The sequence below is a fragment of the Rana temporaria genome, chromosome 5 (assembly GCF_905171775.1).
Source record: "Rana temporaria chromosome 5, aRanTem1.1, whole genome shotgun sequence".
Classification (NCBI taxonomy): Eukaryota; Metazoa; Chordata; class Amphibia; order Anura; family Ranidae; genus Rana; species Rana temporaria.
In genome coordinates, this window is record NC_053493.1 from 350,934,425 (window position 1) to 351,070,888 (window position 136,464).

At 44.5% G+C, this 136,464-nt stretch overlaps 2 protein-coding genes across 3 annotated transcripts; one reads left to right on the forward strand and one right to left on the reverse strand.

The window, feature by feature from the left end:
* The first annotated feature begins 43,995 nt into the window (after positions 1 to 43,995).
* E2F5 (E2F transcription factor 5) lies at positions 43,996 to 94,623 on the forward strand. The gene is made up of 9 exons (XM_040354558.1): positions 43,996 to 44,239; positions 68,896 to 69,005; positions 69,223 to 69,384; positions 71,654 to 71,697; positions 75,010 to 75,074; positions 75,965 to 76,193; positions 78,278 to 78,475; positions 91,084 to 91,128; positions 94,187 to 94,623. Exons 1-9 carry the CDS (start codon positions 44,126 to 44,128, stop codon positions 94,294 to 94,296), a joined length of 1,077 nt encoding a protein of 358 aa, XP_040210492.1. The 5' UTR covers positions 43,996 to 44,125; the 3' UTR covers positions 94,297 to 94,623.
* Positions 94,624 to 99,974: 5,351 nt separating this feature from the next.
* On the reverse strand, positions 99,975 to 110,607 carry RBIS (ribosomal biogenesis factor). Of its 2 annotated transcripts, none has more exons than XM_040354559.1 (4): positions 110,504 to 110,607; positions 106,659 to 106,778; positions 106,455 to 106,568; positions 99,975 to 100,075 (listed from the first exon to the last, which is right to left on the reverse strand). In XM_040354559.1, exons 2-4 carry the CDS (start codon positions 106,770 to 106,772, stop codon positions 100,007 to 100,009), a joined length of 297 nt encoding a protein of 98 aa, XP_040210493.1. In that variant the 5' UTR covers positions 106,773 to 106,778; positions 110,504 to 110,607; the 3' UTR covers positions 99,975 to 100,006. The 2 variants fall into 2 exon arrangements, with proteins under 2 accessions (XP_040210493.1, XP_040210494.1); XM_040354560.1 differs by lacking the exon at positions 110,504 to 110,607 and adding an exon at positions 110,343 to 110,428.
* Between the last annotated feature and the right edge of the window lie 25,857 nt (positions 110,608 to 136,464).

Here is a 136,464-nt window from a genome sequence, read left to right on the forward strand (position 1 = left end):
AGGTACCAATAAGTAGCAGGTGTACCTCGGTATTGTACCATGGCATCAAGATCAGAGGGTACAAAAGGTGGGGATTCCCCCGCAGAGTCTGAGGTCTCGGATAGAGCTATGCCGCTGCTTTCCCCACAGGGAGCCGTTGGGCCATCGGGGTCTGGGGCTAGAGCTGACGCGAGTCAACCCAACCCTAAGGTGGTCACGGAAGAGGTGTTACTCGCCTCTTTAAATGAGATGCGGAGAAGCATGGGAGAAATGATAGCCGCAGCCATGCGGGGTAGTAAGCGGAATAGATCTCCGTCACCCGTGCGCGGACCCTCGGAAGAGGAGGTCCTTTCCTCTGGGGAATTGGACGACCTCTTGGACAGAGACCAAGTAGGTTCAGGGATCGAAGATCCGGATACAGAGGAGTCTGGGGCAGTCTCCCTGAGGGAGAGCTGGTGGATTCAGGGCTTGACGGACTTGGTCCATAAGGCATTCAACCTGCCTGTACCAGATCTCCAGGTATCGACGGTTTCAGCTTTGGGCTCACTGAGGGCGCCTCAAAGCAGGGCTGTGTTTCCGATCCATCCTCTCTTAGAGGGAGTCTTGTTCCAAGAGTGGAACAAACCAGACAAAGTTTTCTTTCCACCTAAGAAATTTTCTGTCTTATATCCTATGGAAGAAAAGTTTTCCAAGAAATGGGCTTCTCCTGCAGTAGACGCAGCCATCTCATGTGTTAACAAATCGTTAACATGTCCTGTAGAAAACGTACAGGTTTTCAAAGATCCAGTTGATAGACGCTTGGAAACCCTACTTAAGAACTCCTTCACTTCTGCAGGGGCAGTAGTACAGCCAGCCGTGGCTGCGATTGGAGTCGCTCAAGCTTTATCGGATCAATTTAAACAAATGCTTGAACTTATTCCTGCCGAGCAGGCAGAAGAATTTTCGGATGTCCCTAAAGCCATATGTTTTACGGTAGACGCAATCAAGGATTCTATCCAACAAGCGTCACGTTTATCATTATCCCTTATCCATATGAGAAGACTCTTATGGTTAAAAAGCTGGGAGGCTGAGCCCCCATGCAAGAAGCTCCTGGCAGGGTTTCCCTTCCATGGAGGACGGCTCTTCGGAGAGGACTTAGATAAATACATTCAGACCATTTCAAACGGCAAGAGTACTCTCTTGCCAACTAAGAAGAGGGTTCAGGGGCCTGCGTTTAAACGACAGTCCTCCCCTGGGCAGGGGCCCTCTAATGCCAAGCAGTATCGACGGCCTCCTGCAAGAACAAACTTCGGCTTCAACAGCAGATCAAGAGGACAGGCTGTTAGGGGCAAGAGGCAGTGGTTTCGCAAGCCGGCAAAACCAGCCCCCAAGTCTACCTCATGAAGGGGCGCCCCCACCCACGAAGGTGGGGGGAAGGCTGCGACTCTTTTCGGAGATTTGGGAAACCAGCATTCCCGACGAGTGGGTACGGTCTTCCGTGGCCACAGGCTACAAGCTAGAATTCCTAAGGTTTCCTCCTCCTCATTTCCAGGAGTCGAGGATTCCAAACGATCTGGAGAAAGGAGCCGCATTAAAGTCGGCTCTAGATCATCTACTTTCCCAGGAAGTGATAGTGGAGGTACCAGTCCTGGAACAGGGGCTGGGTTTCTACTCCAACCTATTCATCATCCCAAAGCCCAATGGAGATGTCAGGCCAATTTTGGACCTAAAGATGGTAAATGCATACTTAAAAATCCGCTCATTTCGGATGGAATCCGTGCGGTCAGCAGCTGCCACACTCCAAAAGGACGACTTCATGGCGTCCATAGACATAAAGGATGCCTACCTTCATGTTCCAATTTATCAGCCACATCAAAGATATCTACGCTTTATGGTGGCTTCGCGTCATTTCCAATTCGTGACACTTCCCTTCGGGTTGGCTACGGCCCCCCGGGTGTTCACGAAGGTTCTAGCTCCAATCCTAGCCAAGCTAAGGATCCAAGGGGTCACGATCCTAGCATACCTGGACGACCTCCTAGTCATAGACCACTCGTCTCCCGGCTTGGAACGAGCAGTGGCCCTCACGGTCCAATACCTCGAGAGGTTCGGCTGGGTCCTAAATCGAGAGAAGTCAGCATTCCAGCCCACAAGGCAGTTGGAATATCTCGGCATGAGATTAGACACAGAACAACAAGGGGTGTTCCTACCTCTGAGGAAGGTCAAAGCCATCAAGGAATTAATCCTACTGGTTCTAAGCAAGAAAGAACCGGCTATTCGCCTATGTATGAGATTACTAGGCAAGATGGTGGCTACTTTCGAGGCGGTGCCATACGCCCAGAGCCACACTCGCATCCTGCAGGCAGCCATCCTGTCAGCATGGAGCAGAAGGCCACAGGCCTTGGATATCCCGTTGCCTCTCTCATCAAGAGTCCGACAAAGTCTGTGTTGGTGGTTAGACCCTCAGAATCTACTGAAGGGGAGGTCTTTCAGCCCAGTGGCTTGGAAGATAGTGACCACAGACGCCAGCCTGACGGGCTGGGGAGCGATTGTGGATGGTTCCACTCGCCAAGGTATTTGGACAAAGCCAGAGAAGCTTTTACCCATCAACATCTTGGAGCTCAGAGCTGTTCGACTAGCCCTCAGGGCTTGGACGTCGAAATTGCAGGGGCTCCCGGTGAGAATTCAATCAGACAATGCCACGGCAGTGGCATACATAAATCACCAAGGGGGGACCAGGAGTCAGGCCACTCAGAGAGAAGTGAGCTTGATTCTCCTATGGGCAGAGGCTCATGTGCCCTGCATATCGGCAATATTCATTCCCGGAGTGGACAACTTTCAGGCGGACTTCTTAAGCCGCCAGACTCTATGGCCGGGGGAATGGTCTCTGCATCCACAAGTCTTTCAAGCACTCTGCCAAAGATGGGGAGTGCCGGACGTGGATATCATGGCATCGAGACTCAACAAGAAACTAGACAGGTTCATGTCCCGCTCAAGGGATCCGATGGCCTGCGGAACCGATGCGTTGGTTTGCCCTTGGCATCAGTTCAAACTTCTTTATGCGTTTCCCCCGCTCCAGTTACTACCCCGCCTGCTGCGCAGGATCCGGGTGGAGCACATACCAGTCATCCTGGTAGCTCCAGCATGGCCCAGAAGGGCATGGTACTCACTAATCTTAAGGATGGTAGTGGGAGACCCTTGGACTCTTCCTCTACGGCCAGACCTGCTATCGCAAGGTCCGATCCTCCACCCTGCCTTACGGCATCTAAATTTGACGGCCTGGAAGCTGAATCCCTGATTCTCAGGGGTAGAGGTCTGTCTCAGAAAGTAATCTCTACCCTAATCAGAGCCAGGAAACCGGTCTCTAGGGTGATTTATTACAGGGTCTGGAAGGCCTATGTAGGCTGGTGTGAGTCCAAGCGATGGCTTTCTCGCAAATTTACCATCGATAGAGTATTAAGTTTTCTCCAGCTAGGAGTGGATAAAGGATTGGCATTAAGCACAATCAAAGGACAGATTTCTGCTCTGTCAGTGTGGTTTCAGCGGCCGCTGGCCACCCACTCGCTGGTTAAGACCTTCCTTCAAGGGGTCTTACGTATTAGACCTCCAGTTAAATCCCCGCTTTGTCCGTGGGATTTAAATCTTGTTCTGTCAAGTTTACAGAAACAACCGTTTGAGCCGTTGGCTGATATTCCTTTGGTTCTACTGACAAGGAAGTTAGTATTTTTGGTTGCCATAGTTTCCGCAAGAAGAGTTTCGGAGCTGGCAGCCTTATCCTGTAAGGAACCATATCTTGTTTTTCATAAGGACAGGGTCGTTCTCCGCCCTCATCCTTCCTTCCTTCCGAAGGTCATATCCAGTTTTCATTTGAACCAGGATTTGGTATTACCATCCTTCTTCCCTAAACCTACTTCCAGAAAGGAAGGGTTGCTGCATACCTTGGATATTGTCAGGGCCATGAAGGCCTATCTTAAAGCTACAAAGAAGATCCGGAAGACAGATGTGCTGTTCATTCTACCGGATGGGCCCAAGAAGGGGCAGGCAGCTGCAAAGTCCACCATTTCTAGGTGGATTAAGCAATTAATCACTCAGGCCTACGGCTTGAAAGGGTTGCCTCCTCCAGTATCATTAAAGGCTCATTCTACTAGAGCCATGGGCGCCTCCTGGGCAGCACACCACCAGATCTCTATGGCTCAAGTTTGCAAGGCGGCAACCTGGTCTTCTGTCCACACGTTTACAAAATTCTACAAGTTGGACGTAAGAAGGAATACTGATACTGCCTTCGGGCAGGCAGTGCTGCAGGCTGCAGTTTGAGACCCTCGGATTCCGGGGGCTCCTCTTTTTTTTGAGTTAAATTTAAAATTTAAGATTATTTTTCTCAAATAAGTTGGATTTATTATGATTTGAGTATATCTCTAAATTAAATCCTTTTGTCTTGGAGATGTTCTCCCTCCCCTCATTGTAAGCATTGCTTTGGGACATCCCATATAGTAATGAATGCCGCTCTGTGTCCCGTGATGTAACGATAAAGAAAAAGAGATTTTTAATACAGCTTACCTGTAAAATCTTTTTCTTGGAGTACATCACGGGACACAGAGCTCCCACCCCTCTTTTGAGGACCATTTTGGGAGGCATACTGCTTGCTACAAAACTGAGGTACTCCTCCTATGGGAGGGGGTTATATAGGGAGGGGCATTTCCTGTTTGAAGATTGCCAGTGTCTACACCTGAAGGTACTCCATATAACCCATATAGTAATGAATGCCGCTCTGTGTCCCGTGATGTACTCCAAGAAAAAGATTTTACAGGTAAGCTGTATTAAAAATCTCTTTTTCTAGTATCCCAAGTCATCCTAGATAGTCCCTGAAAGGGGGCATCATCTTCTCGTTCCACCATCTCTAGGCTCAGGCCATCGTCTTATGGTCTTATGGATGGGGTTCCACCCTTTCCTGTTAAGGCTCATTCTACTAGATCTGTGAGCACTTTATTGCCTTTCAGCATCAAGAAACTGTTCCCAGTTTTTTGCTAGCTTCCCATCTGGTCTTCTGTTCACATGTACTCAAAGTTTTACCAAGTGGACTTTGCAGCCTTGATCTGATGCCATGTTTTCTTGGCCCCTTTCGCACTGGTGTGACTTTTCCTGCAACTTTGGACATCTGAGTCGCATTACAAGTCGTACCCCATGATTCCCAATGATAACCATTCATATTTGTGCGACTTCAAGTTGCACCAACTTCAAAGTAGTCTCTGTACTACTTTGGTCTGATTTTGATGCGAGTTGAGATCCATAGACCAAGTTTGCATTGCCTTAACCTTAACCACTTACCCCCCGGACCATATTGCTGCCCAAAGACCAGAGTACTTTTTGCGATTCGGGACTCTGTCGCTTTAACAGACAATTGCGCGGTCGTGCGACGTGGCTCCCAAACAAAATTGGCGTCCTTTTTTTCCCACAAATAGAGCTTTCTTTTGGTGGTATTTGATCACCTCTGCGGTTTTTAGTTTTTGCGCTATAAACAAAAATAGAGCGACGATTTTGAAAAAAATGAATATTTTTTACATTTTGCTGTAATAAATATCCCCCAAAAATATATAAAAAAAACTTTTTTTTTCCTCAGTTTAGGCCGATACGTTTTCTTCTACATATTTTTCGTAAAAAAAAATCGCAATAAGCGTTTATTGATTGGTTTGCGCAAAAGTTATAGCGCTTACAAAATAGGGGGTAGTTTTATGTCATTTTTATTATATTTTTTTTACTAGTAATGGCGGCGATCAGCGTTTTTTTTTTTTCGGTACTGCGACATTATGGTGGACACTTCGGACACTTTTGACACATTTTTGGGACCATTGGCATTTTTATAGCGATCAGTGCTATAAAAATGCATTGGATTACTATAAAAATGCCACTGGCAGTGAAGGGGTTAACACTAGGGGGCGGGGAAGGGGTTAAGTATGCCTGGGTGTGTTCTTACTGTGGGGGGGGGGTGGCCTCACTAGGGGAAACACTGATCCACGGTTCATACATTGTATGAACCGAAGATCAGCATTTCCCCCGCTGACAGGAACGAGAGCTGTGTGTTTACACACACAGCTCCCGTTCCCCGCTCTGTACCGAGCGATCGCGTGTGCCCGGCGGCGATCGCGCCCACCAGGCACACGCACGGGAGTCGGGGGCGAGCGGGGGGCGCGCGCGCCCCTAGTGTCGGCTGGGAGAGAGGACGTCATATTACGTGCTCTCGCCCAGCAGAGCCACCTTGTGGACGTATTTCGACGGTGCGGCGACGGCAAGTGGTTAAATTGCAGCAAAAACACAGCCGCAAAATCTCACAACTTTCAAGGCACAGAACAATCATTCAAACCCTAATAGGGAGGAGTATAACATTTTTGTCACTATAAATAACAGAAAAATATATATGGGTAGGGAAAGGAGTGGGATGGGGAAAGAGAGGGTTAAGGAAAGGAGCATATGTATATGAAACGAAGTAAGACTTCGACAAGTAAAGTCAAGCATCTCTATATGTTATCATACTATGTGAAATCTAGTACCAAGAACACAAGAATGAGTAAACGAAGTAAGGTGGCTTCAACCGTTTGTTAATAATTGAAATTCCTTAGATTTTGTGAAATGAAACCAGCAAGCCCATTTCTTATAGAAATTTTTAGAGGAATCTTTAGATTGATGGATCAAGTCTTCCATATTCGCTATATGTTGGACTTTATGCAGCCAATCAGAAATAGTAGGGGGAGAAGACTGTAACAATTTAATGGGAATGCAGAGCTTGGCTGCATTTATAAGAGGTATAATAATCAAATTTTTGTATATTGAGTTGGGTTTTATTTTTTTTTACCATTGTCAAATAGGCAAGCATATTACATAAAGGTTAAAGACTTCCTCTGTGGACTCCAAAAAAAAAATCCTATTTTTTATTTTATTTTTTAAACATTGTATGTACTGTGTATTTATTGTTTTAATAAATATTTTTCAATAAAAGGTTTTGAGGCTTTTTAATTTGCCATGTTTTCAGAAAAAAATATATAAACAAATAGCCAAAATGTTAAAAAAAAGTGCTAATAATACAAAACAAATTGTAGTTAAGCACAGTATTGCGAACACACAGGGCCAGATCCTCAAAGAAGTTACGCTGGCGTATCTATTGATACGCCGCGTAACTTCTAGTTTGCTCCGGCGTATCTTTGTTTTGTATCCACAAAACAAGATACGCCTGAAGCTGTGTTAGATCCGACTGGCGTACGTCTTAGTACACCGTCGGATCGTAGGTGCATATTTACGCTGGCCGCTAGGTGGCGTTTCCGTCGAATTCCGCGTTGAGTATGCAAATTAGCTAGATACGACAATCCACGAACGTACGTCTGGCAGGCGCATTTTTTTACGTCATTTGCATTCATTTGCATTCGGCTGCTATGAGGCGTATCCTATGTTAAGTATGGTCGCCGTCCCCGCGTTGAATTTTGAAAATGTTACGTCATTTGCGTAAGTTGTTCGCGAATAGGGCTTTGCGTAGAATGACGTCACCGTCGTAAGCATTGGCTTGTTCCGGTTTAATTTCGAGCATGCGCACTGGGATACCCCCACGGACATGCGCCGTTCAAAAAAAGCGTCATTTACGTCGGGTCACGACGTATTGACATAAAACATGCCCCCATCACATACATTTGAATTGCGCGCCCTTACGCCGCCTAAGTTACACTACGCCGCCATAACTTACGGCGGGAATTCTTTGAGGATACAAAAAAAAAGTACGTTACGGCGGCGTAGTGTATCTGAGATACACTACACCCGACGGAGAGAAGCGCTGCGCTTCGTGGATCTGGCCCACAGGGTCTGCCTCTGTTGAATGACAAATCTGTCCTCAAAACTTCGATTATTTTAATTAAAGATATTTAATTTTTCCTGTCTATAAAGACTTTTTTATATTCACTACTATGGATTATACTTTACCTCCAGTTACTGTTGGGCTGCATGTGATTGAGTAATGGACAAAAATAACTGGTTGTTAAAACTTTGCCAAAAATGCATGTAAATGTATGTTTGTTTTTCATGCGCTCCCATTGCAGTCTATGAAGCTAAAAACTAACTGCACCACCACCCCGAAAGAAGCGCATGCACATTTTCACTTTCAATACGTTTTTATTGAAGTTTAATGCCGTGTACACACGACCGTTTTTCATGACGAGAAAATTCAATTTTTTAAATTGGTCGTGAAAAACGGTAGTGTGTAGGCTCCAGAGCATTTTTCTCAAAAAAATTTAAGATTTAGAACCTGCTCTATATTCTATGAAAAAACGGTCGTGTGTACGCTCTAACGAGGGGGGGGGGGGAACGCGCATGCTCAGAAGCAAGTTATGAGATGGAAAATTAGCAGAAGCAGCCCAAAGGGTGGCGCTATTCGAATGGAACTTCCCCTTTATAGTGCCGTCGTACATGTTGTACGTCACCACGCTTTGCTCAAGCATTTTTTTTCACGATCGTGTGTATGTAAGGCAGGCTTGAGAGGAATCACGTTGAGAAAAACGTCGTTTTTTTCCATGACATGAATAACTGTCGTGTGTACGTGGCATTAGACTTCACAGAATACTGAGCTTTCCCATGCCATGCGTTGCAGCATAATGCCAGACAGAAGAAATCAGTGTGAACTGGGCCTAAACCACTGATATTATAACATCTTATGATGCCATATGATCTAGACCAGCCTTTTTCAACCAGTGTGATTTCTGAGTTCTTCAGGGGTGTTGGAAAGATAAAATTGTTCCAAATTACCCTAAAATTGTCAACAAGCTGGCAGGTGGATCAAGACTGCCTTTTTTGCTACACTAAAGCCTCGTACACGCGATCGGATATCTGATGGAATTTAATCTGATGCATTTTTTCGTTGGATATCTGATGAAGCTGACTTTCATCAGTCTTGTCTACACACCAGCGGTCAAAAATGTTACCGTGCCAAAACACGGTGGCGTAAAACACTACGACGTGCTGAAAAAAATGTTCAATGCTTTCGAGCATGCGTCAACTTGATTCTGAGCTTGCGTGGATTTTTGACCGATGGACTTCCACACAGACAATCGTTTTTTTTCTTTTGTTTTTTTTTACCCATAGGAAAAATTTAAAACCTGTTCTATTTTTTTTCATCAATGGAAAACAAAGCGATGGGGCCCACACACGATCAGTGTTACATGTCAAGCAGGAAGAAGGATCCAATCGCCTCCGCCGCTGGGGGCGGCTCCAGTAAGCAGCGGAGGGGGTGGCCTCTCTCCCGCCACGAAAAGTTATCTTGCAGCGAATCCACCACAGAAACCACTTTTATGGGAAACTGAAGAAGAGGATACCGGGGGTTATGGTAGCTAGCTGCTGCCATAACAACGATATCCCTCTTAAAAATGCAAACGTATATCGGCATGAGCCGGTCCGGAAGTGGTTTAAGGATGCAGGGGTCACAGAACAAGCCGCGTGGGCAGCATGATTATGGGAGGACATCTATGGACGCCCTCCTGGCAAAGTAAGCCTGCGCTGTAGCTGTCTTTTTTTTACTATAGCGTGGGTGGGAACTGGTTAAACTCTTAGCCCTGATTCACAGCTAGTGTGGCTTTGAAGTTGCACTACTTCAGTGTGATTTCATGTAAGGCTTGCTGACATCTGTGCGATTTCATTTAACAGATGGCAATGCAAACCGCACTGAAATTGGATAGAAATAGCGCAGGAACCTTTTTCAAAGTCACTGCGACTTGAGTTGCAGCAATTTCAACGGTTCCATTGCCTCAAATTGGGTGCGACTTGTCATACGATTTTAAACTGTCAAGTCACATCGATGTGAACCAGGGCTTAATTATGAAAAATCATGTGTGAATAGCCATCAGAAATTAAGAATAAAAAAATCACACAAGCAGAGTCATAAAAAAACACATACATACAAAGTGCTTTAAATCGGTGACATAAACTCTGTGTCGACACCCCATGCTTCAAAACTTGTGACTTGTATTGAGAGAATAATCCTCCAACTTTTTTGGATATGTTTTATAGCAGAAAGTAAACAAATATTTTATTGTTTTTTTTTTAAATTGTCCATATTTTGGGGTTTATAGCACAAAAATAAAAACCGCAGAGGTGATCAAATACCACCAAAAGAAAGATCTATTTGTGGGGAAAAAAAAGGACTTACATTTTATTTGGGTACAGCGTCGCACGACCACACAATTGTCAGATAAATTATTGCAGTGCCATATCGCAAAAAATGGCCTGTTCATTAAGGGAGGTAAACCTTCTGGAGCTGAAGTGGTTAACCACTTGCCGATCAGCTGCCCTCATTATACTGCGGCAGTTTGGCACGTTCCCACGAATCACTTAACACACTTATCACAGGAGATATTGCAAACACCTACAGGTAAGCCTTAAAGTGGTTGTAAACCCACTTTTGTCATTTACACCTACAGGTAAGCCTACATTCACCTCCCTGGCGGTATGATTATTTCAGATTTTAGGTGCTGAAAGCGGTACCATTATTTTGCAAGGAAATTTGGCGTTTTTATATTGTAGGCCTGTAATTCTTAGGAATAACTCACTTAAATCTGTCCAAACAAGAGTCTAGTAGACATCTCGGGTATGATAAAGTTTGAAAAACAAAATCATAAATTATAATATAATAAACAACTATAAATAATTATAACAAATAATAATATCATTATAATAAAAATTATTCAATAATGTAATCAACTCAAAATCACTGAAATTTGCTCAGTTGCAGAATTGTCGCTGTCATTACTTTTATTTTTTTATGCTGAATTTCCCCACAAATCGCTATCGCTCAATTCTGCAAGTGATTATAATTTATTATCGCTGTTTTCTAGCTGCTCTAAAACCACTTTTGACATAAAGGGACACTTTTTGGTTGCTATGGACAATCTAAAGTTTGCAGGCAGAAAGAACAGTTTTTATTATATAAAAGTACATGCAGGACACAGGGCAGACCACTAAGGACAAGGGGGTGTGTATTTTTTACATACAGTACTGTAATCTGTAACATTACAGTATACTGTATGTAATGTGTTTGTTTACTTTTTTGAATTTGGCGCCGTTCTCCGCCCCCGTGTGTCGTAACGTCGCAGGGAACGGAGATCGGCGGCACACAGGCACTGTGTGAATCGAGCGAGGACGCCGCTCACTCACACAGCGGGGAAGCATCGCAGGATCCAGGGACAAGGTAAGTAAACCCTGCCTGTGGACACTGCGAGGCGATCCCAAGTCTGGCTCGGGGATACCGCTTTTGGTCCTGAAATCTTACCCCGAGCCTGACTCGGGAATACCGCCAGGGGGGTTAAGGCTTACCTGTTGGTGTTGGCAATATCTCCTAAACCTGTGCCGTAGACAACTGCGCGCAGGCGCACTGAGAATAGCCGTCTTAAATTCGGCAATGCTGAATTTGACAGGTCCCGCGCGCCTGCGCGGAGTGAAGTCATCGCCGCTTCGGGCAATCACAGCGCCGGAGCGGCAATACCTGGAAGTAACCTCCGGGAGCGATGGATGCGGCGGAGGGGGACACGAGAACAGCTTCTGGTGCTTCGTTCTAAGGTAAGTACATGCATAATGAGCTAGTATGCTAGTCATACTAGCTCATTATAGCTTTGTCTTGCAGGATTTTTTTTTTTTATGTGTAACTGAGTTTATTTCCTCTTTAATCTAGGCTTACCTGTAGGTGAAAGTTGTAATGGAGGGTTCCTTAAGTGATTAACCACTGGTCACTTGAACCCCCTTCCTAACCAGATCAATTTTCAGCTTTCGGTGCTCTCACAATTTGAATGACAATTACTCATACAACATTATACCCATATGACATTTTTGTCCTTTTTTTTACACAAATAGAGCTTTCTTTTGGTGGTATTTGATCACCTCTGAGTTTTTTATTTTTTGCACTACAAAAGAAAAAAGACTGAAAATCCTTAAAAAATAAAATCATTTTTCTCGTTTCTGTCATATTAGCAGGTTTTTTCTCACACACAGCATATGAATACCACAAATTACACCCCAAAACACATTCTGCTATTCCTCCCGAGTATGGCGATAACACATGTGTGAGACTTTTACACAGCGTGGCCACATACAGAGGCCCAACATGCAGGGAGCACCATCAGACCATCTGGAGCACCCAGGCCAATTCTGACATTTCTCTCCTACATTTAAAAATCATCATTTATTTGCTAGAAAATTACATAGAACCCCAAAACATTATATATACTTTTTTAGCAAAGACCCTAGAGAATACAATGGCGGTCATTACAACTTTTTATCTCGCACTGTATTTGCGCAGCAATTTTTCGAACGCGTTTAAAAAAAAAAGTTTTGTGCCAGTAAAGTTAGCCCAATGTGTAAAAAAGGGGGGAAGTTGGGACTTTGAATGAGATAAGTTTTGAGCAGTATGCAATTAAATATATATATATGGAATATAAAAAATGTTTCCATAGTAGCTTTTTTTTTATATTCCATATATATAATATATATTTTTTTTTTTTCCATATATATATTTAATCGCATACTGCTCAAAACGCATCTCATTCAAAGTCCCAACTTCCCCCCTTTTTTACACATTTACAGGGATGGAGGCCTATGGTTAGTGTCTATCATATGCCTCTTTCAAAGTCCCAAAACCCCCCCTTTTAAACAAGTTAGCCCAATGTTTTTGCATAATATGAACAGATGAAGTTACACCGAGTAAATAGATACCCAACATGTCACCCTTCAAAATTGCACACGCTCGTGGAATGGTGTTAAACTTCGCTACTTAAAAATCCCCGTAGGCGACGCTTTAAATATTTTTACTGGTTACATGTTTTGAGTTACAGAGGCCAAAATTATTGCTCTTGCTCTAACGTTCGCAGTGATACCTCACATGTTTCGCTTGAAAACCGTTTTCATATGTGGGCGGGACTTGCGTGTGCGTTCGCTTTTGCATGCGATCACACGGAGACAGGGGCACTTTAAAAAACGTTATTTATTTTAGTTTGACACTTTTTTCCCCAAAAATACATTTTTTGATCACTTTTATTCCTATTATAAGGAATGTAAACATCCCTTGTAATAGGAATATAGCATGACAGGTCCTCTTTACAGTGAGATATGGGGTCAATAAGACCCCCACATCTCACCTCTAGGCTGCGAAGTATGAAAAAAACTAATACAAAAAAATTATCCTGGCTTTGATCATAGCGGTGAGTCGGTAGAAGCACCGGAGGGGGGGGGGGTGTATTGCAGGGTTTTGGCGGGTAGGCTGAGCACGGAGGGATGGATGGCTGGATCTGTGACTGCAATTGTCACAGATCCAGCCCACAGCACTGCTGCTGCCATCCGCTCTCCCCCCTCTCCTCTCGCACTGTCCCGATCGGTACAGAGAGAGGAGGGAGGAACCGACGCCGGTTTAATTGCAAGTAATCGCTCCGTCATTGGAAGGAGCATTCACATGGTAAATGGTCGCTGTCAGCGGCCATTTACCGCGATCCGTGATGCGCCGGGTCTTCTAGACCTGGCGGTCACGGATGATTCTGGGAGTACGCCCCAGGGGGGCGCACGGGAGCAAGATTTTGGGAGGACGTCCTCCCAGAGTAACTCGACTGCGCTGTAGCTGTCTTTTGGCTATGGCGCGGTCGTCAAGAGGTTAAAGAGATGGCACAGCCCATTTATTTGATTCATATTCTACAGAATTACTCTTGTATTCGATCTGAGACTCTCCTGACAAAAACATAGATGTCATAGCAAATTTTATCCCTTTGAAGATACAGTACAATTAAAAGATTTTTCAGTAATAATGTCATATATAATGATTGCTATAGAACTGCAAATATTAATACGGTATAACTATTATGGTAAGAAGAATCTTTATGGGAGTTACAAAACATCAACATCTTAATTATACCCTAGTTTGAACTAATAGACATTCAGAATTACCATAAAGGCAAACTTTTTTCTTGATCCCACATTGTAGCTTAAGAAGTGTACTATAAAGCCCAAGAGCCAACTTTCCATTCATGTGGCACAATAGATTAGGCTGCCCGTGGACATCATGCTGCTGATATACAGAGCCAAGCGTTTTCTAGATTTCCCGTTCTCCGTGATACAAGAGCCTGCTATTACCTGCAGAGATTTCATTTCAAAGGCTGCTGCAGCCTGCTGGGCCACTAATGAACGAGCAGTTTTGTTTCCTACCGATCGTCCACTTTAGTTAAGCAAGACTATTGTTTGAAATGTTAATTTGTTACATTTATTTAAAGTGAACTGCAGGCAAATATAAAATAAAACTTTAGTTTAATCATATGTTAACAAATGAATTTATTTTAAAATAGGCTATTATAAGCACAGGCCATCTGTATGTTATCTCGCTGCAAACTCCCCCTCGGAGGTTAGGAGCTGTGAACTAATCAGGAGTTTGTTTAACCAATTATGATTTTCTCACTTAATGACCAGGCCATTTTTTGCGATACAGCACTGCTTCGCTTTAACTGACAGTTGCGTGGTCGTGCGATGCTGTACACAAACAAAATTGGCCTTTTTTTCCCCTCACAAATAGAGCTTTCTTTGGTGGTATTTGATCACCTATGCAGTTTTTTTATTTGTTGTGCTTTTTGCTATAATAAATATCCAAAAAATAGAAAATGTTTTCATCAGTTTAGGCCAATATTTATTCTTTTACATATTTTTAGTAAAGAAAATATCAATAAGCATATATTGATTGGTTTGCGCAAAAGTTTTATAGCGTCTACAAAATAAGGGATAGATTTATTTTATTTTTTTGCAATTTTTATCAGGACTGCGACGGACAGATCGGACACTTTTGACACTTTTTTTTTTAACCATTGGCACTTATACAGCGATCAGTGCTATGAAAATGCACTGATTACTGAAAAATTACACTGGTAGTGAACGGGTTAACACTAAAGGGTGCTCAAGGGGTTAAATGTGTTTTCTGGGAGGTGTTTCTAACTGTGGGGGGGATGGGACAGACTGGAGGAGGAGAGAGGTTGTTGTTTCTAATCACTAGAAACAGCAGATCTCTCTCTTCCCCTGTAAGAACGGGGATCTGTCTGTTTACATGGACAGATCCCTGTTCTGGCTCTCTTTCCCGTGATCGTGGGTAGCCAGAATACATCGCGGCTGCCGGCCACGTGCATCAGGTCCACACCGTGCTTGCTATGGCTCTTAAAGGAGCCAATGTACATTGCAGGAACTAGCCAACCTGCTGAAGTAGAATGACGGCGGCTGGTTGGCAATGGTTAGGCTGGCAATACGTAGCTCAGTTTTCTCTTGTTCATGCCCATCACTAAACAGAAGAATCCCCACCGCCAGCTAAGGTATTCAGCCGTGGTACCAGCAGCTGCCTGAATGCAATGGTGCTGCTAAGAAGTGAGCTTGACTTCCGGTTCCGGCGCCGTATGTAGGGGAAGCAAGCTCCGGAGGCTCCGCACCCACCGCTCGGATAACCAGCATACAAAGCCCCGACACAGCCTCGGATTGCGGTGACCTGCATCCCTGCTCATTCCACGGGCATCAGTGGATGGAACGATACCTCACACAAGCCCGAGCAACACGGAGCTCGGGCATAATAGAACCAGCCACGGAAAGCACGGCCCTGGGCAACATGGCCGCCGCAGAGAACGCACGTGGCGCTTCTTCACTGCAAGGTATACAGCAGCTAAGCTCACAAAACAATCTACCGGGCAACGGATCATACCCTGAGGGGATGGACACTTCACTCCCCGCTATACCTGACCAAGCCAGCACGCACGAGCGCATTGCTAAAGCGGTGGCGGCGCTGCTCTCACCTACCATCACAGCGGCAGTTGATAGAGCGGTCGCAGAGGGCATACAGCAGCTCCGGAAGGAGATGGGAGAACACTCTGCGAGGCTGGAAATGGTGGAACACAGAGTGTCCTCAATAGAAGAAGACCAACACTCCGTGGAGACCGTCCTGGAACGATTCACACAAGACCAGCAGCACCTCCATGATCGCATGGAGGACCTTGAAAATCGTTCCAGGAGGAATAATTTACGAATAATCGGCCTTCCAGAATCCCACAAACAGAGTTCTTTAATGGACATCTGCTCGGCGGCCATACCGCAGATTTTAGGCCTCAACCACAGGTGTACTGTGGAAAGAGCGCATCGCATCGGCGCCCAGTCTGAAGATCACGCCCGCCCCAGGCCGGTTATCGCAAGGTACTTAAACTACGCTGACCGCACGGACATGCTGCAGGCCTTCCGTAAATCCCGTTTGATAGAGTTTGAGGGCCAAAAAATTTTATTATTTGCTGACTATTCGGCGGAAGTCTCACGCAAACGTAAAGACTTTCAGCCTGTTTGCGCTGAACTTTATAAGAATGGAGTCCGCTTCACGTTAGCCTACCCAGCTGTTCTGCGCCTACAAGCTCCTGATGGAAAACAACACACATTCCAGTCCGCAGAGAAGGCCAGAGCATTTCTTCAATCCTTATCTACCGAGCGTGAGCCCACAGCTACCTACGCAGATCGAGTGAAGCAAGGCCCTAGAGACCAGAGGAGCCCGCGCAAAGAACCTCCGAAACGCCTCAAGCAAACACAGTCATCCGACCATCAGGAATCTGGTTGATGTTTATCTACCCCGGCTTTGATCCCAGTGACACTTTTCAACCCCCCTTGATACTGTGCACTCTCCCCAGGGGACGCAGCTATTAGAGATATAGGGCTGCATCAATGTGCACCGCTACCCTTGGGTGAACCCCAAGGGAGCCTCAGTCTATCCAAAGTGGAGTGGTGATTTTACACATCCACAGGGGGTAATGTTAATACCATTGCTGGTTTTGGTTCTGTTGATTTTATGGTTTTATTGTTTTATCGTTCTACTAGCTCAATAACATAGCCTATCTTACACCGATTACTTGCCCTGTTTACAAAAAGGCCCGGCCAATATGGCTGCTAATGTGACAAACGCTGGGTTGTTATAACTTTGCGTAACGTTCCTATAACGAGCAAGCACTATGTACTCCCAATGCAGGGTCACCCGCAACCGCCGCCAAGTTTTATTTGACCTAGGGACGAATAATGGTAAATATACCAGCCCTTCCCAATGAGGCTTTGTTGGGATAATTGCCCTTTCTACTAGCGGTGTGGCGGATCACCGGTGTGGGGATTACATACGGAAAAAAGCGAAGTCAATAATATGATTTGTGGTTATTTTGATATTAACTTCTTCTATCTTTTCCTTTCTGTCTCTCTTGACACTTTTCTTTTCCCCATGAGAGGATGGTCCTACCAATGCAAGTTCAAGAACCGATGGTACGTTGTAGCAGGCCCATCTAAAGCCAGCCTACAGAGACAGGGTAAGAGCTATACAAATACACACACCCTTAACCCTCCTACATATCTTACATGACCCATCTACAAATAATATCCTGGAATGTCAAGGGGCTTAGGTCACCAATAAAACGCATGAAAATTCTCAGACATCTTAAAAGACTAAAAGTTGATATTGCTCTACTCCAAGAGACCCACCTAGAGAGCAAAGATTTCTTCCGAATGAAAAAATTATGGGTAGGGGAAGTGATAGGATCAGCATCGGTCAAACGTAAGGCAGGCACGCTCATTTTAATACACAAAGACTTGGTATATGAATTAATTTCTGCTACCAACGAATCGGACGGGAGACGTACTTCAATACATCTTAAACTCGCTTCGGGTGACTTACGGATCTCTAACATTTATGCCCCCAACTCTCCAGACCAGGACTATTTTACAAAGCTGACTCCTCAGCTACACCCACATGACTCTATTCCCCACCTAGTAGGGGGGGACTTCAACTCTACACTAAATGAACAAGAGGACAGATCTCAACCTAGACCCAGACCTCGACCATCGCACTCACTTCGGCCCACCCCTTTTTGTCGCATGGCCCAGGCATTAAATTTGACCGACACATGGAAAATGCAACACCCTATAGACACGGGTTTTACATTTTTTTCGCCGGTACACAAATCCTTTGCCAGGTTAGACTATTTCTTGTGCACGCAAACGCTCCTACCACGTATAAACGATACGGCCATACATGATCTAGCGATTTCGGACCATTCTCCGATTTCGATCTCACTCAACTTTTGCAGAATGGCCTCGCCTGTCATACAGTGGAGATTTCCAGCTTATTTGGCTCACAATGACGACCTCAAGGCAATGCTTAGCTCGGCATGGGAGGAATACTCACAGGATAATATCCAACATTTAGACAACCCAAACTTATTTTGGGAGGCAGGAAAATCATATCTAAGGGGAAGGATTATATCTTACGCAGCAGGACACAAAAAAAATGCACAAAAGCAATACATAGAAGCTAGCACCCGCCTACGCCAGGCGCAACAGTCCCTGAATGACTGTCGCACAAATGACAATCTTAAGTCTTGGTTAGCAGCCAAAGAACAATTTGATAGCTGGGCAGAAAAGGTAGAACGGACAAAACAATCGGCGACACAACTACTTTTCCATAAATTTGGGAACAAAGCCGGAAAGCTTCTTGCCAGACTCACTAAAAGCCCATACACACCAACACACATCGGCAAGTTAAGGAACCCCGACGGCTCCCTATCCACTACACCCGAGGATATCAACAGAACACTAAAAGACTTCTACAGCACACTATACAGTGCAGAACAAATAGATATGAATCTAGCACAAACCTTGTTAAAAGACACCAAACTCCCACTGATAGACCCAAGCCATCTAGAAAAATTAAATAAGCCCATTACTTCTGAAGAAATAAAGCGAGCTATAGGGGGTCTTTCCAATGGTAAAGCACCCGGCCCGGACGGGTACACATCCGAATTTTACAAATTGTTAGGTCAAGACCTCATACCTACTCTCCACTCGGTTTATAACCACATTTGGACAGGAGGCCCCTATCTTCCCACAGGCCACTTGGCCAATATTAAACTCATTGCAAAAAAAGGAAAAGACCCACTTGACCCAGGTTCCTTTCGCCCCATATCCCTACTAAATGTTGACTCCAAATTAATGTCTAAGATTGTAGCCACTAGATTAGGAGATATAATGCCATCCCTTATACACAGCGCCCAATCGGGATTTACAAAAGGAAGATCTGCGGCAGCCAACATTCGTAAAGTCATGATGGCCCTCGAATATGCAAAGACACATCCATCTAATAATACGGTGATAGTCACCCTCGACGCCGAGAAAGCTTTTGACAACGTTAGTTTCAAATGGCTTTCTCTGGTCATGCAACGTATTGGTTTAAATGGATCGTTCTATTCCTTCATACAGAGCATGTATTCAGCTCCCTCTGCCACAGTAACTGCGGCAGGTATACAATCTTCGCCTTTTCGCCTGCATAGGGGGACGAGACAGGGTTGCCCTCTGTCACCCCTACTTTTCAATCTCGCCATAGAGCCCCTCTCACGCCTCCTCTCTTCGTCCCCTCTTTTACATGGCCTGCCCATAGGACAGGTGGACTTGAGAGTGGCTCTATTTGCAGACGACATATTAATATTTTCCTCGTCCCCCTCCACGGACATCCCAGCCATACAACATATTTTTGAAGACTTTCGCAAATGCTCGGGACTCAAAATAAATTTTTCAAAGAGCGAGATCCTATCGCTAGGTATTGCTCCTCTCCAACACACTTTACCTCCCTCCTCTCTTAGAACAGCTAACACCCATATTACATACCTCGGCTTGAAGATTGGTAGAATACCATCCTCTCTCTACACACTGAACTACCCTCCTTTAATTGACAGAGTGGTGGGTGAACTTGAAACCTGGGGGGACTTGCCTCTATCGCTCTTTGGGAGATGCGCACTATTTAAAATGGTCAGCTTTGCTCGCTTACTTTACCCTCTACAAACGCTACCCCTATTGTTGAAGCATAAAGATGTACAACTAATTAATAAAGCGATAACTAAATTCATTTGGAACAAAGCAAGGCCGCGGATAGCTATGACCAAACTTTTTCTCCCTAAGGGCGAGGGGGGCCTGGGCCTACCCAATATAAGGTTATATAATCTGGCTTGCCTACTGAGAGTTGGGTTGGACTGGATACTGGGCTCGTCAAAATACTCTAATTTCAATCTGGAATCCTCACTGGTTAAGCCTTATGATCTGGCAGCTGTGCTTCATTGCTCACTCCAGAAACTACCAGCGAAGATCAAACACAATTTACTTTTCAAAGATACCTTGTTAGCCTGGCGGGAAACCAGAAAGAAACTGGGCTTATCCCCTCTATTTTCTAATCACCTTCCAATATGTGGTAATCCTATGTTTACACCCAGTCTTCAATACGAACCCTTCGCTAAATGGAAAGACAAGGGGTTGGTGGGGATCCACTCTCTATTTCAAGATGCAACAGGTACTATTAAGTCGTTCTCGCAGCTATCGCTCGAGTTCCACCTTCCCCAAAACCACTATTTCCCATACATGCAATATGTAGACTATGTCACCAAGGTCTGCCCAAAAAAGACCGTCCGTCTCCAAACTTCATTCATTGATGTTCTTCTTAAAAGCAAGAATTACTCAATTTCGGCTATCTACACTCCCCTGCTCGCTAAACTCTCAATCCCTCTACAAAACACGTCTATGTCCTCCTGGATCAAAGAACTGCCAGCTGTGCTGGAAATAGACGATATTATACATGGTCACAATCTCACTAGGTCTGTCACACAATGCGAATCTTGGAGAGAGACCCAATTCAAGATCATGCACAGGGCATACTACCCCTTTTCCACGTCAAAGTCGCCTGAAATAGGCCCGGCTTGTCCATGGTGCTTGACAAACAAACCGACCTTACTCCATAGACTTTGGCAATGTCCACCAATTGCCATCTTCTGGTCCTCGGTCATTCGCTTTGTAACCTCAGTAACGCAATTCTGCCTTATGCTGGAACCATCACTCTTGATCTTCGGATGCCCTCCTCACACGGAACCATATTCTTCCACCTACAACCGGCTGCCCCAAAACACCAGACACTGGATACTTCTAGCCCTGCTCACAGCCCGCAGGACTATCCTCCAACATTGGATTGCCTCATCCCCACCCTCCATCTCAATCGTGATAAAGGAGTTGAAAGCACTACTACACAAGGAAAACTTGGACATTTTCTCTACCCCCTCATACTCCAAAGTCAAGTTTGAACAAAGATGGACGACCTTCATTAAGAACTACCTATCTACCTCAGAACAAAATACCTTGTCTTCTGGCTCTTTTGTTTTTCTGAACCCTGACTTCACGTCTAAACCCCCCACCCAAGGGTTAAGCAGCTAGATATGTATATACCCTGTAAACTGTGTTATAGACTCAACTGCACTGATACAACTACACTCGAGGACCTCCTCTCCCTCTCCCCCTTATCTCCCTCTCCCTCTTATACCCTTTCTCTGCTTCTCCTTCTCTCTCTTTCTCTCTATCTCTACCTATCTCTATCTACACCTTTTTAAGGAAAATCGACCTCTGGTTATAGAACAGCTGTAAAACAGCTGACATTCCTACATTTTCTCGTTTAATATGCTCTTAATTACCTATTTATATAAGGTAGCAATGTCCACCATTGTAATGTTGTTAATTGCCAGTGGATTGGACAATATGTCTCTGCTCTTCTTTATTCCTTGTAAACTTTATAAACTCAATAAAATATTTTGAAAAAAAAAAAGAAGTGAGCTTCAACCACTTGAGATACGGAAGGTTTTACTCCCTTCATAACAAGGATATTTTTGCTGTTTAGTACTGCGCTAACTTGACTGGTGATTGCACAATCATGCAACGCTGTACCCAAACAAAATTTCTATCATTTGTTTCACACAAATAGAGCTTTCGTTAGGTGGTATTTGATCACCACTGGAGTTTTTATTTGTTGCGATATAAACAAAAAAAATATTTTTTACTTTCTGCAATAAAACCTATCCAGTGAAAAATGAAATTTCCTGACAGACTCCATGGCAGCCTATGTGTGGGTTAATCCTGCCCATCATACCTCATAGGACCCTTCTCCCATAAATCTTTGCTCTAGGCCAGAGGCCGTGTTCCTTTTTTTTGTCCTCCTAGGACCAAGATATAGTCTTACCTTTTCACAAAGTTTTCTGTAATCCAGGCCTGGTGGTGTGCACGGCGATACGTTGGTGGTTAGCAGTGATCCTCTCTGCAGTCCAGCAATCCAAGCTGTTAGCAGGTGTACATTGGCGATATGATGCGATACAATGAAGAGCTTACTAACCTGGCCATTGGCAGGCAAGCGGCAATATGGCCAAACATCCCAGCTATTAGCGGGAGGCCTTCTAAACGCCCGATTGTGCAGTGGGTCGAGCAAACAGCTCCCCAGTCCCAGGTTCTGGTCCGGATCGTGCCATGGTGGTGGTAAAGTACAAAGATATTAGTTTTATATGGCAGCCGTATCTCTGTGTTATGTTTGTCTCCTAATTTTCCATCAAGCTCCAGTGAGTGGCCATGACGGCTGGAGCGCAGCTGCGTTTCAGCTCGCCGCTTCAGGAAGTCGCCAGGACCTGTCTGCGCATCTGCAAGCCAGGAACGAAGATTCTTTGCTTGGTTCGTGCAGGAGCAGTGTCTCCAAAATGGTGGTGGTGGTTGCGCATGCGATTGGTCGCAACCGGGTCGCAAAGTTTTTCTGGCGCAGGTGCGCTGTGGGGCGGTGACATCATTATCAGCAGCAGATTTAAATAGCTGTCAAAGCAGCTATTCCTTGGGATGACTTGCAGGCTTATACAGCGGTTTCCCTAGGCACTGATCTCTGGTTTACAAGGTAAATTGTTTCCTGCAGGCTCCCTAGGTGCTGGCTAGGGATGAGCCGAACACCCCCCCCCCCCCATTCGGTTCACACCAGAACCTTCGAACGGACCGAATGTTCACGCAAACATTTAGAACCCCATTGACGTCTATGGGACTCGAACGTTCGAATTGAAAAGTGCTCATTTTAAAGCCTAATATGCAAGTAATTGTCGTAAAACGAGTTTGAGAACCCGGCTCTTGCCCCAGGGAACATGTATCAATGGAAAAAAAAGTTTTAAAAACGGTTGTTTTTTCTGGAGCAGTGATTTTAATGATGCTTAAAGTGAAAAAAAATGAAAAATTCCTTTAAATATCGTACCTGCAGGGTGTCTATAGTATGCCTGTGAAGTGGCATGTGTTTAGAACTGTCCCTGCACAAAATGAGATTACTATAAGAAAAAAGTAATTTAAAACTGCTTGCGGCTTTAATGTAATGTCTGGTCCCTGCAATATGGATGAAAATCATTGAGAGAAAAATAGCATGGGTTTCCCCCCCTCCCCCCAGGTCATTACAAGCCCCTTTGGCCCTATATACTTTGAACAGCAGTATACAGGCGGTGCAAACAAGACAGGGACTGTAGGTTTGTTGTTAAATAGAATCTGTTTGTAATTGTGAACTGGTACTTTTTTAAAGTGTAGCTCCAGCCATAAAATCTATTTTTAAGCTTTTCTGATAACATAGAGAAGGGTTATCACCCCTGTAACATTTGTTTTGCTGTCTGTGTGCATCTGTTCAGAAGATTGCAATTCACTTTCTGTCCCAATGACAAATGATTTTTTTTAAATTGGTGATAAAGCATCAGTGGACAGGAGACACCTCTTACAGAAGATAATTTCCCTTCCTAGGGGTAGATTTCCTCTCACTTCCTGTTGTCTCCTTCCGTTTGCAAGTAGGAGTCGTTTTTAAGTTGGGGCCAGCCGTATATACACTGCAAAAATTTGGGCCCTAGGTGTTGGTGTTGCCACAACACTGTAAGCCCTCACAGTTAGTTTTGGTGGGCGCTGGAACGCCCTGCTGTGTGAACTATTATATCAAGAACTGTAATTATATGCCATTGTTGAACAGTGGTAGAAAAATTGGGCCTTTGGTGCTGGCGCTGGTGCCACAACACTGCAATCCCACACAGATACTCTATTTGGAGTGCAGGAATGAGCCCGCTGCAAAGTATTGCATCAAAAATGTTAATTACACGCCCCTGTTAAACATGGGCAGAAAAATTGGGCCTTAGCCACTGGTGGCGGTGCCCAGAACCAAAAATGTTCTTACAAGCTATCAGCATGAGGAGGAAAAGGATAGTCACTCAGCATAACAGGATAGTCACTCAGCATCAGCATAGGCAGTCTTGAAGGGATCTGACATTTCAAAAAAAATTATTCAGTTACATCCGCATCCGTTGCTTGATAGCTGGTGGTGATCCAAGCCTGATTCATTTTTATGAAGGTCAGTCGATCGACTGAGTCAGTTGGAGAGGCGCACCCTGTGATCGGTTACAAAGCCTCCAGAAGCACAGACCTTTCTGCAAGGCCTCCCGAAGATGTTTCATCTTCTGCTCCCTCTGTGCCGGCAAGATAAGGTCCGCAACCTTACTCTTGTAACGTGGATCAAGGAGGGTTGCCAGCCAGTAATGATCCCTCTCCTTGATAGCACGAATACGAGGACCCTTACGCAGGCTTTGCAGGATCAGGGAGGCCATACAACGTAGGTTTGCTGAGGCATTCGGTGCGGAGTCCTCTGGGTCACTGAGGACGACATGATCCGCAGCCACCTCGTCCCAGCCACGTACAAGTCCATGGGTTCCTTGGGACTGTAATTGATCCCTTGAAGACTGCTGCTGATGCTGAGTGCTAGGCTCCACCTCCATGCTGACACAATACTCCTCCTCCTCGTCGTCCTCTTCCTGTGTGATAGGCGGGCAAGTAGGAACACTGTCTGGATAAAGGGGGCCTTGAGAGGTAAGGAAGTCCTCCTCTTCCTCCCTCTGTTCTGTCTCAAGGGCCCTGTCCATTATTCCACGCAGCGTGTGCTCCAACAGGTGAATAAGAGGGACAGTCTCACTGATGCATGCACTGTCACTGCTCACCATCCTCGTGGCCTCAAATGGTGACAGGACAGTGCATGCATCCCTAATCATGGCCCACTGGCGTGGGGGGAAAAAAAACAAGCTCCCCTGACCCTGTCCTGCTGCCATATTGGCACAGATACTCATTGATGGCCCTCTGCTGCGTGTGCAGCTGCTGCAGCATGGCCAACGTAGAGTTCCACCTGGTGGGCATGTCACAGATTAGGCGGTTCTTGGGCAGGTTGTATTCCTTTTGGAGGTCTGCCAGCCGAGCACTGGCATTATATGACCGTCGGAAACGCACACAGACTTTCATGGCCTGCTTCAGGACATCCTGTAAGCCTGGGTACCTGCCCAAGAACCGCTGCACCACCAAGTTAAGGACATGAGCAAAACAGGGCACATGAGTCAGTTGTCCCTGTCGCAGGGCGGAGAGGAGGTTGGTGCCATTGTCGCAAACCACCATTCCTGGCTTAAGCTGGCGTGGCATCAACCACCTCTGAGACTGCCCCTGCAGAGCTGACAGAACCTCTGGCCCAGTATGGCTCCTGTCCCCCAAGCACACCAGCTCAAGCACCGCATGGCATTTCTTTGCCTGCGTACCTGCGTAGCCCCTTGAACGCCTACGGAGCACTGCTGGTTCCGAGGACACATCAGCACAGGAAGAGGCCACAGAGGAAGAAGAAGAGGAGGGGGTGGAGGAGAGAGGTGTGTCACAACCAGTAGTAGCATTTTGGAGGCGTGGTGGCGGAACAACCTCCAACACTACTGTACCTTGTCCTGCGTCCTTCCCAGCTGCCAGTCACCCAATGCGCCGTGAAAGATAGGTAACGTCCCTGTCCATGCCTGCTAACTTTAGCTGCAAACTGCAGAGGACACAGGCAGTACACACACCACGTAGCTTTAGGTGCAAACTGCAGAGGACACGGGCAGTACACACCACGTAGCTTTAGGTGCACACTGCAGAGGACACAGGCAGTACACACACCACGTAACTTTAGGTGCAAACTGCAGAGGACACAGGCAGTACACACCAAGGTAGCTTTAGGTGCAAACTGCAGAGGACACAAGCAGTACACACCAGGTAGCTTTAGGTGCAAACTGCAGAGGACACAGGCAGTACACACCACGTAGCTTCAGGTGCAAACTGCAAAGGACACGGGCAGTACACACCACATAGCTTTAGGTGCACACTGCAGAGGACACATACAGTACACACACCACATAGCTTTAGGTGCGAACTGCAGAGGACACAGGCAGTACACATCAGGTAGCTTTAGGTGTAAACTGCAGAGGGCACGGGCAGTACACACCACGTAGCTTTAGGTGCAAACTGCAGAGGACACGGGCAGTACACACCACGTAGCTTTAGGTGCAAACTGCAGAGGACACGGGCAGTACACACCACGTAGCTTTAGGTGCAAACTGCAGAGGACACAGGCAGTACACACACCACGTAGCTTTAGGTGCAAACTGTAGAGGACACGGGCAGTACACACCACGTAGCTTTAGGTGCACACTGCAGAGGTCACAGGCAGTACACACACCACATAGCTTTAGGTGCAAACTGCAGAGGACACGGGCAGTACACACCACGTAGCTTTAGGTGCAAACTGCAGAGGACACAGGCAGTACACACCACGTAGCTTTAGGTGCACACTGCAGAGGACACAGGCAGTAAATTAGGAAGAGCGGATCTAGCTATACTATACAGTGTATAAATATATATACAGCACCTGGGATACATATATATCCTCTACACACTAACTTTAACTGACTAGCCTGCCTGTTATATCTACCTACAAAAAATTACACTCTCTCTCTCTCTCTCTCTGTCTTTTCTCTCTTAACCTCCGCAACACACTACACAAGGCCGACCTGCCTTTTATAGTGTAGGGCGTGTTCTAAACCCCCTGAGCCATAATTAACCAAAGCCACCCTGGCTCTGTTTTTTGCAAGCTGTTTTTTGCAAGCTGTGATTGGCCAAGCATGCGGGTCATAGTGCATGCTTGGCCAATCATCAACCAGCAATGCACTGCGATGCCGCAGTGAATTATGGGCCGTGACACGCCACTCGAATTTGGCGCGAACGGCCTATAACGTTTGTTATTCGACGAACGATCGAACATACGATGTTTGAGTCGAACATGGGTTCCACTCGAACACAAAGCTCTTTCCTAGTGCTGGCTATGTTTGTTATGTGTTCTCTCATGCTTGTTATTCCTGTTTCTCATAAGGCTTTAATGGTTAATTTCAGTTTCAAACTGCCTTGCCATGGATCTGTCACCGCCCTCCTGTGGCCAACCCTTGCGCTGCAGATAGGATTTAGTTATTTTTTGCCTGTAAAACTTGGGTTTACTCATTCAGGAGCTCTTAACCCTTTCTTTTTCACACAGCCCTTCTGAACACCAAAGCATGGCAAAGACCGTCCTAGGTCTCAACGTCGTCACTCCTCTTCAAGCTCCAGACATCATAGATCTCCCTTTAGATCTAGGTACTACAGAGAGGAGTCTAAAACCACCCCTGGGCGACACTCTCACCACCACTCCTGCCGCTCTGTGAGGAAAGCCTGCTAGGTATGCGGGCCCAGGTTGTGGGTATGACCAGAATCCGCTTTACTCAGGGACTCACAGACCACCTTTCCGACCAGTGCTTCCAAGAGACTGCTCTTCCAATGTTCAGATCTACAGAGGATTCCAGTGTTCATCCCTTAGATGTTGGAAAAGCTCTGAGTCAGTATCTTGAAGCTACATCTTCTTTCCATTAGACCGACCACCTGTTTGTTCTTTTTTATGGGAAGAATAAGGGAATGCGTGCCTCTTCCAGATCTATCGCAGCATGGATTGTTCAGGCCATTTAGTGGGCCTTCAAAGCCAAGGGCTTGGCACCTCCAGAAACGGTGACTGCTCACTCAACTAGAAGTGTGTCTTAATCATGGGCGGCGTCACGTCACGTGGCTCCAGAAGTTATTTGCAAGGCGGCCTTGTGGTCTTCAACTAACATGTTCAAGGCACACTACTACATAGAGCCAGCCTCGTTAATTTTGGTTTACGTATCTTGTCTGTTGATGGTGCCATTTAAACCTTTTTTTCTTTTGTCCAGTACTCTGCCCACCCGGGTGTGTATGGCTAGTTATTTCCCACACATAGGCTGCCATGGAGTCTGTCAGGAAAACTGAAAATTTATATCAAATACTTAACGTAATTTTCTTTTCCTGTTGGACTCCATGGCAGCAGGAGTTCCCTCCCAGTGGCTGGAGTAGGCTAAATTATGGAACACGGCCTCTGGCCCAGAGCAAAGATTTATGGGAGAAGGGTCCTATGAGGTATGAGGGGTGGGATTAACCCACGCGTAGGCTGCCATGGAGTCCATCAGGAAAGGAAAATTATGGTAAGTATTTGATATAAATTTTCCCTTTTCTTCATAAATTTAGGCCAAAATCTTCAGTTCATCTTTCTCTTGTATCATAGACGGTGAAATAATTCCTGCCCCATATAACATAAGATTGTACATACAAACTTACATACAATCATGTGTTGATCTCTTCCAATTAAGGCTTGGTTCACACTGGTGCGATACAGGAAACCCTGCGATATGCGAACTGCTGCGGGTGTCAACGTAAATTTATTGACACCCCCATATCGGTTCTCAGATCGCAGTGCGAACTGTGAAATGGTACAGGAATCTATTCCAGTGCAGACCAAAAAAAGGATTCTGTACCATTTTGGTTCAAATGCGATGCAATATCAGTCATACAGTTTGTATGGCTGAATTCGGATCACACAGACACCACATGCAATGCGGTGCGAATCAAATGAAATGTTTGTGATCGCACAATTGTGAACACAGCCTTATTCCCACGGTAAAGCCTTGTACACACGCACGGTTTTCTCGGCAAGAACCAGCAAGAAAACTGCTGGCAGAGCTTTGCCGAGTAAACCGTGTGTGTGTGTACGAGGCTTTGAGAAAACTGCCCAAAATCTCGACGAGAAAAATAGAGAACCAGCTCTCTATTTTCTCGTTGTGATTCTCGGCAGTGTTTTCCTGCCAAGAAACCCGAGAGTGTGTGTATACTTGCCTGTCGCCGTGGAAACCCGTGCATGCTCGAAATGACTCGTAGCTTCCTAGGCATAGGTAGGGTGTAGCAAGATGGCGGCAACGGCATCGAATGTGATGAGCGCACGCTCGTCATAGTCGATGACGTCACCGCGTTCTTGCCATTCATAAGAACGGCGGTTCTTTTGAATGGATGTCTGTACACTTGGCCGCCAAGAGATTCTTGCCAAGAATCTCGTCAGGAAAAACAATGTTTTTTTCCTGACGAGATTCTGGGCCATGTGTACAGGGCTTTAGAGCTAAAACATCTTATATACTCACTACATATGTCACAGCATTCCATTCTAAAGCAACAACAATCTGTTTTATGATCAGTAACATTGTTTTTCCAATCATTCTTGGTTTGCCATTGCTTTGTTTTCATTTAATGGCTGTGCTTATCTATAAATGCCACTCATTTGTTCAGATGGATTATACAATTAATCATCTGGAACAAAGTGCTTTTAGCAGTGAGTTTGTCACTGAAAGAGGATAGCCTGCTAATTGACAATAATATCAGCAGGAGAGCCTTGTATTTAGAAAAGCTGCTCAGGGATTTGTGCCTGTCTTTTCTAGAAGCCCAACAACCAAACAGTTCATTGTTACAGACTAAATTAAATAACGATTAACATTTTCACTTTTGTTTTTGCTTACTTTTGTTAGGAAAAAAGTCAAAGTAAATGCATTAAAGGACTTAAATTAGTAACTTTCAAGCGCTCTGACCTTGTCGATCTATTTTTATATGGTTGTCTTTTGTGTAGAAGGTACTTAGGCCCAGATTCACAAAGGAGATACGACGGAGTATCTCAGATACTCCGTCGTATCTCAGAGTATCTATGCGACTGATTCATAGAATCAGTTACGCATAGATATCCCTAAGATCCGACAGGTGTAATTGTTTTACACTGTCGGATCTTAGGATGCAGGACCGCGGGCCGCCGCTGGGGGGAGTTTGCGTCGTAAACCAGCGTCGGGTATGCAAATTAGGAGTTACGGCGATCCACGACGGTTTTTCGCGTTTGCTACGTCGCCGCTAGTCTAGTTTCCCGTCGCAAAGTTAGTCGTCGTTTTGGGTGCCTTAACTTTAGACAGCAAACGTATTGTTGTCTAAAGTATGGCCGTCGTTCCCGCGTCGAAATTTAAAATTTCACGTCGTTTGCGTAACACGTCCGGGAATACGGAAGTACGCTACGCACGTCGCCGATCGCAAAAATGACATCAGTTCGGGCAAAGCACGGCGGGAATTGTGAAACGGAGCATGCGCAGTAGGTCCGGCGCGGGAGCGCGCCTAATTTAAATTGTTCCCGCCCATTCGATTTGGACCGCCTTGCGCCGGACGTATTTACGATACACTGCCGCAAGTTTCCAGGTAAGTGCTTTGTGGATCGGGCACTAAAACTGAAAACTTGCGGCGGTGTAACGTAAACGGCTTACGTTACACGGGCGCAATTGTACCTGAATCTGGCCCTTAACCACTTGACCACTGAGCACTTATGTTTCAATAGTTTTTATTAAAGTTTTGTCATACAAAAATATATAAAAAATGTATAAATAAAAAATAAATAAAAAAACTCAACTTGACATTGTACAGTCTCAATACAGCACATCTCAAACACTCAGGGTCCTGGCATCCAGGGGGCCCCTGGCATAACATTTATAAACAGTAAACAAAAACGAAAGCATGGACTGAAACCTAAGAGCACCTCTAGATGTCCTACAATAGTCCACTGCCCCGCAGAGCCTCAAGCCCCTCCTTATATCCCAGGTCTCATCAAGTGAACCGCCCATCTAAAAGACCACTGGGCACTTAAACCCCCTTCCTAACCAGACCAATTTCTTTATCGTACATCACGGGACACAGAGCGGCATATTCATTACTATATGGGTTATATGGAGTACCTTCAGGTGTTGACACTGGCAATCTCAAACAGGAAATGCCCCTCCCTATATAACCCCCTCCCATAGGAGGAGTACCTCAGTTTTTACGCCAGTGTCTTAGGTGTTAGTCATGGTTTAGCTTGCCTCCACATCCTTGGGATTAGGTGAGCTAACCGGTTCTGTCCAAAAAAGCCTCAGCGCTAAAGTGGTCAGTAACCGGACCCCAAACCCTTGGGGTATAGCCCATAATGCTTTTCTTTTTAGAGAGCTGGACCCTGGGCCCAGAACTTAGAAACCTTTGGGTGCCTAATGTTTCTGTTGCCAGAGTGCTATATGGGCCCAGGACAGTGGATCCTTCATAGGAACCCAGGGCCTGAAGGTCTAGACATCCCCACCGAGATGGGGGAAGATTGGGCCTCTTGCTTGGCAAAGTCCTGCGGCATGGAGCAGGTAAGTGAGGGGAAAACTTGCGGAACTTGGTTCTTAGCAGGTTTTTTCTGGGGGGTCACAGGGGACATGCCTAAAGTTATGCACTGCATCTGGCAAACTAGTCACATATCATAAAGATAGGATGGCTCTATATGTATTATTCCCCATAAGATGTGACCTCCCTTGTAGTGTTGGAAAAGCATTGAGTGGGGCCTGTGTGATATAAAGGTATATGTGTGTGTCAGAGAGCTATGCTTACCTGCAAGCCTCCAGGCGATGCTCCATTCAGTCTTCCTCCTCAGAGCCTGCAAAGCAGGCAAAACGCTGACCTCCTCGTGGTTCCAGGCTGCAGGCTGCAGTTTGCTGGAGCTGAGAGGTCCCTTCCCCCCAACCCCCCCCCCCCCCTGTCGGGAGGGGCATTTCCTGTTTGAGATTGCTGGGGGGGGAAGGGCGGGTCAGTGGCTTAAGGAAGGGGCGGCCCTTCCTTGTTTGTTCCATTCAATACTTTGGAACTGGGGAGGAAAGACCAGAACGGCAGCACGGGGCGCCGAGGACACACAGTGGCCAGAAAGAATTTTGCAGTCTTCAGAAGACTGTTTTCAAGCCTAGGAATAGGCTGTTTCTTTTCCATCTCATAGTTTTTTCTTGCAATACTACTCGGGGGGACAGAATGTTTTTTCTTTCCTAGATTTGAAAAAAAAAAAAAAAAAAAGAAAGATTTTTTTTTTTTGGGAAAAAAAAAAAAAAAAAAAAAAAAGTGTCATCTAGGGGAGAGGAAGCATTTTTTATCCCCCAAACAGGTGTTTGGGCATTTAACTATTTATAGTCCCAGGTACCAATAAGCTAGCAGGTGTACCTCGGTATTGTACCATGGCATATAGTAATGAATATGCCGCTCTGTGTCCCGTGATGTACTCCAAGAAAAGGATTTTACAGTCCCTAAAAAAAAAAAAAAAAAACTTAATCATGTCAACGTGGTCAAATTAAAGGAGCATCCGGGTCAGAGGGTACAAGAGGTGGGGATTCCCCCAGAGAGTCTGAGGTCTCGGACAAAGCTATGCCGCTGCTTTCCCCACAGGGAGCCTTGGGGCCTTCGGGATCTGGGGCTGGAGCTGGCGCGGGTCAGTCCAACCCTAAGATGGTCACGGAGGAGGTATTACTCACCTCTTTAAAAAAGATGCAGAAAAGCATGGGAAAAATGATAGCCGCAGCTATGCGGGGCAGTAAGCGGAATAGATCTCCGTCGCCCGAGCGCGGACCCTCAGAAGAGGAGGTCCTTTCCTCAGGGGAATTGGACGACCTCTTGGACAAGGACCAAGTAGGTTCAGGGATCGAGGATCCGGATACAGAGGAGTCTGGAGCAGTCTCCCAAGGGGAGAGCTGGTGGATTCAAGCCTTAACGGACTTGGTCCATAATGCATTCAACTTGCCAGTACCAGATCTCCAGGTATCTACGGTTTCAGCTTTGGGCTCACTGAGGGCGCCTCAAAGCAATGCAGTATTTCCGATCCACCCTCTACTAGAGGGAGTTTTGTTCCAAGATTGGAACAAGCCAGATAAAATCTTCTTACCACCTAAAAGATTCTCTGCCCTATATCCTATGGAAGATACATTTTCCAAGAAATGGGCTACTCCGGCAGTGGACGCAGCCATCTCATGTATTAACAAATCATTAACATGCCCTGTAGAAAACATACAGGTATTCAAGGATCCAGTTGATAAACGCTTGGAAGCACTACTTAAGAACTCCTTCACTACTGCTGGGGCAGTAGTACAGCCAGCTGTGGCTGCGATTGGGGTTGCTCAAGCATTATCGGATCAAGTTAAGCAGATGCTTAAACTTATTCCTGCCCAGCAGGCAGAAGAATTTTCGGATGTCCCTAGGGCCATATGTTTTACAGTAGACGCAATTAAGGATTCTATCCAGCAAGTGTCACGTTTATCGTTATCCCTTATCCATATGAGAAGACTCTTATGGTTAAAAAGCTGGGAGGCCGAGCCCCCATGCAAGAAGCTCCTGGTAGGGTTCCCCTTCCATGGAGGACGACTCTTCGGAGAAGACCTAGATAAATACATTCAAACCATTTCAAATGGCAAAAGTACTCTCTTGCCAACTAAGAGGAAGTTTCAGGGGCCTGCGTTTAAACGACAGTACTCCCCTGGGCAGGGGCCCTCTAAGGCCAAACAGTATCGACGGCCTCCTGCGAAAGCAAACTTCGGCTTCAACAGCAAATCACAAGGACAGGCTGCTAGAGGCAGAAAGCAGTGGGTTCGCAAACCAGCAAAACCAGCCCCCAAGCCGACCTTATGAAGGGGCGCCCCCACCCACGAAGGTGGGGGGAAGGCTGCGACTCTTTTCAGAGGTTTGGGAAGCCAGCATTCCCGACGAGTGGGTACGGTCTTCCGTGGCCACGGGCTACAAATTAGATTTCCTAAGGTTTCCTCCTCTTCATTTCCAGGAGTCGAGGATTCCAAACGATCCGGAGAAAGGAGCCGCATTAATGTCGGCATTAAATCATCTACTTTCCCAGGAAGTAATAGTAGAGGTACCAGTCCTGGAACAGGGGCTAGGTTTCTACTCCAACCTATTCATCATCCCGAAGTCCAATGGAGATGTGAGGCCAATTTTGGACCTAAAGATGGTAAATACATACCTAAAGATCCGCTCATTTCGGATGGAATCCGTGCGGTCAGCAGCTACCACACTCCAAAAGGACGACTTCATGGCGTCCATAGACATAAAGGATGCCTACCTTCATCTTCCAATTTATCAGCCACATCAAAAATATCTACGCTTCATGGTGGCTTCGCGTCACTTCCAATTCGTGGCGCTTCCCTTCGGGTTGGCTACGGCCCCCCGGGTGTTCACGAAGGTCCTAGCTCCAATCCTGGCCAAACTAAGGATCCAAGGGGTCACGATCCTAGCATACCTGGACGACCTCCTAGTCATAGATCACTCGTCTCCTGGCTTGGAGCGAGCAGTGGCCCTCACGGTCCAATACCTCGAGAGGTTCGGCTGGGTCCTAAATCGAGAAAAGTCAGCTTTCCTGCCCACAAGGCAGTTGGAATATCTCGGCATGAGATTAGACACAGAACAACAAAGAGTGTTTCTACCTCTGAGGAAGGTCAAAGCCATCAAGGAATTAATCCTACTGGTTCTAAGCAAGAAGGAACCGACTATTCGCCTATGTATGAGGTTACTAGGCAAGATGGTGGCCACATTCGAGGCGGTACCATACGCCCAGAGCCACACTCGCATCCTGCAGGCAGCCATCCTGTCAGCATGGAGCAGAAGGCCACAGGCCTTGGATATCCCGTTGCCGCTCTCATCAAGAGTCCGACAAAGTCTGTGTTGGTGGTTAGACCCTCAGAATCTACTGAAGGGGAAGTCTTTCAGCCCAGTGGCTTGGAAGATAGTGACCACAGACGCCAGCCTGACGGGCTGGGGAGCAATTTTGGATGGTTGCACTCGCCAAGGTACTTGGGCAACGCCAGAGAAGCAGTTGCCCATCAACATCTTGGAGCTCAGAGCTGCTCGACTAGCCCTCAGGGCTTGGACGTCAAAATTGCAGGGGTTCCCCGTGAGAATTCAATCAGACAATGCCACGGCCGTGGCATACATAAATCACCAAGGGGGAACCAGGAGTCAAGCCGCTCAGAGAGAGGTGAGCTTGATTCTCCTATGGGCAGAGGCTCATGTGCCCTGCATATCGGCAATATTCATTCCAGGAGTGGACAACTTTCAGGCGGACTTCTTAAGCCGCCAGACTCTATTGCCGGGGGAATGGTCTCTGCATCCACAAACCTTTCAAGCACTCTGCCAAAGATGGGGAGTGCCGGACGTGGATATCATGGCATCGAGACTCAACAAGAAGCTAGACAGGTTCATGTCCCGCTCAAGGGATCCGATGGCCTGCGGAACCGATGCGTTGGTTTGCCCTTGGCATCAGTTCAAACTTCTTTATGCGTTTCCCCCGCTCCAGTTACTACCCCGCCTGCTGCGCAGGATCCGGGTGGAGCACATACCAGTCATCCTGGTAGCTCCAGCATGGCCCAGAAGGGCATGGTACTCACTAATCTTAAGGATGGTAGTGGGAGACCCTTGGACTCTTCCTCTACGGCCAGACCTGCTATCGCAAGGTCCGATCCTCCACCCTGCCTTACGGCATCTAAATTTGACGGCCTGGAAGCTGAATCCCTGATTCTCAGGGGTAGAGGTCTGTCTCAGAAAGTAATCTCTACCCTAATCAGAGCCAGGAAACCGGTCTCTAGGGTGATTTATTACAGGGTCTGGAAGGCCTATGTAGGCTGGTGTGAGTCCAAGCGATGGCTTTCTCGCAAATTCACCATTGATAGAGTTTTAAGTTTTCTCCAGCTAGGAGTGGATAAAGGATTGGCATTAAGCACAATCAAAGGACAGATTTCTGCTCTGTCAGTGTGGTTTCAGCGGCCGCTGGCCACCCACTCGCTGGTTAAGACCTTCCTTCAAGGGGTCTTACGTATTAAACCTCCAGTTAAATCCCCGCTTTGCCCGTGGGATTTAAACCTTGTTCTGTCAAGTTTACAGAAACAACTGTTTGAGCCGTTGGCTGAAATTCCTTTGGTTTTACTGACAAGGAAGTTAGTATTTTTGGTCGCCATAGTTTCCGCAAGAAGAGTATTGGAACTGGCGGCCTTATCCTGTAAGGAACCATATCTTATTTTTCACAAGGACAGGGTCGTTCTCCGCCCTCATCCTTCCTTCCTACCGAAGGTTGTATCCAGTTTTCATTTGAACCAGGATTTGGTATTACCATCCTTCTTCCCTAAACCTACTTCCAGAAAGGAAGGGTTGCTGCATACCTTGGATATCGTCAGGGCCATGAAGGCCTATCTTAAAGCTACAAAGAAGATCCGGAAAACAGATGTCCTGTAATATTACCGGATGGGCCCAAGAAGGGGCAGGCAGCTGCAAAGTCCACCATTTCTAGGTGGATTAAGCAATTAATCACTCAGGCCTACGGCTTGAAAGGGTTGCCTCCTCCAGTATCATTAAAGGCTCATTCTACTAGGGCCATGGGCGCCTCCTGGGCAGCACACCACCAGATCTCTATGGCTCAAGTTTGCAAGGCGGCAACCTGGTCTTCTGTCCACACGTTTACAAAATTCTACCAGTTGGACGTAAGAAGGAATACTGATACAGCCTTTGGGCAGGCAGTGCTGCAGGCTGCAGTTTGAGACCCTCGGATTCCGGGGGCTCCTCTTTTTTGAGTTAAATTTAAAATTTAAGATTATTTTTCTCAACTAAGTTGGATTTATTATGATTTGAGTATTCCTCTTAATTAAATCCTTTTGTCTTGGAGATGTTCTCCCTCCCCTCATTGTGAGCATTGCTTTGGGACATCCCATATAGTAATGAATATGCCGCTCTGTGTCCCGTGATGTACGATAAAGAAAAAGGGATTTTTAATACAGCTTACCTGTAAAATCCTTTTCTTGGAGTACATCACGGGACACAGAGCTCCCACCCCTCTTTTTGGGGACCATTTTGGGAGGCATACTGCTTGCTACAAAACTGAGGTACTCCTCCTATGGGAGGGGGTTATATAGGGAGGGGCATTTCCTGTTTGAGATTGCCAGTGTCAACACCTGAAGGTACTCCATATAACCCATATAGTAATGAATATGCCGCTCTGTGTCCCGTGATGTACTCCAAGAAAAGGATTTTACAGGTAAGCTGTATTAAAAATCCCTTTTTTCAGCTTTCGGTGCTCTCACAATTTGTTTTTGTCCTTTTTTTCAAACAAATAGAGCTTTCTTTTGGTGGTATTTAATCACTGTTGGGTTTTTTATTTTTTGCGCTATAAAAGAAAAAAATACTGAAAATTCTGTAAAAAATTAATTTTTCTTCGTCTGTGTTATAAAATTTAGCAAATTAGTAATTTTTCTTCATAAATTTTCACCAAAATTTATACTGCTACATATCTTTGGTAAAAATAAGTACAAATTGGTGTATATTATTTGGTCTTTGTGAAAGTTATAGAGTCCACAAGCTATGGTGCCAATATCTGAAAATGTATCACACCTGAAGTACCGACGGCCTACTGTATCTCATTTCTTGAGACGCTAACATGCCAGAAAAATACAAATACCCCCCAAATGACCCCTTTTTGGAAAGAAGACATTCCAAGGTATTTAGAAAGAGGCATGGTGAGTTTTTTGAAGTTGTAATTTTTTTCCCACAATTCTTTGCAAACTCAAGATTTTCTTTTTCTTTTTTTTTTTTTTTTTGCAGGGAGCACTTTCAGGCGTTCTGGAGCACTCAGGCCAATTCTGACATTTCTCTCCTACATGTAAAAATCACAATTTATTTGCTAGAAAATTACATAGAACCCCAAAATAGTATATATGTTTTTTTTTTAGCAAAGACCCTAGAGAATACAATGGCGGTCGTTGCAACTTTTTATCTCGCACAATATTTGCGCAGCAATTTTTCGAACGTGTTTTTTTGGGAAAAAAAACAGTTTTGTGCTTTAAAAACAAAACAGTAAAGTTAGCCCAATGTTTTTGCATAATATGAAAGATGAAGTTACGCCGAGTAAATAGATACCTAACACGTCACCCTTCAATTGCGCACACTCGTGGAATGGCGCCAAACTTCGCTACTTAAAAATCCCCATAGGCGGCACTACAGGTCCAGCCCACAGCGCTGCTGCCACCGATGCCTCCCCCTCTCCTCTCACACTGTACCGATCAGTACACAGAGGGGAGAGAGGAGCAAGCATCATAACATGATGCTGGTTTGTCTACAAGCGATCGCTCCATCATTTAACGGAGCAATCATGTGGTAAATGGCCGCTATCAGCGGCCATTTATCGCGATCGGTGATGCGCCGGGTCCTCTGGAGCGAGATTCTGGGAGGACGTCAATGTACGCCCTCCCAAAATTATCGAGCCGCCTTGTAGCTGTCAGTCAGCTATGGGTGGGTCGGCAAGTGATTAAAGGCTAAGTCTACTTTCTACAAAACCACATATAATTGCTGCAAAAAACAATATGTATTATTATATTTTGCAGCCCAGCCTGTAAAGCATAGCAACTGCAATCGGTGCATACGGGTGCAGTGCCAGGATCCTGCAACTCTATGTCCATACCAAGGTAGTTTCAATGAACTACAAGTTTGGTTACCACTGCTCTTGTGTTGTGTGAGAAGTTCAAGTCTGTCAGCCACAATTTTTTTTTAGGGATACATACAATCTACTACTAATTTATACATACAATCTACTGTGATTGATATAATATGTTTATTGTAGTATATATCTATTAATTTGTGTTTTATTTATATGTCCATTGACCACTGCTAAACTCTCATGTGTCCTGAGGAAGCAGAACAGAGAAACACGTTGACTCATGAGGACTTATGGCCACAATAATTATTATCGTACAGATTAGTTTGTTAAGCTATTATTACAAATCAATATAGTGGTCAGTAAGTCTACAGTTGTATTTGTTATATTGTGCTATACCTTGTTTTTATGACTGCCTAGTCTTATAGTGCCTTGAAAAAGTATTCATACCCTTTAAATTTTTCCACATTTTGTCGTGTTGGAACCAAAAAACGTAAATGTATTTTATTGGGATTTTATGTGATAGACCAACACACAGTGGCACATAATTGTGAAGTGGAAGGAAAGTGATACATTTTTTTTAACATTTGTTATAAAATAAATATCTAAAAAGTGTGGCGTGTATTTGTATTCAGCCCGCCTCCTGAGTCATTTCTTTGTAGAACCACCTTTCGCTGCAATTACAGCTGCAAGTCTTGTATAGCTCAAGCTTTGTCGGATTGGATGGAGAGTGCCTGTGAACAGCAATTTTAAAGTCTTGCCACAGATACTCAATTGGATTTAGGTCTGAACTTTGACTGGGCCATTCTAACACATGAATATGATTTGATCTAAACCATTCCATTTTATCTGTGGCTGTATGTTTAGGGTTGTTGTCCTGCTAGAAAGTGACCCTCTGCCCCACTCTCAAGTCTTTTGCAGACTCTATCAGGTTTTCTTCTAAAATTGCCCTGTATTTGGCTCCATCCATCTTCCAATCAACTCTGACCAGCTTCCCTGTCACTGCTGAGAAAATAGCATCCCCACAACATAATGCTGCCACCACCGGACGATGTTCTGTTATATGTCACCAGTCCCAGGATCTCATTACCAAACTTGCTTAAAGTTCTGAAACAGTATGGTGAGATATCAAATTTTAAAATCAATGCAACTAAGACCGAGATGTTAAATGTCAACATCAGCAAAGTAGAAGAACGGCTTCTGAAAGATGAGTTTAACTTCCCGTGGCAGAAAGAACTTAAATATTTGGGGATATAATTGGCCAACTCAATAAAAAAAGATCAAAAGAGAAACAAAAAAAAATTATTAACAGACCTATATCTTGGATAGGACGAATTAACACTCTGAGGATGGTCATCTTACCGAAAATATTGTATAAATTTCAAATGATACCAATAGCCAGTGCTGATCCTGACCTCCCTGGGGCCCTAAGCAAAATTAATTGTCACATCATTAAAGTTGAAAAGCGGGGGGCTGCCAAAAATGCGGGGGATGCCGACAGTGACATGCCACATTAAAGATTAAAGTTGAGAAGCAGGGGGGGTGTTCTGTCGGAAATGACATCTTACATTAAAGTGAGAATAAGCGGGGGGGGGGGGGTGCTGACTTCTTACCTCCTCTCACATGCAGCCAGCGAGTTGAGAAGCAGGGTGAAGGGCCGAAAATGACTTCTCATCAGGCGGGGCCTCTAGTAATTTGTACGCAGCAGACAGCTCAAAAGGTATTATTTCAAAACTTTATAAACTGCTGCTGAAAGTGGACGAGCTGGAGGTGCCCCCATTCATCCAAAAATGGGAAAAGGAGTTGGGAACACGAAGGGGAAAAAATCACAATATAAAGAATTATAAATTTGACCCACTCCTCTGCCATAGATATAAGGACCGCCGAGATGAATTACAGGTGTATTACAGGGTGGTATGCAACAACCGATAAAACAAGTAAATTCAGAGGGACAGTCGGCAGAATGTTGGCGAGGGTGTACAACAAGGGGAACCATGGCCCACTTATGGTGGGATTGCCCAAAGATTAGAAAATATTGGGAGAGAATCCTGGGTCTGATAAAAGACATCACTAAGAGGGAGATAAAAAACAACCCATGGGTAGTACTATTTCACAGAGGAGAAGAGGCAGTAAAAAACTATAAAGAATCATTGACCCCTCACTTATTAAACACAGCCAAAAGGTTGATCCCAAAAAAATGTCAAGAAGTGGAAAGTCCACTGATATGGGAGTGGATAGACGCGGTAGAAGAAACATACAGGATGGAGGAGTTGAAGATTGGTATAGGTGAGGAAAAAACTGGGTCCAAAGACAAATGGAAAAACTGGTAAATATTTCAAGAAAACGTGGAGTTATGTAGAAAAATTGAGAGTAACAGGATAAGAGCATAATAGGAAGAAAGGTAAAATTTGCCAAGCGAGAAGAAATAGAAATAAGGGAGGGATGGGGACGGGGGGATTTTTTTTTAAATGTCTTGTATGGATTTGTCCTTGGCTTGAACACACAGGAACCATAAAAGCCAATATACGTGTAATTTTGATAAAGTAAAGACAATTAAACGAGCAAAAGAAAACCACAAATGATGCGAACCGATGCAGAGATGATCTAGGCAAATAAACCATGAGCAAGTCTCTTGTTTTGGTTGAGTCTGATGTGGAAAAAAAAATAATGCTGCCACCACCATGTTTCACGGTGGGGATGGTATGTTCATTGTTATCTGCAGTGTTCGTTTTCTGTCACACATAGCGTTTTGCTTTTAGGCCAAAAATTTCTATTTTATTCTCATCTGACCAGAGCACCATCTTCCACATGTTTGCTGTGTCCCCCATATGGCTTCTCACAAACTGCAAACGGGACTTCTTATGGGTTTCTTTCAACAATGGCTTTCTTCTTGCCACTCCTCTAAACAGATTATCCCACCTTTAGGGCAGAGGTGCGTCAGCGGTAAAGCGCCACTATTTAGGCAACGCTTTACCGTCGTTATAGCAGTGCTTTTCAGCCACTAGCGGGGTGCTTTTAACCCCCGCTAGCGGCCAAAAAAGGGTTTAAAGCAACCGCAAAGCACCGCTGCCGAAGTGCTTTGTGGGCACTTCAGCAGCGCTGGCCATTGCTTTTAATGGCAGGGACGTTTTAGGAGCGGTGCATTCATCACTCTCGCAATGCCCCATTTCTGGGAGAAGAACCTGGGACAAAACGCCTGAAAATCACCTCAGCCAGAGCTGTGTGGTCACATGCCAGTTCAGAAGAAGAAGAACGTCTGGAGGAAGAAATGTAACTTTCACATCGGGAAAGGCTTCACAGTAAGACCCCATTCACACCTGAGCGTTTTTTGCTTGAAACCTGAAGCTACAAAACGCTGGAGGGGAAAAAAATCTATTATCCTCTATGGAGATGGTTCACATCTCCACTCTAAAACGCCCGAAGCCAGAAGCTCTAAAACGCCTGAAGCTCAAACAAGTTCTGGGACTTTTTTTTAGGCAGATTTGGGCGTTTTTCTGCTTTTTACATTGGTGACCTTTTGACCTGTACAAAATCGTGGCAAAAATGTGGTAAAAAAAACGCAGCAAAAATCGCGGCAAAATCGTTGTAAAATTGCACGACTTTCTGCCTGAAAATGCTATGCTCAGGTGTGAATGGGGCCTTATGCCGCGTACATACAATCATTTTTCGGCATGAAAAAAAACGATGTTTTTCGGCATGTAGAAAAAACAAAGTTTTTCCAACTTCACCATTAAAACGACGTTGCCCACACACCATCGTTTTTAAGAAATGCTCTAGTAAAGCGTGGTGACGTACAACACGTACGACGGCACTATAAAGGGGAAGTTCCATTCGCCTTTGGGCTGCTTTAGCTGATTCTGTGTTAGTAAAAGACGATTCACGCTTTTCTGTCTGTTACAGCGTGATGAATGTGCTTACTCCATTACGAACGGTAGTTTTACCAGAACGAGCGCTCCCGTCTCATAACTTGCTTCTGAGCATGCGCAGTTTTTAACGTCGTTTTAGGCCACACGCGATCATTTTTTACAACCTGGAAAACGACATTGTTTAAAACGTCGTTAAAAAATGCAGCATGTTCGAATTTATTTTTTGTCGTTTTTCAGAAGCCAAAAAATGATGTGACACACGACCATTTTAAATGACATTTTTTAAAAACAACGTTTTTTTCATGCCGAAAAATGATCGTGTGTACGCGTCATTAGAGCTGTATAAATGTGGAATAAACTCCCTCAAGAACTGGTTCTGTCCAGCTCAGTAGATCTAAAGACAGGTATTTGCACCCACTTCCGGCCCGGCATTCACGGGCAAAAGACGGGCATTCCGTCACATCCCGTCGCCCCCCCCCCCCCCGTTGTGTGCTGGGAACACTCGGCTCCCAGCACACAGCGGGAGCCAATCGGCGGGCGCGGCGCGACTCGCGCATGCGCCGTAGGGAACCGGGCAGTGAAGCTGCAGCGCTTCACTTCCTGGTTCCCTCAGCGTGGATGGCGGGGGGAGCAGCAGAGAGACGAGCGATCGCTCGTCCTCTGCTGCGATCGGCGCTGGACTCCAGGACAGGTAAGTGTCCTAATATTAAAAGTCAGCAGCTGCAGTATTTGTAGCTGCTGGCTTTTAATATTATTTTCCCATGGCACATCCGCTTTAACATTGAGTACGCCTCATAATAGCAGGTTTAACTATACGCCGGAAAAAGCCGAACGCAAACGACGTAAAAAAATGCGCCAGCCGGACGTACGTTCGTGGATCGCCGTAACTAGCTAATTTGCATACTCGACGCGGAATTCGACGGAAACGCCACCTAGCGGCCGCCGAAAAATTGCACCTAAGATCCGACGGCGTACGAAGATGTGCGCCTGTCGGATCCATCCGAGATGCCGTCGTATCTTGTTTTGTAGATACAAAACAAAGATACGCCGCGCAAAAATTGAAATTACGCGGCGTATCAATAGATACGCCGGCGTAATTGTTCTGTGGATCTGGCCCAAAGACTTTACTTCCTCTTTAACATTTAAAGGCAATAGTATTAGGGGGTAGGTGGTCCAGGGAATATCAGATTGTCTCCTGGGGGATCAGGAAGGAAAGTAAGTCCCCCGCTGCAGCAGATTGGATTGTGCTTTATTAGGGTCATGTTTAGAATGTGGGCTATTGCAGCCTTTACTTCTACTTTAATTAATGTTAAAAGTTCTGCTTAAAAAATGGCAATCTTCTCGTAGTGAATGACACATGATGTCCACCCATGGCTGGGGCTCAGCACCATGCTGGGAATGTCTGCAGCACCTTCCCTCAGGACCCTCCAGCCACGTGCTCCTGTGTTGTTCTCCTAGTCATCCAATGCCTGACAGCTTCCCTATTTACTATTCAATGCTGATTGGCGCACTCCGGGACGACGTAATACCACCGAGCCCATACTAGCTATTTGACTGAAAGCCATACTTGAAAAGGGAAATCACACAAAAGGCAAAAAACGATAACGAAGCGTGTGTTAAAAATAAAGGAAATCGAGCTCCGCTTACAAGCAATTACAACAATACTAAATAAATGATTCAGACATTCACTGTTTTTCCTCCTATCTAAGTTTGCCAATTTCCAAAATGGCCGCACCAACTTCATATGACGTTTTCGGTCCCTTAAATATGTCGCCTGTGGGTGCCTTCAAGTTTCAGTCTCCAAGGCAACCGTGCGGCTGGACGTCACTTCCGGTGTGGTGGTTTCTCTCGTGGAGCTCCTCGTGCTCCTGCTGGATACCGAACGGTGCGGGTGTGGGGCGGGCTGGCTGTAGAAGCCCGCCCCGGGATAACGGGCATGGCGGAGCCGGCGGGAGTGTCCAGCAGACATGAGAAGAGTCTGGGGCTCCTCACCAGCAAATTCGTGTCACTGCTTCAGGAGGCGAAGGACGGTGTGCTGGACCTGAAAGTGGTGAGTGACCTCTGACCCCGGCCTGTCACCCCTGACTGCTGTCCCCTCCGCAGAGCCCGGCTTGTCACGCCTGTGTGGTGTCACCCCTGTGTGGTGTCCCCCCCCCCTCCCTCCACTGACCCCGGCCTGTCACCCCTGTGTGGTGTCCCCCCCCTCCCTCCACTGACCCCGGCCTGTCACCCCCTGTGTGGTGTCCCCCCCCCCCCCTCCACTGACCCCGGCCTGTCACCCCCTGTGTGGTGTCCCCTCCCTCCACTGACCCCGGCCTGTCACCCCCTGTGTGGTGTCCCCCCCTCCCTCCACTGACCCTGGCCTGTCACCCCCTGTGTGGTGTCCCCCCCCCCCCATCCCTCCACTGACCCCGGCCTGTCACCCCCTGTGTGGTGTCCCCCCCCCCCCCCATCCCTCCCCTGACCCCGGCCTGTCACCCCCTGTGTGGTGTCCCCCCCCCCCCCCTCCCTCCACTGACCCCGGCCTGTCACCCCCTGTGTGGTGTTGTCCTCCACTGACCCCGGCCTGTCACCCCCTGTGTGGTGTTGTCCTCCACTGACCCTGGCCTGTCACCCCCTGTGTGGTGTCCCCCCCCCCCCCCCCTCCACTGACCCTGGCCTGTCACCCCCTGTGTTCCGTCCCCCCCCTCCACTGACCCTGGCCTGTCACCCCCTGTGTTCCGTCCCCCCCCCCTCCACTGACCCTGGCCTGTCACCCCCTGTGTGGTGTCCCCCCTTTCGCAGAGCTCGGCCTGTCACCCCCCCCCCCACCAACTGGTGTCCGCCCCCCTGCCCTCCGCAGAGCCCGGGCTGTCCCCCCCCCCCCCAATGGTGACCCCCTCATTGCTGTATATCTCACCCTAGCCTACCAAGCCTGTCTGCAGTCCCCTACACCTGGCCTTGATTCATTTCTGTCACTTCCTGATTGCATTCCCCCTAAACTCAACCCTGACTGCTGTACCCCTACACAGGCACTGGGCTGTCACCTACATCTGCTGTTCCCTGTCTTGGCTGCTGTCTGTCTGCACTGGTCCCACCTCAATGTTGTCTATTATACCTGGTCTGTCATCCTTGTCTATCCTTTACACCTGACCCTGGCCTGTCACTTCTGTCTGCTGTTCTCTTCCTGCTGTCCCCTATTCCTGAGCCTGGCCTGTCACCCTGTCTGCTGTCCTCTAGACCTGGCTCTGGCCCATTGTCCTGGTCTGCTGTATTCTATACCTGTCTGCTGTCCCCTTCTCCTAATTACTGTCCCTTATACCTGATCCTGGCCTGTTGCCACATGTCTGCTGTCCCCTGTGCCTAATCCTTGCCTATCGATCTAAAATGCATCTTGCAAGCTGCAATCTTACAGCAAAATACCGTGTTTATCGACGTATAACACGCACCCTAACTTTAGGGGAAATTTTCAGGAAAAAAATTCCAGCCCCCTACACATTACACGGACCCCTTTCATTATAAAGCCTCTCCTGGGACAGCATTGCCAGCATACTCTAAAGTTGAGAAAACGTCACTGTCAGTCCCTTGTCATACACCGCTCCTCCTGTGTCACTGTCATTGTAAATGGAATCTTCTTCTAAATACATCAAATAACTCTGCTCTATTGTGGACCAGGTCATGTGACTGCTATCCTCAGCTGCTTCATTGATAGTCACATGACCGCTCTCCTCCAATCAAAAGCTACACTCGAGAAGGAGGTGGAGAGCGGCCAGAACGAGTGGCGTTAAGGTATTAGAGGCTTTGATTTACATGGAAAGTGTCACAGGAGGAGCGGTATATGAGAAAGGGCTGTCAGTAATGTTTTCTGAACTTTAAGGTATGGCAGCGCTGTCCCAGGGCCAGGAGAGGCGGGGAAGCTGGCCTGACACCCTCCCAATGGATTGCACCTGGGGCAGAGAGAGATTTATTTTTTTCCCAGAAGGTAGTATTGGGGGAATTAGTGGTAGGTTGACTAAAGCACATAAACCCAAGTTAAGTATAGTAGTAACAAGTCCTAGTTGCAATTTCAGAACGCCCAATAAGAGGATAGTATGTGGCCGGGCTAAACTACGTGGCATGTTCAGGAGCCTGGCGAACAAGATGGGTGAACTAGAGCTACTGTTGTACAAAGAGGATTTGGATTTTGTAGGCATTTCAGAGACCTGTTTTAACAGCTCTCATGATTGGCTGGCAACCATTCAAGGGGGGTTGGGGTATGCCCATATATCAAGAATAATGTACAAGTGAATGTGAGGGATGACATCCCTAAGGGAGCTAGGGAGGAGGTGGAATCCTTATGGGTAGAGCGCCAAAGGGATGATACTGGGAGTATGCTATAGGCCCTGTAAGGCTCTATTCACACCAATGAGTTTTTTGATGCATTTTGCAGAAATGCAGGGACATTTTTTAACATTGGTTCCTTTGGAACATCAATGCATTTTTGGAAAGGGTCGGGGACTTTTTTTTTCCTGCCAAATGTAATAGAATTCAATAGACCCGCATTCAAAGTGCCGCATTTTTGGCTTTTTTTTCTTTTCTTCATTTTTTTACACTGTATATAGCTGGTTGCTAAGGAGGGGGCTGGGAAGCCACCACGTCCTTAACAACCGATGAGTTGTCAGCTGGCTTCCTGCTCAATGTAAAATAAAAAAAATGCCAGCTGAAATAACAGCGTAGTATGGATTTGGAGGGGACCCCCGCACTCCAAAATAAAATAAAAAAAAAAATGGTGTGGGGGTCCTCCAAAAATCCACAACGGACCCTTATCCGAGCATGCAGCCTGGCAGGTCAGGAGAGAGGGAGCGAGCGCCCCCCCCCCTCCTGAACCATACCAGGTCACATGCCCTCAACATGGGGGTTGGGTGCTTTTGGGGCAGAGGGGGGGCTCTGCGCCCCTTGCCCCAATGTTGATGGGGACAAGGGCCTCTTTCCGACAACCCTTGCCCGGTGGTTGTCGGGGTCTGCGGACAGGGGGGCTTATCGTAATCTGTAAGCCCCCTTTAACAAGGGGGGACCCGAAGATCCCGGCAACCCCCTTAGTGAATGAGTTGGGGAATTACATTGTATCCCTACCCATTCACCAAAAAAACGTGTTAAAATACAAGTCTTTTTTTATTAAAAATATCATCTTCTCCCTCCAGTCTTCCATCTTCTCCCCCCTGCTTCGTCCGCTCTTCTGTCTTTGTTCGGGGTTCTTCTTCCTCTGCCGTCACTCCTGCTGACGACCCTCCTGCGTCCCGCTGATCTGTCGGTGCCGATGTCCTGCATTTTTTAAATAATGATGGGGGCGTGGCAATCAAATTGCGTCATCCAGAGGCACCTGTACCTTGTGACGTCACGGACCCATCATGCCCTGGCGGTGATGTCACAATGGGGGGTGGCCTCCCGATGTAATCTGATTGTCATGCCCCCATCATTATTTAAGAAATGCAGGACATCGGCACTGACAGATCAGTGGGACGTATCAGGAGGGTCGTCGGTGGGAATGGTGGCAGAGGAAAAAAACAGACAAAGAAGAAGCAGGGGCAGAAGACCGGAGAAAGAGATATTTTTAATAAAAGACTTGTCAAACTGTCTGTTTTTTAACACTACACTATTTTTTATTTATTTTTTGGTGAATGGGTAGGGGTACAATGTACCCCATACTCATTCACATAAGGGGTTTGTAGACTCTGACAACCATCGGGCAAGGGTTGATGGGAAGAGCCCCTTGTCCCAATCAACATGGGGGCAAGGTGCTTTGGGGTGGGAGGGCGCAGGCCCCTCCCTGCCCCAAAGCACCCCCCCCCCCACATTGAGGGCATGCGGCCTGGTATGGTTCAGGAGGTGGGCGCGCCGCTCGGATAAGGGTATGGATTTGGGAGGGACCCCCACGCTTTTTTTTTAATTTTTTATATATTTTGGCATGGGGGTCCCCTCCAAATCCATACTAGACTTAAGGGCTTGGTATGGCCCGGGGGGGGGGGGGGGGGGCCCCACACACTTTTTTTTTTTTTTTTTTTTTTTTTTTTTTACTTGCATTCAGTGGGAAGCTTGCTGACAACTGATGACTCATTGGTTGTTATGGACGAGGCGGCCGGCTTCCCAGTGCCCTCTTTAGCAACCAGCTATATACAATGTAAAAAAATTAATCGCAAATTGCTGTAAAAACGCGTGTCGAAAAACACAAAAAGCACTGCAGAAATGCTCAAAAGCAACATGCATACGTGTGAATCGAGCCTAACCTGAGGGAGAGACTGACCTCCTGTCACAATTTGGATTAGCAGCAAGGATGGGAAGTGTTATAATGGGGGTTTTTAATTATCCAGACTGAGCGGAGGGAACCATGCATTAGTCTAAGGCTTGCCAGTTCATAAATGTCTTGCAGGGCAATCTCATGGGTCAGGTGGTAGACGCATCAATTAGAAAAAATGTGTTACTAGATCTGATGACCAACAATACAGACCTGATCACGGCTGTGGAAATACAGGTCAATTTGGCTACAGTGTACTCTTCTTTATGTTTCCTATTTGTGCGATTTTATAAAGACACTGAATTTCAAAAGAGCCAACTTCCCTAAACAATGAACCTTGCTAGAAGGAATAAATTGGGATAAAATCTTAGATTATGGAGGAAGAATATGGAGGAGAGATGGGTTTGCTTTAAGAGCATGGTAAATAAAGGCATTAGCCAATGTATCCCCATTGGGTAATAAATTTAAAAGAGCAAACAAAAGTCTTGGATGGCTTAACTCCTATGTAAAATGCATATAAAAGCAAAGGAGGGCCTTCAAAAAATAGCCGAGGGATCATCATCAGCATTCAGACTTTATAAATGTAAGGGTGCAATTAGGGTGGCTAAGATAGAACATGAAAGACACATAGAGGAGAGCAAAAAAAAAATCACAAGAAATTATTTAAGTACGTAAACAGTAAAAAAATTACGGACCATATTTGCCCCAAAAAAAAGGGGGAAGGAAATCTGGTTACGAAGGATGGGGAGATGGCAAATGTTTTTGAAATTATTCTCCTCGGTCTTCTCGAGGGAGGGGCTTAAGTAGCCAAAACTGCAGTGTTTATCCTCATAACTATGGAGGTGCTTCCTGTGATGTGTCAGAGGACAGAATTAGAATTGGACTTGGGAAACTTAACATTAATAAATCACAGGGACCAGATGGCTTGCACTCGAGGGTACTTGGGGAACGTAGTCAAGTAATTGCCAAACCATTGTTCCTCATTTTAACTGACAGTCTACTGACTGGAATGGTACCAGCTGTTTTCAGAAAAGCCAATGTAGCACCAATATTTAAAAAGGCCCAGAATGCATCCCTGGGAATTAGACTAGTTAGCCTAACTTCAATAGTATGCAAGCTCTTGGAGGGGATAAGGGACTATATACAAGATTTTGGCAATGAAAACTGTATCATTGGCCGTAATCGGCATGGATTCGTGAAGCATCGTTCTTGCCAAACCAATCTATTAACCTTCTGATGAGTTGAGTTATCTAGATAGGGTTGTCCCGATACCACTTTTTTGAGTATTCACCGATTACCATTGTTTTTTTTTTTTTTTTTTTTTTTTTTTTTATATAATCAGCCCTGTTGGGGGACCTTGAAGACATAGAAAGAGATTAAGGACACGGATTCCCCAGTCCCTTTCTCAGCAGCCTCAGCTAAAATGAATGGACAGAAGCTCCTCTCCATTCATAAACGGAAGCATCATAAACGGGTTACGATGTTCAGTTATGTGAATAGACAGAGTCGGTGATCGCTGACTCTGTTCATTCGTAAAAGGTAGGAGGGGGGGGGGAGAAGGTGGCACGGGGGGAGAAGACGGCATGGGGGGGGGGGGGGGAAGGCACGGAGAAGGCTTGCAACTCCCCTGACTGCCCAGGTATCGGGTGAAATATTGGAGCATTCCCCCCCCCCCCCCCCCCCCGAGTACAAGTACTCTGGGAAAGGCTCAGTATCAATACCGATACTAGTATCGGTATCGGGACATCCCTACATCTAGATAAAGGAAGGCCCGTAGACGTGGTGTATCTGGATTTTTCAAAAGCATTTGACACAGTTCCCCTCTATAAACGTTTACTGTACAAAATAAGGTCTGTTGGCATGGACCATAGGGTGAGTACATGGATTTAAAACCTGGCTAAAAGGGTGAGTTCAGAGGGTGGCGATAAATAGGGAGTACTCGGAATGGTCAGGGGTGGGTAGTGGGGTCCCACAGGGTTCTGTGCTGGGACCAATCCTATTTAAGTTGTTCATAAACGACCTGGAGGATGGGATAAACTGTTCAATATCTGTATTTACGGACGATGCTAAGCTAAGCAGGGCAATAACTTCTCTGCAGGATGTGGAAACCTTGCAAGAAGATTTGAACAAATTAATGGGCTGGGCAACTACATGGCAAATGAGGTTCAATGTAGAAAAACATGTAATAATGCATTTGGGTGGCAAACCTATGAATGCAATCTATACACTGGGGGGAGAACCTCTAGGATGGATTCCCCAGGGGGTCTTAGTAGATGGGCTCAGCAATGACATGCAATGCCAAGCTGCTACTAACAAAGCAACCAAAATATTGTCATGCATTTAAAAGGGAATCAACTCCAGAGATAAAATAATTCTCCCACTCTACAAGACACTGGTCCGGCCGCACCTAGAGTATGCTGTCCAGTTTTGGGCACCAGTCCTCAGAAAAGATGTACTGGAAATGGAGCGAGTACAAAGAAGGGCAACAAAGCTAATAAAGGGTCTGGAGGATATTTGTTATGAAGAAAGGTTGCAATCACTGAACTTATTCTCTCTGGAGAAGAGATGCTTGAGGGGATATGATTTCAATTTACAAATACCATACTGGTGACCCCACAATAGGGATGAAACTTTTTTTTGCGGAAAGGAGTTTAACAAGACACGTGGCCACTGATTAAAATTAGAAGAAAATGGGCTTAAACTATGTAGAAGGTTCTTTACTGTAAGAGCGGCAAGGATGTGGAATTCCCTTCCACAAGTGGTGGTCTCGGTGGGGGGCATTGACGGCTTCAAGAATATATTTGATAAGCACCTGAATACAGGGATATACAATGTAATACTGACATATAATTGCACACATAGGTTGGACTTGTGCCTTTTTTTTCAACCTCGCCTGTAACTTTGTGACCATCACCAGATGTGCTCTCACCTGGAGCCTATGACTTTACAGTGTATGCCAAGTCACAAAACACCTGTGAACTATATGGTTTCAGCCTTTTGTCCCAAGAAGAAGTTTCTCTTAGTGTTCCACAGCACTCCCACAGATTCAGCCACTGTTTGAAGGAAGGAATACCAAAAACCCTGGACTGACACCTATACCTGATCCTGGGCTTTTGGCTCTTCTGCTACTCCCAAACCCTGGCCCATCACCCCTGTCTGCTGTCCCTGACAGCCTTATGTGCTGTGCACTGGCCTCTGCAGGCTATGACTACACATGGGCGTAAATATCCTGCAGTCGGTCACAGCCTGAGTGACCGTGGTTCCTTATCAGTCAGGCCCAGCTGAAAACACAGGATTTCAGCACTTTATGCTTGATTCAGGCAGACCTAGAGCCATAAAGCTTGGTTCATTGGATCTTTAGTTTTTGACATGGGTTATATTTAGCTACCTTCAGGTGATGGACGCTGGCAAAGGAGACATCCCAAGAAAAGCTTACCACCATCTTTGTGACATTGTTTGTTTTCTTGCTCTCTGATAATTCCTCTATTGAAGTGGAAGTAAACTTCCAACAGTACATTTTACCTATAGGTAGTGTAAATATCTCCGAAACATGCACCTTTTAGGAAATATTGTGTATATGCAGACGTGACATCACTGGTGCATGCACTCTGAAGGAACAGGCCGCCTGTACTGTTCCTTCAGAGCCCTGTGCTGTGAACAGCAGCTCCTGCGTGAATGCGCAGGAGTGATTTCATCGCAACTCTCGACAGTCAGAGCTGTAGTCTGTGAATCCGGAAGTGGCCTCCAGCGTTCGCAAGCGCTGGAATTCTTTTGGTAAGTTTTGCATAATGTGCTGGTATGCAATGCATACTAGCGCATCATGGCTTTACCTTACAGTTAAAGGGGGGGGGGGAATATCCAGAGATTTACAACCACTTTAAAGTAGGACTAAACTCCACAATGCTTGCCTCCCTTTAGGGCTCTGACATCACTCGCCAGCATCTTTTACCCAGCTTCTTCTGGGTAGCCTTCTGTGGCTGATTTTTTTTTTGGCTGGTGAGGGATAACCTAACTCACCTGCAGGAGTGCAGCCTACCCAACGTACAGGCACTGTGCCAGATTGTAATCTGAGCTGCTCTTATGCAGCTCAGTGTACGTTCTAAAGACTGGGAGCAGAATGGTTTCTTTTAATGCATGTCCCCTCTGCAATAAAGAGCCTCCCTGCTCAGTTTTTAAGAGTTTAGGCTTTTTATTTCTGCTTTAGGATGACCTACCTCCCAAATCAAGATCCATCGCTGCACCATAACCACTGCAGTTCTATGACGAAGCATTGAAGTTCAATGCGAAACGCGTCAGCTGTTTTTCCCACTGTATGCTGGTACCTGTAGTGCATTTTTCTTTTACCCAATAAAGGGCACGTCTTTTTAAGACTCTGGAGTGCGGCTGTCCATATATTCCTTCCTTTGCATATCCTGCGCATTGCCTGCACCCTTTGGTTCCTGAGTGCACAAGTGATTACCCTAGGTGTGCTCACCTGGAGCGGCAGCTTCCCTACCTGACCATTGCAGTTCTTCCTGCGGCTACCAGATCAGCTGACTCCTTGGCTAGTTTAAAGAAGCATGATTAGCCTGTAATGTTACTCAGGGCATTGGGTTTTGTTTGGGTGCTCACCTTGGCACAGTGTATTGCTTTGAGATGGCTGCAGGGTGCTATAGAGATCTGGGGCTGTGGTTTTCCAGCTGCAGAGCCCTGTTCCTGTAGGCCCTTTGGATGGTATACCTACCATGATGGGTGAAGCCAGAAGGGGGGGTCTGAAACAATTCTACATACAAGACCTCTGCTAATGGCAGGTTCAGGGCAGAATCCCTATCTGCCCAGGGTGCCAAGCTTTGCATCCTTACAGTATAAAGAGCGCTTGTGACTGGGGACCAGGAGCACTAGTGCAAATTTTTAAAATTGGTACCATTTTCTTTTGGGTGCTGGTAGTACTCCTGTGTGGACTCTCCAAGGTGCTTTAACTGTGCAGCTGTTGGGGCAGACAGTTACTGTGCTGGTACCTCTGACTTACTGAGAGTTCATCTTCTGGGCGTGCCTTCAACATGGCAACAGCATCCTGTCCACTATACCCTTGCACAACAATTGGCTATACTACCTGGGTGTATAGCACTCTACAGTGCTTTGCACAAGAGGCCCCCTCCACAGCAGCATAGGTTGCAAGTAGGAGTGCACCGAATGGAAATTTTGGTACTGAAAATTAAGAATACACTAGGCCAAAAAACGAAACCATACAGAAAATGACTGTTAAAAAAACAAAACATTGCTAATGGTATTGGCAAAATTTCCATGTGGTACACCTCTAGCAGATATGATGCAGGAGATGGTCAGAGACTGGGGACATATTACAGGAGATTAATGCAGCCTATTTGTGCCCATCATTTGCAGCCTGCCTGTCTCACCAGTGCCCAGCAGCCTACCAATGCCCATCATGCAGCCTGCCAGTGCCCGAATCAGAGTGGCGACCTCTGTGTGTGTCACAAAGCTGTATTTGAATTGCCCGGGTTGCAGTAACAATGTCCCGTCTCCTCTAATCAAGTCGCACTGATTCAATGTCCCACCATTGGATCAGTGTGCTGTCTGTGACAGGAGGCGGTACATTGTTACTGCAGTCTGTGCAGTTCAGCTCCATGACGTGTAGAGATTGAGGCAAGGAGGAGGAGAGGACAGCAGGACTGGGGCACTCCAGAAAGACACCCTGTAATAGACGGCACCAATGATGGGACCCAGCCCTATTTTCAGCTCCATTATCTGCATTTTTTTTTTTTTGGGCCGATCTGTTTCAGCAGCTGAAATTTCGGTGCATCCCTAGTCGCAAGTACCCCTTTGAGTGCATTACACATGGCAGAGATCCCAAGCACAGGGGAAAGAAAGGGTCAGATGACCTCGCTAACTCAGGATAATTGCCTCAAGTCTGATTCCCTAGCCTTTCTTCGGACACTACACTGGCCTGTTAGTTGCACACCCTTGCTCCTTTTAATCACGTGGAAATTTCTGCTGCAATGCTTTTTCATGGGCAGAATATCGAGCCTTATGGAAGCGATTAATATAAAGGGTCACAAATGGGCCTCTTCAGTCAGTTCTGCACTGACTCTGCCAGATCAGTCATTACCTGCCTCGTTTGGGAGACTTTAGATGTTTGGGATGCCTACTTGCATGTTCCCATCTTTCTTCCCAATCAACTCTATCTGCATTTTATCTGCTTCAGCTATTTGAGGTTGTATGCACCCAATTACACTCCAGACTGTTGCAACACAACATCCCGTCTGTATGGGACAAATGGACACAGTTCTTGGACCTCTCACTGCACCTGACCTGCAAGGCCAGACTTGTCATGATGGATTGCCAACCCAGGGCTGGAGTTGGGAAGCCTTTTCCTCCAAAAACATTAGGAGTCCTTATGACCGACAACAGATGTCGGGCTGTGGAGGAGTCCTTTATGCCCTCTCAATACATGTAATGTCCCATCTTCTCATTGGCATCCTTGAGCTAAAGATTATTCGGCTGTCCCTTCAATGCTGAACCCTTCAATTTGTGAGGGCATTTGATGATAATCCAGTTGAGCAATGCCTATATCGACCATCAAGGGAGTACCTGAATTCATGCCAGAGGGACACAGACCAGATCATCTCTTGGGCAGAGCTACATGTTTTGGACCTGTCCACATCCCAGGTGTGGAAAATTGGCAGGTAGACTTTCTCAGTTGTCAGTGTCTGGATCTGGCAGCATTGTCTCTTTATCTGGAGGTGTTTCAAGCCCTTTGCACCAAAAGGGGATGCTGAATATGGATCTTTTGGAATCCAGATTCAGCAACAACTGGACCCTTGTAGTGGATGCTCTGCTGAAATTGTGGGATCAATTCTCTCTCATATTTGGCTTTTTTTTTTTTCACTGCAGACACTCCCATGTCTGCTCTGCAGAATCAAGATGGAGAGCATTTAGGTGATTCTCATAACCATGCATTTGCCCAGGAGATGGTGGTACTCAAACATACTCTGACACTTGCCAGACTCTGGAATAATCCTGCTCTTGGTCACTGATGTTGATTGCAAGGCTGTTGAAGTCTCCTTCATGCCCTTCAGAAAGCTAGGAAATGGACTTCCCAGAAAATCTTCCAGTGAATTGGGAAGACCTATTTTGTTGGGTGCAAAACGTTATCCTAGTAAGTATTCTGTGCTCTGCGATCTCTTCTTTCTCCAGTCTGGTCTGGATCAGAGTCAAGCAGAACTTGAGCTGAAGGTTGGGCACCAGGGCCTGAATGCAATAGGGATACTTTTTGGATCTACAATCTATAGCAGTGTTTCTCAACTCCAGTCCTCGGGGCGCACCAACAGGTCATGTTTTCAGGATTTCCCTCAGATCAAACTGCTGTGGTAATTACTAAGGCAGTGAAACTGATCAAATCACCTGTGCACAATAATGGAAAGCCTGAAAACAAGACCTGTTGGTGCGCCCCGAGGACTGGAGTTGAGAAACACTGATCTATAGTATTGAATGTTAAACCCCCAGAGTGCCCCCTTGTCCTATATGGATGTATTTATAGGTTATATCCCCCTGGATAATATATAAAAATTCCTGTCTAACACTATTGGGGAGATTTCTCATGACTTCCTGTCCCTATTGGAGCCAAACAAGGAAAGTGGGACAGAAATTGAATCGACTTCTACAGAAGATGGTGTTTTACATGCAAGTATAGATTTGCGAGTTGTACCTGCTGTCAGGAACAGTCCTGAACAAAGCTTTTCCTGGAGACCTGTAATTTTTTTTTCTCAACTCGCCTTTCAGGACAACCTTGGAGAGAGCGCAGCTCTGCCTCTTTAATTAGGAAACACATGCAGACCTTTAAATCCCTCCCTCTTCCACCATGGCCTCAGTTATTGTGTTTCCTTCGCCATGGTGGAAGTGCATGCTGTGAACCGGAGGAGCTGCGCTCTCTCCAAGGGGCAAGGGAGTAGGCTTACCTTTTTTCTTAATTTTTCTGCTGCTTGGCGTGCAGTGGCCATCCCAGCCCCCCTAGTCGAACGGGGGGTGTTCCAGAGTCTCCAGCCTCTCCATGCTCAGTGGCAGCAAAGGCTCTACAGGAGGTCAGTGCTGAGTGCCTGGAGTCCGCAGGTTTTGGCTCAGGCAGCCGGGCGGTATGTCACTGCGGCTGCAGTTTCTTCTCCGCATGACGGTTCTGGGTCCTGGCAGGCGGGTGACGTCATGCACAGCAGCGCGGTATCCTGTAGGGGCATGGTGGCGCTTGGTCACGCCGCCTGGAACACAGAGGTCAGGGGACAGGCCTATCGAGCGTCGTCTTCAGGTCCGGCCATCGTTGATGACGCTGGACCTGGGATATTTAAAACCGGATGTCCCCGCTGCGCCTTCTGTTCAGGATGGAGGAAGGGTCGGCAGTAATGGCTGATACAGGCGCCCCAGACACCGCTCAGGTCCAGGTAAGAGGTACAGTGGTGCCTCGATTCTTCCCTTATGGACTTTATTGTTGGTTTGTTTCCTCCTTAAAGGAGCCTGTATCTGCAGGGTCTGAGGTAACTTCGCTCGGACCCTGTCAGTTTTCACATGTTGGTGGTGAGGTTTTTTTCTCTATCTTGGTGGGCCTTTTCCTTTCCTTGGCGGTGGCGTTTTTTTTTTTCTTCTAGTAAAAAAACAGAATGGTAGAATCTTTAAGTGAGATCTATATTTTTTTTTTTTTTTTTTTCATTTTTTTTTGTCCTTCTTGCAAGAACCCTCTCAGAGATGCATGGCAGAAGGCAATGTGTAAAACCTGTATCAGGGAACTGTTGGAAGAGGAGACATCCCAGCAGTATAAAGATCTGTTTTCTTCTGTACAAGAGCTCACAAATTCACTGAGTTCGGTTAAAATCATGTTGGTTCAGAAACCAAAAGTACAAACTGAACCTCAGCAGTCACCACCTAGCCCAAGAGCCTCCACCTCTAAGTCAGAGGTTATGGATTCTGGGGATGAGGGCACAAGTACTCTTCCCTCGGTCAGAGATTCAGATGAGGAGGAAGAGGATAGCAAGGAGTTCCAGATACAAAGTTTCGTTAGACCACGTGGCCGACCTGCTTAAAGCAATTTATACTACACTAGAAATTCAGGAAGAAAAAGTACAATTATCCCTCCATGATAAAATGTACCAGGGGCTGGACGATTCCAAGCATAAAGTATTCCCAGTCCACAAAGTGGTATCGGATGCTATTAAAGAGTGGAAGGACCCGGAGATGGGCCCTTTCTTTTCTAAAACCCTTAAGAAAAGGTTCCCCTTTGAAGATTCAGTCAGAGGTTTGGAACAAAAAGCCACAAGTAGATGTGGCTTTCTCTCAGGTTTCAAGACACACAGACCTTGCTTTCGAGGACATGGGGGCTCTGAAGGACACCATGGATAAAAGGGTAGACTCCCTCCTGAAAAAAGCTTGGGATTCTACTTCACTCAGTCTTAAACCCGCTATGGCTTCCACAGTGGTGGCAAGAAACCTAGAGTGTTGGGTGGAAAAACTGATGAAGAAGCAGGCACACCAAGGAAAGATCTCTTGGATTCCTTTCCCCCTGATTTTAAAAGCAGTCGGGTATATGGCTGATGCATCAGCTGAATCGATCAAGATGGCAGCTAGATCCTCTGCTTTGGTAAATTCAGCCAGGCGTGCAGTCTGGCTTAAAACTTGGACATGGGGATACGGCCTCTAAGATTAAACTCTGCGGTTTACCCTTTGCAGGGGATTTTTTTTTGGGCCAGATCTGCCAAAAAAACCTGTTTAAAAAGCATTTTCGTCCTCTTCAACAGTCCTACAAAAATGGAGAAGATAACAAAAACCGCTGGGCTCCACAAAGTGGTAGGGGAAGAGGAGGAATTCTATTCAGATCTGCCCCAGACCAAACCCCAAAAGACAACCTGACTCCAGTGGGGGAAAGATTGTCCGCCTTCCTTCAATGGAACCAAATGGCCAAAATTCCCTTTGTAAAAAACATCATTTCACAAGGGTACAACCTGGAGTTCTCGAATGCCCTCCAAGTAGGTTTTATGTTGCAGCCCTACCAAGGGATCAGGAGAAAGCTTCCGCTATGATGAGCCTGTTAAAGGTTCTGATCCAAGTAATTGTCCAGGTCCCAAAACAGGAGGGAAGGGGGTGTTACTCCTATATATTTCTAGTAAAAAAAAGCCCTCAGGCAAATTTCACCTAATGCTGAATCTGAAGATCCTGAACAAGTCAATACGGTACAAGCACTTTCGCATGGACACTATTCATTCCATAACAATGTTGTTAACACCGGAATGCTTCATGGCATCCCTGGATCTGAGACACTTGCCTACATGTACCAATAGCTCAGGCCTCCCAACGTTTTCTTCGCTTGGCTATCAATCTAGGGACCTCAGTCTGGCATCTACAATTCAGGGCTCTACCGTTCAGCCTTTCGTCTTCCCCCAGGATTTTCACAAAGGTGATGGCAGAAGTCCTGGAACCTCTGAAACTGAGAGGGATCTCGGTCGTCCCATATTTGAACGACCTGCTATTCTTTGCAGATCAGGTTGTGACACCTCGAGATGTCGCAGACTCATCTCAAGAGTCTAGGGTGGCTTTTAAATCTAGAGAAGTCAAATCTAGATTCCGCACAGGAGATGAGGTTTTTGGGTTACACCATAAATTCAGTCCTCCAAAAAGTATTTCTCCCTCAGGAAAAGATGGAAAAGGTCTATGCCGCAATGTGTCAGATTCAAACGAATCTTTCAGTGTCAATACGGTCAGCCATGGCAGTATTGGGTCTCCTCACGGCTTTGATTCCTGCTGTGCAGTGGGTGAAATTACACTCCAGACGAACATCTTACAAGTTTGGTCACACCAGGAGTCGCTGGAAAAGCGTTTCAAACTAACATTGAAAGTAAAACGGGCACTCTGGTGGTGGAGGGACTCTTCAAATCTTTCGAATGGTCTCTCATGGGTCCTTCCTTCAGAAAAATGTCCGACAACAGACGCAAGTTCCTGGGGTTGGGGAGCCCATCTGGACGGGCAAACCGCACAAGGGTCTTGGTCCAAAGCGGAAGCGAGGAAGTCGTCAAACTGGCGAGACCTAAAAGCCATTTTTATGGGTCTCCTGGCCTTTCAACAGATGGTGAAGGGGCATCATGTGCAGGTCCTGTCAGACAACACAACAGCAGTAGCCTATGTGCTCAAACAAGGTGGAACCAGGAGCCAAGGTCTGATGGAACTAGCCAGCCAGTTATTGTCCTGGGCGGAGCTAAACGTGACTTCCCTGTCAGCAGTTCACCTAAAAGATCTCCAAATCTGCTAGCAGACCTTCTAAGCAGAAGGAGAGTGGTGGAGGCAGAATGGAGTCTGAATCAGGAGATGTTCACCATGATCTCCAAAGAATGGGGACATCCTCAAGTGGACCTCTTTACCAGCCACCAAAACTCAAAGGTCCAGGAATTATTTTCTCTCCACAGCGGAGACCAGGCGATGGGCATAGATGCTCTAGCTCACCCATGGAATTACTAGCTGTGTTTTACGCCTTCCCCCCCCCCCCTTCCCTTAATCCCGCTAGTTCTAAGGAAATTCAGGGAAGAGACTACCAACCTAATCCTGATTACTCCTTTTTGGCCAAAAAGACTGGTTTGCAACAGTATTAAATCTGGCCGTAAAACCTCCATGAAGGCTACCACCCAGAAAGGACCTCCTAACACAGGGCTCTGTTTCATCCAGAAGCAGACAGGTTACACCTGAGTGCTTGGTTTCTGAGGAAGACCTGCTAAAAGCCAAAGGATTGTCAAAGTAGTAAAAACACTACTTTCTAGTAGAAAAGAAGTGACTGGGAATATTTATCGTAAAGTATGGAAGAAGTTCAACTCTTGGTGTTCTTCCAAAAACCTTCAAACCAAAAGTGTTTCAGTTCTGGAGTTTCTCCATAAGGGAATGGAGAAAGGACTTTCAGCCAGTACCTTTTTTAAAAATGCAGGTAGCAGCTCTTTCAGTTTATTTGGAAAAGACTGTCCAGAGAACCTTTTGATTTCTAGTTTTTTTTTTTTTTTTTTTTTTTTTTTTTTTTGGGCACTTGCTCAAAACGGGCCTGTGACCCTCAGTTTTCCCTAGTTGGGACTTGTCTATTTTGCAGGGTCTCAAGTGAGCTCCAAGCTCTGGCCATTACAGAACCTTTTCTAAGGATCTTTCCAGACCGGGTGATCCTTCAGACAGATCCCACCTTCCTTCCAAAAGCCAAAAGTATCAACTTTTCATCGGTCGCAAGAAATAATTCTACCCACTTTTTCTTCAATTCCTACTAATGCAGGGGGAGAAACTTTTCATACATTTAGATGTGAAAAGGTGCCTGATGCAGTTTCTTGCAGTCACTAAAGAATTCAGAAAATCAAATGCTCTGTTCGTAACATTTTAAGGTCCCCGGAAAGGGGAAAAAGCTTCCAAGAGTACGCTAGGAAGATGGCCGAGACTTGCAATTATAGAAGCCTATAAAGCCAAAGGAGAAGTGCCTCCCTCAGGTATTGCTGCACACTCAACAAGATCAACTGCTGTTTCCAGGGCCGGTGCTACACCCGAGCAGATTTGCAAGGCTGCCACCTGGTCCAACTACTCAGTTTCTTAGGCACGATAGGTTGGACTTGCTGTCTGCCATAGATCAAGCCTTTGGTAGGAAGGTACTGCAAACGGTAGTCCCACCCTAGGGTAAGTTACTTGTTATCCCCTCCAAGGTTGTCCTGAAAGGCGAGTTGAGAAACACTTGGTTAGACTTACCGGTGACGGTATTTCTAAGAGCCTTTCAGGACAACCGCGATTTCCCTCCCTTATGTATCTTAAAAGTAATAATAGTTAAAATCTGTCATGGTGTTGTAGTTTTCTGTGCTTTATTTTCCAGTGAGTCGAAGACCACAATAACGGAGGCCATGGTGAAGGAGGGATTTAAAGGTCTGCATGTGTTTCCTAATTAAAGAGGCGGAGCTGCGCTCTCTCCAAGGTTGTCCTGAAAGGCTCTTAGAAATACCGTCACCGGTAAGTCTAAGTCTTTTTTTTTTTTTCAGGTTTAGAATTAGTTTAGCTTCTATATTTCAGCCTCTGCTTCTGCCTCTTGTGACTGGTAAAGCACAGCTGGTATGAGTAGATTAAGAGTCTGGCCGAAGCTTTTACTAAGACAAGATCACTGGGGCATGACCTCAAACTAGCAGGAGGAAAGTTCAAAACTAATCTTGGAAGATATCTTACAAAAAGAGCAGTTGATGCTTGGAATAGACTTCCAGCAGAGGTAGTGAGTCAGTCATGTGTGTGATAAACATGGATTTATACTCGAAGTAACTATTGTATGTATATGGCAGACTTGCTAAACCACTTGTTCGTTTTGCTGTTGCTCTGTTTTCTTTGAAATCCACCGACAATGTGGTGCAATTTTCATTTTAAAGGGTTTATAAACCTCTGAAATTAAAAATGAACAAAGCATATTCCCTCTATTGGATGTACTTGCCTCAATCTAAAGCACAGGACTTGTAGTTCTGCAACAGCTGGAGGTCTGCTAATTTCATATCCCTGGGCTATACCAACACCACAGAATCCTAAGGCCCTTTTCACACTGAGGTGGCATCAGCGGTAAAGCGCTGCTATTATTGGCAGCGATTTTACCTCAATTTCACGGCGCTGTTCAGCTGCTAGCGAGGCTAGTGGCTGAGAAAGGGTTAAAGCCGCAATGCCCCATTGATTTCAATGGGAAGGAGTGGTATACACACCACTCCTTCACTGCTCCAAAGATGCTGTTGGCAGGACTTTTTTACTGTCCTGCTAGCGCACTGCTCCAGTGTGAAAGCCCGATGGCTGTTTCAGGTCAGTTTGCAGGTGCCATTTTTAGCATTCTAGCACCTGCAAACCGACCCAGTGTGAAAGAGGTCTAAGATGGTCCCACCCCTCTCTCCAGCACAGGGGTCCTCAACTATGGCCCTCCAGTTGTTCAGGAACTACAATTCCCATCATGCCTAGTCATGTCTGTGAATGTCAGTTTTACAATGCCTCATGGGATGTGTAGTTCCGCAACAGCTGGAGGGCTGTAGTTTGAAGATCCCTGGTGATTGACAACTGAATGTTTCCCTATGAGACTGTGTAAAGAGGGTGTGTACCCATTCCCTCCACTGAGGTCTCGGGTTGCTCTCTGCTTTGCTGTATGTGAGTTCAGACACCCCCCTTCTCCTGGAACTAAGGAATTGGCCTTCAATCTGTATAATTTTAACTGTAGCGAAGAGAAGGCTGTAGATAAACAAGTACAGCGTATCTAGGAGGATTTGTTTCATTTGTGTATCGCCTGGGGCTGGTCACTTCAGTGGGTATATGTAGGGGTTTACAATTACTTTAAGGAGCCATGCATTGTCCTAAAATGTTGGCATCCATCCAGTTATAAGGGGGTTATGCATGGATAACAGGTTATTTTCATTGTTGGGAAGTTATTGACATTGCACAATGTGTAAATGTTCTGTCTGCTGAGCAGTCTGTCATGCTCTGCTTGACACCGTCAGCCCACACAGTTTGGGCGCTCATGTTCTCATTCTGAAAGCTCTCCTGTGGTGATTGGTAATTTATTACAGATTGCTAGTCTTCAGTCTTGCCTAGTGATGTCTAAGTTTTTCTATATGAATAAAACTGCTCACTGAATTTAGGAAAAACAAGCAATAAGTGATATAACAATATATTGATACAGTTGGTCATGTTTAAAGATCAGTGTTTTTTCTTTTTAACCACTTCCCTACCGCGTCATTGTGAAATGACGGCGGCAGGAACCCCTCCTCGATCCGGGTGGATGTCATGTGACGTCCTGGGCTTTGCGGGTGGATATCTGAATGATGCCTGCAGCTAGAGGCATCATTCAGATAGCCTTCTCTTCTGCCGGCGATTCTGCACAACGTAAGAACGATCATAGCGGCGATTCCGCCGCTAGATCATTCTTACAGGCGGCGGGAGGGGACATCCCCTGCCGCCATCCGGTGCTTCTCCGGGCTCTCCCGTGCCATCGGGGGCCCGGAGAACGAATCGTCCGGCGCTGGCAGGAAGCATAGAGATGACTGGTGACCAGATGGTCACCAGTCATCTCTATGACCGTCGGAGGACCTGGGCGCGATGTGATGACGTCGCGCCCGGGTCCCCGTAAGTAAACAAAGCCGCAATTGCGGCTGCTAAGCAACAGCAAGCATGAGATCGGTGAATTTTTTTTCACTGATTTCATGCTTTCCAGCCTGGAGGAGAGATGTGGGGTCTTATTGACCCCGCATCTCTCCATAAAGAGGACCTGTCACACACATTCCTATTACAAGGGATGTTTACATTCCTTGTAATAGGAATAAAAGTGATAATAAAACAAAAAAAAAAAATAAATAAAGTGTAAAAAAAAGAAATAAATATGTAAAAAAAAAAAAAGAATATTTTTTTTTTAATGCCCCCGGTAGTTCGCGCGCAGAAGCGAACGCACACTCAAGTCCTGCCGACATATGTAAACGCCGTTTAAACACATGTGTGAGGTATCGCCACGTGCGTTAGAGTGCCAGCAACAATTCTAGCACTAGATCTCCTCTGTAAATCTAAACTGGTAACCTGTAAAAAATTTCAAAGCGTTGCCTATGGAGATTTTTAAGTACTGAAGTTTGGCGCCATTCCATGAGTGTGCGCAATTTTAAAGCGTGTTGGGTATCTATTTACTCGGTGTAACATCATATTTCATATTTTACAAAAAAATTGGGCTAACTTTACTGTTTGTTTCATGAATAAAAAAATATTTTTTTCCAAAAAAAAGGCGTTTGAAAAATTATTGCGCAAATAGCGTGCAAGATAAAGCGTTTCAATGACCGTCGTTTTATTCCCTAGGGTGTCTGCTAAAAAAAAACATATATAATGTTTGGGGGTTCTGCGTAATTTTCTAGCAAAAAAATTATGATTTGTACATGTAGGAGAGAAGTGCCAGAATAGGCCTGGTAGGGATGTGTGTATAACAGCCCGGTATGGAAGTGGTTAATGCACTATTTGTTTTTCGTATCTTCTGGGTTATTGCACTTTGGATTTTAGTCCCTACCAGTGGCTCTAAGCTGAAATGTTAATGTAAAACGGGTTAAACACCGCTAAAAAGCATACCCTCCTATAGCATGTACTTGCCGCAGACCATAGCCCTTGCGGTAGAGTCTGCCCATTTCTCCCTTCCTCTGCTATATGCATGAGTCACGTCTGAGAGTTTTTCTGGACATCAGACAAAAGACCCCAAATATTTAATTTCTTAACTTTCCCAAAAATTGTGACCAATTACAACTTAAATACATCAGTACATCAGGATTGATCATGTTTTATTTTTTTTATTTTTTTCAGATATAATTTGGAAAATAATAATTTGATCCCCTGCAGATTTTGTAATCTTATTAACCGGTTAATGCCCGTCGCATGTACATGTACGTTCACATAATGGCACGTACAGGCATATGGGCGTACATGTACGTTTCCGCGGGTCTGATTGGGACCCCCCCCCGGTACATGCGGCGGTCGGTAACCCGCGGGAGCGATCCGGGATGACGGCGCGGCTATTCGTTTATAGCCACCCCATCGCGATCGCTCCCCGGAGCTGAAGAACGGGGAGAGCCGTATGTAAACACGGCTTCCCCGTGCTTCACTGTGGCAACTGCATCGATCGAGTGATCCCTTTTATAGGGAGACTCGAGACACCTACCCCCCCCCACCATCAGTTTTTCAGTTGCGAAAAAAATCGCTGATCGCCGCCATTGGTAGTAAAAAAAAAAAAAAAATTAATAAAAATGCAATAAAACTATCCCCTGTTTTGTAAACGCTATAAATTTTGCGCAAACCAATAGATAAACACTTATTGCGTATTTTTATTTTTTTTTACCAAAAAAATCGCAGATAACCGCCATTACTAGTAAAAAAAAAAAAAGTAATTCTATCCCCTATTTTGTAGGCGCTATAACTTTTGTGCAAACCAATCGCTATACACTTATTGTGTTGTTTTTTTTTTTTTAACCACTTAAGACCCGGATCTAAATGCAGGTAAAGGATCAGGCCCCTTTTTGCGATTCGGCACTGCGTTGCTTTAACTGACAATTGCGTGGTCGTGCGACGTGGCTCCCAAACAAAATTGGCTCTTTTTTTTTCCACAAATGGAGCTTTCTTTTGGTGGTATTTGATCACCACCAAAAACAAAAATAGAGCGATAATTGTGAAAAAATTCAGTATTTTTTTTTTATAAATCTCCCACAAAAATATAAACTTTTTTTTTTTTTTTTTTTTTTTTTTTCTGTTTAGGCCGATACGTATTCCTCTACCTATTTTTGGTAAAAAAAATCACAATAAGCGTTTATCGATTTTGGTTTGCGCAAAATTTATAGTGTTTACAAAATGGGGGATAGTTTTATTGCATTTTTATAAAAAAAATTTTACATCCAATGGCGGCGATCAGCTTTTTTTTTTTTTCCTCTCTCGTGACTGCGACATTATGGCGGACACATCGGACAATTTTGACACATTCTTGGGACCATTGTCATTTTCACAGCAGAAAATGCTATAAAAATGCATCGGGGCTGGACGTGTGATGTCATTGATCGCCTTTCCCTATATCAGGGAACAAACGATCAATGACAGCACCACGGTGAAGTTGTGTTTACACACACCTCTCCCCGTTCTTCAGCTCCGGGGACTGATCGCGGGACTCCGGCGGCAATTGGGTCCACTGGTCCCGCGATCGCGGAGCTTCGGACTGGGGCGTGTGCCCACAGCTGGGCATTTAACAATCACATACAGGTACATGATTGTGCTCAGCCGTGCCATTCTTCCGACGTATATCGGGGTTAAATTGTCTTTTTTTTTTTTTTGTTTAGTGCAAAAAATAAAAATGGTGGTGGTGATGAAATGCCACCAAAAGAAGGCTCCTATTTGTGGGGGAAAAGGACGTTAATTTTGTTTGGGAGCCACATCGCACGACCGCGCAATTGTCATTCAAATCGTGACAGTGCTGAAAGCTGAAATTTCGCCTGGCCAGGAAGGGGGTATATGTCCCCAGTAAGCAAGTGGTTAATAGAAAATCAACATGCACACTCTGCATTTGCTAAACTTTAAAAAGCATCACAGAAGCATAAAAAAAATTCAAGCACGTTAATGTGTGTTTAAAGCTGAAGCAAGTTTAAATGAGCCCCAAGTCTTCTCGATAAAAGGGGAGCCTTTGCAACCCTGAAACATTGGTCTACTGTCATGTTCAAATAAGTAAGAAAAAAAAATTCTAAATGCTGATCTTTGTTTGCCATTCCTAGCACTACTGTAGACTAGGAGTGTTGAATATAATCGCAGCATAGGTGCTTGGCGATTTGGACGTTCACGATGCTGCGAATCGGCTGAATCTATTTTTTACACCATCCGTCGCTCCGTGCAGTGCTCTGCCTCTCCGGGAGAAAGAGACGGAGCCTGCATGGTGGATAAAGCCCCTTCTCCTTCACTGAAGAAAGGTCAGCTGATGAGCTGACAGCCAGTACAGTGCAGGGGGGGGGGGAGAGAGCGCTAAAGACACGTCATGAGCAGAGGCATCACTGGAGGCACCCGAAGGGGGAAGGCACAATGAGCATCATGGAGGATGGGGAGTAAACTGACACTAATAGCAGGTGAGTGCCCATCCCTCCACCACCATCATGCCTCTGCCACTAGAGAACATTTTTTGTTTTTTGACTGCTTGAATTTTTGGATAACCTTTTTAACCATGCGCAGTAATCGTGATGCATCGTGCACAAGATAATCGTAATTGAATCATGAGACCAGTGAAGATGTGCACCCTTACTGTAGACCAGGGGTGCCCAACCTTTTGAAGAGTGAGGGCCACTTAAAGGGGTTGTAAAGGTACAATTCTTTTTCCCTAAATAGCTTCCTTTACCTTAGTGCAGTCCTTCACTTGCCTCTTCCTTCCATTTTGCTTTTAAATGTCCTTATTTCTTCTGAGAAATCCTCACTTCCTGTTCTGTCTGTAACTCCACACAGTAATGCAAAGCTTTCTCCCTGGTGTGGAGTGGTGCTCGGCCCCCTCAGACTACAGGAGAGTCAGGACGCTCTCTATGTTGCAGATAGCTCCTTTATCTGCAACATAGAGAGCGTCCTGACTCTCCTGTAGTCTGAGGGGGGCGAGCACCACTCCACACCAGGGAGAAAGCCTTGCATTACTGTGTGGAGTTACAGAACAGGAAGTGAGGATTTCTCAGAATAAATAAGGATATTTAAAAGCAAAATGGAAGCGTGAGGTAAGTGGAGGAGGACTGCACTAAGGTAAAGGAAGCTATTTGGGGGGAAAAAAATTGTACCTTTACAACCCCTTTTAAGCGGCTTGGTAACCGATCGCGGGCCACAATGAGCGGAGCGGGTGGATGGCATGTCTGAGCAGACAGACACAGCCCACTATACTTTTACTTTTTTGCAGATCAGATTGGAGGTAGGACACACGTCTGTTTACGTCTGCCACTACTTGGAGGTGAATGGAGGGTCCAATTGGTCGGACTGACCGTGTGAAAGGGGCCCAAGGCTGCCTTCATATTTGACCACGAGTACAACAGTGTACCCTTTTTGGCTTTGCTGCACTTTGCAATAGACTTCTATTATATTCACTTTGAGAGCTCGCAGGTAATAACAGAAGTCTATGGCTCAGTGCAGGTAACCCGCAGGTGCGCTGCTCTGCACCTACGGATCAGTTTGAAAGCAGCCCAGTAACCCCTGCAGAACAGATATGCCCATATATACTGTGATTTTAGTAATAAACTGACCTTTAATAACAGTATTGTATTCCATATCAGAGCAGGAGGTCGCGGGCCACATCGGAGTGCTCTGCGGGCCACATGTGGCCCCCCTGCTGTAGACCTTGTGCCAGGTTCACTGTTTTGGCCATGCATGCAGAATGGTTTCACATATACATAGTTTCTGTAGGCGACTGAAATGTTTGGCAGCTCAGACCCTGTGTGATCAAATAAAAGCCCTTGTACAGTTAAACTAATGGCTTCTTTGCTGGTAACGAAAATTAAAAGGAAAGTGTTTGGTTTTAGTGACCTTTTTTCAAGTTGCCTTTATAAGAGTAGCTTGTGTTGAGGATAATGGTCTTTGTGAAAATGGCACAATGTTCTGCTCGGGGGGTCAGATTTTAGATCTCCCCGCTCAGCAGGAAGTCATTACGTGTTCAGGTTTGTATGGCATTGGCTGCTTTCTCTTGGAGTGTGAAAGTTTTTGCCTTTTTCTTGTAGCAAAAAATGAAGGAAATTTCTAATGGCATGTGCTGATGCATACATTTAGGTATAAACTTTATTTCCATTAATCTGATTATTTTTGTTATATAAGCTTAGTTCGAACCCTCCCACACTCTCAAACTTGATGGAAAAAGTTTGTATTGAGCATAGGAGACAAGGTTGTTTTGTTTAAAATGTATTTGCTTTATTTAATTTTTCTTCTTTTGTTTCCTTGTAAATTTTCAGGCGGCTGATACGCTGGCTGTGAGACAGAAAAGAAGAATTTATGATATTACCAATGTATTAGAGGGGATCGGTTTGATAGAGAAAAAATCAAAGAACAGCATTCAGTGGAAGTAAGGATTTATTTATGATGTTTTTCATTCTCTGCAGATTTTTGTGGTTTTTGGAAACAAATCATAATGTCTGTTGGCAAATATATATAATTATGCTATTTAGCTTCCTTGTCATTTGGTCTTTCTCCCATTAATCTGAATTCTCTGCTTTATTGGCACTTGAATTTAACTCTATTGTGATATTTATTGTGCGTTTTTGTCTTGCCCTCGTGTTTAGAGGTGTTGGCGCTGGATGTAACACAAAGGAAATTCTAGACAGGCTCAGGAATCTTAAAGCAGAAATTGGAGACCTGGAGCTAAAAGAAAAGGAGCTGGACCAACAGAAAGTGTGGCTGCAACAGAGCATCAATAATGTTATGGACGATTCAGAAAATAAATTATATCCTTTTTTTGTTTTGTTATTGGCTTCTTAAAGCGGTTGTAAACCGCATATATAATTTTTTTTTTTTTTTTACCTGCAAGGCAAAATGCATAATCAGCTAGTATGCACCGCATAATAGCTGATTATGAAATACTTACCTAAAAACGAGGTGAACAACACTTACCTGGTTCACGCCGAGCGAGATGTCATCTTGCTCCGGCGTGTCTTCCGGGTATCGCCGCTCCAGCGCTGTGATTGGCTGGAGCGGCGCCGCTCCAGCGCTGTGATTGGCTGGAGCGGCGATGACGTCACTCCCGCGCATGCGCGCGGGAGATTTAAAAATCGGCAAGGTCCGGCGGCTGCCGGATCTTCCGCCGTGGATCCCCCCTGCGCATGCGCCGCCCGCATTGCGAGGGGAATATCTCCTAAACCGTACAGGTTTAGGAGATATTCTTTTTACCTACAGGTAAGCCTTGTTATAGGCTTACCTGTAGGTAAAAGTGCAAATTTAAGGTTTACAACCGCTTTAAGGGCTTGGGTTTGCATGCTGTAATATTAGGAAGTAATTGGTAGAGATGAGGTGTTCTTTCTACTTTAGAGATGTCAGGAGGTCCTCTACCTTTTTATGTAACTTTTTACAGACTGCTAGCACCCACTTTTCGCATGTAGTTCTTGCACCACTTTAAAAACTCATTGCATTTGTGATTGGCCGCATGTGTGTGTTTGCCTGCCCTGGCTCCCATGGTACACTAGTACAGGGGTCGACAATCCCCGGGCGCCAGGAATTGCGACAAGAAATTGTGACCTGGCGGCCGGTAATTGAGGCTGCGGCCTACAAGGGCGCGAAGCCGTGGCCTCAATTACCGGCCGCCGCGATTGTGCGGCCGGGGAGGCGCATGGCGGCACAGGATCCTGTGTCTCCGTGCGCCCCCGCCGCGGGCCCGCAATGGCCGGTAATTGAGGCCGCGGCCTTGTGAAGTCCCTCTGTGTCCTGTGAGCTGGCGCCATCTGGTGGTGGAAATTGGCATTACAAGTTAAACAGCAATTCTAAAAATGTCTTTTTTTTTCACTGCCATCTCCTTCCCTCTAATTAGAACCCCCAAACATATATATATATATATATATATATATATATATATATATATATATATATATATATATATATATGAATAAAAAATGTATATATAAACACCCTTGGGGAAAAAATACTTTTTTTTTTTTAATCAAAAAAAAATAAGACACCAGTAAAGTTATCCCTTTTTTTTTTTTTTTTTTTTTTTTTTTTTTTTTTTTTTTTATATTGTGAAAGATGTTACGCCAAGTAAATTGATACCCAACATGTCACGCTTCAAAATTGCGTCCGCTCGTGGAATGCCGACAAAATTTTACCCTTTAAAATCTTCATAGGCGACATTTAAAAAATTCTACAGGTTGCATGATTTGAGTTGGAGGAGGTCTAGAGCTAGAATTATTGCCCTCGTTCTAACGATCGCGGCGATACCTCACGTGTGGTTTGAATACCGTTTACATATGCGGGCGCTACTCACGTATGTGTTCGTGTCTGCGCCCGAGCTCGTCGGAACGGGTCACGTTTTCTGGCTCCTAACTTTTTTTAGCTGGCTCCTAGATTCCAAGCAAATTTGTCAAACCCTGCACTAGTATCATGTGATCTGGTTGCTGTGTGTTTTTTTTTTTTTTATAAAGTGCCTTTGGTGTGGTCCGGCTCTAATTCATCCCATTCAAATGAATAGGCTGAAATGACACCACACCTGGATGACATGTGAATTGTACAGGAATTCATGGTGTGAACAAGCCCCTAGTGGCAGGCTGTGTATTTTGTACATCTTGATTCAGCCTCCCTCCCCCTGATGAAGCCAAAGGTCAGCCAATTGTGACGCAGTCTGACCTGTAGAATGTCCCATGCCTTTTTCTACTAGTGCAAAAGCTGCCAGATTGTTGCTGGTCAGCCAGCAGAATTGCCCAGAATAGTTTAATCGGTCTGTAAGGGTCTTGCTTGTCATAACAGTTGGCATTTAAAGCCATGGTCAGTGTAATCCTCAACACAAAGGTGCTGTTTGGTAGTGCAAAGACTGACCTTTTAGTTACTGCAGAGTGATGATTATCGGCTTGACTTTTTAGATGACTAAATTATTGTAGTAAGAAGTATTTTACTGCAATTTGAGAACAGTCTCTTTATATATTGGACTACATTATGTACTTTTAAATACAAGAAGAATATTTTTTCTATTTATCTTTGCCAGCATTACATTCCTTAACAAAGTCGTACATTTTCTTTTGTAAATCACGATGACCTGTGTAATTGTTTTAATGGTAAGTGCATTTTTTTTTTTTTTTTTTGTGCTCATGTTTTCTTCAGATTCAACTGCTTTTTCAATGAGGCAGCAATGGTATGCTGGAGTGTTTTATTTCCTTTTGTTAAAGCCAGTAAATGTTCATGGAATTGCTGAGTAATGTTGTGAATATTATTTTTCTTTATTTAGCATATGGTCCCAGCTTGGTACTTGCACACACAAATAAAACAGCATGACATGCTCTTAATGCATAGGTAGTGTAATGTAATGTAATGTAAGTAATTTTATCAAAATAAAAAAAATGGACTGAGTGAACCACAGGCCTGCTCACTTGTTCTGTGGTGTGTACGTTAAAGGATAAGTTCACATTAAAAAAAAAGGTAAATATATATGCATTTTATTTTTTGTTGCAGGTGCCTGGAAAGCATTGCACCAGCAATCGGCCGATCACTGATGCCATGTAGGTCTCCTGCACACTCGGTGTATGGGCTTTCCTGTACATCCCATGTGGGTAAGCCGATACTCCAACGGGCACACTCCATGAACTACCAGGGAGCTCCACAGCTCCCTGGTAGTTCATTGAGAACTACAAGCTGACAGCCGCTGAGGATGTCGGGGCTTGTCGTTCATTCGGACACATGGATCTGTGTATGAATGATGTGGGCGGAGCCCCTGCATGGCCCTTTTTTTTTTTTTTCAAACAATGGCGGCTAGTACAGGAAACATGTTGTGCTCTAAAATTGGGTGGGACATGTAACATGTCCCGTCCCGCCCCCCCCCCCCCCCAAGGTGAATTTATCCTTTAACTGAGGCTACATATGCTTGCAAACTGATGTGTTGGTGTGCAATGTCACACATTAAGACTTGTATTAAGTGCTCTGTTGTGTTAAATTAAAAGATGGCAGATTAGCAAGCTAAAAATATATATCTTTTTATATGGACTCTCAACTAAATCATCTGAGTTTCCGTAATTTCTTGTGCTTTGGATTACAAGCATGCTTCTGGAACGAATTATGCTCACAGTCCAAGGTTTTACTCGCACACAGGTTTATATAGCACATATATACCTGGTTTCTTTGCTTCTTTTGGGTCCTCTTCCATCCGTTCCTTTGTGACAAAGGTAGGAATTCTTTACTATTGCTGGGTTACAGCAGCTATCCAAAATACTTGCCAGCTTGGACCACATTGGTTGCAAAGTGAAGCATTTCCCTTCCACCCTCATTATCTGAAGTGGAGGAAAGGAACACATTTTCTGGAAGAAGGGGGACGCAGAAGAATCCTCATCCAAAATATCTACTCCTGAAGAATCCCTGGGTCAGGGTTTATCTTTTGCCCAAAAGACCTGTTTGTGTTTTCTCAGGGAAGTTGACTGGATTCATTTAAAGTCCCTGATTCTCAAGTCCCCTATTCCAAGAGTTAAACGATTTGGGCTGTAGCGGCCACCACAACATCCTCGATCCTTTTTGTGCATGACCCTTTTTAAGGATGTTTTGGACCCAGACTTGGCACACCCTGATGAGGTTTTTATTCCACCAAAAAGGTTTCATCAGTATTGGCCCATTGTGAGTGGGGGTTCACTAAGCAATGGAGTATGCCTTCAGTTGATCCAGCAGTTTCTCATCTCGTGAAGACCCTATGTGTCCAGTGAACGAGGTCCTGTTATTTAAAGATGCCACGCACAAATGTCTGGAAGCCTAATTTGCTCTGGTGGGGGAAGCTTTACTGCTGGCAATTGCAGCTGTAGGCATGTGCCAAAGTCTTAAGGCTCGTCACATGATAGCGGAAGCCTACTAATGGAGATATGGAAACAAGCCGAAACCTGGAGTTTCCCACATGCCTTTAGTATAACCTTGAAAGACTTGTGCATCAACTTTCTTGTCCATACACGTGTGCAGGAAATGATGGTTGATCAGGGGCATTACCCTGCAAGAAGCATGTGAAGCATTTTACCCCTTTCAAGAGGAATGATTGTTTGGTCCTGCCTTGGATAATTGCATTGAGAAGGAGGCTATGGATAAGGGTGCTGTTGCTGCTTAAAAAGAAGGCTAAACCCAAGTTTCAAATGCCTGCCGCTCTCTACTTTTTAAAACGCATTCCTTTTGCCATTTTCTGCTTCCAAACCCCAGTCTCCGTTCTGTAAAAACGGACTTCAAAGCTCGCTAAGCTGCAGAACATGCCCCCTTCACAATAGAGGCGTCCCATTTGCTCCAATAAGGGGGGCATTGGCAGGCCTTTGCAAAGGTTGGGCAGGGGAGGATTGCAGTTGAGAAGGCCTGCAATGTAGTGGCTCGTGGCTGCAAGCTGGATTTTCAAAAATTCCCCCTCCATGTTTTCTGCTTTCAAATGCTGGTTCGAATCCACCAAAAAATTTTGCTATTTTTCAAGCCCTCCATATTTTCTCAAGGAGTCGTCATTCCAGTTTCAGAGGGCAGATAGTTTCCCAGTTTCTAATATAGTGATGTTAGTCTCATCTTGGATCTCAAGAGAAAAAACAAGTTTCTATGAGCGCAGAAGTTCCAGATGTAATTGATGCCGTCAGCGGTGGCTTCTCTCCAGCTCGTTCCATCTTGCCAACGGTTTCTTCAGTTTGTAATAGACTGCCACTTTCAGTTTGTGGCCTTTCTGTTCAGCCTGTCCACAGCTTCCAGAGTGTTCATCAGTGTTCCTCCTTGCTCCCACTGCTTTTAATCACAGCCAGTGAGACAATAGGGTGGGGGAAGGGGGGCCAAGCTGCAGCAGTGCTTATGGTTGCATAGGGCAGTGGCTTGGGAGCGAGCATGCAGTGGTGCCCCCAGGGCAAGCGGTTTGCTCTGGGGGCACTGCTTTTGAGCAGGAGCCAGGAGCTGGTAGGGGACCCGAAAAGAGGATCGGAGCTGCTGTGTGCAAAACCAATGCACAGAACAGGCAAGTATGACATGTTTAAAAAAAAAAAAAACACAAAGCTTTAATACAACTTGAAGCCTCTTCTTGTGGGGGTGAAGAGGTTACGAAATTTTTGGTCTGTGCGTTTTTTTTGCCAATGTTCAAATACCTTGGGGTAGCAACATAACTGTTTTGTTATGGAGAGGAAGATATCTGGTGTCCTGTTATGTACAGGTAAACTTTTTTTTTTTTTTTTTTTTATTTATTTTCTCATAGCATGGCATTAACAATTCTTTTGAGAAATTTTCACTTTTTGCCTTGTAATGCTCTGTAATTAACTTTGCGCCTGCAGGGCTTTTGGCAAAGCTGCAAACTCTGCTCAAGGGTCTTTTTTATTCATGAAAAATATTTAGTTTGCGATTTTTATTCTGTTTTAGAATGTATTGAACATGATTACTTTGTTGCTTAGGTGACACCCTTTTGGCAGTTCAAGCTCCTTCTGGTACACAACTAGAAGTTCCCATTCCAGAAATGGTAAGAATGGCTCATGTGTAAACGAGGTCTACCAATGAATTTCTTTTGGCCTGGCCAATATACATTATAAGCATTTTGGTATATCTATTCAAAAAGTGCCAAAAACGAATGCAGCACCACCGGCAAACTGATTATTTATTTATTTATTTATATACTGTACTTATTGGCATATAACACTCACTTTTTTTTTTTACCCTGAAAATAGAGGGTAAACTGTGCCTGCGTGTTATACGCAGGGGGCCGTGGAAAGTTTTCTTTCTAAAACTTTGCCCTTAAAGTATGTATGTATAATTTTTTTTTTTTTTTTTTTTGGTAAAGTTGGTTCATTTATTTCTACCTTTTTTATTTTTATCAGAACGCTGCCACCTGGTGGCTTCTTGCTTTTCATTGGTAAAAATAAAATACAATTTTTATCATTATTTGTTTTACAATCTGTTTAAAAGTATGCTGAGATTAAGATGTATGGCTTCTTTAAAATTTGCAGGCAACGATCACTGAAAGAGGGAACCGGTCTGATATTGCTTGCTTGTCAGAGCTTTTAATCTGCGGCCTTGCCCTGTAACATTGCTTGTAATGTGTTTTGTGAGTGAGATGGATGATGTACTTTCGCTGCTTTCAGTTAAGCTACATCAGTATATTTAATCAACAGACAATGCTGAAATATCCAGACACGCTGTCTGAGATGAACAGAAGATTGAATGTAAATTAATACCCAGCAGTGGAACACAAAGCACGGTGTGGGTTTTTTTTGCCCGACATGGGGATTTTTAAATGGAACGATCTGAACATAATATAAACTGTGAGCTTTTGTTACTGAAATTGAGCAAATGGCTTTTGTTTTCTCATGACTTCTCACAATGGTGTTTTTTTGTTTCCCCCCCTTTCTTCAGGGCCAAAATGGACAAAAAAAGTACCAGATCAGTTTAAAGAGTAGCTCTGGGCCAATTAATGTGCTGCTTATTAATAAGGAATCTAGCACATCAAAGCCTGTTGCTTTCCCAGTGCCCCCACCTGATGACATCACACAGTCTGACACTTCCAGTAGTTCTAGGAAACCACCCACCCAAAATCCTCGGCCAGAGGAAGCGCAGCATAACAACCTACCACAGCCCAGTACAAGTAGGTAATCATAGGAGTACATGGAGGCTGAATTAAGTATTTTTAATATTTTGGCATGGAACTCACACATTTTTGTATGGGAGATTTCATTATTAAAATTTAAAAACCTGTCTATGGTCATTCTAGGCTCTTGGCATTTGCCACGTTTGCTGTTAGGAGGTCACTTCGCTCTACATGCAGAGCCTTTCTATACCAGTGGCTTATAAGATATTACTACTCTATATTGTGAATTTGCGTGTGTATAAATCTTTCAGATGTTGGGGGTCCGTTCACACTACAATGATGTGTGGTCAACAAGCGGTCTGCGACGATTTCCTGCACCGCAATCCAATTGCATTGTTTTTGTGATCTGCAGTGGCTTTCAGTGCAAAGTTAATGACACCCCAAATGCAGTTCGCAAACGCACTGCGTTTACCCCCACTGGATCGCACGTTACAAAAGTACAACGCGATCCGGTTGCAGTGCATTTCTAGTAGTGCATGCACCATCTTTTTGTTGCGATGGGCTGAAATTGCACAGAACTGCATGTGAATTGTACAGGAACTGCACAGCATTACTGTACAATTCACATGCAGTTCCTACTGTCAATGGGCCTTTATGGTCGTACCATGCAACTCCTTATATTGCATGAATAAGAATATTGGGAGGGGCATAATGGCCTAACTTTGACTCCATCAGGGCATTTAATTTTACTAGCAATGTGCTGGGGTATCCTTTCTAAGGGTATGCACCTGTAGAAGATGACTGCACACTTGAGTTTTTACAGATAAGGTGTTGCGATCTGTTGTGTCTGCATTTTAATTGCGCTTGGTTTCCACACAAACCCAATCTGTATATCCTTGTTTTTGCTATATAGAATTATAGATGACTAGATTGGCCTTGTGTACCAATGGGGTAGATTTTATTTATTAAAACGGGTGCAGCTCTGTATGGTAGCCAATCGGCTTCTAACCTCAGCCCGTTCAAATAAGCTTTGACAAAAAGGCCTGGAAAGCCGATTGGTTTTAATGCAGAAATAAGCCTGATTTTGCACTCTTCAACTTTAGTAAATAAACCCCCCCGTGTCCCTACTAAGAACAAGAGTTTTATCAAATCCATCAGTGCGCTTCTTACTTTCAGGGAAGGTCTTCTGTGGACTGGTGACTGAGGACAATAACTGCAGTTTTTTTATAAAGCATATTAATCCAGGGGTCGACCATATCCGGGCGCCAGGTCGCAACTGCGACAAATTGTGACCTGGCGCCAGCCGGTAATTGAGGCCGCGGCCTCATTTACCGGCCGCCGCGATCGTGCGGTGGGGGCGCACGGAGGCACAGGATCCTGTGTCTCTGTGCGCGATCGCGGCTGGCGGCCGGTAATTGAGGCCGCGGCCTTGTCAAGTCCCAAGCTCTTCCTTCTGTGAGCTGGCGCCATCTGGTGGTGGCCGTTGGCATTACAAGTTAAACAGCAATTCTGATATGTAATTTTTCACTATATTCACTGCCGTCTCCTTCCCTCTGATTAGAACCCCCAAACATTATATATATTTTTTATTTTAACACCCTAGAGAAAAAAATGGCGATCGTTGCAATACTTTCTGTCACGCCATATTTGCGCAGCGGTCTTTTTGGGAAAGAATAACACTTTTTATTAAAAAATCAGACCACAGTAAAGTTATCCCAATTTTGTTTTAATATTGTGAAAGATAATGTTACGCAGAGTAAATTGATACCCAACATTTCACGCTTCAAAATTGCGTCCGCTCGTGGAATGCTAACAAACTTTTACCCTTTAAAGTCTCCATAGGCGATGTTTGAAAAAATCTACAGTTTGCATGTTTTGAGTTAGAGGAGGTCTAGAGCTAGAATTATTGCTCTCCCTCTACCAATCGCGGCGATACCTCACGTGTGGTTTGAATACTGTTTACATATGCGGGCGCTACTCACGCATGTGTTCGCTTCTGCGCGTGAGCTCGGTGGGACGGGGGCGTTTTCTGGCTCCTAACTTTTTTAGCTGGCTCCTAGATTCCAAGCAAATTTGTCAAACCCTGTGTTAATCTAAAATTTCTATGATTGATTTTGGTTCATTTTAATTTATCTTTGTAGATGAAAATATGCAGGCGAGCATTACTGCAAGTAGCTTTTCAGAACTGCCAGATTCGTTATTATATCCTTCACTAACTTCAGATCTAACTCAGACTACTGCCAGCTCAAGTGATTACCAACCACAGCTGCTTCCCCTGGATGTCAGCAATATCCTCAAACCTAATTCATTCGACATAACAAAAATGGATGACCAAGAAGGTGCGTTTTTTTTATTTAAGCTAAAGTTTTGAAAGTTCTTTCAAGCGTCCGTAAAATGTAAGTCCTAGAGTGTTATAGAATGATCGTAACTCTTCCCTGGGCTTTCAGAATATTCACTGCTGACTCGGCACATCCAGATGTAGAAAGCATTTTGACTATTGTGTGTCTTTAGTAGTGGACTTAATTTCTAGTCGCTTTCTCCTCCCTGTCTGGGCACACTGACTTCTCTCGGCCATTTTTTGTTGCTGTGTCTATACCGCCACATTCTGCTTTAGGCAGTTATTTTGGTCCAGCCAATGATGGCACAGATAGTGGGCCATAGTACACACTTTCTTTTTTACTTTTCTGGACTGTTGACTTCCCTGGCGGTAATCTGGGGGGAAATCCAGTACCATTAGCGGTATCCCCGAGCCAGACTTGGGATTGCATCACAGTATCCAGGCGGAGTTTACTTGCCTTGTCCCATGGATCCTGCGATGTCTCTCCCCGCTGTGTGAGCGGTCTCCTCGCTTGATTCACACAGTGCCTAAGTCCTACGACACACGGGGGCGAAGATCGGTTCCAAATTCAAAAAATAAAACACAGTACACATACAGTAATCTGTAAGATTACTGTATAAAATGCACAGTGCCCCCTTTGTCCCTAGTGGTCTGTCCAGTGTCCTGCATGCACTTTTATATTATAAAAACTGTTCTTTTTGCCTGGAAACTGTAGATTGTCCATAGCAACCAAAAACTGTCCCTGTATGTCAAAAGTGGTTTTAGAGCAGCTAGAAAACAGCGATAATAAATTAGAATCACTTGCAGAATTGAGTGATAGTGATTTGTGGGGAAATACGTCATTAAACACTGAAAGTAATTTTTATTATGTATAGTTGTATTATAATTTATGATTTTGTGTTTCAAACTTTCATACCCGAGATGTCTACTAGACTTTTGTTACAATATAAAACACAAAATTTCTATGCAAAACAATTGTACCGCTTTCAGCACCTAAAATCTGAAAGAATAATGCCGCCAGGGAGGTTAAAGCATAAAATAAGGTGGGCTTTGGGTGCAGAGCTTTGTGCTCGGAGGACACCCAGGTGTGTTAGAATAGCAAATGAATATTCACTATTCTAACACTGGATCTCCTCTCTGCCAATCGGGATGTGCTGGTCTGATACCAGTTTCTCGATTGGCTGAAAGGACATGTGATCCTTTTGGTTGCCTAGGACGAGGGAGCTGCCGTGATCCACAGGAGGAGGAAGAAACCTGCCAGACACATAAAAATCTGATCTGCATACAAGTATCTAAACTTTGACCATCTCTCTTGAAAAGGTTTCTTTTAACCCAAATGTTTACAGCTTATAGATAAAGCTCTCGCAAATCCTAAACTGGGAGGAATATAGTTAAACCTGAAAATGTTTACTACATTTTTATTCTGTAGTAAACCAGTTTCTGTTGTACATTCTTTACAGGGTCCCCGTCCATTCAGGGCCTGTGATGGACTTTTGGACTTGTCTTAATGGCCTCAGTCTGAGATTTCTATTTTTTTTGTATTTCCACAAATTTGAATGGGAATGCCAAACCTGCTTAAGGGTGAACAAAAGTCCATCACATGCCACTGCCCTGTGTTCTACAACCTTCTCTCAACAGTCCCTATTTTCAGGTCTTTTTTTTATTTTTTTATAGGTCATTTAACCTCTTGCCGATCGCCCACCGTAGTTTTACGGCGGCAGGTCGGCTCGGCTGCGCAAAATCACGTAATAAAACTTGATTTCTCTTATCGTCCATGGACGGACATGGCTCCTTAAATCTTGACAAGTGGGTTATGTTCCATGTTTACAGGAGAGGACTAGGCAGAAACATGTTGGATAATTAAATACATGTTCTATTAACAGAGTTGAACAGCCCCGCACAGGGGGTGGTCCCTCCAGACATAACTCTCCTCACTGCAGCCTCGGGGGGGGCACCTGGTTGAGGGGACTGTGTCTGGCCTATGTGTTTACTGCTGGGGGTCCGCTTTTCTGGAGGTTTTGGGGTGCTGGGCAGCCTTTTTACGTTTTTTTTCTTTTTAAAATGCTGTGTTTTTCCGCCGTTCTGGCGGCGCTGGCACCATTTTTTGGGGGGTTTTAAAGTTTCTATTGAAAATCCCATTTGCGGCCATTTTGTTGTAGCCGCACCATGATACAGCATATTGCGGTCGGCCATTTTCCTGTGGCTGCTTCAGGCTCCATATGCTGCGCTCGGCGGCCATCTTGCCTGGGTTCTTGGCCTCTAGTGCTGATTCCTGCGGCGCCGTTCTCCTCACGCAGCACCTCACAGCTTATCTCATGGCTTTTCTCCTCACAAACACATGGCGGTGTGCTGGGTCGGGCAGCGGCGCTGAGCAGTCTCCTCCGGTGTGGTGAGTCCCCTGGGTAGACAATATTCCTGGACCAGAACCTTCCTTGTGAGGAAGACGCTTTAACTGGGTCGGGGCATAAGGCACTTGTCAGGGAGCTTATCAATGCTGTAAGGGACTCCCATAAGCTGGATAGTGCAGCTGAGGGCTCGGTGTCCTTTGGATCACACAAATCAGACCGCTCTGTTAAGGTTTTTTCCTTATGTGCCCTTCTTTGATAGATTCATTGATGCGGAATGGGAAAAGCCACAGAAGGCTTTTGTTTTGCGGTTTGGTACCCCTTTGAGGAGAACCTCCTTGAAGTGGACTTCTCCTCCGGTGGCGGACCCTCCAGTTGCCCGGTTAAACAAGGTGACCACTCTCCCTATAGAAGGAACTCCTGCTTTTAAGGATCAGCACTGTCCCGCTCCATGTTTACCATGCTGGGGTCTGCCTTGCAGCCTATTGTGGCCACTACTCAAGGGTCTCAGCCACTCACGGAGTGAGCATTTTGCACCAGACAGTGGAGGAGCACCGACTCTCTCCCGAAGTTATTAGGCTAGTGGACCAGCTGGTCCAGGGCCTCATATAGGTCTGTGATGCTTCATTGAATGCTGCGCCCTTGTTATCTAGGGCATCTGTTTCAGAATGGTTTTATGCACACGGTGGTGTAGTGGTTAACTCCATTACTTGGCAGCAAGAGTCATTGGTTCGAATCGGGACACTGACGCCAATCTGCCTGGAGCTTGCATTGTCGCTCCCTGTGTCTGCGTGGGTTTACTCCGGATACTCCGTTTTCCTCAAGGCATGTGTGCATACACCTACATAATATACATACACACTGTGTTTGTGTGTGTGTGTGTGTGTGTTATTTATGGGCAACCCTCTCAGGCCATCAAAGGCCCAGCTGGGGGGCTAATCCGTCCCTGGGTGCGTAAGCCGGCACCCAAATCATGCCAATGTATGTAGCCTTCCCTTCCTGTCTCTAGGTGGGAGGGTGCAAAATCCAGATTCAGACAAACAGACAGATATCTCACCGCTCCAGGTGAGCCCCGTGAGCAATCAAGGGTTGTTGAACCACCAAGGTGCTGGCAATGCTGATGATAGCAAATAAATGGACGAGAACTGGACAGCCGCACTCCAAAATCACTTAGTTGTCTTTTTATTTTTCAACTGCACAAACAGTCACTGCAAACCAACAAGATACAGTATGGCCGACGCGTTTCGCACTTACAGTCAGTGCTTGACTAAGCACTGACTGTAAGTGCGAAACGCGTCGGCCATACTGTATCTTGTTGGTTTGCAGTGACTGTTTGTGCAGTTGAAAAATAAAAAGACAACTTTTTTTAAGTGATTTTGGAGTGCGGCTGTCCAGTTCTCGTCCATTTATTTGCTATCTAGGTGGGAGGGGGCGGCTTGCAGGTTCACAATTTGGTGAAACCTCCCTGCTCTCCGACCAGTGGGTCTGCAAGGTGGTCTCTTCGGAGTACTAGATAGGGTTTCCTCCTATCCACAGAACAAAGTTCTTTCCTTGTGTCTTCCTCTCCCGGCCCGTCGGTCTGCCTTGGGCAATGTGGGACTTGCTAAGCTGCGGGGTCATTTTACCTTTCCTGCAGGACGAGAGGTTTGAGGTTTTCTATGGGCCTCAGGCCCTGAATACCTTTTGAACATCGGGTAGCTCCGCATGGCATCCATTCATTCGGTGGTAACTGCGCTTTTGATCTGAGCACTATGTGTTTTCAGCTAGGAGCTCGCACTTATCCTAACTATGTTGGGACAGCGAGGCTTTGCCTCATTGGCTACTTGGACGACTTTCTTCTGAGAGCAGCTTCTGTCTCAGACCTAGTGGATGTGTTATTCCCATTCAGACCCTCTGAAGATTCAGGTAGGTGTTAAACGTTTAGGCTAGAAGGTGTAGCTCAGTGGCAGCAAGCCCGCCTTCCATGTGTGCGACCCAGGGTTCAAATCCTGGGCATGCTAGGTTTCCGACTCAGCGTTGGAGTATCTAGTGTTGATCCAGACTCCTCGGAGAAATTGCAGACTCTTGAGTCTGCGGTGAAGGTATTGGCATCATGCAATCTATCTTCTCTCCGGGCACCTGCTGGTCCGGGGCCTGTGGGTAGCCTCCTTCGAGGCGGTACTGTATGCCCAGTTCCACACTTGGGTTTTCCAGGGGAAATACTGTCCAGGTGGTAAAAATCTCTTGTCTCTGAAATCGTCAGATTCCAGTGCGCCACCTAGTCGGTCTCTTCGGTCCTGGAAGTTGGTCGGTGTTTACGACTGATGCCAGCCTCACAGGTTGTGGGGGCACCTGGGGGGGGGGGGGGGTCTAGTCGGCCCTGAGTCGCTGGACTTGCGTGGACTTACGGCCACACCTCCCTGAATGTGCCTGCTCTTGTCTGGTCTCTGTAGCTACCCAGTGGTCGAGGAGGTTGCAAGGTCAACCGATTTGGTTTCAGCCAGACAACGCCACAGCGTTCTACCGGCAGGCGGACTATGGGAGTCGCCAGACTGGTCTTTGTTCTTTTGTTTTTCGGCTCCCTTGCAGGAGGTGAGCCTCACAGGGCATGGATCTCCTGTCGAAGTTAGTGGCCAGGTCTAGTGATCTGATACAGACGCGTCAGTCGTGCTGGTGGCCCTGTGGGGTCTGTATTGGCTGCTCCACAGAATGGAGGCTGAGATGATTCTAATTGCTCCAGATTGACCTTGGCGTCCTTGGTACGCAGATATCTGGCGCCTGGTAGCGGAGGTACCCTGATGGTTACCAGGGTCCGTCTGTCTCGAGGTCCTCCTGTTGTACAGTCACTGACTTGCTCAACATGGCTATTGGAAGCCAGACTTTTAAGTGACCGTGGTCTGTCCGACTCGGTCATCTCAACAATGCTGAGGGCACGGTAGTCTTCTGGAGGATCTACCATCGCGCCTGGCAGGCCTAAATCTCTTGGTGCGAAGGGATGGAGTGACGTCCACGTACTCGGTGTCCATGGTCCTGCTGTTTTTACAGCTTGGAGTGGATCTTAAAATTGCTTAAAAGCACCGTTTGGGGGCAGATTTCAGCCTTGGCTGTGTTCTTTCAGTGGCCTTTTTGCGGCCCGTTCCCTGCTGTGAGTGCATTTCTGATGCTGCTTTCGGCCGCTAGTTTTTGCAGGTGACTGTTTAAAGTTGCACCTCCTCCGTTGAGGAGCTCTGCTTGTTTTGGGGTGAAGTTAAAATTGATTTTACTGATATATTTTCCACCCCTCGTTTTTCACACAGCTTAGGGACTTCCCACTTGTCAAGATTTAAGGAGCTGTGTCCGTGCATGGACGATGAGAGAAAATAGGATTTTTTTTTTTTTTGTACTCACCGTAAATGAGTCCATGGACGGACACAGCACCCACCCCTCCTTTTTTAGGTTTGTACTGCTTGTTACGAACTGAGGCTGCATGCTGCAGTGAGGAGGGTTGTCTGGAGGGACAGCCCCCTGGACGGGGCTGTTCAACTCCATTAAATACATGTAATATTAAACAATCTAACATGTTTCTGCCTAGTCCTCTCCTGTAAACGGGGAACATAACCCACTTGTCAAGATTTAAGGAGCTACGTCCGTCCATGGATTTTACGGTGAGTACAAAAAATCCTATTTTTGCTTTGCAGCCACTAGGGGCGCGTGCCCTGGTGACGATGCGAGTGCCCGGCGGGCGCGATCACCGCTGGGCACCCGCGATCGCTTGTTGCAGAGAGCACCGGGAGCAGGGCCGGATTAACAATGGGGCTGATGGAGCTGCAGCTCCAGGCCCCTTTCTCTAGATAGGCCCATTTGCCCAAAAAAAAAAAAAAAAATTTTTTTTTTTTTTTTTTCTAAGATCGAATTTGGGGGGTTGTAGCTCGATGACCAGAGGTCACAGAAACCCCACATTTGGGGGTAGGCATGGGAAGAGCTACCCCACAACTGGTCAAAATATGGGACGGCTATCATTTATGGTTCCGTCAGAAGCTACATTCAGAGCGGCCAATATAAATACAAGCTGACACACTACAGCAGACTGATAGGATCACAGTGCTTATAATAATTATTTGTATGTTACTCATGGTAATTAACCCCTTGCCACCCACGCCAATTCTGACACTTCTCTACTACATGTAAAAATCATCATTTGTTTTTTGCTAGAAAATTACTCTATGGTGGTCTTTGCACTTTTTATGTTGCAGGGTACAGAGCTGCACGATTCTGGCTAAAATGAGAATTGCAATTTTTTTGCTTAGAAGATAGATCACGATTCTCTCACGATTGTTGCGGCATAACATCATTTTTTTTTTTTGTTTTAATGTGAATCACATTAAAACAAAAAAAAAAAATGGGCTAACTTCACTGTTTTGTTTTTATGGTTTTTATTATTCATTGAAGTGGGAAAATGCAGTGTGACATAACATATTGCAGCAATAGCCATTGTATTCCCTAGAGTCTCTGCTAAAATATATATAATGTTTGGCAGTTCCAAGTAATTTTCTAGCAAATAATATTGCTTTCTAACTTAAACAAGTGTTGGACTTTAAGTGGTTAAATTTAGTTACAATGTTTCATTTTGTTTACAAACTTCGCAGACTGCCCAGATTTGTTCTTTACACACAGAAGTGTATCCCTTTGATCTAAGAAGGAAGTGTCAGTTACAATGTTTCCTGTTAAAAACTTGGCAGACTGCCCAGATATTTTCTTTTGACAGCTGAAAGTCTCTCCACTTGTTATATGAAAGAATCAGCAAACTCTGCATTGAAGATCGTCAGGGGGGTTGAATCGAGATCACGATTTTTTAACGATTAATTGTGCAGCTCTAGCACGGTATTTGCGCAGCAATTTTTCAAACATGTTTTTTTGGAAAAAAATGTTTCATTCGTTAAAATAAGTTAGTTAGTTAAGTTAGCACAATTTTTTTTGGTATCCTAAGCGACGCTTTACATTTTTTTAGGTTACATGTTTAGAGTTACAGAGGAGGTCTAGTACTAGAATTATTGTTCTTGCTCTAACAATCGTGGCGTATGTAACCTGTGTGTATCTGGCTCTGATACTACCAGTGCCTACCCAGCCACTGACTAGTATCTCTCCCCAGCCTGTCCCCACACACCCTCTCACCTGCTGACCTGTGGATGGGGGAATCACTCCTGCAGTGTTATTGTGTTCTGCCAGTGCGTACAATGATCAGTGTTGCTAACTTTAGCTGGCAGCACTGATTGTTTTAAGAAAAAAAAAACAGGCTGGTTGTACTCAAGTTGATTAATAGATTGACTTGTGTAAAACCAGCTAGCCCATACATAGATTGACTATGGCTGGTCTCTGCATAATTGGCGTAATTTCAATCCATGTATGACCCGCTTAACCACTACTCAGTCCCTAAATATCCTTCCACTCCTGTACATAGTGCTCACTGTCATACTCTCCACACTCCTCTCCTGTACATAATGCCCACTGTCATACTCTCCACACTTCTCTCCTATACATAGTACCCAATGTCATACCCTACACACTCCTCTCCTGTACATAGTGCCCACTGTCATACCTTCCACACTCCTCTCCTGTACATAGTGCCTGCTGTCATACACTTCTCTCCTGTACATAGTGCCCACTGTCATACCCTCCACACTCCTCTCCTATACATAGTGCCCACTGTCATACCCTCCACACTCCTCTCCTGTACATACCGCCCACTGTCATACCCTCCACACTCCTCTCCTGTACATAGTGCCCACTGTCATACCCTCCACACTCCTCTCCTATACATAGTGCCCACTGTCATACCCTCCACACTCCTCTCCTGTACATACTGCCCACTGTCATACTCTCCACACTTCTCTCCTATACATAGTACCCACTGTCATACCCTACACACTCCTCTCCTGTACATAGTGCCCACTGTCATACCCTCCACACTCCTCTCCTATACATAGCGCCCACTGTCATACCCTTCACACTCCTCTCCTGTACATAGTGCCTGCTGTCATACACTTCTCTTCTGTACTTAGTGTCCACTGTCGCACCCTCCACACTCCTCTCCTGTACATACTGCTCACTGTCATACCCTCCACACTCCTCTCCTATACATAGTGCCCACTGTCATACCCTCCACACTCCTCTCCTATACATAGTGTTCACTGTCATACCCTCCACACTCCTCTCCTATACATGGAGCCCACTATCATACCATCTACATTCCTCTCCTGTACATACTGCCCACTGTCATACCCTCCACACTCCTCTCCTGTACATACTGCCCCATCATACCCTCCACACCTCTCTGGTACGTACTACCCTCTGTCATACCCCCTCACTCTTCCTGTACATACTGCCCATTGTCAAACCCTTCACACTCCTCTCCTGTACATAGTGCTTTTTTCCGTACCCTTTGTACTCCTCTCCAGGGATGGACTGGCCATCGGGACTACCGGGAGATTCCCGGTGGGCCGATGGCTCTGTGGGCCAGTTTCAGAAAAAAAACAGAAATGCCTCTTATTTATTTTTTGTGTAGCGGGTACCCACAGCCCCACATCTTCACCCGGCCACCGTGGAGCTGATACAGGCACAAATTGTATGTCTCAAGCTAGATTTCCTAGCTGGTTGCTAGCCACACCTGCCGACTGGCGTCTGACAACCAGTGACGTCAGGCACACAGACACAGAAGGAGGCTGAGGCGGCCCGGCATTTACAGCAGAGCAGGACTTAACTTTCTCCTCCTCCGCGCCGAGTGCTTAGCTCCACCCACCTGCTCCTCTTGGTTCGGTGACATGCTCTCAGAGAGGGAGTGCTGTGTGTCATCCTCTTCTTCTGCTGCCTGTGCCCGACTTTTCCGCACTGCCTGAGTGCTGACTGAGTGAGCCAAGAGGAGAGCAGAACTTCCTATGCCTGCTGTGTCCCCACTGCTGTTTTCCCTGCTACCTGTTGGTGTTCGGGATCTGCAGGCAGCTGTCACTATGTCAGGTGACTTCAGGCATGCCCATACCAGCTCCCAAACTACAGCACAGTATTGGCCAATGGGGAAACAAACAGAAAGCAGCGGGAAATATGACAAGTGAGCCGGAGGGGACTTCAGCAACACCAGATGACATCAATGTACAAGGTAATAGATCAGTGACGAGTGTGAGGATCGGCTTTAGTGGTAAGCTCTGTAACATTAAACTAGTTCTGAAAGCTGTGATTCCTTAGGGGTTAACTTAGTAAAAGTGCAGTCAGTTACCCTCCATAGTGACTGAAGGGGTTAATTTGTACCTCTGATTTAAGATTAGAGTCTTTGGCAGCTTCTCTCTCCCCTTATCTTAGTTTGCAAGTTTTGCTGTATTGCGCTTTAACTATGTGCTCTGGTGTGGCTGATCTGAGTGTCCAGAATCATTACCTGGGGGTCAGTATTCAGAATGTGGAGAGATAACATTATTTTATCACTATAGTAGAGCCGCAGTATCTTATTCCATTGATAAGAAACACATCGGGACTCTAGTCAAGTCACAAACAGCATTGCCTGGCTATCTATGGATGTGCTATATGTTTAAGCTATTTATTTCTCCAATGATCTATTACTCCATGCTGTCATGTTAGGTTGCAGTAAATTGATATAAGAACAGGAATAAAGTATCTGCTTTCTACTGACAAGTCTAATAAGAGTGGTATTAGTATGTACTAATTTTATTTTCCTCAGACCATGTACACTGACATGAGAGCACCATATACAGTATGCCCAGTACATTTTGCTGATGGGATGCTGCTAAACTGATTCTTGGTGGATGTGGAAGGATATTTCTGTGGAGCTTTTCAGGGAGACTTCTATTCATTTATATTTAATTATATCTTAAATATAATTATATTTAATGTATCATTATTAAAGGTACTGTATATACATTGAGATTTATAGCAGCTGAATGAGGGGTCCACACATTATAGGGAGTGCAGTTTGACAATGCTGACAATTTGTAATGGTGAGGGCTTTATTAATTTAGCTTAGATCTAGAATGGCTTGCTATAGTTAAAGTTTAGCCCAGTTTTGTCCTTGTGTGTGGCCACATTTTTAGTCAAGGTTTTTCTTCTTTGACTGTGGTATCTCATGTGTCTCCCATATATATTGTTCCTAGAATCACCACTGTGTACTGCCTATAATAGAAATAAAGCAGAACGGCTAATGGACAGGGGGGGGGGGGGGGGGGGGGCGGGGACTTGGGTGGCCATCAGGGTTGGCCATGTCCGGCAAGCATGGGAGAGACCTGCCCATCAGATCACTTCCTAGTGCACAACCCGGCTCAGCCTCAGCACTGTTGCATTGCTGAAAGGCAGCCAATGGCTGTGCAGCAATGCGGTTTCTAAAATTCCAGCCAATGAGGCTGTAGCAATGTTCCTGCATGACATTAACCCTCCCACTTCACTTGTTCACACGTTTTTGTGCGTGTTTGCAAAATTAAAGTGGGCCAGTCGGGATGAAGTCCAGGGCCAAATTTTTGTCCCAGTCCAGCCCTGCTCCTCTCCTGTACATAGTGCCCACTGTTAGACCCTCCACATTCCTCTCCCTCACCTGCACATACTTCCCACTTATATACCGTCCATACTCCTCCCCTATGTCGCTTACCCACAAAAACAGTTCTTTAAAATTATACTGAATATCCTCAATGTTACCAGCTCTAGAATGGACACACTTTTGTTAGTTCAACTAAAGGAAATATCAGTTCTCATATTTGTTCTGCCCCATTATTAGTACTCATTTAAATTTGTGATTACTACTGTGATGTATAGAGGAACATCGGGGATCTCAGCTACTCTAAATATAGCACTTATATAAAAAAGTGGCCCTGAAAATATTTTTTAAATGTTGGCAACTGTGCACTTAGGCACTGCCCAAGGGCCATCGTCCACCGGGTCAGTAGGGGGCCCCATGAGAGGCTCCTGGGATCCTGTGATAATAAAGCGGTAGTAAACTTTCCTGACATTACTACTTTTTAGAGGCCCTGGGGTAGGTTATGCCACAACGTACAAGTATGCACAGCATATTAGCACATTAGTGTACACTTCAATTTTCAGACTGAGCCCTCCAGTGCTGCGATGAATCAGGCGGGGCCTGGGCACTTCCATCTTCACCCGGACTTCCTTCTGGGTTCTGTGCCTTTGGTCACTTGCCTTGGCTGGGCTGCGTTCATGTCATTCCCACGCATTTATTTATTATTTATTACACCCCATTCACACCTCCGCGACAAAACGCCCGACGCCGGCCGCTCGTGCCGCTGGAGGGGAGAATTCCCATTGCTGTCTATGAGATGGTTCACATCTCATAGACGCCGTACACCTGCGGCATGAAAAAAAGTCCCGGACCCTTTTTTTCAGGCGGCATTGGCGTTCGGCCATACAAAGCAATAGGAAGGATTTGTAAAAAAAAAAAAGTTACACTATTCGCGGCAAAATACGCCGCGTACGCGGCGTTACTTGTCGCGGAGGTGTGAATGCAGCCTAAAAGGCCCCACCAAAATCCTCAGCACCAGGCCCATGATGTTCTTAATCTGGCCCTGACCGGGAGTGGTGTGTAAAAACACACAGCTCCTGGTTCTTTTCAGGGGGAGAAATGACTGATCGCATGTTCCTACAATGTATAAACGGTGATCTGTCATTTCCCGTAGTCAGTCCCACCTCCACCCCCACCCTTCAGTTGGAACACAGAGGGAACATATTAACCCCTTCCTCGTCCCCTAGTGTTGCAGCACTAATAAAAGTCGCAGATCGCCGCCATTACTTTAAAAAAAAAAAAAAATGCCATAAATCTATCCCCTATTTTGTAGACGCTATGACTTTTGCGCAAAGCAATCAACGCTTATTGTGTTTTTTTTTTTTAAATATGTAGAAGAATACGTATCGGGCTAAACCTGAGGGAACATTGTTTGTTTATAGCGCAAAAAATGAAAACCGCAGAGGTGATAAAATGCCACCAAAGAAAGCTCTATTTGTGGGTGGGGGAGGACACCACGTCGCACGACCGCGCAATTGTCGGTTAAAGCGACGCAGTGCCGAATCGCAAAAAGTGGCCCGGTCATTGACCAGCAAAATGGTCAGGGGCTGAAGTGGTTAATGACTATCGCCATAGCGGTTTAGTTTGAGGGAAATCATGAAAACGTGATGTTGGGGAATGTCTAAACAATGCACATCCTTTCTGTGAAGCTGTAGTGTGTACTGCTGTTCTGTGCACCTACCTGATATATTGGCAAAAAATCTGAAATTATCTAAATGTTTTTATTTTTTTATTTTATAGGTCAGATAAGTGGTGACTTAATTGATGAGCTAATGTCTTCTGATGGTATGTAATGCCATTTCTTATTTTTATACACCGATCAGCTATAACGTTATGACCAATGACAGGTTAAGTGAATAACTGGTTACCTCCTTACAATGGCATCTGAAAGTCATGTACATAAGTATTCACAGGCTTTGCTCAATACTTTGTTGAAGCACCTTTGGCACCAACTTCTGCCCCACGTCTTGAGTATAACGCTACAAGCTTGGCCCACACACTTCTTTTTTTTTTTTTTTTTTGGGCAGTTTTTCTCATTCTTTTCTCATTCTTTGCATGACCTCTCAAGCTCCATCAGGTTGGATGGGGAGCATCATGGTACAGCCATTTTTTAGATATTTCCAGAGATGTTCAATCGGGTACAAGTCTGGGCTCTGGCTGGGCCACTCGGGGACATTCACTGCGTTTTCTCGTAGCCACACCTTAACTTGGCTGTGTGCTTGGGGTCATTGTCCTGTTGGAAAATGAACCTTTGCACTGGTCTGAGGTCCAGAGTGCTTTAAAGCAGGTTTTCATCAAGGGAGGGACTAGTCTCCCAGTTCCTGCTGCTGAAAAACATCCCCACAGCATGATACTGCCACCACCATGCTTCACTGTAGAGATGGTATTGGTCAGGTGATGAGCAGTGCCTGGTTTTCTCCGCCATTCAGGCCAAAGAGTTCAATCTTTATTTCATCAGACTGGTCAGTCCTTTAGGCAAGCTCCAGGCAGGCTGTTGTGTGCCCTTTTTACTGAGTGTCTTCTGTCTGGCCACTCTACTATGCAGGCCTGATTGGTGGAGTGCTGCAGAGATGGTTGTGCTTCTGGAAGGTTCTCTCCCCACAGAGCTCAGTCAGGAACCAAGAACCTGATGGTCGTTCTGACAAAGGCCCTTCTCCCTCTGATCTTTCAGTTTGGCTGGGCGGCCCGTTCTAGGAAGAGTCCTGGTAGTTCCAAACTTCCATTTACGGATGATGGCGGCCATTGGGACCTTCAAAGCTGCAGAATTTTGTCTGTACCCTTCGCCAGATCTGTGTCTCGATACAATCTTTTCTCTGAGGTCTACAAACAATTCATTGGCCTTCTTGGCTTGGTTTGTGCTCTGACATGCACTGTTAAAGGACAAGTATAGCCAAAGTTTGTTTTGCTGTACTTCTCCTATTGGTCACAGGAGTGCAGTTTGTTTTGCACTCCTGTGACCCTTTGTCAACAGAGCGGCTGAATGATGTCAGTCCAGGCTCCACATCATGACCACAGTCTGGATCTTCCAGGTGCCTGAACTGACACCTGGCTCAGCCTCTCAGTGAGCCGCTGAGAGCCTGAGCTGGCCGCTCCCACCCCCGCCACAGCCCAATGCTCCAGTGAGCGAGGAGGGAGCAGAGAGGGGTGACTGATTAGGCTACAGCTCTCTTCTCAGGGAGCTTTGAAAACCGAGCGATCGGCGGTGTTTGCTTGGTTCTGAGTGTAGAGGTGTCAGGACAGATGCAGCATCGGACTGATGCTGCATCTACCTAGGCAAGTATGAATATGGGGGGGCCTTGTATAGGTGTGTCTTTCCAAATTATATCCAATAAACTGAATTTACCACAGGTGGACTCCCAAGTTGTAGAAACGTCTCAAAGGACTATCAATGGAAACAGGATGCACCTGAGCTCAGTTTTGAGTGTCATGGCAAAGGCTATGAATACTTGTGTACATGTGATTTTTATTTTTGCAAAGATTTCAAACAAACTTCTTTCACATGTCATTATGGGGTATTGTTTGTAGAATTTTGAGGAAAATTATGAATTGAATGTGTTTTTGGAATAAGGCTGTAACATGACGAAATGTGAAATGCTGTAAATACTTTCCGGGTGCACTGTTTCCTATCTATCTCTCACATATACTACCCCTGTGACTACTTTCAGATTTAAAAGCGAAAAATGTATCCCCTAGTTTATTATTATTCATGGTTTATATAGCGCCAACAGTTTATGCATCACTTTACAATGTAGAGTGGGGACCGCACAATCGCAGTACAGTTCAATACAAAAGGTACAGGAGGGCCCGACTCTTGGAGCTTACATTCTAAAGGAAGGGGGTGGTGGTACAAAAATTATGGCTGCAGAGAATGATTTGATGGGGGTGGCTCGGGGACAGTTGTTGGGTGTAGGATAGGCTTCCCTGAATAAATTAGTTTTCAGGGTTCTCTTAAAGGTGGACAGGGTAGGGGCTGATCGGACATGGTAAACAGGGGTAGTGTGTCACCGTGGAAAAGTGTGTGATGGTTTTTATTGGCTTAATGCAAATCTTATTAAAAATGTAATTGCTTGTATAGCTTTGCAACCATTTTATAGTCACTGATTATTTTATGCATGTTGGCCCATTAGACTTTGGTGCACCTCAATTACCTACCCAAAAAAATGTTTTTAATGATTTTGTGCAGAATACAATAGCAAGCACACTGTACTATGCTGACAAGAATCCACCATATGTAGTAGGGAGAAAATGGCTTACTTTGGCTACACTAGTCTGTCCTATATTTGTATTTGAAGAAGAAGTTCATATTTTTGTTTACATCTGTATTTGGGGGTGTAACTTGTTCAGCAGTGACAGCAGGCGGGGGGTTCCTCACCTCTGCCTGCACAGCCATGCCATTCCTGAATGGGTATCTGTGAATGTGAACTCCAAGTTCCATCTTCCACTGTGGCAGATGGTTTGTAGCTCTTGTTGAAATACCAGGGCTCAGATGAGCACCCAAGACAGTTCTGCATCTCTGGAACTGTCTGCCCAGACTGATACATGGGCAGAGAATTCTCTGAAGTACTTGCAGGAACCTGACTTTTTACCTGTGACCCACTGATCGTGGGTGCACTGCTCTGCAGGCTGAAGTGTGTAGGTAAAAAAAGTAAATGCACATTTTTGCCATCAAAATCGTGTGCATTTTTTTTTACTCCACAGCCATTAAAGATGGTTGTCCCAAGATTATACCGTATAGATTTATATTTGTTTCTAAAGTGAATTTTAACCTTAAAAATGTCTGCTGGAAAAATCTTAACGGCTGTATATCGTATCTAATTTTCTGTGTTTGTTTTTTTTATCTCAGTGTTCCCTTTGCTGCGGCTTTCTCCCACTCCAGGAGATGACTACAACTTCAACTTGGATGACAGTGAAGGAGTTTGTGACCTCTTTGATGTGCAGATTCTAAATTATTAGATATAATTCCTCTTCTGGATTTCTGTCTACCTCCTTCCTGCCTTACACATCGTAGCATCAAAGTTGATGTGTTTTTTTTTTTTTTTTTCTCCTTTAACTTGGATTTATATTTTCATGTACAGTGAGATTAGATTATTTTTTTTTTTTTAAGTGAATTTTTTTTTTATATATTACTGAAATTGTTTTTAGAGCAAATACTTTATTCAGCAATTAGCAATGGATAATTATAAACCAAATTCCGTTGACATTGATTCTACACACAATTTGGTAAAGCTTTATTGGAAATCTGTTAATGAGTTAAAGGGCCCCGTGTTGCCTAACCAGCCATTTTGTTTATCTGCCTCCTTCCTTCAGTTCCCTCAAGTATTGTGTACTGCAGTGAAGTCACTAGATTTCAGTGACTTGATAGGTTTGTCAATATTTGTACACAACTTTTCATGCACAATGCCCCTCCTAGCTGATTAACAGCTCTTGCTGCAGACAACCATTAAGATGCTCTCTTGTGACCTATGAAAAAAAAAAAGGGACATATTTCTGGAAGTAACCTTTTTTATTCTTTCCCCAGCCGGGAAAAGTTAAGGTGTCAATTCTTTATTGTGGTGTCCCAGTATAGAAGAATGCTTCCTTGTCAGACAAGAGCAAGTAAGGGAAAACTTCTTGCAGAGCAGTGTTGGACCCTTTTGGCATGTTTTTGTTGTGACTACTCTCGTGTGGTCACTAATCTCTGTGACAGAAGAAAGGGGAAGGCTTAGCAGGGACAGGAGCAGCATTTCGTATCCAATATCTCTAAGGGCCAGTTCACACCAGATGCAGTTCCGTTTTTTTTTTCTGCACCAATGGTCAGTCCTGGTCAGTTACTGCGCTGGTGTAAACTAGAGCCATTGGAATACATGGAAAACACTGCATGCATTTTTATTGCAGAAAAAAAAGCACACAGAGCTGTCTGGTGTGAACTAGTCCCACTCCTACCGCAGCCCTTCCCCCCCCCCCCCAAAAAAAAAATTGAAAGCCAAATATGGCATGTAAGGGGGTGAAGAGTGCTTAAAGCGGAAGTTCCACTTTTGGGTGGAACTCTGCTTTAAGAAAATGCTAGTTTCCTCTTGGCTAGGTCTGATTTCATGTTTATCTAAACCAAAAATATAATATATTGTAGCTTTCCAGTTCCTCAGCTAGGTGCCTGCATTGCACTAGGTTTTTCTTTTTCACCAATTTTATCAATAGAAATGTATTTTTCTTCATCTCCATTAAATGAGTAATGGAATTGGTAGTTTACAAATTAAAAATATATATATAGATAACTGCCAACACCACAGCTGAAGACTGGTAAGACTGCATGCGCAGTAGGGAACTGGCTGTGAAGCCAAAAGGCTTTCACTGCCGGGTTTCCTTACCGGCAGTGGCGGCTGCTGCATCCGACCAGAAAATAAGCTGGGGTGCCCACATCACGGGTTCCCTGGACGGATAAGTGTCCATATATTTTAAACAATGAAGAAACATTTTCCCATGGGACTTTTTAGCAGCAGAAAATCAATAGATCAATTTAGGATAAAAGATATTATTTTCTTTTATAGAAAAAGTGGCGCATATCACATATGGAGATAAAAATTATATATAGATTCATGAATTTGAGCTCTGGTAATTACAAAACACAGTGAAATACATGCAAAGATTTTGGAGTAGATGTACATATGGTATTCAATCTTGCATAGGTCAACTTCAACATGGTTTGACGTACAGAAGGAAACCCAATGCATTTCGACCTATCTAGGTCTTCCTCGGGGGGGATTTTGTTTTTCTATAGAACATCAAACCACGTTGAAGTTGACATATGCAAGATTGACTACCATATGTACATCTATTCCGAAATCTTTGCATGTATTTTGCGGTGTTTTGGAATTGCCAGAGCTCATAAATTCATGAATCTATATATATTTATCTCCATATGTGCTATGCGACACTTTCTATAAATAAAACCAATATCTTTTATCCCAAATTGATCTATTAATGTTCTGCTGCTAAAAAGTCCCATGGGGAAAATGTTTCTCCATTGTTGAGTACCTAAATCGGGATATGCGGCTCTCTCCTACCCATGTACAGTGGGGATCGAAAGTTTTGGGCACCCCAGGTAAAAATTTGTATTAATGTGCATAACGAAGCCAAGGAAAGATGGAAAAATCTCCAAGGCATCAAATTACAGATTACACATTCTTATATGTCAAAAAAAGTTAGATTTTATTTCCATCATTTACACTTTCAAAATTACATAAAACAAAAATGGCGACTGCAAAAGTTTGGGCACCCTGCAGAGTTAATATCTTGTACTGCCCCCTTTTGGCAAGTATCACAGCTTGTAAACGCTTTTTGTAGCCAGCCAAGAGTTTTTCAATTCTTGTTTGAGGTATCTTTGCCCATTCTTCCTTACAAAAGTCTTCCAGTCCTTTGAGATTTCTGGGCTGTCTGTCACGCACTGCTCTTTTAAGGTCTATCCATAGATTTTCAATTATATTGAGGTCAGGAGATTGTGAAGGGAATGGCAAAACCTTCAGTTTACGCCTCTTGATGTAATCCCCTGTGGATTTTGAGGTGTGTTTAGGATCATTATCCATTTGTAGAAGCCATCCTCTTTAACTTCAGCTTTTTCACAGATGGCATCAAGTTATCCAAAATTTGCTGAAATTGTATTGAATCCATTTTGCCTTCTACTCGTGAAATGTTCCCTGTGCCACTGGCTGCAATACAACCCCAAAGCATGATTGATCCACCCCCATGTTTAACAGTTGGACAGAGGTTATTTTTTTTTATAAAATTCTGTGCCCTTTCTTTTCCAAACGTACCTTTGCTCATTCCGGCCAAAAAGTTATATTTTAACCTCATCGGTCCACAGAACTTGTTTCCAAAATGCATCAGGCTTGTCTATGTTCATTTGCAAAGTTCAAACGCTGATTTTTGTGGTGAGGACGTAGAAGAGGTTTTCTTCTGATGACTCTTCCATGAAGACCATATTTGTACAAGTATCTCTTTATAGTGGAATAGTGTACCACAACTCCAGTGTCTGCCAGATCTTTCTGGAGGGATCGTGCAGTCAAACGTGGGTTTTGAATTGCTTTGCTCACAATCCTGCAAGCTGTTCTGTCTGATATTTTTCTTGGTTTTCCAGATGTTGCTTTAACTTCCACTGTTCCTGATGACTGCCATTTCTTAATTACATTCCGAACAGAGGATATTGACATCTGAAAACGCTTTGCTATCTTCTTATAGCCTTCTCCAGCTTTGTGAGCGTCAACTATTTTTTCAGTTTTCTAGACAACTGCTTAGAAGAACCCATGATGCCGATTGTTGGGGCAAGGTCAGATGAGTCTGGGCATTTAAAACCTTTGAGATTGACATCACCTGGTCTTCCCAGACGATGATTGAGAACAATCCATGACATTGGCAGGTCTCAGCTTTGCAAAGGGAGCAGTGCATGCTATAAATTCTGCAGGGTGCCCAAACTTTTGCAGATGCCATTTTTTTTGTGTTCTGTAATTTTGAAAGTGTAAATGATGGAAATAAAATCTAACTTTTTTTGACATAAGAATGTCTAATCTGTAATTTGATGCCTTTTGGAGATTTTTTTTCCATCTTTCCTTGGCTTCGTTATGCACATTAATACAAATTTTTACCTGGGGTGCCCAAACTTTCGATCCCCACTGTATGTGTCATTCCATGCTATAGTGTCCATATATTAAGCTGCAGTAACCCCCGCTTTAAAAGGAGTTCAGAAATTATATCCACCCATGACTTGCTTCTGAAGACACCCCCCCCCCCCCCCCTTTTATGCTTTTGTGTTGCTATAAAAGCAAAGTACACCTTTGCAGGAAAAAAAAACATTTTCTTTTTTTTTTTTTTTCTTGCAGGAGCCTGGAAAGTATTGCACCTGTGATTAGTATATTGTTTTATCGTTTGTGCAATGTGGGCTCCTAATTTTAGCCTTTATTTATATGTGCTTTCTGTTTGAAAGCCAGAGGACATGTCGGACTGCGAGCGTGCTCACCAATGATCCTGCACCCTATTGAAACAACTCTGTCTGCTGTGGTGGTCAGATGGTACTTGTGATATGAAAGATGTATCTGAATGAAAGGTGTATCTGTGAGCAGAGCCCCGCATTTCTGCAAGGTTTTTGAAAAGGGACAGTGGATGCGGGGCATGAACCCCACTCAGCGTCACACGTTCCAAAGGTGAACATCTTTTAATGGTAATCATAACAGATATAGCACCTGCATTAAAAAAAATACATTTAGTAATGCTTGTCTAAAGGAAAGAATACATTTTTCTCTTTCCTATCTTTGGCACATGTTGGCAGGCATTTTAAAGTTTTACATGTCACAGTAACCCTTCAATGATGGAAATACAGGAACTACCTTTGTTGGCCTTCTGAATATGTAACTTGATTAGCATACTTTGACTCATTGACCTACAACACGTATGCAGATTAGGACTTTATGATCTAAAAATACTTGGTCAAAGTACTGGCATAAGTGTCAGTATGACAGCCTGGTAACTGGCTTTCATGAGTAATAATGGCAGCTTCTGTTTTGTTTTTGAATAGAGTGGGCAAAGATTTAGAACCTCTGTCCTGGTTTATTGCTGTCTCTGCTGTTAAGATTTCTGTTTTTAAATGTTAGGGCTGGTAAATCTCTCCAGTAGGGACACAGACAAAACCCAGAGAGTGAGGTAATAACATCTGACAATCTATTATTGTGGTTTGTGCTTTTTTCCTTTTTTGAAGGATTTTTTTTACCTACTATGATGATCTCTTACATGTGCAAGACGGATGTTGGTCCTTCACTGCTAATGACTGACTTGGGGGGGGGGGCAGGAGACATTACTTGCTCAGCCCCCTCCTTCATTAGTGCTCAGTGGACCAAGCTTGGATTGTGTGAGGGTTGTGTTGATGGGCTTAGGCTGATGGTATTTTGCCAGCAGTATGAAAATTGTAAATGTTTAGTTGTCGTCCCGACTTGGATCACGTGGGTTTGCATGCCTAAAGATCTGTTGGGGGGGGGGGGGGGGGGGGGAAGCAAAACCTGTCTTATGTGACATCTAAATAGTTGGGCTGTCTTCCTTTTTGATCCGTTAAGTGAATGGGAATTGCTAGTATGTGTGCACTAGTGAGTTCATGACCACACATTTCAGCTCAAAAGTAACAATTTAATGTACACTTGTCATTTTTCTAATTGTTCTTGGAGAATAGTAAGAAATCAGAGCGTAAGTGAAAAGCGCTAATCCCCCAGAGGACCCTGGTATTTCTCATTGCCCCCTTGTCTTTATTTCTCTCAAATAACCCCCAGCATATTAAATGGAAGACTAAGTATTTCATGCAGCTATTTGGTGCCAAAACTTTGGACTTGTTCCACTTTTATGAAATATTTTAGTCAGTCCTGAAGATCATTTTTTTTTTCTTTTGTAAATAATCACTGCCAAGTAAGAAGTAAACCTTCCATTCCTGGTTGGGCAATTTTTCAAGTGCCTTGTAGAGGATAGCACTTTTTCAATTCTAACATGTTGGCTTTGTATATTTGCCTGTATTTGTTTATCTTCCATTTCTTCTGTTTTGTAACTACATATTGCTGTAATGTTAATTTTCTGATCCTTGTAACTTTTTTTTATTTTTATTAATAAACTTGTACAGACATTACTAAGGTTTTAACTGATTTAATATAAAATAGGGTTATAGCTGTGAAAGTAGATCTGCAGCATTATCAACATCTGCGGGGGCTTCTGGTGTTGGCTTGGAAATCTAGAAAGAATAAAAACAAATACAGTTCTTAGTGTCCAAAAGTTAATAAACTTTGCAAAAAAATTGATCTACATTTTATTCAAACTGTCACAAGTACCCTCATGAAGAATTTGCTTCCATAACAAGCAGTGGGTGAGTGTGAAACAACGAGAACAAATGACTCCATTACTCTGCAAAACAGAAACATCTCTGGAAATGGCTGTAAATGGTATGTCAATTTGCTATAAGTTTGAGGCTGGGTCCACACTTGATTCGCATGCAGCTGACAGCAGGGGTCTGGTGCATCCCTGTTCTCTGTTTCAGGCCCAAATCTTTGCCTGAATTCGGACCTGAAACTGAGCCAAAGACTCACAGGACCCTTGTGCAATCCACAGCTGCCCCGGAGATGTGTGAACTAGCTGTATTGAGAGCCGGACACAATTTTCTGCCATGCAAATTGGATGTGGATTTTCCCACATCCAATTTGCGTAAGTGGTAACCACTTAAGGACCCCTTTATGCCGATATACGTCGGCAGAAGGGCACGGCTGGGCATAGGCACGTACCTGTACGTTGTCTTTAAGAGCCCAGCCGCAGGGTCGCGAGCTCCGTGACCCGATCGTCACCGGTGTCCGATCGGTCACAGGAGCTGAAGAACCGGGAGAGGTGTGTGTAAACATGCCTTCCCCGTTCTTCTGTGTGGCAGTGAGACAGATCGTCTGTTCCCTGATATAGGGAACGACTATCAGTGATGCCACGCCCCCCTACAATAAGAATCACTTCCTTAGGGCACACTTAACCCCTTAGCGCCCCCTAGTGGTTAACCCCTTCACTGCTAGTCATTTTCACAGTAATCGGTGCACTTTTATAGCATTTTTTGCTGTGAAAATGGCCCCAAAAATGTGTCAAGTCTCCACCATAATGTCGCAGTCATGTAAAAAAAAAAAAACACTGATTGCAGCCATTACTAGTAAAAAAATAATAATAATAATAATAAAAATGTCATTAAAACTATCCCCTATTTTGTAAAAGCTATAAATTTTGCGCAAACTAATTTTTTTTTTTTTTGACCAAAAATAAGTAGAATCTCTTTAAACTAAGGGGACATTTGTTTTTAATCTTTTTTTGAGGTTATTTATTATAGTAAAAAATATATATTTTTTTTTTCAAAATCGTCGCTCTATTTTTGTTTATAGCGCAAAAAATAAAACCGCAGAGGTGATCAAATACCACCAAAAGAAAGCTCTATTTGTGGGGGGGAAAAAAGACTCCAATTTTGTTTGAGCCACGTCGCACGACCGCGCAATTGTCAGTTAAAGCAACGCAGTGCTGAATTGCAGAAAGTGCCAGGTTCTTTACCTGCATATTTGTCCGGGTCTTAAGTGGTTCATAAAGATCATTTAAGGTGGGGGTTTTTTTTTCTGTCTCTTGACGAAGGTCACTTAGGGATTCATCATGCTCTTATGAGATGGTCTTCACACACATCTCCAACCCACCTTCCCATGGAAATGATGAATTGATCTTATTCAGAATTACTGTACGTTATCAAAGTGCTGACATAGACAGGTCTTATAGACCCCCCCCACTCCCTCCATAAAGTGTACCTATCGCATGCCTATTGATATTGCTTGGGGACTACCCCTCCCCAGTGCAAAATTGCATGAGTCAGTCCCGCACGCACACGGCAATTGTCCCACATGTGAGGTATCCCCATGAATGTTGTCTGATCATGGGTAGTAATTAATGGCACCAGATCTACACTGTAAATCTAAAGTGGTAACCTGTAAAAGCTTTTAAAAAAAAAAATTGCCTATGGATAGAATAATGTACATTTGGCACCGCTACACGAGCGTGTGCAATTTAATGTGGGACAGGTTTGGCATCTATTTACTCAGCGTAACATCTTTTGTTACAAAAACTGGGTTATGTATTTGTTTTTGCATTAAAATTCAGTGTTTGTTTGTTTTTGTTTTTTCAAGAAATTGTTTAAAAATTTGCTGCAGAAATACAGTGTGGCATTAAAAAAAATGTAAAATGCATCATTTTTCTGTTTTTTTTTTTTTTTTTTTTTTTTTATAGGTCAAGTAATTTTTGAGCAAAAAAAAAAAAAAAACATGTAAAACAAAGTATTCCCACACGCAGCCATTCACTTGTATTGTATGCAGCATAATGCTGGGGATTTTGTGCTTTAGGACTCGACTAATAAATGTTCGTGTGTATGAGGCAGAATGCACAGGGATGCAAATTGGTCAGTGAGTTCACCCCCCCTCCCCCCCTTATATGTGCAGAAATGCTGATGGGAAAACTGATTTCACTTGCAGAGACACGAGTTTACATCAATGTTAATGTGTGTTTTTCAGTGAGTTTATATATATATATATATATATATATATATATATATATATATATATATGTGTGTGTGTATATATACACATATATATATATATATATATATATATATATATATATATATATATATATATATATATATATATATATATAAAAAAAAAAAATTAATATTGAATTTTCTGGTTCATTTTTTCCATTCTTCCTTCAATAATGAGGTTTGCCAGTACTGTATACTTATAAACGGCCCCACAGCATGTTCTCACCTCCAAACTTCACTGTTAGGTATGGGGGGTGTTTTTGGGGTGATGTGCATTGCCATTTGACCTCCAAACATGGTGTGTATTATCGCATCCAAAGAGTTCAATTTTGTCTAAATGTGCAGCAAATGTTAAATGAGCTTTAACATGCATTTTTCTTCAGCAGTGGAGTCTTGTGTGTATGCAGGCCATGGTGGTTGAGTGCATTACTTGTTTTCTTTGAAACAATTGTACCCAATTCCAGGTCTTTCTGGAAAACTCTTCCGATTAATTGTAGTCCCCTGTCAAATCTTGCGGGGGGCACCTGCTCGTAGCTGATTTATGGTGAAATTATGTTTTCGACTTCTGGATTATAGCCCCAACAGTGCTCACGGGAACATTTAGAAGCTTAGAAATCCTGTAACTAAAGCCATCAGCGAGGTCCTGAAATTTCTTTGCTTTTACCCATCATGAGATGTTTCTTGTTGTCTTATTTTTTCAGGCCAGATTCACACTGGTATGACATGACTGTTGTACGACTGTCATCCTACTTTGCCCTGAAACATTGGTTATACTTCCATCTGACTTTAATGAACAAGATACGATTTTGCTCTGACTTTGAGATAGTCTGACTTGTCCTTTTGACCAATCAAAACAATCCCAGTGTGACAAATTTCTTTTTACTGCTGCTGTAATCGAGTCAGATGGTTTGGACAAGGATCCAACTTCAATTTTATTCAATGGGCTGAAGAAGGGCCAAAGTAGTGCAGGAACCTTTTTCAAAGTCGCACTGACTTGTGTTGGACCAGTTAAGATGTCTCTCTCAGGGAATCATGTGACATACGCTCTGATTTTTGGGAGCGCATGTCATACCAGTGCAAACCCGGCCTTATAAGGAAAACTGAACCGGCTGATATTAATTTGCACTGATAAGGGTCTGGATTGCATCCTAACTTAATTTTTTATTTTAATCCATTTGTTTTCTTTGTATGTATAGGTTGTTGCCGACCTATATGGTGAAAATTTCACGTCAATTGCTCACTCATCTATGTCTTTATGGACATTTGCTTTGTGCGCAGTCATGTTGGGAGCGTGAAATTGTCTTGGTATGCCGATGCCCTAATGCTGCATAAACACGACCGGATTTTCCCACAAGAAAAGTTCGATGTGAGCTTTTGGTCGGAAATTCCGACCGTGTGAAGCCCCATTAGACTTTTTCTGTCTGAGTTTCCAACAGCAAAAATTTGAGAGCTGGTTCTCAAATTTTCAGATGGGAATAGTTCTTGTTGGAAATTCTGATCGTCTGTATGCAATTCTGACACACAAAAAAAACAAAAACGCATGCTCTGAATCAAGCAAAAGAGCCCCACTGCCTATTAAACTTAATTTTTCTTGACTTGTTGTATGTTGCCGCATTCTTGACCATGGGGATTTCAGACATTTGTGTGTGTGTGTGTGTGTATGCAACACAAGTTTGAGCCAAAATTCAGTCGGAAAAAAATCCACGTTTTTTTGTTGGAATTTCCGATCGCGTGTACGCAGCATAAGAGTTCCTATCACTGGAACAAAAAGGGGCCAAGCCCACCCTCTGAAAAAACAACCCCATATCATAACTTCCCCCTCAACCAAATGATTTGGAGGGGTGGCCCAATACTTTTGGCAATATAGTGTGGATAAGCAAGTTTGGGGTGGAGGAACTTGACTGGCCTGCACAGTCTCCTGACCTCAACACGATAGAACACCTCTGAGATGAAAGAGCGTAGACTGCAAGCCAGACCTTTTCGTCCAACATCAGTCCCAACAGTGAAGCGTGGTGGTGGTGGCGGCGGCGGCAGCATCACGCTGTGGGGGTGCTTTCAGCTGCAGGGACAGGACGACTGGTTCTCATCGAGGGAAAGATGAATGCGGCCAAGTACAGGGATATCCTGGACGAAAACCTTCTCCAGAGCGCTCATGACCGCAGACTGGGCCGAAGGTTTACCTTCCTACAAGACAATGACCCTAAGCACACGGCTAAAATAACGAAGGAATGGCTTTGCAACAATTACTTGACTGTTCTTGAATGGCCCAGCCAGAGCCCTGACCTAAACCCAATTGAGCATCTCTGGAGAGACCTAAAAATGGCTCTCCACCAACGTTTACCATCCAACCCGACAGAACTGGAGAGGATCTGCAAAGAGGAATGGCGGAGGATCTCCAAATCCAGGTGTGAAAAACTTGTTGCATCTTTCCTAAAAAGACTCATGGCTGTATTAGATGAAAAAGGTGCTTCTACTAAATACTGGGCAAAGGGTCTGAATACTTGGGACCATGTGATATTTCAGTTTTTTCCTTTTTTAATAAATCTGCAAAAATGTCAACAGTTCTGTGTTTTTCTGTCTATGGGGTGCTGTGTGTACATTAATGAGGAAAAAAATTCACTTAAAGGAGTTCTCTGAGCTAAAACTTTTAACCCCGGGGGATCGTAGGCAGGTACGTGAAGGTTTATTTTGTATAGTTTTACAGCCCGGGCTCAGCGGGGGTTAAAAGTTCTAGCTCAGAGAACTCCTTTAAGGACCGCCTCCTGCACATATACGTCAGCAGAATGGCACGGCTAGGCACAGGTACGTCCTGTACTAGTACCTGATCGCCGGCGCGCGACCCGGTCCGAAGCTCCGGGAACCGATCGCCGCTGGAGTCCCGCGATCGGTCCCGGAGCCGTGTGTAAACACGGCTTCCCTGTTCTTCACTGTGGCGGCTGCATTGATCGTGTCATCCCTTTTTATAGGGGGACACAATCAATGACATCACACCTACAGTCACACCCCCCTACAGTTGTAAACACACTTCAGGTCACACATAACCCCATCAGCGCCCCCTGTGGTTAACTCCCAAACTGCAATTGTCATTTTCACAATAAACAATGCATTTTAAAATGCATTTTTTGCTATGAAAATGACAATGGTCCCAAAAATTGTCAAGTGTCCGCCATAATGTCGCAGTCACGAAAAAAAAACGCTGATCGCCGTCAGTAGTAGTAAAAAAAAATAATTAAAAATGCAATAAAACTATCCCCTATTTTGTAAACGTTATAAATTTTGCACAAACCAACCGATAAACGCTTAGTGCGATTTTTTTTTTTTACCAAAAATAGGTTTAAAAATACGTATCGGCCTAAACTGAGGAAAACTTTTTTTTTATATATATTTTTTGGGAATATTTATTATAGCAAAAAGTAAAAAATATTGCATTTTTTTTTCAAAATTGTCGCTCTTTTTGTTTTATAGCGCAAAAAATAAAAACCGCAGAGGTGATCAAATACCACCAAAAGAAAGCTCTATTTGTGGGGAAAAAAGACGCAAATTTTGTTTGGGAGCCACGTCGTGCAATTGTCAGTTAAAGCGACGCAGTGCCGAATCGCAAAAAGGGGCAAGGTCCTTTACCTGCATTTTGGCCTGGGTCTTAAGTGGTTAAATGATTTTAGCAAATGGCTGCAATATAACAGAGTAAAAAATTTAAGGGGGTCTGAATACTTTCCGTATCCACTGTGTGTATGTATATATAATTATCTTTTAGAGGGGCGTGTCCTATGCCTACATACTTTTGCCAATATGTGCCCCCATCACAAAAAGTTAGGAGGTATGCAATGAGCATAATCATTCCAAACAGAGATGCAGGTGCTCATATGTGTAACAGATTTTAACGACCCCCATAATGTTCATTAGTAATAGAATGCAAAAATAAATGCATTTTATTCATAGTTACCTGCATGAAACCTAATGGGTGTCCACAAATTTCCTGTGTTATTCAATTCACCATAAAACTTGCTTTTCTTACCTTGCCTGGCTTTGCTTTTGATGCAGTCATCTTTTTCAGCTGGGCAACATCTTTGTGCAGTTCTGTGAAAGCTTTGTTGACTTTGCTCACTTTGTCATTGTTGGAGACGTTGAGCTAATAAAGAAATATACACAAGTATATGGAATTGATTCATAATACCAGTAATATCCAGCTAAAAATATTTAAAAAAAACACACCACCTACTTTCTTTAGTGTGGACTTTACTGGTTTGGCTTTGTTTTTGGCTTTTATACTTCTACTGTTTGCGACATGAAATACATTATTTTGTTTCTGTCCTTTTCCTTTGTTTTTGGCCATTGTTTACTAGAAAAGAAAGTAAAGTATTGATGAACAAGAAGAAATGTGCTCACTACTATGAAGAATCCTTTGCACCCATGTGGCTGCAGAGGGCCGTACACCAGCAACAGATTCATACATTTCTAAGTGTTGCATACAGAGGTGGGCAGCAGCCTGTACAAAACATGAGCAAGCTGCACCGGTCACATCTGAGCATTTGCATGTGTATGGGGAACATGTGAACAGCTCCCGATGCAAACGGCATCCAGGATGTACTATTACCAGCTTATAGCCTGTCATTGACTTTTTTTTTTAACTATGTACCCATGTGAATGAGCCCCAAGTTATCTAATGTACCATGAGTTCACAAGAAGGAAAATATGGACAGCCGCACTCCAAATTCTTAAAAAGACGTGCCCTTTATTGGGTGAAGGAAAAATGCACTACAGGTATCAGCACACAGTGGGAAAAACAGCTGACGCGTTTCACATTGGATATCGATGCTTAGTCATATCCTGTGCATTGCCGGCACCCATTGGTTCCTGAGTGGACATTGATTATTCTAGTTTGCTCACCTGGAGCGGCAGCTTCCCTACCTACCATGAGTTCACACTGATGCATTGCAAGGGATCTACGAGATCTGCTGCGGGTGTCAATGTTGGATTAACACCCCGAAACAGCTTGCAAAACGCAGTGCGATTTCCAGAATTGCATCACATTGGTGTGAACTCCCATGTGATTCAGGTGTGGAAAAAAAGTGTCTGGCACCATTTTGTTGCGGATGCAATTCTGAGCCATACAAAATGAAAAGCGCAAATCGTACCTCACAGACATTGCATGTGATATGCACAGAAATGTGGTGCGATTCCTGTGGGAATCGCATGCAGTGTCTCGCAAGGCACAAGTGTCAACTTGGGTTAAAACAACATGCTTGTTTGTTGTCCAATCAGAAAGACATTGTAAAATGTCATCTCTGTATGAATATTGGTACTTTGAATTGTAGGAAATGTTTTTACACAGCTGTGCTTTTCTAGGGTGAAAAAAAGTACATGAAAACTAGTCCACTTTAAATCCTATGTAACTGTTCACACTGCACTTTGAGAAGTCCTGCAACTTTGGTGCAGTTTTTTTAAAAGTACATCAAAAGGCACCTTCCATTGTAAGTCAATGGGAATGCATGAAAAAAAAAAAGCACATCAGTGTGAAAGGGCCCTGAAACAGTTGGTGCACACAAGCATCTGTAAGGCCTATTTCACATGGGAGGCTGAGGCTGGGCTCCTGCTGCAGCCTCTCTGTCCTGTGCATGCAGGGGGAGAGCGCTGCTATAGATGGATCAAGTGAAAGTTCAGGTAAGTGGGGTTGGCGGCAATACTGGGTCTTTTATTTAGTTTTACCTTTAATGCAGGGAATACATTAAGATAAAAAAAGATATTGGATTTAGAACCAATTTAAGGTCATACTAAAGTTTTTTTTTTTGTTTTTGTTTTTATACCACTTAACGCCTGCCACACGCCTATTTACGTCCACAGAATGGCACGTACAGGCAGATGGGCGTGTATATATATATATATATATATATATATATATATATATACGTCCCTGCCTTCTAGCGGGTCAGGGGTCCGATCGGGACCCCCTCCGCTGCGTGTGGCTTACCTCGGGGAGCGATCCGGGACGACGGTGCGGCTTTTCGTTTATAGATAGAATTTTGCGCAAACCAATCAATAAACACTTATTGCGATTTTTTTTTTTACCAAAAATAGGTAGAAGAATACGGATCGGCCTAAACTGAGGAAAACAAAATGTTTATATATGTTTTGGGGGGATATTTATTATAGCAAAAAGTAAAAAATATTGCATTTTTTTTCAAAATTGTCGCTTTATTTTTGTTTATAGCGCAAAAAATAAAAACCGCAGAGGTGATCAAATACCACCAAAAGAAAGCTCTATTTGTGGGGAAAAAAGGACACCAATTTTGTTTGGGAGCCACGTCGCACGACCGCGCAAAACCTGGCCTGGGCATTTAGCAACAAAATGGTCCGGGGCTTAAGTGGTTAAATAAAAAAAAAAAAAACAAGCAATGCCTGCTCTGTGCAACCATATTGCATAGAATGCACTATCTTCTGCTCGTCCAGGAGTCCCCCGCTGGCACTGTCACCTTTTTCTTGCTCCAACTGCCCGCTTAGCAAGCTATGTGCTAAGAAGGCACTGAAGCTTGCCAAGCGGTGTGTATCCATAGACACACAGAAAGCTGGTAAGCCACGCCCCCGATCCCTCCCCGAATTTGGCTGACAGCAGCAGGAGTCTATGACTCTGCTTCCCGTTTAACAGAAAGTAAAGGAGCAGTGCTCCCAGAATTGTGGAGAATATTTTTTACCTAATGCAGAGAATGCATTAACCTCTTCCCGCTCTCCCGGCATGGTCACCGTCGGAGACCAGGAAGTTTCCCAATGCATACTTGTGATCGGGAACTTTCTGATCATGTGACAGCCAATCAGTCATTTGACCCGAATGCCCACTGCCATGATTAGCTGCCACAGTGATCACAGGATCGGAAAGCTCCTGATTGCAAGGACAGGGTTAAAGGGATTGAAAAAACCTCCTGTGATGCAGCAGCCCCCCAGCGCCCCCTTTTTCTTGCCCGAAACCCGATGTTTCCAGGGACAAGCACACCAGCCGGTGTCTCGGGTCCTGATTGGATAGATTAATAGCAGTGCAGCCATTGGCTCCCGATGCTGTCAATCAAATTCCGATGATGCAGGGGCGAGGCCAAGTCCTGCTGTCGGTGTCAAAAGATGCAGCAGGCAATGGGTGCATGGCCGCATGAGTGCCCGGAGGGAAAGCAGCCCTCCAATGGGACACTCAAGAAGAGGAGGAGCCAGGAGCACCACTGCGGGACCCCAGAAGAGAAGGATGGGGGCTACTCTGTGCAGAACCAACTGCACAGACAAGTTTGGTATTTGAAAAAATTAGATATCCTTTAAGAATTTTTTTTGAACCACTTTAATAAAGATCTGGCAGCTGATCAAACAGAGATCACATGTGACTACACATTAATACCAATAGGGATCCAGCAGCAGGGATTTCAGGGGAGGTATGGGGACTAGACATGGATCTGAATGGGGATCTGGCATAGGATACAGCTCAGGGATCGTATAGAGAATAAAAAGATCTGGCAGTGGATCTCAGGGATCATATGGGGGACTACACATGGATCTGGTAGTGGATCTCAGGAATCGTATGGGGACTAAACATAGATATGGCAGTGGATCTCAGGGATCATATGGGGGGGGGGGACTACACATGGATCTGGCAGTGGATCTCAGGGAAGGTATGGGGGACTACACCTAGTTCTCAGGGAAGGTATGGGGACTATGCATGGATCTGGCAGTGGATCTCAGGGATCGTATGAGGGACTACATATGGATCTGGCAGTGGATCTCAGGGATCGTATGTACTACAGACTCCACATGGATCCGAATGGGGAATCTGCCAGTGGATCCAGCAGCAGGGACGGTATGGGGACTACACACGAATCCTTTACTCCCAATACATAGTCTCTCAGCTCCTATGTACTAAACCTGAACATACAGAGAATCAGAACAGCTCCAGCCGATCATCACTGAACATGCGCAGCCTCCCCCTATATATAAGCCCCATGCCCGGTCATTCTCTGCATTATCCAGCCAGGCTGTACTAGACGTGACGCCCCTCCATAAGCGGCCACCCTCCCCAATGTAAACACACATTACCTTCCTCTAGCATGTGGACTGAGCAGAGCCGGAAGCCGGATATCATAGAGAAGGAGGACGGGCAGCGGCGCTCTGTACACCTCCCTGGTCTCGGTGGTGGTGGGAGGAGTGAAGAGTAGATGATGTTATGTGTGCAGTGTGTTATCTCTCCATCACTGCTTATTACAGACATTTCTGGCAGTAAAGTAAAACTTCATGTCTGTTCATCACAAACAATGTAATTACAGGTCATCTTTATAAAAGGAGGTGATCTAGAAAGATGTTTGCGGCACATCCTGGTGGAGTGAATGTAGTCGGAGGCGATGCGCCACATTTATAAAACCCTGCCACATTTCCATTGTTAGTACTGATATGTGCAACAAATTCATGTAGTTCTTCAGTGTCATTCACACGGGTGCTGAGGCCTGTGGTCTGTGAATAGGCTGCGTGTGTTTGTGCCGCTTGAGCCGCCAGGTGCTGCATTAATATGAGGCCCCATTGACATGGGTGTATCTTTGTGTATACCCGTGTGAGGGCCGCCATTGCCAAAAGTGGTGTAACCAGGTTTACAACCACAACCACTGCATTCAGCACCTGGTGTCTCAAGCTGCATAAACGCATGGCCCATTCACAGCCTTTAGTCCTCAGCACCCATGTGAATGAGACCCTATTTTTGCAACTCTTTTACTGTAAAGTTTTATGGCAACACATTCATAGAGAAATTCCACAATATCACTGATAAGGGAAGTGAAAACGAATAATACTTCTTCCACGTTGGGGAAATTTGTTAATGTGTCACTCATGTAATAATTGTGCTATATCTTCCACGGCAATATTTGCGGTCTCGTTCACACAGTCCAAAATGTCCGCTCTACTATAGTGTCCATTAACAGCACTGGGTTGCAGCGCTGTGCACTGAAGAAAAGTGCCACATCGTACCTCCCTACTGTCCCTGATTTGGAGCAATGTCCCTCATTCCTCCTCATTTGTCCCTCATTTTGATCTGATCTATAAAGTTGTATATAAAATGTACTTTTTATCTCTCAAAATGTGTTTCCCAGTGCTAAACCTTTCATTTGATTTGTAAATTGCTGCATTTGTAAATTCCAAAAGCCAATATAAAGGAATAGTAGTGGTAAAAACAGCACTTGTGGGTTTAACCAATCTTGTTTTTTTTAAACAATTCTCCTTTAAGGGGGCGTGGTAAGGGGTGTGTCCTATACCTGCATACTTTTGGTGATAGGTGTCCCTCATTCCCATCTCAAAAAGTTGGGAGGTATGCCACATGCAGTCTTTTTTAAGCAGGTTGCATTGCAAACTACCAAATAACCATGCCACTGAAAAAGTAAACAGCCCAGTGCGCTGAGACTGTTTTCTCCCAGCTCACACCAGTGGCCATGTGATCAGTGCTGGTTTCTGGTGTGATCATGCCCTAAAGTTCCCCTGGAAGTGATATTTTACACATTTAGGTGACCAGATTTTTTAAATGAAATCCGGGACATATTTTTTTTTATTGGCAAATGGTAAACTATTTTATATGCATATGTTTCTGAAATTATGTATGCAGTCAGTGGTGTAGCGTGGGTTAACGGCTCCTGGGACAAGGCAATACATTTACACCCCCCCCATCAGACTTTTAGCACTCCCTGTTTTCCTACCACTAGTACAGTAGTACTGACCAACTTGATTCCTACACTGACCTACCTGAACACTGCATTAACCTACCTGATTCCTACACTGACCTACCTGATTCCTATACAAACCGTTACACTGACCTACCTGATTCCTATACTGACCACTACACTGACCTACCTGATTCCTACACTGACCACTACACTGGCCTATCTGATTCCTATACTGACCACTACACTGACCTACCTGATTCTTATACTGACCACTACACTGACCTACCTGATTACTACACTGACCACTACACTGACCTACCTGATTCCTACACTGACCACTACACTGACCTACCTGATTCCTACACTGACCACTACACTGACCTATCTGATTCCTATACTGACCACTACACTGACCTACCTGATTCCTACACTGACCTACCTGATTCCTACACTGACCTACCTGATTCCTATACTGACCACTACACTGACCTACCTGATTCCTACACTGACCACTACACTGACCTACTTGATTCTTATACTGACCACTACACTGACCTACCTGATTCTTATACTGACCACTACAATGACCTACCTGACCACTACACTGACCTACTTTACCCCTACGCTGACCTACCTGATTCCTACACTGACCACTACACTGATTCTTACACTGACCACTACACCAACCTACCTGATTCCTATACTGACCACTTCATTGGCCACTACACTAAACTTCCTGATTACTACACTGACCTACCTGATTCCTACACTGACCACTACACTGACCTATCTGAGTTCTATACTGACCACTACACCGACCTACCTGATTCTTATACTGACCACTACACTGACCTACCTGATTACTACACTGACCACTACACTGACCTACCTGATTCCTACACTGACCACTACACTGACCTACCTGATTCCTACACTGACCACTACACTGACCTATCTGATTCCTATACTGACCACTACACTGATTCTTACACTGACCACTACACCAACCTACCTGATTCCTATACTGACCACTTCATTGGCCACTACACTAAACTTCCTGATTACTACACTGACCTACCTGATTCCTATACTGACCACTACACTGACCTATCTGAGTTCTATACTGACCACTACACTGACCTACCTGATTCCTGCACTACTCACACCCCCCCTACATGAACAGTGCTCACCTCTCCATGGCGTTCTTGATAATCCATGGGAGCAGGGCTCTCCCCAGCACCAGGTACTATTCCCGACACCCAGCCGCTCCTCCGTATCCCCTGCCAAGATCTTCTCCAATAGCCGCCGTATGTTCTGCACTGCCCCTCCCCTCCGCTGTTTTCACACACACACACTTGCCGCACGCATCAGAGGGATCATGGGGGACAGGCTGAATCCCAGAAGTCCCTGGGCATGGGGGAAACACAGCACACTTGGGGGGCACGGTAATGATTTTGCCCCCCATCAAATGTTGCACACAGAGTACCAGATGCCCCCCATGCCTCTGCAATCCGGGGACAAATTTGGGGACCGACTGGCTCTGGGGACAGTGTCCTCAATCCACGACTGTCCCCGGAAACCGGGGATGTCTGGTCACCCTACCGGTAAGCTACATTCACAAGGTGGGTTAGCCATGGTGCAAATCCCACTTCCCAGAATCTACTGATTCCTGCAGCTGGGTTGACAGGTGGGTGTGGATAGCTGCACCCACCATGCCCATACACAGGCTGTCAGCAACTGCAGATATTTGTGCCTGTTTACACGCACACAGCTGTCAATCCCAGCTGCAGCAATTAGTAGATTCTTGCTATTATGCTTTGCACCATGGCTAAACACCTGTGCAAACGCAACCTAATGCCTGGTACACATGATGAGCTTATTGGACGAATGATTGTCCATTTTTTTTATGCATGCTAGTCTCAAATCAAAAATGAAAAGTTTACTAAAGTGATGAAAATTCTCGTACGACAGAATAAAAATTTGGAAGTGATGTCATGTGTTGTAATGTATTTGTATTGAATTTTCGAGCGACAACTGTACTGAATACATGAAAATTGTGGTGTTGCTTGCGCCATCGGATTTTCTGATCCTGTATATTTACCTTCCCAACCTCTCCAGATAGCTCCTCTCCCTCTATAAATCCGACACTTCACAGAAGATGCTTATGAGCATTTTGTGACACATTCATATACCCCTTACACACAGACAAGTTCCACCAATTGTTGCACGAGACCAATTTCTGAATAGTATCTATTAGGCTCTTTATGAATTCCAATTTCTTTTGGTGGTATTTGATCACCTTTGCGGTTTTTATTTTTTGCGCTATAAACCAAAAAGAGCGACAATTTTGAAAAAAAAATAGAATATTTTTTACTTGTTGCTATAATAAATAGCCCAATTTAAAAAAAAAAAAAAAAACATATTTTTTTCTCAGTTTAGGCCGATACGTATTCTTCTACCTATTTTTGGTTAAAAAAATAAATAAAATCGCAATAAGCGACTGGTTTGCGCAAAAGTTATAGCGCCTACAAAATAGGGGACAGAATTATTATTTTTTATTATTTTTTTTTTACTGCGACATTATGGCAGACACATCAGAGACTTTTGACACATTTTTAGCACAATTCACATTTATACTGCGATCAGTGCTATAAATATGCACTAATTACTGTATAAATGTGACTGGCATTAAAAGGGTTAACACTAGGGGGTGAGGGATGGGTTAAATGTGTACCCTGCATAGTGTTCTAACTGTGGGGGAGGGGGACTGACTGGGGAGGTGACCGATCTGTGTCCATATGTACAAAGGACACAGATCGGTCTCCTCTCTCCCTGACACGACACTGTCTCTGTGTGAGCCGGGAATGAGAGATGATCTCATATGTTTACATCTGAGATCATCTCTCATTGGCCGCATAGATTGCATAGCAAATGGCCACTCTGATTAGCCGTTCACTGCGAACTGTGATTGGCTGTCAATTGACGTCCTGCTGGATTTTCAGGTCCGGGCTGAAGCCGTCATTCGGCTATAGCGCGGGCCTCAAGCGGTTAAGTTACCTAAACCAGAATTTTCTCTCCTCAGACTATGGCAGTTGTGTGACCAGGTGTCAGCACCTGCTGGTGACACTGTGGTTCCCATAGGTTGTAGTTTCGGAGTCCACCAGCGGATGTCTCCCAGCAGCCAGCAGACCCCAGTAATCAGTTTCCACCTGATGCTGGCTGCTGGGAGGGTATTTAGGTCCTCTCCTACTATAATCACTTGCTCCAGTGTTTTTTTTGCTGCCAGATACTGCTAACCGTTATCTTATTCCTGTTGCTGCCCTGTTTGCTGTTTCCTGCTACCTTGTACCTGTTCTCTCTTGTTCCTGATCCCAGGGTTGGTTCCCCCTTCCCATATGTTTCCTGTACCTCCCAGTTTTTTCTACTTATCTGTGTCCCTCCTTGTATATATTATACAGTGATGAAAATAAGTATTTGAACACCCTGCTATTTTGCAAGTTCTCCCACTTGGAAATCATGGAGGGGTCTGAAATTGTTATCGTAGGTGCATGTCCACTGTGAGAGACATAATAAAAAAAAAAAATCCAGAAATGACAATGTATGATTTTTTTAACTATTTATTTGTATGATACAGCTGCAAATAAGTATTTGAACACCTGAGAAAATCAATGTTAATATTTGGTACAGTAGCCTTTGTTTGCAATTACAGAGGTCAAACGTTTCTTGTAGTTTTTCACCAGGTTTGCACACACTGGAGGAGGGATTTTGGCCCACTCCTCCACACAGATCTTCTCTAGATCAGTCAGGTTTCTGGGCTGTCGCTGAGAAACACGGAGTTTGAGCTCCCTCCAAAGATTCTATATTGGGTTTAGGTCTGGAGACTGGCTAGGCCACGCCAGAACCTTGATATGCTTCTTACAGAGCCACTCCTTGGTTATCCTGGCTGTGTGCTTCGGGTCATTGTCATGTTGGAAGACCCAGCCTCGACCCATCTTCAAAGCTCTAACTGAGGGAAGGAGGTTGTTGCCCAAAATCTTGCAATACATGGCCCCGGTCATCCTCTCCTTAATACAGTGCAGTCGCCCTGTCCCATGTGCAGAAAAACACCCCCAAAGCATGATGCTACAACCCCCATGCTTTACAGTAGGGATGGTGTTCTTTGGATGGTACTCATCATTCTTCTTCCTCCAAACACGGTTAGTGGAATTATGACAAAAAAGTTCTATTTTGGTCTCATCTGACCACATGACTTTCTCCCATGACTCCTCTGGATCATCCAAATGGTCATTGGCAAACTTAAGACGGGCCTTGACATGTGCTGGTTTAAGCAGGGGAACCTTCCGTGCCATGCATGATTTCAAACCATGATGTCTTAGTGTATTACCAACAGTAACCTTAGAAACGGTGGTCCCAGCTCTTTTCAGGTCATTGACCAGCTCCTCCCGTGTAGTCCTGGGCTGATTTCTCACCTTTCTTAGGATCATTGGGACCCCACGAGGTGAGATTTTGCATGGAGCCCCAGTCTGAGGGAGATTGACAGTCATGTTTAGCTTCTTCCATTTTCTAATGATTGCTCCAACAGTGGACCTTTTTTCACCAAGCTGCTTGGCAATTTCCCCGTAGCCCTTTCCAGCCTTGTGGAGGTGTACAATTTTGTCTCTAGTGTCTTTGGACAGCTCTTTGGTCTTGGCCATGTTAGTAGTTGGATTCTTACTGATTGTATGGGGTGGACAGGTGTCTTTATGCAGCTAATGACCTCAAACAGGTGCATCTAATTTAGGATAATAAATGGAGTGGAGGTGGACATTTTAAAGGCAGACTAACAGGTCTTTGAGGGTCAGAATTCTAGCTGATAGACAGGTGTTCAAATACTTATTTGCAGCTGTATCATACAAATAAATAGTTAAAAAATCATAAATTGTGATTTCTGGAATTTTTTTTTTTGATTATGTCTCTCACAGTGGACATGCACCTACGATGACAATTTCAGACCCCTCCATGATTTCCAAGTGGGAGAACTTGCAAAATAGCAGGGTGTTCAAATACTTATTTTCCTCACTGTATATAGTTAGTTTTTAGATTTTCTTGTTAATCATTAGTCAGGTATTCTGTCCCTGGGTTTTTTGGTTCAATTATATTTTCATGTTTTCTGTGTGCTGGTGTTTAGAAATATTGTGTATCACTGTAAATAAATCTAATTGAACAGGTTACCAAAACCACAACAGTAGCATCAGTCTGTATATGCAATAAAACATGCTTGTTATACTCCTTATGATTGCACAACTGTAATGAAGTATATAAAATTAGCAGTTCATTTATCAATATTCCTTTTGGGTTCGTGACACTGGCTTAAAAAAAAGCCAGTGCTCTTAAAAAAAATAAAATAAAAATTTGGAGCATTTTTTGTACTAGCATTTAGAGGCGCTTAGCAGCGTTTAGGGACGTTTAGCATTTTTTTCTGCCAGAAAACTGCTCTCAGAAACACAAAACAGAAGTTTTTTTTTCTAATACAAAAAAATAGCAGGTGGAACCTAAGGGGTTATTTCTGCACTTTGTGTAAAAAAGCATGTTTGATCCTGTCTTCTCTGATCCTGTCTGAAAAATTGATAGCAGTCTTGACCCACATAGACGCCCATAACTGGTCCATGTCCATAAATATGAGCCTTACATTTTGTAATTGTCCTCCTTATGACTGTTGCACACCTGTTATGCCCTGTACACCCGATCAGAATTTCCATCGGATAAACTCAGATGGATTTTTCTGACGGAATTCCATTCAAGCTGTCATACACACTGTCACACCAAATTCCGACCGTCCAAAACGCGGTGACGTACAACACTACGACGAGCCGAGAAAAATGAAGTTCAATACTTCCGAGCATGTGTTGATTTGATTCTGAGCATGCATGATTTTTTCTCCGTCGGAGTTTCATACAGACGAACAGAATTTCATCTGGAAAAAAAAGAACATGTTCTCTTTCTAAGTCTGTGGGAATTTCCGATGGGGCACACACACAGTTGGAATATCCGATGAAAAAATTCCGTCGTACTTTTTTCATCGGAAATTCCGATCGTGTGTACAAGACATAATGGTTAGTATAGAATTAGCAGTTCATTGATCGATCTTCCTTTTGGCTGAACAATAAAAGTCAGTACTCTTGGCAAAAAAAAAAGAAAAAAGAACAAAAAGCTAAACTCCTCTAAGAGCAGGATTCTTTAAGCCAGTGTGCATGGAGCCTTTAATTGGAAATTTTCTGAATCAGGATGCTAAAGTCTATGTTATTGTTACAACTTGTGGGAGCAAATTGTAATTGGTGACCTTAGCAGCAGGTAAAGCCTTACAGATAGATCCAGTGAGAGGAAATACGAATTTAATGGAGTGTGTGATGCTTCAGAGTCCTGGGGGAGAAATCACTCTGGGTAATGTTGCTAGGGCTGTGCTACTAGTGTACAAACCAACCAGGAAAGGAATGTAAGTGAGACTCAGCAGTTCATTCTTTACAGTAACATCATTCTACCTGTATGGGAACTAATAAACACACTTATGGGCTTCTTCTACCTGAAACCTGGTACGGTATTTTTATATCGATTTTTCTCAGTTTTCTCTCTTCTGCTGTTTGGATTTTATTTTAAAGCTTGGTCAATGTATATAATACATAATGCAGAATATGATGGTATTGTGAGCAGCAAAGAAGGGAGAATTACTGGAATCTGATTATTATAGACTCTTAGTTAACTGGGTAAACTTTTGCTAACGCATATATTTGTTAATTTAGCTTGCATTTAAAGTGTCCCTATACCTACAACTGTACAATCAGTCTGTATATGCAGTATAGCATGCTTGTTATACTCACTGTGGAATCTAAGGGGTTAATCCTCTGCATTGTGTGAAAAGGCTGTTTGATCCTCCCCTTCTTCCACTGATAAGACAGCCTTTGGAGTCAGGCTGCACATGCTCAGTTTGGTGTGTATTGCTAGAGAGTTTTTTTTCTTGGGAGGGTGCATGTGATCAGCACAGGGTCAATCAGCACTGTCCAAACAAAGGGCCAAGGGTCTCTGCAGGCTCATAGGCACGCGCATCGTGTTCCCAGTAACGCGGCAGATGCGCGCGCACCACCGGCGGCATTTTTATATCGATTTTTCTCAGTTTTCTATCTTCTGCTGTTTGGATTTTATTTTAAAGCTTGGTCAATGTATATACGGTAATACACAATGCAGCATATGATGGTATTCTGGGACACAGCATCAGTCTCCTCTCCCTGACAGGACGTGGATCTCTGTGTTTACACACAAAGATCCACGGTCCTGCTCAGTTACTGGGCAGTCGCGGGTGCCCGGCGGCCATCGCAGCCGCTAGGCACGCGCATCGTGTTCCCAGTAAGGTGGCAGATGCGCACGCGCCCCCTAGTGGCTCTAAAAGACCAAGACGATATGTTTTTAACTTGTAAACCACAATCTCAGAAAGAGGCTCGGTCCTTAAGTGGTTAACCACTTGCTTACTGAGCACATATACCCCCTTCCTGCCAGGCGAAATTTCAGCTTCCGGCACTGCGTCGCTTTAACTGACAATTGCGCGGTCGTGCGACGTGGCTCCCAAACAAAATTGTCGTCCTTTTTTCCCACAAATAGAGCTTTCTTTTGGTGGTATTTGATCGCCTGTGCGTGTTTTTTTTTGTTGTGCTTAAAACAAAAAAAGAGTGTAAATTTTGAAAAAAAAACACATTGGCCCGGATTCACAGACATCGGCGCATATTTATGCCGCCGTTGCGTATCTTTTGTACGCTTCGCCGACGCAGCACAGAGAGGCAAGCACCGAATTCACAAAGCACTTGCTCTCAAATCTGCGCTGGGTTTCTAAGGCGTAAGCCGGCGTAGGTGGAAGTGGGCGTGAGACATGCAAATGAGGCGTGACCCCATGCAAATGATGGGCCGAGTGCCAGACAGATACATATGACGAACGGCGCATTTGCCGTCCCGTGGGCGCATCCCAGTGCGCATGCTCAGAATCACGTTGAAACAACTGCCTAAGATACGTTCATGAATCGGCGTATCTCTCTCATTTGCACATGTAAATAGAAAATCTATGGGAGCGCCAAATACGTCCAGCGTAAATATGTGCCCACTCTACGCCGGCGTATGCAAGTCACATCGGTCGGATGAAGCCTATTTTCTGGCATATCTTAGTTTGTGGGCACGGCGCACAGATACGACGGCGCATATTTGCACTTACGCAGCGTATCTCGAGATACGTCGGCGCAAGTGCTTTGTAAATCCGGGCCAATTTTTTTTACTTTTTGCTATAATAAATATCCCAACTTTTGTTTAAAAAAAACCTCTTTTTTTCTCAGTTTAGGCCGATACGTATTCTTCTACATATTTTTGGTAAAAAAAAAAATCGCAATAAGCGTATAGTGACTGGTTTGCGCAAAAGTTATAGCGCCTACAAAATAGGGGACATCATTTTTTTTTTATTATTATTTTTTTACTAGTAATGGCGGCGATCTGCGATTTTTATTGGGACTGCGACATTATGGCGGACACATTGGACACTTTTGACACATTTATGGGACAATTCAGTGCTATAATATGCACTAATTACTGTATAAATGTGACTGGCAGGGAAGGGGTTTACACGAAGGGACAAGGAAGGGGTTAAATGTGTACCCTGAGAGTGATTCTTACTGTGGGGGGAGGGGACTGACTAGGGGAGGTGACCGATCTGTGTCCCTATGTACAGGGGACACAGCATCAGTCTCCTCTTCCTGACAGGATGTGGATCTCTGTGTTTACACGCAGAGATCCACGGTCCTGCTCAGTTACTGGGCAATCGCGGGTGCCCGGCGGGCACGCGCATCGTGTTCCCAGTAACGCGGTGGATACGCGCGCGCCACCAGCGGCGCACGCGCCCCCTAGTGGCTCTAAAAGACAAGGGCGATATATGACGTCCTGTCAGAACAATGGAGCTATCGTTGACGGCGGCCGGTAGTTAAGTGGTTAAACTGTATCTAAAGCCAAGTTTTGAATGGTGTGAGGAATAGTTGAGATCCATGTCAGGTAGTTTACTGCTGTCTGTGGCCCTTCTGGGAAGAGGATAAATTCCCCAATGGGGACATCATTTCTGTTGGGGCATTCACTTGGGGGCATTCTTGGGGCATTCACTTCACTTTATATGGCTTTATTGTGGCTTCCTGGGTTGTTGTGTCTATGGGAGTGGGGATGAATGGAAATCAAATCAATATTTTGTGTGACCACTCTTTGCCTTTAAAACAGCATCAATCCTTCTAGGTACACTTGCACACAGTTTTTGAAGGAACTCGGCAGGTAGGTTGTTCCAAATATCTTGGAGAACTAACCACAGATCTTTTGTGGATGTCAGCTGCCTCAAATCCTTCTGTCTCTTCATATACATATCTACTGACATTAGATTTATTGGTTGCCGTTACTATGAAAAATACACATTTATACCAAAAACACATATCCAATAACCAGAAAACCAGGGATGGCTCTTTTTTTATGGACAAACCAGACACCAGGTGGCAGTACCTGTACATTCTTGTTGTAAAATCAGCAAAACAATATAATAATAAAATATAAAAGTAATACTTTAGTTCTCATTTGTTCCCATTGCTGTTTTATAAAATTATGATTTACAGATTATTACATTCCTTCCTTCAATATCTTGTTGGAGAAATTGCTGAGATTACAGTCTATTGCTTCGAGTCACAAAATCTGTTTATTGTAATACTCATATTTGTTCCAGTGCCAGGCAAGGTTGAAATACTTGAACTGTTTCACCTGTTAAAAGATTTATGATTTTGTTGATCTGTGCTTGTGGTTCACAAACATCTGCCATTTAGTATAACCAGGAAAGTGACATTACTTTCTTTATAACAGTAGGGGGGCTCATCTCATTAAACCTGCCCACTGGTCAGTCAGTAAAGCAGCAGCATGAATAGCGCTACCCCTCAAACAGTGCAGAGGCTACCAATCGCACACGCTACAGTCCATTCACTCTCAATCCATTACAGTCTAGGGCAAGGGTAGCCAAGCTTTAAAAGGCGGAGATGTACCTGAACAACATGAAAGAGATCAAAGATCACCAGGGAATTCAGCGATAGACATGTGCATTTCGTTTCGTTTTCAAAAATTTGAAATTTCAGAAATTTGAAAATTTGAAATTCCTAAATGCAAAATATGTAAATTCGAAAATTTGAAAAGCGAGAATTCAAGAAGCAGAAATCCAAAATTTGTAAATTCAAACATTCGATTTACGGAAATTAGAACACTTGAATTTCTGAATATCAAAATTTCTGAAATTCAGAAATTTCGAAAATTCTAAAATTCGAAATTTCGGAAATTCGAAAATTCGGAAATTCGAAATATCGACATTTCGGAAATTTGAAATATCGACATTTCGGAAATTTGAAATATCGACATTTCGGAAATTCGAAAAATCGACATTTCAGAAATTCGAAAAATCGACATTTCGGAAAATCGACATTTTGGAAATTTGAAATTTGAAATTTGGAAATTTGAAATTTCGGAAATGAGAAAATTAGAAATTTTTAAATTCAAAAATTCGAAAAGTGGAAATTCGAAATTCGGAAATTCGAAATTCGGAAATTCAAAATTTCCAAGCTCGGAAATTCGGAAATTACAAAATTTGAATTTCGGAATATCAAATTTCTGAAATTTTGGAAATTCAAAAATTCTGAAAATCGAAAATCTGAAAATTTTGATTTTCGAATTTACGAATATTCAAATTTAGAATTCTGATATTTTCAAATTTCCGAATTCTGAATTTTCAAATTTCTGAGCTCCGATTTTCCGAATTTTCAAATTTCCGAATTCCAAATTTTCGAATTTCCGAAAATAGCAAAAAATGAATGAAACGTAAATGAACAAATTTTTCAGCAGTGCACATGTCTATTCAGCGTCCTTATTTTTTTTTAAAGGAAATAAACGTCACTGTAAAACTTACACAACCTTAAAAGTGGACGGTGTCGTTCAGTAGAGCAGTGGACAGTGTCAGTAAACGATATCAGTGGATGATGTTGGTAGGGCTGTGGACAGTATTGTTTTAAATTTTTCTTCTTTTTTTTACTATTTTAAAAATTCTTTTTTTACAATATTATTTTAGGATCCCCATTGGGGAAAAAGAGATAGGGACTGAGGACAACGATTCCCCAGTGGTTGTTATAACTAAGGCCTTATAGGCTGAAACCCGTCAACCATTCCTATTTGCGTTTGTCCACTGTGGCGTGTTAATAAACACTATTATTTTTTAAGAGTTAGTACTCACAATGTCCCAGCGCAGCTACACATCTTCCAGCCTCCACCAGGCACTCTTCAGTGAGCTCTCCAGACCAGATCCTTAGGTGAAACTGCTCAGTTAGCTCTAAAAGTAATTAGGAATAGGCCCCTCAGTACTGCTATTGCTGGACATCAGCAGACTCCAGCAGAACTGCATCAACGGGGCAGCCCCTGAGGCTGGTGCTTCTCCAGCAGAACAAGAAAATAGCTTCTCAAAATCTAAATATTTATGCCCCCAGCCACCTACTGGGCACACCTTCCCAGGGATTGGCTGCAGCACAATAAATATTCAAAAAAATATTTGACTGCCCAACCCTCTATGTTTTGGAAGCCTCCAGAATGCAAGGGGAAGCAATCAAACCTGTAGCCTCTGAGATCTAGAACAGCCCAAATAAATCAATGGCTTCTCCAATGATTACAGAGGAGCCAAAAAAGAATCTACATTTGCCTATTATCCTAGCAATCTACTTAGGAGGGTGATACATCTGTTCTCCCCTCTTCTTTTCAGAAAGTACTGGGGAATCAGGGAATAGGTGATAAAGTAGGGATAAAGTATGCAGAAAAATAAATAAAAACTTCTTCTACTCTAAATACTACTTCCCTCATTTCCTGTTTTGACATTAGATGGGCAGGAAGTGAGGTGAAATCTCTACTATTGAGTCGAGGACAACAATAAAAATGTGTCAGAAATATGAACTTTTCCCAGTCTATAAAAAACAGTTTGGCATTAACATCAGGTTTATGCAAACACTCCCCTTTGACATGCACTTCTATTTAATAATTAGCTGTAAAATTATACTGTTTATAGTGTCTGTAATAATGGATTAATATATCTGCTGTCTAAGAATAGGTGACTTGAGTCATATTTTCTTTACATTTGTCTTGTTGCTGTGAAACCTGTATTGCCCGATCTGCCGATACACAAAAACTGGTTGGAACACGTTTACTGGAGCACTTGTTTTTTTTTCTGACGTCACTTTTCTACAGTTCTTTGTTTTTCGGTCTTTGTGACTTTGTTTCATGTAATATATAGCTTTAGGTGGAAGAGCTTATGTGTGCCGTATACAAATGGCATAGCAACTTTTTCCTAACAATGGCAGTTACTAAGTGACCAGCAAACAGGTTCATTTAATAAACATATTATTTTCCACCAGTTACTGAAGGAACAGGCAGTGTTCTAGTGAACATAAATTACTACATAGTAGAGATGAACATACTTCATGGTAGAGTCACGAAAAAAATGATTTGTCAGAAATCCCTGAAGCAGTACAGAGCACAGCCCAGCACAGGGATATGTAGAGAAAGCCATAGCAGTCAATCAGGAAGCAGTTCTTGAATATTGTGACTACAGTGAATTGAAAACTCTTGGGGGCAGATCCACAGAGATCTGCCCCGGCGCATCGTATCCGAGATACGCTACGCCGCCGTACCTTACCTGGCTTTAAATTGAATCCATGAAGAATTTGCGCCGTAAGTTACGGCGGCGTAGTGTATCTCAAGCGGCGTAACGGCGCGGAATTCAAATCGGCGATTAGGGGGCGTGTTTCATTTAAATGAAGCGCGTCCCCGCGCCGAATGAACTGCGCATGCGCCGTCCCTAAATTTCCCGCCGTGCATTGCGCTAAATGACGTCGCAAGGATTTAATTTTTTTTAACATAGACGTGAATTACGTCCATCCCGATTCACGGACGACTTACGAAAAAAAATTCAAAATAAACGCGGGAACGACTGCCATACTTAACATGGCAAGTCTAACTATACGCCGCAAAACAGCAGCTTTAACTATACGCCGGAAAAACCCGACTAGAGATGACGTAAGAGAATGCGACGGCCGCGCGTACGTTTGTGGATCGTCGGAAAAAGCTAATTTGCATACTCGACGCGGAAAACATTGAGAACTCCACCCAGCGGACGCCGAAGTATTGCATCTAAGATCCGAAGGCGTACGAAGCCATACGCCCGTCGGATCTAACCCAGATGCCGTCGTATCTTGGTTTGAGGATTCAAACCAAAGATACGACGTGGGAAATTTTAAAGTACGCCGGCGTATCAGTAGATATGCCGGCGTACTCTCTTTGTGGATCTGCCCCATGGTGTCTTACAATTACAAAATAAGATACATAATATTAACCACTTAAGCCCCAGACCATTTGGCTGGCCAAAGACCAGGCCACTTTTTGCGATTCGGCACTGCAACGCTTTAACTGACAATTGCGCGGTCGTGCGACGTGGCTCCCAAACCCAATTGACATCCTTTTTTCTCACAAATATAGCTTCCTTTTGGTGCTATTTGAACACCTCTGCGGTTTTTATTTTTTGCGCTATAAACAAAAATAGAGCGACAGAAAGCAATATTTTTAACTTTTTGCTATAATTAATATCCCCAAAAATATAAAAAAAAAAAAATGTTTTCCTCAGTTTAGGCCGATACGTATTCTTCTACATATTTTTGGTAAAAAAAAAACGCAATTAGTGTTTTTTTGATTGGTTTGCGAAAAAGAAAAAGCGTCTACAAAATAGGGGGTCGTTTTATGGCATTTTTTTTTTTATATTTTTCTTTTTTTACTAGTAATGCCGGTGATCAGCAATTTTTATTGTGACTGCGACATTATGGCGGACACATGGGACACTTTTGATGCTATTTTGGGACCATTCACATTCATACAGCGTTCAGTGCTATAAAAATGCACTATTACTGTATAAATGTGACTGGCAGTGAAGGGGTTAACCGCTAGGGGCTAGGAAGGGGTTAAGTGTGTCCTAGGGATGTGTTCTAACTGTGTGGGGGCTGGGCTACCAGTGACATGACACTGATCGCTGCTCCCGATGAGAGGGAGCAGACAATCAGTGTCCTGTCACTAGGCAGAACGGGGAGAGGCCTTGTTTACACTGGCCTCTCCCCGTTCTGCCGCTCTGTGACCCGATCGCAGGACACCGGCGGACATCGAGTCTGCGGGTCGCACGGGCACAGAGCTCCCGGCAGCGGCGTGCATGCGCCTGCACGGTGTGAAATTTAACGTAGTGTAAATTTACATTACTTTGTGCAGCTGTGCCATTTTGCCGACGTATATGTGCAGAAGCCGGTCGGGAATCCGTTAACAAACCTATTATTTTCCACCAGTTACTGAAGGTACAGGTAGTATTTTAGTGAACAATGCATTTTAGTGAACATAAATTACTACATACAGTAGAGATGAACATACTTCATGGTAGAGTCACAAAAAAAATGATATGTCTGAAATCCCTGAAGCAGTACAGAACACAGCCGAATTGGGCAATGTAGAGAAAGCCATGGCAGTCAATCAGGAAGCATTTCTTGAATATTGTGTCACGCCTGAAGCCGAGGCAAGGCCTCAGCATTCAGAGCGGAGGAGGAACTTCTTCCTCCTTAGCGCCTGGTCAATTTTGGCTCCACTTCCTCCATCTTCTCCAGGCAGCAGGCGGAGAATTATTTTTTTCCGTGTCCAGCGGTGCGTCGTGATGATTGATCTACATTGGGGACATAGGGCCATATCCACAAAAGAGATACTCCGGCGTAAGCCGTCGTATCTCTGGTTCTAACTTTGGAACTGATCCTCAGAAGCAGTTTTCCTAAGTTAGGCAGAAGATCCGACATCTGTAAGGGACTTACACTGCCGGATCTTAGGATGCAGTACCGCATCCGCCACTGGGGGCATTTCGAGTCGAAATGCCTCTGTTAGTATGCAAATTAGCACTTAGGGCGATCCTCAAAGCTTTTGTACCTAGTTTTTACGCCGTAAGTGTTAGTTTGCCTGGTGTAAAACTAGGGCTGCTTTTACAAAGTGTAAAGTTAGTTACACCTTGTAAAAGGCCCATTCAAGCGACGGCATTTGGTATGCATTCCCGAGGGAGAACTCCATGCCAATTTTCAATGAAAAAAACGGCATGGGTTCCCCCTCAGGAGCATACCAGGCCCTTAGGTCTGGTATGGGTTGTAAGGAGACCCCCCTCCGCCGCAAAATTGACGTAGGGGGTCCCCCTACAATCCATACCAGACCCGTATCCAAAGCACGCTACCCGGCCAGCCAGGAAGGGAGTGGGGACGAGCGAGCGCCCCCCCCCCTCCTGAGCCGTGCCAGGCCGCATGCCCTCAACATGGGGGGGTTGGGTGCTCTGGGGCAGGGGGGCGCACTGCGGCCCCCCCCACCCCAGAGCACCCTGTCCCCATGTTGATGAGGACAGGACCTCTTCCCGACAACCCTTGCCATTGGTTGTCGGGGTCTGCGGGCGGAGGCTTATCGGAATCTGGGAGTCCCCTTTAATAAGGGGGCCCCCAGATACCGGCCCCCACCCTAAGTGAATGGATATGGGGTACATCGTACCCCTATCCATTCACCTGTAGGCAAAAAGTAAAAGTTAATAAACACACAACACAAGGCTTTTTAAAATATTTTATTATTCTGCTCCGGACGCCCCCCCTGTCTTCGTTATTAGCTCAATTACCAGGGGGGGCTTCTTCTTCCACTCTCCGGGGGTCTTCTCCGCTCTCCGGGGGTGTTCCGCTCTCCGGGGGGGGCTTCTCCGGACTCCGGGGGGCTTCTTCCATCTTCTCCCCTCTTCCGCTCTTGACTCGGCGAACCCCGGTTCTTCTGCAGCTCTCCGGTGCCTTCTTCTTCAGCGCTGGCTGCCTGCTATGTTTGTGTGTTAGCTCGATTTCAAACAGGCAGCCGGCGCGGTCTTCTGTGATGTCAGGGTCTTCTGGTCTTCTGTTCTTCCTATGTTGCCTCGTCGCCTGTTGTCGCTGTAATGATGGAAGCGCGCCTTGCATCACATTTATATAGGCATCGCCGTCCCATCATGCTCCGGTAGGTACCCACGTGGTGGGTGCCTACCCACGTGCACCCACCACGTGGGTACCTACCGGAGCATGATGGGACGGTGATGCCTATATAAATGTGATGCAAGGCGCGCTTCCATCATTACAGCGACAACAGGCGACGAGGCAACATAGGAAGAACAGAAGACCAGAAGACCCTGACATCACAGAAGACCGCGCCGGCTGCCTGTTTGAAATCGAGCTAACACACAAACATAGCAGGCAGCCAGCGCTGAAGAAGAAGGCACCGGAGAGCTGCAGAAGAACCGGGGTTCGCCGAGTCAAGAGCGGAAGAGGGGAGAAGATGGAAGAAGCCCCCCGGAGTCCGGAGAAGCCCCCCCCGGAGAGCGGAACACCCCCGGAGAGCGGAGAAGACCCCCGGAGAGTGGAAGAAGAAGCCCCCCCTGGTAATTGAGCTAATAACGAAGACAGGGGGGGCGTCCGGAGCAGAATAATAAAATATTTTAAAAAGCCTTGTGTTGTGTGTTTATTAACTTTTACTTTTTGCCTACAGGTGAATGGATAGGGGTACGATGTACCCCATATCCATTCACTTAGGGTGGGGGGCCGGTATCTGGGGGCCCCCTTATTAAAGGGGACTCCCAGATTCCGATAAGCCTCCGCCCGCAGACCCCGACAACCAATGGCAAGGGTTGTCGGGAAGAGGTCCTGTCCTCATCAACATGGGGACAGGGTGCTCTGGGGTGGGGGGGGCCGCAGTGCGCCCCCCTGCCCCAGAGCACCCAACCCCCCCATGTTGAGGGCATGCGGCCTGGCACGGCTCAGGAGGGGGGGGGGGCGCTCGCTCGTCCCCACTCCCTTCCTGGCTGGCCGGGTAGCGTGCTTTGGATACGGGTCTGGTATGGATTGTAGGGGGACCCCCTACGTCAATTTTGCGGCGGAGGGGGGTCTCCTTACAACCCATACCAGACCTAAGGGCCTGGTATGCTCCTGAGGGGGAACCCATGCCGTTTTTTTCATTGAAAATTGGCATGGAGTTCTCCCTCAGGAATGCATGCCGAGCGACGCTGTCATTTTTTTTTAAAATTATTTGTTTTCCCGGCGCGTCTTTTTTTCACCCGTCGTAACTTTAGTGTCCCGTCGCAATCCACAAAGCCGCCCGGCGTCAATTACGTTCGCGCGATGCACGTCGGGAAAATGACGTCACGCGCATGCGCAGTACGGCCGGCGCGGGAGCGCGCCTCATTTAAATTGTAAACGCCCCCCGGAGAGGAGGAACGCCTTACGACGGCGGCACTTAACTTACACTGCTTGAAATTTTTACGTAAGTGCTTTGAGGATCAGGCACTTAGGTAAAAACTTTAAGTCAGTGTAACTTAACTGCTGAAAGTTAAGTTACGCCGCCTGGCTGAGGATTTGGCCCATAATTTTTTTATTTTTTTAATAAAGGAATTTTTTAAAACTTCCTCCTGTGGTTTCTCCGGTTCAAATGAGTGTCATCACACCTTAATAGGGCTGCAACTAACGATTATTTTCATAATCGATTAGTTGGCCTATTATTGTTTTGAGTAATCGGATAATAGCCTTGAAAAAAAAAATAACATTTAAAAAAACAAATTGGGCCAATTTATTGTTGGGCAGATTACAAAACACAAGCTGCCGCAAAAACACATTACATGCTTTTCTGCAGCTTCTCCATTGAAGTATATTGAACCAAAAAAAACAAATTAGCACCGTTTTGCGTTAAAAAATTCTTGCCCTTTCCAAATACGCAGCAGCTGAAAAAAAATCATGGATGTGAACGTGTCCCATAGGAAAACATGTAACTGAACTGTAGTGGGTTTCTGCAAAAAGCACCAAAAAACAGAGGTGTGACCCCGGCCTGAGATGTTTAGTAACATAATGGGGTTAAAAAAACAAAAGTAAGTACAAAAAGAGCAAATTATCGCTACTGTAAGGGGTTCATATTTTTACTGTGGGACAGTGAAAGTAATATTTACAGTAGCGATTTGCTTTTTTGTACTATAAAGGGCTAATTTTCTTTTTTTTAACCCCATTATGTTACTGGCCGATTAATCGATTATGAAAATGGTAATCGATCAATTTCATAATCGATTAGTTGTCGATTAATCGATTAGTTGTTTCGGCCCTACACCTTATCCCAAGTGAGACATTGGGAAAAAAATATGGGGCCGGATTCAGAAAGAAGATACGACGGCGTATCTCCTGATACGCCATTGTATCTCTGAGTCCGGCCGTCGTATCTATGCGCCTGATTCATAGAATCAGGTTTTAGCATAGATATGCTTAAGATCCGACAGGTGTAAATGACTTACACCGTCGGATCTTAGGCTGCAATTCCAGGCCGGCCGCTAGGTGGCGCTTCCGTATCTTTTATGCGTCGAATATGCAAATGAGCATTTACGCCGATTCAGAAACGAACGACCGCCCGGCGTTTTTTTTTACGTTGTTTGCGTTCGGCTTTTTCCAGCGGTTGCCCCTGCTATAGGAGGGGTAAGTGCGGCGTATCCTATGTTAAGTATGGGCGTCGTTCCCGCGCCGAGTTTTGAATTTTTTACGTCGTTTGCGTATGTCGTTCGCGAATACGGCCGGACGTAATTTACGTTAACGTCGAAACCAATGACGTCCTTGCGACGTCATTTGGAGCAATGCACGCTGGGAAAATTTTAGACGCTCCCTAGCCGCAGAATTTTAATTCAGCCGGGGGATTTACGATACGCCGCCGCAACTTTAGAGGCAAGTGCTTTCTGAATAAAGCACTTGCCTCAAAAACTTGCGTCGGCGTAACGTAAATCAGATAGGTTACGCGGATCTAAAGATCCGCTGACCTATCTGAATCTGGCCCATGGGGTTTATTTACTAGAATTGGAGAGTGCAAGAATATGGCGCAGTGCTGCAAAAAAACAGCTTTCAGGGTTTCTTGTCCAAAAATATGTACATTCAACATTCAACTGGCAATCCTATAAATCTAAACTCAACATTTCATCTTCTTCATATGTGGCTGCTGTACCATGTGCTTGTATGAAAAAGTATCCTGTTCTCTTTGTATTGCTTCCTTTGTGTGAAATCTCTGGTGTTCCTGTCAGTCCCTCTGCTTTCCTATTAAAAACTGACCACACTAAGTAGGAGAACACAATAATCCAATGATTATACCTGTCCTGACATGTCCCCCACTGCAAGCCATTAATTGGGAAGATCAGTGTACTGCTGTTTTCCTACCCCCAGCTCTTAAGCTGCAGAGAACAGGTAGGTAAGGTATGTGATCACTTTAAAAAAGGGGAAACAAGGTAATTATTATGTTTTTTATATTTATCCACAAATGTTTTGCCTTTCATTTGCCTTTAACCCCCTTGGCGGTATTCCTGAGTCTGGCTCAGGGTAAGATTTCAATACCAAAAGCGGTATCCCCGAGCCTGACTCGGGATCGCCTCGCAGCATCCACAGGCACAAGTTACTTACCTTGTCCCTGGATCCTGCGATGCCTCCCCGCTGTGTGAGCGAGCGGCATCCTCGCTCGATTCACACAGTGCCTGTGTGCCGCCGATCTCCGTTCCCTGCGACGTTACGACGCACAGGAGCGGAGAACGGCGCCAAATTCAAAAAAGTAAATAAACACAATACATACAGTATACTGTAATCTTATAGATTACATTACTGTATGTAAAAAATACACACCCCCCTTTGTCCCTAGTGGTCTGTCCAGTGCCCTACATGTTCTTTTATATAATAAAAACTGTTCTTTCTGCCTGCAAACTGTAGATTGTCCATAGCAACCAAAAGTGTCCCTTTATGTCAAAAATAGTTTTAGATCAGCTAGAAAACAGCGATAATAAATTAGAATCACTTGCAGAATTGAGCGATAGCGATTTGTGGGGAAATTCGTCATAAAAAAATAAAAGTAATGACAGCGATAGACATGTACACACTGAAATATTTTGTTTCGTAATTTGTTTTAGTCATAAAAATAAATTTATTTAGTTACTCCCAAAAATCATTTTGATTTATTTCGTTTTTCGTTGGGAATAGCTTTCGTCCGAAAATCCAGATATACTTGGTTTCTGTCGAATGGTTAAACAATATTCGACGGAACATCTAAATTTTACGCCGAATCGTACATTTCCGGTCGAATATTCCGCCTACAAGAATTCTAATGTTGTATGACTACTTGAATCTATAATCTCTCTATAATGTGGATGTCGAATCTCTTCTCTCTATAATGTCTAATCTATTCTCTATAATGTCGAATCTATTTTCTCTAAAATGTCGAAATCTATTCTCTGTAATGTCGAATCTTTTCTCTATAATGTCGAATCTTTTCTCTATAATGTCGAATCTTTTCTTTTCTCTATAATGTCGAATCTTTGCTCTATAATGTCGAAAAGTACCGTATGTGTGTAGTAGAATATCAGACTCGATAGACAGATTGCTATTCAGTCAGCGTCTTGTCGAATCTCCTTCTATATCGAATTGTTGTTATTCGCAACGAAAACAACACATTTTTTATTACAGATCTCTAGGTTTTCGTTTTCTGCGCTTTCGTTATCGTTTGTTAAAACGATAACGAAAATACCTGAATTGCGGACGAAAATGCATTCAGACGAAAAGGAATGCACATGTCTAGACAGCGACAATTCTGCAACTGAGCAAATTTCAGTGTTTTTGATTTGATTACATTATTGAATAATTTTATTCTAATTACATTATTTTTTGTTATAATTATTTAAAGTTATTTATTATATTATAATTTATGATTTTGTTTTTCAAACTTTATCATACCGGGGATGTCTACTAGACTCTTGTTTGGACAGATTTAGGTGAGTTATTCCTAAGAATTACAGGCCTGCAATCTAAAACACCAAATTTTCATGCAAAATAATTGTACCGCTTTCAGCACCTGAAACCAGAAAGAATCATACCGCCAGGGAGGTTAAATAGGTCTTTATTAAAGTTTTGGAGGATGTTTTGCCTTTCATTTCTATTTTAAACTAAATACAGTATGTTGTTTTCCAAGGTGAGGGTTTATATACGCTTTAAGGTCTGGTTTACATCTATGCGGGTTGCAGTGTTGCCAACCCCCCCAAGTGAAATTTACTGGCAAGATGCCTAAAAATTACGAACGACACACATTTTTTACTGGGACTTCAAAAAAGCACCTAAAATGGCTGTTTTCGGTGCTAAACTGTGCAACTTTTAGTATTTAAACTATAACAGGAGGGTGATGTAGAGAAGGCCATATCTGATTGATATCAATGAGCTGCTTTATGCTACACATTCCACGTTGTGCACGTTTTCATCTTTTACTCACCAGGGGCCAGTGGGCTGCAGCCAGGGCAGGGTGTGCGCAGTGCTGGCCAGTGGCACATATCTGGGCACATATCAGGGCCTTGTGTGTCTGTCCAGGGGGTCTGACAGGCCAGGTCTGTGTTGTCCCCCGACTCCCTCTCACTTGCGGATGTTGCCGCTGCCAGCCCTTGCCAGCTCCATTGCACTGTCTTACTGGGTCACCCCTGGGATGACAGGTCACTGTCCACCATAGACAATTACCTGCCACACTGTACAGTCACATGACACGCCCCCCCATCACACATCTTCTGTGGGGGCACTCAGCTACCAACCTGCTCTCATCACTAAACTGCCATCATTGCTCACACACAGGAGATCTGACACCAAGACTTTTATAACTTTAATTAAACTGTTGTACTACAACCCCCATCAGCCATAGTAGTGTTGCCGTACTACAACCCCCATCAGCCATAGTAGTGTTACAGTACTACAACCCTCATCAGCCATAGTACTGTTACAGTACTACAACCCTCATCAGCCATAGTACTGTTACAGTACTACAACCCTCATCAGCCATAGTACTGTTACAGTACTACAACCCTCATCAGCCATAGTAGTGTTACAATACTACAACCCTCGTCAGCCATAGTAGTGTTACAGTACTGCAACTCTCATCAACCATAGTGTTACAATACTACAACCCTCATCAGCCATAGTAGTGTTACATCACTCACAGAATTACTACAACCTCAATCATCCATAGCATTCCTACAATCCCCATCATCCATAGTAGTATTACAATACTTCAACCCCCATCACCCACAGAATTACTAAAACCCTCATCTATAGTAGTACTACAGCACTACAACCCTCATACTCCACAGGATTATGACAGCCCTCATCAGCAATAACATTACTATAATACCCCATCATTCATAGTAGTATTACAATACTACAACCCCCATCACCCACAGAATTACTAAAACCCTGATCTATAGGAGTACTACAGCACTTTAACCCTCATAATCCACAGCATTACTACAGCCCTCACGAATAGTAGTACTACAACCCTCATCATCCCTAGTAGTATAAACAGCACTGCAACTCATCCACAATAGTACTACTGCCCTCATTATCCACAGAATTATTGCAGCTCTCTTGATCTCCTGAGTTACTACAACCCTCATCCATAGTAGTAGTACAACCCCCATCATTCAGAGTAGTACTATAGCCCTCATCATACACAATATTACTCAGAGACCTCATCCACAGAAGTACTAGAGTCCTTATCGTACACAGAAGTAACACAGGCCTCATCTAAAGTAGTACTACAGCCCTCACAATCCACTGAAGCACTAGAACTCTTATCATGCCCTCTGTACTACTGGAGCTTTCATTATGCACACTAGCACTACTAAAGCCCTTTATCTACATTAGTAACACAGGCCTCATCATTCAGAGTAATACTACAACCTTCATCTACAGTAGTACTGCAGCCCTTTTCATCCACAGAAGTCCCTATGTGTGTACCAGTCTGTGATTCTGTCCCAGTGTCCCCGTACTTAACATTGTCCCCGTACATAACATTGTCCCCATACATTCTTGCACACACAGCCTTGGCTTCCAGCAAACTGAGGTCAGATCATCCAGCAGCTCTGAGCCTCAATTACACTCCCACAGCTACAACAACTACAAGGCAGACTCCGGTTCACTTCCACTCCAGCACATGAAACATTGTTTGGTTTAATCCTTTACAGGCCAGCTTCTTTCTTTTCCCTTCTTGTGATCCCAAAATAAGTTGTACCAGCCGACCATCAGTCTTTTCAGCACCCTGTCAGATTCCACAGATGGCATGCCCTGACACTTGTGTAGTGCGTTCTACAACCAAATGACAAGACACTTTTTTCCTTACCTGTCTTTCAGGGGTAGTAGGGGACTCCACCAGGCGCGCGCTGCGAATGTCCCAAGTGCCGCCGACTGCCGATCTATTAAAAAATGGCGCCGAACGACGCCATTACGTTACTGCGCATGCGCCGCCCGGCAGAACACTTACGAGCTTTACCGAGCCCGGCCGGCTTCGGAACGGCGCATGCGCAGTTGTATGGTCGGCTCGCGGCCATCTTTTTTACGGGCACCCGATGCCCATAGCGGACTTTAACGGACAGCCTGAAAAGGGGTTACATTTACGGGCTGTCCGTAAATATACGTACGGTTGGCAACACTGGCGGGTTGTAGTTTGCATATTCCAGGTGCATTTTGCGTTTTTCAGTAGACCTTTTGATCCTTTAAAGTCTATGGAACAAAGAGTCCCTGACCCTTTCCCTAAAATGCACAGAAGTGAACATGACGCATAGGAAACCATGTTAAATGGACTGTAGTGTGTTTTTGCAAAACTGACAACACACAAAAAAATGCATAGGCATGAACCAGGCCTAGCAGGAACAAAGATTGTCTCTGGACAGCCGCACTCTGAACAAATTGTAGCCTTTTATTGAAAGAAGGACAGCACTACAAGTCACAGCAAAATAAAACCTGACTGCTGACACTTTTCGCACTAAAACTAGTGCTTAGTCATAGCTATGCACCTGAGTTGTCTGCAACTGAGGATATTCATCTGGGTTCCCATATGGAGCGGCTACTCCCTTTCCCCAGGTGTGAACCAGGCCTAACTGAACAAGCTGCAGTTAGAAGCTGATTGGTTTTTATGCAGAGATGCACCAGATTTTGCACTCAGGGCCAGATTCACGTAGGTCGCCGCATCTTTGAGGCGGCGTAGCGTATCCTATTTACGCTACGCCGCTTTATGTCAGAGAGGCAAGTGCTGTATTCTCAAAGCACTTGCCTCCTAAGTTACGGCGGCGTAGCGAAAATGGGGCCGGCGTAAGCGCGCGTAATTCAAATGAGGATGAGGGGGGGCGTGTTTTATTTAAATGAATGGTGA

Coding starts and splice junctions, on each gene's coding strand:
- RBIS (XM_040354559.1), bottom strand. CDS start 106,772: ATGGCCAAAAACAAAGGAAAAGGACAGAAACAAAATAATGTATTTCAT. Junction 106,569..106,658: donor TAAAGTCCACACTAAAGAAA/GTAGGTGGTGTG, acceptor TTTCTTTATTAG/CTCAACGTCTCCAACAATGA. Junction 100,076..106,454: donor CAAAAGCAAAGCCAGGCAAG/GTAAGAAAAGCA, acceptor TATTCTTTCTAG/ATTTCCAAGCCAACACCAGA.
- E2F5 (XM_040354558.1), top strand. CDS start 44,126: ATGGCGGAGCCGGCGGGAGTGTCCAGCAGACATGAGAAGAGTCTGGGG. Junction 69,006..69,222: donor AAGAACAGCATTCAGTGGAA/GTAAGGATTTAT, acceptor CCTCGTGTTTAG/AGGTGTTGGCGCTGGATGTA. Junction 76,194..78,277: donor CCTACCACAGCCCAGTACAA/GTAGGTAATCAT, acceptor TTATCTTTGTAG/ATGAAAATATGCAGGCGAGC.